The 144,179-nt window shown below is 28.2% G+C and overlaps 12 protein-coding genes across 32 annotated transcripts; 6 read left to right on the plus strand and 6 right to left on the minus strand.

The window, feature by feature from the left end:
• Positions 1–5,184: 5,184 nt before the first annotated feature.
• Positions 5,185–7,359, plus strand: LOC127259717 (expansin-A8-like). Its single transcript, XM_051287267.1, has 3 exons — positions 5,185–5,374; positions 5,922–6,234; positions 6,744–7,359. The coding sequence occupies exons 1-3, from the start codon at positions 5,233–5,235 to the stop codon at positions 7,045–7,047; spliced, it is 759 nt and encodes a 252-aa protein (XP_051143224.1). The 5' UTR covers positions 5,185–5,232; the 3' UTR covers positions 7,048–7,359.
• A 153-nt stretch (positions 7,360–7,512) lies between these two features.
• On the plus strand, positions 7,513–10,304 carry LOC127259253 (uncharacterized). Its single transcript, XM_051286448.1, has 7 exons — positions 7,513–7,843; positions 8,116–8,164; positions 8,781–8,883; positions 8,973–9,068; positions 9,157–9,231; positions 9,524–9,593; positions 10,048–10,304. The coding sequence occupies exons 1-7, from the start codon at positions 7,532–7,534 to the stop codon at positions 10,120–10,122; spliced, it is 780 nt and encodes a 259-aa protein (XP_051142405.1). The 5' UTR covers positions 7,513–7,531; the 3' UTR covers positions 10,123–10,304.
• Positions 10,305–11,820: 1,516 nt separating this feature from the next.
• Positions 11,821–14,133, plus strand: LOC127259545 (superoxide dismutase [Mn], mitochondrial-like). 2 transcript variants are annotated; one of them, XM_051286925.1, is made up of 6 exons: positions 11,821–12,190; positions 12,627–12,673; positions 12,765–12,890; positions 13,012–13,068; positions 13,561–13,675; positions 13,861–14,133. In XM_051286925.1, exons 1-5 carry the CDS (start codon positions 11,914–11,916, stop codon positions 13,645–13,647), a joined length of 594 nt encoding a protein of 197 aa, XP_051142882.1. In that variant the 5' UTR covers positions 11,821–11,913; the 3' UTR covers positions 13,648–13,675; positions 13,861–14,133. The 2 variants fall into 2 exon arrangements, with proteins under 2 accessions (XP_051142882.1, XP_051142881.1); XM_051286924.1 differs by having other exon boundaries at positions 11,823–12,190; positions 13,598–13,675.
• Positions 14,134–14,165: 32 nt separating this feature from the next.
• On the minus strand, positions 14,166–16,324 carry LOC127259544 (tRNA (guanine(26)-N(2))-dimethyltransferase). The gene is made up of 6 exons (XM_051286923.1): positions 15,650–16,324; positions 15,354–15,554; positions 15,192–15,285; positions 14,907–15,116; positions 14,768–14,830; positions 14,166–14,693 (listed from the first exon to the last, which is right to left on the minus strand). Exons 1-6 carry the CDS (start codon positions 16,204–16,206, stop codon positions 14,571–14,573), a joined length of 1,248 nt encoding a protein of 415 aa, XP_051142880.1. The 5' UTR covers positions 16,207–16,324; the 3' UTR covers positions 14,166–14,570.
• A 16-nt stretch (positions 16,325–16,340) lies between these two features.
• LOC127259543 (alpha-galactosidase 3-like) lies at positions 16,341–19,988 on the minus strand. The gene is made up of 14 exons (XM_051286921.1): positions 19,650–19,988; positions 19,129–19,187; positions 18,895–18,951; positions 18,687–18,721; positions 18,167–18,270; positions 17,931–18,003; positions 17,793–17,851; positions 17,649–17,714; positions 17,492–17,575; positions 17,353–17,417; positions 17,181–17,263; positions 17,019–17,109; positions 16,717–16,916; positions 16,341–16,614 (listed from the first exon to the last, which is right to left on the minus strand). Exons 1-14 carry the CDS (start codon positions 19,856–19,858, stop codon positions 16,504–16,506), a joined length of 1,296 nt encoding a protein of 431 aa, XP_051142878.1. The 5' UTR covers positions 19,859–19,988; the 3' UTR covers positions 16,341–16,503.
• A 19,446-nt stretch (positions 19,989–39,434) lies between these two features.
• On the plus strand, positions 39,435–48,368 carry LOC127259631 (uncharacterized). 11 transcript variants are annotated; one of them, XM_051287084.1, is made up of 18 exons: positions 39,435–39,719; positions 39,806–39,970; positions 40,152–40,250; positions 40,331–40,465; positions 40,556–40,627; positions 40,824–40,920; positions 41,005–41,107; positions 41,656–41,857; positions 42,235–42,348; positions 42,622–42,753; positions 42,845–42,925; positions 43,472–43,588; positions 43,686–43,857; positions 44,929–45,098; positions 45,350–45,418; positions 45,784–45,914; positions 46,682–47,002; positions 47,570–48,368. In XM_051287084.1, the coding sequence occupies exons 1-13, from the start codon at positions 39,615–39,617 to the stop codon at positions 43,782–43,784; spliced, it is 1,521 nt and encodes a 506-aa protein (XP_051143041.1). In that variant the 5' UTR covers positions 39,435–39,614; the 3' UTR covers positions 43,785–43,857; positions 44,929–45,098; positions 45,350–45,418; positions 45,784–45,914; positions 46,682–47,002; positions 47,570–48,368. The 11 variants fall into 11 exon arrangements, with proteins under 11 accessions (XP_051143041.1, XP_051143042.1, XP_051143045.1 ...); XM_051287085.1 differs by lacking the exon at positions 47,570–48,368 and adding an exon at positions 44,751–44,778 and having other exon boundaries at positions 46,682–47,162; XM_051287088.1 differs by lacking the exon at positions 47,570–48,368 and having other exon boundaries at positions 46,682–46,808; positions 46,878–47,162.
• Positions 48,369–50,801: 2,433 nt separating this feature from the next.
• Positions 50,802–54,354, minus strand: LOC127259632 (phosphoglucan phosphatase LSF2, chloroplastic). 3 transcript variants are annotated; one of them, XM_051287095.1, is made up of 5 exons: positions 53,982–54,354; positions 52,916–53,121; positions 52,035–52,205; positions 51,729–51,960; positions 50,802–51,411 (listed from the first exon to the last, which is right to left on the minus strand). In XM_051287095.1, exons 1-4 carry the CDS (start codon positions 54,247–54,249, stop codon positions 51,760–51,762), a joined length of 846 nt encoding a protein of 281 aa, XP_051143052.1. In that variant the 5' UTR covers positions 54,250–54,354; the 3' UTR covers positions 50,802–51,411; positions 51,729–51,759. The 3 variants fall into 3 exon arrangements, with proteins under 3 accessions (XP_051143052.1, XP_051143053.1, XP_051143051.1); XM_051287096.1 differs by lacking the exon at positions 50,802–51,411 and adding an exon at positions 51,440–51,597; XM_051287094.1 differs by lacking the exon at positions 50,802–51,411 and having other exon boundaries at positions 51,440–51,960.
• Positions 54,355–56,984: 2,630 nt separating this feature from the next.
• LOC127259242 (5-amino-6-(5-phospho-D-ribitylamino)uracil phosphatase, chloroplastic) lies at positions 56,985–62,034 on the minus strand. 2 transcript variants are annotated; one of them, XM_051286428.1, is made up of 11 exons: positions 61,892–62,034; positions 61,667–61,801; positions 61,289–61,357; positions 61,041–61,145; positions 59,978–60,032; positions 58,632–58,705; positions 57,989–58,072; positions 57,742–57,882; positions 57,594–57,659; positions 57,406–57,515; positions 56,985–57,323 (listed from the first exon to the last, which is right to left on the minus strand). In XM_051286428.1, exons 1-11 carry the CDS (start codon positions 61,985–61,987, stop codon positions 57,155–57,157), a joined length of 1,104 nt encoding a protein of 367 aa, XP_051142385.1. In that variant the 5' UTR covers positions 61,988–62,034; the 3' UTR covers positions 56,985–57,154. The 2 variants fall into 2 exon arrangements, with proteins under 2 accessions (XP_051142385.1, XP_051142386.1); XM_051286429.1 differs by having other exon boundaries at positions 61,667–61,798; positions 61,892–62,012.
• A 5,475-nt stretch (positions 62,035–67,509) lies between these two features.
• On the minus strand, positions 67,510–69,571 carry LOC127260124 (WEB family protein At3g51720-like). Of its 2 annotated transcripts, none has more exons than XM_051287803.1 (2): positions 69,090–69,571; positions 67,510–69,003 (listed from the first exon to the last, which is right to left on the minus strand). In XM_051287803.1, exons 1-2 carry the CDS (start codon positions 69,264–69,266, stop codon positions 67,735–67,737), a joined length of 1,446 nt encoding a protein of 481 aa, XP_051143760.1. In that variant the 5' UTR covers positions 69,267–69,571; the 3' UTR covers positions 67,510–67,734. The 2 variants fall into 2 exon arrangements, with proteins under 2 accessions (XP_051143760.1, XP_051143759.1); XM_051287802.1 differs by having other exon boundaries at positions 67,510–69,006.
• Positions 69,572–86,407: 16,836 nt separating this feature from the next.
• On the plus strand, positions 86,408–87,390 carry LOC127259861 (uncharacterized). Its single transcript, XM_051287473.1, has one exon. It carries the CDS (start codon positions 86,477–86,479, stop codon positions 87,014–87,016), a length of 540 nt encoding a protein of 179 aa, XP_051143430.1. The 5' UTR covers positions 86,408–86,476; the 3' UTR covers positions 87,017–87,390.
• Positions 87,391–96,779: 9,389 nt separating this feature from the next.
• On the plus strand, positions 96,780–101,178 carry LOC127260004 (WAT1-related protein At1g43650-like). 6 transcript variants are annotated; one of them, XM_051287628.1, is made up of 9 exons: positions 96,781–97,125; positions 97,623–97,699; positions 98,220–98,292; positions 99,316–99,378; positions 99,451–99,567; positions 99,651–99,885; positions 99,976–100,134; positions 100,216–100,367; positions 100,915–101,178. In XM_051287628.1, the coding sequence occupies exons 3-9, from the start codon at positions 98,243–98,245 to the stop codon at positions 101,090–101,092; spliced, it is 954 nt and encodes a 317-aa protein (XP_051143585.1). In that variant the 5' UTR covers positions 96,781–97,125; positions 97,623–97,699; positions 98,220–98,242; the 3' UTR covers positions 101,093–101,178. The 6 variants fall into 6 exon arrangements, with proteins under 6 accessions (XP_051143588.1, XP_051143587.1, XP_051143585.1 ...); XM_051287627.1 differs by having other exon boundaries at positions 97,647–97,699; XM_051287631.1 differs by lacking the exon at positions 99,316–99,378 and having other exon boundaries at positions 96,780–97,125; positions 97,647–97,699.
• Positions 101,179–119,128: 17,950 nt separating this feature from the next.
• On the minus strand, positions 119,129–120,943 carry LOC127259823 (basic helix-loop-helix protein 004-like). The gene is made up of 4 exons (XM_051287438.1): positions 120,737–120,943; positions 119,800–119,943; positions 119,493–119,696; positions 119,129–119,377 (listed from the first exon to the last, which is right to left on the minus strand). The coding sequence occupies exons 1-4, from the start codon at positions 120,818–120,820 to the stop codon at positions 119,279–119,281; spliced, it is 531 nt and encodes a 176-aa protein (XP_051143395.1). The 5' UTR covers positions 120,821–120,943; the 3' UTR covers positions 119,129–119,278.
• Positions 120,944–144,179: the final 23,236 nt, after the last annotated feature.

Raw genomic sequence — 144,179 nt, forward strand, 5'->3', positions numbered from 1 at the left:
TAGGTCGGGCGAATGGCATTTCTGGGACGGTTTAAGGCGTGAGAGGTTTGGGGAGGTTGAAGGAAGTTGTAACACGTGTCAATTGAGGAGAATTTGATGGTCGGTTGACAGCGGTTGCTGTAACCGATCAGACGGCGGTTCAAACCGTTTTCTTCAAAGGCTATTTAAGGATTCAGATTTATTCTGAAAAGGCATCTTCAATCAACTTCAACAAAGCAAAGTCAAATTTGGGGATCACCACTTTAAATTTCAGTCTTTTATTTTCCAGTTTATTTTCTGTACCATACAGTATTTAGAGATTCCTAATCTCAGGCACTAATTAATCAAGTTTAAGGATATTTTCTATATCTTTGAATTTTACTTTATTTTTGTTGAAAAAATACATCAACACATTTGTTTTTGGCTTGGAAAAGCACAATAAATCAATGTGTTTATTTTGTATTTTTTTAATGAAGGTATTTTTATGTTAAATATAAAAAATTATATCAATAATATAAAATTAATATTTTGTGTTGAATTATTAAATTTTAATACGGTCAGACGAAAAAATATTATTTTATCTAACAAAATATCATATATCAAAATATTATTTAAATACAAAACAAACTCTACATATTTAAGTTAAGAGGGAATGAAATATATATACTACTATCATTTAATAGATACTGAACACAAATGAGAATCAACTACAGATTAATGGCATAAGATTTTTAACTTATATTGTGTGTCTTTTCTTTTCTTTCATTTCTTTTATTATTTAATCTTTTATTTTTAATTAAAAATATTATATTGAATATTTAATTTAAACTTTTTTTCTGAAAAAAAAGAGTTGGATATATCCAATAATTTTGATATATCACATTGGTTGGGTGTGTTTACTCGTGGAGTTTTAGTTTTGGATTTTGATTTTGAATAGTAAAATTTTGAATTGAAATAATTATTTGATGTGATATAAATATGTATTGATGTGATATTTTGAATATAAAATTAAATTTTAGTGTAATATAATAAATAAAAAAAATATTTTTTTGATTTGATATTTTTAGAGAATTTTTTTTTACTAGTAAAATCAAAATTAAAATTCTATGTATAAACACACCAAATATAATTAGTATTATTACGGCATCGAAGGTTTGTTTAGTTTTTATTTTGAATTTAAATTTTGATTTATAATATTTTAATATAATATTTTGTAAGAGAATATATATTATAGTAGTATTTTTATTTAAAATCGTGAAAATTAATGTATAGTACGAAGAAATAAAATAAAATTCAGATGAAAAACAAAAATTATTATTCATATGCAAAATTGCAAAAGAAAAAAGAAAATGATAAATACTCGTATATTTGTGTTGTATTTTTGAATGAAAGTATTTTTTTGTTAAGCATAAAAAATGTATCAATAATATAAAAATTAAATATTTTGTGTGAAATTGTTAATTTTTTTTTATTGAATAAAGTATATATTATATATTGTGTTCGTATATGTATATGTATATGTATATGCATTATATTTTTTAATATTTATGAAATTTTGTACCACATAAAAAATATATATATTTGGATGAACTTACAAAAAGTGTTCATCTTTTAATATTAATTATTATATCAAAACACAATACAAATCAAGGAAAAATGACAAAAATACTTTTATTAATTTCTTACAATACTAATTGAAGGATATTTGTACAAACATTTATACAGATATAAATATATTTTTAATGTTAAATACAATAACGTAAAAGGTAAATATAACGTATAGAAACAGACAAATAGAATATTATTTTTTTAGTTTATTTTATAAACTTTTGGTATCTTACAAATGGAACAAATGGAGTATAAAAGAGAAATATTTTCTAATTTATGATAAATTCAATAGTAAAAATATAATAAAAAATACAAATAAACAAATCACAATGACCGGGTTTGTTTAGTTGTAATTTAAATCAATTTGAAATGAAATATTGATTTGAATTTTTGTTTAAATAATATTTTTATTGAAAACTATACGTAATAAATAATATTGATTTTGATTTAAAATTATAAAAACACAAACCCTATATAATAATAATTATTCTTATTTAAATGGCCACATTTGACCTAATAAAAGTGAAGAATCTTAAAGTAATTTATCATATTTTTATTAATAAACTTTGTGAGGGAAAGGATGCAACTAATCTGATCAATAGTTTTAAATTTGACAAATATTATGATCGTTTTTAATTTTTCAAATATATATTTCTAAAATAATAAAATATAAACGTCAACGCGATTATTAATTATATCTACACCGACTGACGCTTTTATAATCCAAGTCAACAAATTTTAATTTTAAAAGTATTATACTATTTCCTAAAATTAAAAGAAGAAAAAAAAAAAAAAAAAAAGTAATAAGGGAAGACTTTTGTTGGTCTAATAGTTAAATATTTACTTTCAAATAGCTTATAGTATAACATTATATATATATATATATATATATATTAAAAAGAGTCTTAATTTAAATTGTAATTCTGCAATTGACTTTAAGGGTGTGTTTGTTCCGAGGTTTAGATTTTGAATTGAGATTTGAATAGTAAAAATTTCGAATTTGAATAGTTGTACGATGTGATATAAATAGGTGTTGATATGATATTTTGAATGTAAAATTGATTTTTAGTTTAATATAAAAAATAAAAAATAGGTATTTGATTTGATGTTTTTGAAAAAAAATAGAATAAATAGTAATTTTAAAATCCAATCCCCAAACAAACACACCCTTATAATAATAATAATAATAATAATAATAATGAATGATGAAAAAGAATCTATTTTAAGCGGTAATATACAAAATATACATCCTAAATAGTGATTTGTCTGGTTTCATTTTAATTTGAGTTTTTGATATAATGCTTTGTTAGAAAAAAAATAAAAAAAAATATATATATAGATATATTAATATATTTTTGTTGATAATATTGCAAATTAAATGGTACAAATTTTGATTTAAAACCAAAGAAATATACAATTGAACTCAGTATGAGATGTATGTCATCAACATAATATATACTCTCTCCATCATGCAAATGTGTGCTCATTTGATCGGATACGAGTTTTAATAAAAGTGAATAATAATAATTACTTTTTCCTTCTATAGTAAAAAAAATAATAATATTTTTTTACTTAAAAAGACAACGAGAATATTTTTCAATGACAACCCAAAAAGAAAAGTGAATATAAATTTGAATGAGGAAGTGAGTATAATATATATGATATAAACAAACAATACATAAATTATAAGCAAATAAGGGTCTGTATCTTTGGTTTAGTCTAAGAATATTTAATTTAGGTTTTGTATTTAAATAACATTTGATTAAATATTTTGTTTGAAAAAATATATATTTTAAAAAAAAATACATAATTCAAATAGTAAAATTTGAAAAATATTAAACAGAATAACATTGTGTTTGTTCGTTAATGTTTGCAACAAGACATATTTCGTTCGTTAAAAAATTTTATTGTTTGAGTTCATATTTGATTCGAATAAACTCGTTTGTACTCGTTTAGATAAATATAATATTTTATTTAATTTTTACTTCATATATAATATTGTATTTATTTATTTTTAATTAAAAAATTTATATATTCATTTTTTAGCAAATGTTCACAAACAAAGTTCAATTTTATTTAGGGTAAACTGTTTTTTTAGTCTCGTGACTGACCCCCTTATCATTTTAGTCCCGTAAGTGGAGCCTGTCGCAAACTAGTCCCATAAGTGAAAAATTTTCGCTGTTTTAGTCCTCCGGCGCCGGAGACGCCCGCGTGGCTCGCCGGAGGTGACGTGTCCGACAGGTGTTCCGCCAGGTCAGCGACACCTGGCGGACACGTGGATTTATTTATTTTTTCAATTTTTTTATTTTTTAAAATTAAATCAAATTAAAAAATTAAAAATATATAAATAAAATTAAAAATAAGTTTTCTTTAAAAAAAATTTAAAAAAATTAAAAAAATTTAAAAAAATCCACGTGTCCGCCAGGTCAGCGACACGTCACCTCCGGCGAGCCACGCGGGCGTCTCCGGCGCCGTAGGACTAAAACAGCGAAAAATTTTCACTTATGGGACTAGTTTGCGACAGGCTCCACTTACGGGACTAAAATGATAAGGGGGTCTAGTTACGGAACTAAAAAAACAGTTTACCATTTTATTTATATTGTTCGATTTGATTTGTTTATGTTCTTAAACCAAATCGAATCAAGCCAAATTCATAAACAGCTTCATTTGACTACTAGGTTTACCCATAGAAAACAGAGTTATGGATTCAAACTCCACACTTTTAGATCTTGTTTGTTACACACAGTTCGCCTAATATAACTTGGCTTATAGAACATAATTTGTAAGCTATTAAGCTCGACCGAAAATTTACCGAAACACACATAAAAAATAAAGGCTGCGAATTTAGTTGTTTTAAATATATATATGGTTTTAGAACAGAGGGTGCGGAGTAGATATGCATGTGGAGTGTGAGGTCAAGAAAATTAAAATTAATTATTACTATCTGCGTTCCACAATGCGTGTTTTGGTCACCGTAGACACTGAAATTTAAAATAAGTATAATTAGTAGATAATCAATAATGTGTCAGTGAAAATAATTAATTTATAATATAAATTATTATAGATTAAAATTAAAATAACTAATTAGTTTCATTAAAATTTAAAAAAATTTAAATTAAAAAATTTAAAAGAAGATGAAAATGGATAATCATTTTTTTAAGAAAAAGAAAGTGAAATGAGATGTGTGAATAAAAACGGCAACAGACATGATAAATAGGACGGAAGAAGTATTTTTCTTTTATAGGAAGAAAACAAAAATTAAATTAAAAGAACAGTTGGTAGTTCAAGTTCAGACAAAACCACGTGCAAGATTGTCTTAAAAACTGACTAGACTTCATTGGTGTCTCCCAGTTTATATTATTTATAATAATAAATTAAAATGTCATATTTAAATATAAAACAACCAAAAACAATTTAAAATAAAAGTAAAGACAACTTTATTATTCAATTAGTATTATTATTAATTACAAAGTATTATTTTATTTTCTTGTTCGTGGCTCACTTGTCATTTTCTTGCATCGTGATTTCTTCATTCCATGCCCTATATAATGAACCCCTTCCTTCTTCCCATTTTGTACCAATTTCTCAATACTCAAAATAAAAACCCTTTCCATCTTCATCTACATTTCTTTTTTTCTTTCATCAATGGAAACCTCTCAACTTTCCATGGCTACACTACTTTTATTAGCGATTTTCTGGTTCCGACGATCGGTTGGCGCCGATTACGGAGGATGGGAGACCGCTCACGCAACTTTCTACGGTGGCGCCGATGCTTCCGGCACAATGGGTGAGCGCAAATTGCAATACTCCTATTTTTTTTTTTTTTATTATAAAATTAAAATTACAATCGTCTTACAACTTTTGTTGATTTTGGTTATATATCGTGCTGTTTTTTGGATAAATAATATTAAAATTTTGAAAATTAATTTTTGAATGAATGAAACCCAGATTCAAATTTTATTACTTTCAACATCTTTTAACAAGTCATCTATTTTTTTTTATTTTGATCTCTTCCCTAACAAAGTATATATATATATTTTTTATAACTCCTATCTACATATCAAGTCATCTACTATCTATCTAACACTACAAATGTCTTTATAATTTACGATATATTATACAAATGTAATTAACTTTATATCACACAATACTAATAAATTTATTTTAGTCACTTCTATCTTATTCTTACTACATATCAATATAATATTAATATACTTTAAACTCCGTGTAAAAAATAAACGGATATTTACTTACGAGACGTATGAAGTATATTGGTAAAAAAAAAAAATTTAAACATTGAAGAATGTAACATGTGACACCGACATGTTGAGCAGGAGGTGCATGTGGCTACGGCAATTTGTTGAGCCAAGGCTACGGTACAAATACCGCAGCACTAAGTACCGCTTTGTTCAACAATGGGTTAACATGCGGAGCATGCTACGAGCTCATGTGCTCGGGTGATGCTAAATGGTGCCTCCCGGGCACAATCAAGGTTACTGCCACCAACTTCTGTCCGCCCAACCCCTCCCTCGCCAATGACGACGGTGGGTGGTGTAATCCGCCTCTTCAACATTTTGATTTAGCTCAACCGGCTTATTTGCAAATCGCTCAATACAAAGCCGGAATCGTTCCGGTTTCCTTTAGAAGGTAACTCATATATATTTATATATATATATATTTTTTTTCAAAATACTACTATTATTTTTAATTTTGATATTTTAAAATTTTGTAATTTTTACATATAATTTTTTCGCTTCAGTTTGTGTGCTAATCGAGTCAACTCAACTGATTTAACCCAATTAATATATATATACAACACAGACATATATAAATGATAATATATGCTTATACAATATTTAGTGTAATATATTTTAGATTTCCATAGTATTAAACATATGTATATAACACAATATGATATATAAACTGTAAAATATATATTTTTATCTATATGAAATATATGTTGTTTGTATTGGATATATATGTCCTTTTACACCTAAACTGCTGTCAAAATTTTCTTTCTTATCTATCTAAAAGTAATTTATAAAACTATCATAAATAAAAGATAATAATAAAATTACATATAAAAACAATATACATTTCTTTTTATTCTAGTTGGTTAATTAATATTTATATTATAAATATTTGTTGATAATTAGGGTGTCTTGCGAAAAGAAGGGAGGGATAAGGTTTACTATCAATGGCCACTCTTATTTCAATCTCGTACTGATCTCCAATGTTGGTGGGTCCGGAGACGTACACTCGGTCTCGATCAAGGGGTCGGACACCGAATGGCAACAAATGTCGCAGAATTGGGGCCAAAATTGGCAGAGCAACAACAAGCTCGACGGTCAGAGCCTATCGTTTAAGGTGACGACTAGCGATGGCCGAACTATTACCAGCATCAATGTCGCCCCGGCCGGCTGGCAATTCGGACAAACCTTTGAAGGTGGACAGTTCTAAGGATGTCCGAAAATATTTTCGCTTTTTTTTTTTTTTTTTTTAAATTTTTTTTTTCCCCTATGACATAAGAAGGCCAGAGGAGCTGTGGTGGCAAGTATTGCACCCGCTCGTGCCCTGAAATAATGCATACATACGTATTTTTATTTTTATACGTATGTAGTTCTGTATGTATGTACGTAGCGATGAGGTTGTAGGATTTTATTTTTTTTCTACTGTCGTGACTAATATTGGATAAAGTCACTGAGAATATAATTTCGTTTTGTACGTTTGTTGATTTGAAGAATAATTTCTGATTTAGGTAAAATAATTGAATTTGAGGATGATTTGTTGGGTGTTATTATTGTGATGGATTTTATTTACTTTAAATTTAACGAAAAAGTGCAGGGGCATATATGTAAATTTACCTTAATTTCGTCGTTTTCTGATATTATATAAAATGAAAAATAAAATAAAATGAATGGAAAGGGCAGTGTCGAAGTGGGTGATGAGTTCACTGTGCAATCGAATCATTCGCAATTTCTCCGGTCAATTCGTACCCAATTTGCGCCGAACTAGAGAATTCCTGAAGAGGAATTATCGTGGGGCTGTTTCAATTGATACTCTGTACGGGTCGAATTCCGTTGTTTCGGGCCGGAGGATCAGTTTCGGAGTCGGATCGAAGGTAGTCGCTAGGTTTTCCGGGATGTCAAGCGGCGGCGCCGGCGAGGTGGAGTTTCAGCTATCTCCTTCGAGTGTTCTCAAGATTCAGAAAGGAGACATAACTCGGTGGTCCGTGGATGGCTCCTCCGATGCTATTGTAATAGTTTCCCCCTCTTTCGCTGCGTAGTAGTGTGGAATTTTCATTTCCGAGTAATTAGGGTTTCACTTCACCGAAATTCTGATAACTGAAATGGATTGGCGTTCAACTTAGGATCAATACTGATGTAAACACCGCTTCGATCAATTAATTTTAGCAGTTTCTTTCCGGATTTTAAATTATCTCGTAATAATTTCAGTGGTCCACATAATGCATTATCAAATCGTTTTGTGCTGAGTTTCTGTTCATTTATATGTGTGATTCCTTTGTAGGTCAATCCAGCCAATGAACGGATGCTTGGAGGTGGTGGTGCAGATGGAGGTGATTGTCATATTCTCAATTTTCTTTAATATATTGCATAGAGTGTGTTTGGGGTGAATTAAAAGGAATTGTGTAGGTAATATAAAAATAGTTAATGTGTGTAATATATAAATTTTTTTTTGGAAAAATATGTATTTCTTTTTTAGGAATACACAAAATGTTTAATTTATTGGATAAAATTTTCATTTTTGACAGCATAAAGTCTAGATAGAATACCAGTTATGTCCAAAAATAACAAGAAATAAGAATCACAAACGAACTCAGAAATTCTTTAATAATAAAGAGAAATAAATAGATAACGTTGACATCTTTTTTCTGGTTTTGTTTAGAATTTAAGTAAATTTTCTCTTACAAAATTTTAAGAATCTTGCGTCTCTTATGCTATTATATTGATAATCTTGTTGCCTAAAAATAAACATAGCTGTCTATTAATTAACATAATTGATGTTGATGACTTGTTTTAAGTTCTTATCTAAAAAATTAAGGCGTGTGTTAGTGTTCAAAAGCCATGTCATATAGACACATGATTCTTAGTGGTCGTTACTTTTGATTTAGCTTACCCTTATATGATTAATATGATTCATGATTATTTACCTTATTTCATTTTTCTATCCAGCCATCCATCGAGCTGCCGGTCCAGAATTACTTGCGGCATGCTATAAGGTCCCAGAAGTGAAACCTGGAGTCCGATGCCCGACAGGAGAAGCTAGGATTACACCGTACGTGCTTTTAATGAAACAATAAATGCCTCATACTTTTGGTTGCCACTGACATTGTCATAAATTGAGGGCCTGTTTGATATGCGTAGAGGGTTCCAATTGCCGGCTTCTCATGTTATCCATACCGTAGGACCTATTTATAGCATGGATGCAAACCCGGAGGCGTCTTTGAGAAATGCTTACAAGTACGTACTTAAACTTTACGTAATTCCTCCTCATATATGTTTTAATGGTGTATTAATTTAATTTTTTCTGGTCTTGTGTGTGTTACAGAAACAGTTTGGCTGTTGCAAATGACAGCAACATCAAGTATATTGCATTTACTGCAATATCATGTGGCGTCTATGGGTATGTAGATGTTATGTTGTTTTTATGAAGCTAATTAGTCGAATTCTTGTGTTACCGATTGAAATAAACAATTAACTACAAAGAATTATGTTATGCACCTTTTTTCTTGTTTTTTCTGTTTCAGAAGTAAATACTTTTTTGACTTTTCGATTCTTCTAATTATAGGGAAGGAACTACATTACCGAACCATCAATTTAAGAAGAAAATCGACTGATTGTTATTTGATTTTTCTTAGTTTGTGTAGGTTTTTGAACTCTTAACGATATTTCTGACTCATTCTCTGTGGTTTCAGATACCCTTTCGACAAAGCTGCCTCTGTGGCCATCTCCACTGTCAAAGAATTCGCAGAAGACTTAAAGGAGGTAAGTTCTTGTTGGAATGCTTAGTTTTTTGTTGCAATCTGAATTCAACATCTATCGAATCGTATGTTGTGTGAGACCACTGCTGACATTTGAATCATTCCATATGCAATTATCTGATTTTGTGATTGTCGTCAATGGTGGAGCATGGTTACTGATTTTTGCCTAAGTAACATATATTCAAATTATACAATACAGTTTTTTCATGTTTCATGGTTACCTGCAGTCATTTTACACTGTAGAAATATTTTGTGATCATCTCTAAAAAAGTGGCAGCAATCTCCATTCTCACACCTAAGTTCTTACCTAAACTGCAATTTCTTCTTTAGTGTATGAAAATCATAGATGAGATCGCGTACAGGATCTCAGATTTTCGGATTTATAGCTAAATTCTTCATTAATGAATGAAATCATATACGTGGTCTCAACTCGACACCTCTTTTACAATGTGTTTCAGGTGCACTTTGTTCTCTTCTCGGATGACATTTACGATGTGTGGGTTGGAAAGGCCAACGAGCTGCTACGGGTATGATAAACCATCTGCCATTTTCAGGTATAGGTTCCTTAATACGTTGCTGCTGGGATGGTAATAAATGACATTGCTGCAATCTGTTTGTGTCCTATATTTGGGAAAATCCATTCATAAATTTGAAATAAAAATGGCACAAAACAGAGGAGTGATTACGATTATTGACATCTCTTTGTTATTGACAATGAGAATGCAGAAATTAATTGCCCAATGAAGTTTTCAACTAAGGTTGCTTGGATTCATCCCTTCTAATAATATAAAAAATCGAAGGGCTTGTTTTAGATAAGTTTTTAGAAGAGTATTTGGTGACGACGGTATTATTATTATTATTATTATTATTATTATTCCCTCTCTTCCACGGGCGTGTCAATTCGTATTTTTGGGCCGTGTTCGTGTCGGGTCGAGCCATGGGGTAACAAAAAAACTGTCAACCCGAACTCGAAATTTGACCTGAAACCTTAGACCCGAATACGACACGAAGTTTTTCCGATCGGGTTCAGGTTGACCTTATTTTGTTTCAAGTCACCCGAAATCAGACACGAATCCGACTCGAAAACTTTAAAGATTTATTTTTCGGGTCAACCCGAAACACAAAATCTGAAACCTGACTTGTTTTTTACATTTCGGATTATCAGGTTAATTCGAAATCCGACATGAACATGATACAAATTTTTTCGTTTCGGGTTTGAGTTAATCCAATTTTTTGCAGATCTGAAATACCAAATCTAAACCTGAAAAATTTCAGGTCCAACATATTCGATTTTTCGGACCATGTTTAATTTTGAGATCCCTACTCTCCCACGGGTTAATAGGTTCAAACTAAGTGCCTTTGTTAAGGCTAAAAATAAAAATATATTATTTTTTTTTATAAAATAGTATGTCAAAATATTAATTGAACATAAATTTAAATTAATCCTTTATTTCAAATTAATTTTAAATTATTATATATTATATTGAAAATAGAAAAGAAATATTAAATGTAATATTACTAAAAACAAAATTTTGATGCCAAGAAAGGGTTTGTTCCATTTTCTTGTCATTAATGGTTTGTAATATACTTTTATGTATATACATTTGATCTAATTATTTTATAAATAAATATATTTTCTATAAAATTATATTTATATTAAGATAGTAAATTTTAAATTGTTTAAACATATATTTTAATTTTCACAACAAATTCAAGCATTAAAAATCATCTCAAGTATTTTGAAGACAAAAAGGGTTTGTTATGTGACTATAACAAAAAATGTTTGTTTGAAAAAATGTATTTATGGATAAATGTAATTTTGACCAAAAGAACACACTCAAATGTCTTATTTAGAATAGTGTGTTTGTTTGTGGGGGGTTTAAACTTGAGTTTTTAATAATGAAATGTTATTTGAAATAGTATGTAAAATTAAGTTTTAGCTAAATATATTAAATAAAAATATATGTTTAATTTAATATTTTTTGAAAAGAAATTGAAATAATAAAATTAAAATTAAAATTCCACAAATATGTGAAAAAGTATTTGTAATATGTCCATTAAGATATGATTTGTGATCGTTAAGTTGAATTCAAATTTCCATAAATGGTCGGAAAATCGTATATGTGTTTAATAAAAATTGATTCCTTTTTTAAGAAATGAATATTAATAGTAATCTGAAATTGTAGATAAAGACATATATGAATAAAATTTTGCTATAAATAAAATTCAAAGCGAGCTGTGTTGAGCTCATTCATCGTCTATTTACACTTGTCTGTCTCTCTACGGTTCTCCTTCCTGCCCTGCTCGCTCGCACCGACTCGCCAATGGCTCTCCGAACCCTAATCGCCAGAAGGATCATCAAGGCACCGTCTCTTGGATTGCGCGGTCTGCAGACGTTTTCGCTCCCCGATCTTCCGTACGACTATGGCGCCCTAGAGCCTGCCATCAGCGCCGAAATCATGCAACTCCACCACCAGAAGCACCACCAGACCTACATCACTAATTACAACAAAGCTTTGGAGCAGCTCGACGATGCAATCAATAAGGGGGACGCTTCTACCACGGTTAAGCTGCAGAGTGCCATCAAATTTAATGGCGGAGGTACAGAAACTGAAATTAATATTCAATTCAGTTTTTACTTGGTACTTTGTATTCTCAGTTTGGGAGATGGATTGGATTTAGCTTCGTAGTATAAAGCTTAACTGTGCAAGTATTGGAATGTGCAGTTTTAAAGTTAATATGATTCTATTCGAGTTATTTTTGAGCTATCATTAATAGGCTTGGAAATTCATGAAATAAATTGTGGAACTCTGTTATTGGGGAACGCTTTTCTTATGCTGTAATGATGGATAGTGTTTGAATTGGCCTGAGGAAAATTGTGTCGAGTATTTGAAGCTAGAAACATCTACCTTTGTCCGAAGGCTTTAGATTCATGGAGGACAAAAGGTTTCCAGAGAAATTTTGCAGAATCTAGTTGTGATCCTTGTGCTTCATTTGGTTAAACTTGTTGATTTGCATAAGATCTTGTTTCTATCAGGTCATGTCAATCACTCAATCTTTTGGAAGAATCTTGCTCCGGTGAAGGTATGTTCACTGCCTAATGATCTACTGTATCATAATTATTTTCTTTGTTTTGGGAATTAATCGAGATGTAAGATCTAAAATCTCATCATAGGAAGGTGGAGGTGAGCCTCCGCAGGGTTCCTTAGCTGGAGCCATTGACAATCAGTTTGGCTCATTGGAAGCTCTAATCAAGAAGGTGAATGCTGAAGGTGCTGCTTTGCAGGGTTCAGGATGGGTGGTATGTTTATTATTTTCGGTTATAATTGTCGTGTTTTCACAATGGTTATTTCACAAATGGAAATTACAACCTGTAATTCTCCACTTCTTTTAACTCGAATAAATTTTTTGTGATGGTACAGTGGCTTGGTCTGAACAAGGAACTGAAGCATTTAGTAGTTGAGACCACTGCAAATCAGGTAAATAATCTGAATTATGTTGGTAGTTGGCAATGTATCTCCGCGTCGATGCTATAGTCCAAGATAGTGGATTTTTTGTGTAGAACTGAATCTTGAGTCAGCCGAAGCTCTTCATATGATTTGTGGATGTCTACATGGAAACATATGAGATGTTGAAGAGAAGCAGACACCCTTTTTGGGTGGTTGATTAACTATTTTAACTTTAGTGTTGATATATATTCCAATTTCTAAATGCGGATTTTTGGGAAAAATGTCAAAATGATTATGATGAGTGTTCATCGAGGGAAAGTTTTTTCGCGGGGGAGATTGTTGTCGCCTTCTAGATTGACCATACATTATTGTAATGAAGTTGGAAGTTGAAATTTCATTTTCCTGAAATTTGAAACCTTGATGCCAATGTATGATAACATTTTATAGATTATATATGAGTCCTAAATCAAAATATTTAGTTATGGTAAGAATCTGTAACTCATTAAGATGGAATATGTACAGTTCTCGAACCGGTGCCGACTCCCATTTCATTTTTCAGGATCCACTAGTGACGAAAGCACCGAGCTTGGTTCCTCTGCTTGGTATTGATGTGTGGGAGCATGCCTACTATTTACAGGTGTTTTCCCTGCATCAAATTTTCTTTAATTTTATAGATATACTCGAAATTAGATAAGCATTTGCAATATCCTTCTCTATTTTCAATCTGCTTGCAGCATATCAGTGTGCTTTGTATATTGCATTTTACCCAAAAGTCTCCGACTTCTAACACCGCTATGTAAATGTTGCTTCTCAATTCTGCAGTACAAAAATGTCAAACCGGACTACCTGAATCACATATGGTCGGTAATGAACTGGAAATATGCTGGCGAAGTTTACGACCAGGAGTCATCTTGATTCAACGAATGTCTGGAGTCGCTGTCACGGCAATCTGAAAAGCTATTTGCAGTCTATGTTCTGTGTATCCGTTACTGAGATGTGAAATAAAACGACGAGGACACTCAGGCAAGCCTTTCTGTTAGTTAACTCTTTGCCTGTCAGTTGTTCGATATGCAAATAAATGAATTCTTTTCAGCATTGCCAATCCACCATAGCTCTTAAGCGCGTCATGATGCATGCAGTGGTGTGTGTTTTTTTTTTTACTTTTTTACGTTAGGCTCGATGAACCAACATAGTCTTGCTCTTAGCTCTTGTTAGTCGAGTGGGCTCGAGATCTGATTATTGAGCCTAGACCTCGAAACCGTCGACACCTATAGTAATACAACTTTTATATTCATAGTTTATCTGAACTTTTTCTACTCGAATTGTTCTTTTCTATTGTGTATTTTGCCAAAAATTTGAAGTTTATATCGAACAACACGAACTTGTGTTCAGATCAGGCGTTATGCCGGAGAGTCCAATGTTGCTGTATGTATGTATATTAATACGTTATGTCAATCAGATCTAAAGAATTACAAAATCTGTAATGGATTAGAAAAAGATCTTTGTACATGGTAGAGCTAAGTTATTGGGATCTACAAATGGCCTCCTGATGAAATCTGTTGTAGCTCCTTCACGAGGCGCACGCAATCCACCATAGGACAGTTTGTCTTGACTGCATTCGCGTGTATGTGCGACCTGCAGGCCGCATACTGTTCCTGCAACCCGATCCAGCATAATGAAATCGGATCGATAGTTATGATATACATCAGGGACTTAGATAAAGAGTCACCTTGTGGAGGGCTCGCAGCAGTGTATCCAGTCGAGGTGAATTGACCTTCGCCCGGCTCGCTATCTGCCATAGAGAAAAGTTACTCTGTCGATTGCACAGGTACGCTATCTCTCATGAATTATCATCATAATAACAATACCTCGTCGATTTTGATGTATCCAAATGGTAATGCAGGATCGCTCTCGTCAATCATCGCTTTCAGCAGGGCTCGAAGATGTTTCCCCGATGATGTCCCGTTGCCCGTCCAACCCCATTGCTCGGCCAAGTCCTGCATTTCGCCAAGAAATGATGCGCTGTGAAGAGGTCCCGTCCAGAGTGGCCCGGAAACAACAACCGAACCCGAAGGAACCTGAAATCGAAACAAAGATCACAGACATCAGAACTTCACAGTTCACATAAAAAGTTTCGGTTTTTCGCACTCGACCTCAGCACAAGAACAACCCGTTACACCCAAGTCATCCCACGACACCGTCCGCGAATTCCCACACCGGCTGCAGTAGCTGATGAACCGATAATGCCTGCAACGAAGAAGATCGCCGTTGCATCACAAATGCGACATTGAGATCGACGAAGAAACCTTCGATACCTGGTAATACCGAACTTGCCGCGCTTCACTTGAAGCAGCACCCGGAACACGGGGCCGTGGTACGAGTAGTAGGAGAAGAGCGGCACGACGTGATAGCCCAACACGGCGGCCTCCCTCACCGCCCCGCCTATCAGCATTCGCAATCCGACCTCGTTCGAATACGGCACGTGCTTAACGTATGCTCCGTAGGCAGCCAGAGTACTAACAGTGAAGCAAAAGGTATAAACACTACTTCAGCATTGCACATAGATGAATTCAATACGAACAACAATGGCGATGCTAGAATTCAGACTTACTGCTGGGGGCGATGGCCGCCGGAGGAGTAACCGTCGGTGGAAGTGACGTAGAGAAGTCCGTCGAGCTTCACGGCGAGCATGGCAGCTCTGAGGTAACACGACTCGCTCCCGAACGAGTCGACGTCGATTAAATCGAAGTAATTCCTCTCCAGGTAACACTCCGTTAAGATGCGAGTGGCGTCGGCGTGCTTGACCTCCCACCGGCCGCTCGCGGCGGCGCCGGCGGCGGCGTTTGAGAGATTGGAGGAGATAACGCCGCCGCAGTCAGGATTGGCGTCGTTGGCGAGCACGAAGTCGGCGTCGGCTTCGGTGAGGTAGCGGAGAGAGCGGATTCCGCAGCCGGACATTGCGTCGAGCACCTTGAGGACGTTGTTGGACTTTTTGTACACGGCTGCGGCGAGGACGCCGAGGTCGCGGCCGGTGGAGCTCTCGCGGCGGAAGAAGGTGTCGCCGGCGTCGAAGGAGACGCCTCTTTCCGATTGGGTGCAGCATTTGGGATTAGGGTTTATGGATTTGGGGGAAAGGCACGTGCAAGGCACGGACAGGAGATAAACCATTTCGGTATGTTTTAAGATTGATAGTGCGCGCCATAGAGCGTCTCACTCTTTTATTTAATTCTTCCAAAATTAAATATCGAAATTGAACCAAATAATTCAATAAATACTGATTTTATTACAAAAATTTAGTACAAATAGAGAAAATAGTTCCAATCAAGACACATTACACAAATAGCAATAATAATACAACAAACATGTCACCCAAACACAAGTAACAAAAAAGACTTTGAAACAACAAGGATACATAATCCATCCATCCATCGGTCTATCCGATGATCACAGCATCAACGGCTAGGATTAACTGGCAGCGGCGGCGACACCCGATGGCGTGAAAATGTACATCTCGCATGCGTGGGAGTTGACGCGGGCGCTGAACGAGCCAATGCTGTTCTTCGACACAAGTTCATGCTGGCAAAGAAGACGAGTTTCGAAGTTAGTCTTACGAAATATAACAAAAGCAGTTAAGAAGTAGCTATTCGATTCGATTGGATTCGATCTCTGCTTGCTCACCTTCCACAAATCTTTAATTGCGACGCGTGTCGAGGACTCGAGCCCGATAGAATCCCATTTTGCCGTGATCCTCGCAGCCCTCGACCCTCGATTCCATAAGACAACGGCAATGCGGTGCCCCGACAAAGGACCTGCCCACACCTGATACGATCCATCGGGCCCGTTTGCGGAAACCTTCCTTCCCTGAACTCCCAGTGGATCTGAAAATCCAAAGGAAGAAGATTATATAATATGCAATTAATGATGCATTTTTTTTACTAAATTAAGTTTTCAAGTAGAACGATCATTCGCAAGAATGCTACCTTGGTCCACGGCAATGACTTCGTCGTTAGTAAGGATCTCGAGTGTCTCCTCTGTCATGTTTCTAACATCGCAACCGATCAGGAGTGGTGCCTGAAAACATCGAATACGACATTTGATTAACGCAAAATTCGACGGAGACACGAAGTTTATTCCTCGAATACCTTCATCAACGCCCAGATGCTGAAATGTGCGCGATATTCGTCGTAAGTCATCCCGCCGTTGCCGACTTCTAACATATCGGGGTCTGCCGAGAGCATTGATCATTGTCAAGAAATCGAAATCGGGTTCGCTTGTCGAATGTACGAAGAATTAGGTTACAATGTTCGTACGTACCGTTCCATCCGCCCGGCCCGGCGTAGGCTGCCCACTTGTCGTTGATATCGGCGATTTCTGTCATGCTAACGACGAAGTCTACGTTAGTAAAGATCCATGTATAATCGATCAAAAAATGCAGGGGATGCACAATCGAAACCTTGCCCACGAGTCGTTGATGTCGTTCGTCGTCCTCCAGCTGTTCCCGACTTTGCCAGCCCACACGGCGGGATCGTGCACGCCCCTTCGAACGCAAAATCAATTAGTATAAGTTTTTACGTAGAGAAAACGTACAATTCAATTAATCTAGTGGATACCATTCGCAGAGCGAATAGAACATCGTTCGTCCGGATGCATTCAAGGCGTCGCGCATCGGGGGATACCTAAAAGCCATGGATCTGAGTTGAATTTTACGTCTTTAATGTTGAATTTGTATACGAGATATGTTACGATTGTCTAACCTCTTCTCCGGATCTATTCCGAGGTTGAAACAATTGTCGTACTTCAAGTAATCAACTTCCTACAGTACAAAATCGAGACGAGAGTTTTTTTATGATGATCGATGGATACAAGACAAATGCCGAATATTGAAAAATTACCCATGAGGCAAAGAGCTTCGCATCATCGGTTTCATGAAAGAGTGATCCCGGCCGGACTTGGCAAGTATAAGCCCTGCAACAAATTCAATCATATAATAATTATATATGAAATCATATGAGTTTCAGAATAAAATTTTTATTATTTTTTTATTATTTTTTATTATTTTTTTTGCAATCTACAATAAATTCGATCAGATAATAGCGTAAAAGTGATTTTTTTTTCTTTTTTTTCGCACCCTGCATCGGAGTAGATGCCGAGCTTGAGGCCCTTCGCGTGGACGTAGTCGGCGAGAGCTTTTATCCCCGACGGGAAGGTCTTAGAATCCGGGACTAACTGACCCTGCACAACGTTCAAATTCAAAACGGTTGCGTTTTAGATAGAAGTTTTGAAGTTTTTAAAAATTTGATGCGATATTTTTTGAAAAAAAATAAATTATTAATTGATAAACGGTACTAAAACTGTATAAGTATAAAAAAAAAATAGTATGAAACAGAGAGAAGTCTAAAATTAAAATTAATTATGAATTCTTTTAGGGTGTGTTTGTTTGGGGATTTGTATTTTGAATTGTGATTTGAATAATAAAAATTTTGAATTGAAATAGTTGTATAATGCGATGTTTTGAATGTAAAAATAATATTTAGTATAATATAAAAAATAAAAAATAAGTGTTATAATTTGATATTTCTAGAAAAAAAAAAAAACTTAGACTAAATAGTAAAATTTTGATAAAATCTTATAACAGGTCACACCGTTACCTTGGAATCACGCTCGGGTTCAGACCAGCAATCGTCTGCAAAATTCACCACACGCATAATAAGAAGACACGAGGCAAATAAATTATTATTATTGTTGTTATTATTATGCATGTTTTGGATAATTCAATCGAATCCAATCCAAATATCCAATCAAATAAATCCATATAGTATGATGATGACGTGGAATTAATTGAATTTGGTTACGTACCTATGTTGACATAATTGTAACCTAACTTGGCCAAGCCAGTCGACACCAGGGCATCAGCTGAAAGTTCAAGTTCAAACGTCACATATATATATATATTATTCATTTAATTTAATTTAATTTAATTCAATTTACACGCAAAAAAACTAAAAGATTAATAATTAATTGCAATAGGAGCAGCAGATCAATGAAATGAAATAATTCATATTCATAGTAAGTAATCATCAAGCAAGCAACCTGTCTCCCTGATGACTTCCTCATTGATATCACAGGCAAAGTAGTTCCAGCTATTCCACCTGCACATCACAGATACATATAAATATATATATATATATATTATTTTAACAAATTAAGATTAATGATCCAATAAAAAACACAAACGTAAAAAAAATACAAATTTACATGATCCACCGACAGAAACGAAAATAGCTAGTTACAGATTATAATTTCATATCTCAAAATTTATTCAAATAAACTAATAAAATAAATCATACAGGCTCAACATAATACAAATTTAAAAGTCCAATACTACATACTATCGGGTTGGGTACCACTTTGCGCCCCCAGAACCCACGCAATGTGGCAAAATATATTCGGCCCCTTTAACCTCCGATTCGCTGATCGGGCAGCGAAATTTCATAAAAATTCAATAAAATGACCGACTAAATTCAAGATATATCAATATATATAAACCAAAATTCAGAAACACCCAAAACTCCATAAATTAAAACAAGAAGAAATATTAAAGAGAGAGAGACCCCATCTGAGGAGTGTTGGCCAAGCCATTCCCGAGCTGCCAAATCCCATATTTGGAAGTGTCATAAATGTTCTTGTTCAAATAATTAGGTTGTAGAGGCTGAGGCACCACTCTGCCTGACACGTCACCACCTGCAAATAACACCACTACTACTAATACAGACACTACACTTACTGCTAATCCTCCTCCATTACTACTAATCCCCTCCATTAATGAACTCACTTTCTTCTAAATCTCTAATCTTAATTATATTTCTGATATATTATTATTATTATTATTATTATGATTTATGTGTCTTTTAGAGCAGAGAGAGAGAGAGAAAGCTGATGATCATAAGAGACACAGATGCATATTGTGGCAGACCTTTAATATATATATATGTATATATAGATAAAGCACTACCCTTTCTGAATTTAATTCATTAAAATAATACTAATTATTATAATATTTTTAAATTGAGCATAATTGTTGTCCTGGCCCCAAACCTTACTCGAAACTCTAATATAATATTTAATTTGGATTTTAGTTTTCATTGTAGATTTGGATCAGCATTAGCCATTGGCCTGCCTGTCCGTGTTTTTATTCATGACTCAGACCGTTTTGGCTATTTTTTCACACTTCTTTTCGAGCTCCCGGGACTCGCTACGCCGGGGAAATTTGCTATGTCGGGATTGGTGTCCGTTGGTTTGGTGTTCGGGTCCCCGGAGCTTTTGATAATCACTCTAGTTAGAGTTGTTATTCTGTAAAATTTTACTAATTTATGAAAAAGTTGAGAGATTCTTAGTTTAATATTTGTGAGGTGGAATCTTGCACATGATATGTACCAATAGAATCATTGTTTTTATTATTATAATAATAATATTAATTCAATAATACCTCAATAATACTCATAAAGTCTGATTCACTTAAATTTGAGGAAATTATTTATATATATAATACTCTACTTCTCCACTCCCTATTAAACTATTTGTTGTCATTTTCCTTTCGTCTAAATATATATATATATATATATATTCCGTAAAGGATGATCTTGTGGTATGGCAAATAAATTTGTGATCATTGGGTCATAGGTTCATCTGTCACATATAGTTCACCTCCAGAATGTATTTGTCGAGTAGCGACTGCGAATTACTATGTTAAAATATACTCTCTTCGTCCAACTAAAAAATATACATGTTTCTATTTTGGGACGTCCAATTAAAAAGTAAATATTTTATTAAATACCTCACGTTTTTTCACAAATACCTTTACTTTACATCACATCGTTACTTTTACACAAAAAAAAAAAGTAAGGCAAAAATGTCATTACACTACTTTTAACTACCCATTATAATTAAAATACTATTATTTCTTAAACACCGCGCCAAAAATAAATGTATACTTTGTGTGTAGACGGAGGGAGTATATATTAAATATAAACTCTCACTCTACATATAAATAGTTTCAGCGGATTTAATTAGTCGTTTGTGTTAAAGTGTTTATATTACTCCGTTTATCCCATAACTAGGTATCTATTTGCTTTTTGCACGTAATTTTAAAAATATTAGTATTACATTGGGATATAGTAGAAATAAAATATAAATGACTAAAATAACCTTATTAGTATGGTGTGATATAAAGGTAATGATATTTGTGTAATATATTCTAAGTTGTAAAGGTATTTGTAATGTTATGTAAATAGTAAAATTATTAAAAAAATATAATTGATACTTTGTTATGAGAAAGATTAAAATGAAAAAATGGATATTTTGTTATGGGACGGAGGGAGTAGTTGTTTATACGTGAAATATAATGACAATTAAAAACATATTGTATTTTATTTTTTAAATATTTAGTTGTGTTTTTTTTTCATATGTAGAATTTTTTAGAATTTTTATTATTACTCATTGAAAATTATGAAAACTTTATTAAAATATTTACTTTTTATTTTTAAATATTTTTTAAGAAATTAATGTATTTTTATTAAAAAAACATGATTTTTTTTTTCATTAGAAATTGTGTAAAATAAGAAAAATGTATATATATTATTATTAAGTTAATTTTTAATTAATTAATTTTTTATTAATTTTATAATTTGAAATAAATTTATTCTAATATATTTGTTATTTATCAAATAAATTATATGACAAAAAATATACAGTATAAATACATATATTAATAATTATTTTAAATTTATAAATTATTAAGAAATATATTAAAATAATTAATGAATACTACAATACAATGAAAATTAAATTATTACTTATAAACGAAATGACTTGAATAAATTTGTTTTTAAAGAAAATAGTTATTCTAAAAAGCTGGTTATATAACATTTTAAAAATTAGTTTTTAAGGTCAGTAATCTATTTCAGAAAGTTAATTTATCAAACACTTTGAATCAATTTTTTACTGATCAAACAAAAGTTGTTAAAGAAACTAAAAGCTCTCCAAAATTATTGTTTACCAACACCATCTAAATCAAATTTATATATAAAAGTAAAATAATCTTTTAATACAAAAAATATTATTAATTATTATTAAAATATAACATTTATTATACTTCCTGTAAATATATATATATATATCTTACCGTACTTGGATGTGATGTTTGAAATGTAAATATAAATATAAATATTTGTTTAGTTGTGATTGAAAATGTAACAATAATTTAAATTTTTTTTTAAATATAATTTTGATGGTCTATTTTGTAAAAAAAAAATATATATGCTTTTAGTGAAATATTTTATCATATATGATTATATTTATTAAATTAAAAAAATAATACTTCCTTCGTCTCGTAATAATAGACATATTTTGTATTTAATGATTATAGGCTCCATGATATTAATTAATAAAAATATTAATACTTTTGTCATCTAATTCGGTCCTCAATTCTTTTATTAAATATAAAAAATAAATAAATAAAATTGAATACATAATTTGATGACACGGGGAGTACATGATTAGTTCACTTAGCATTGTTTTAAGTAAAATAATATTTCACAAATATTATTAAAAAATACAATATATACATATATTTATATAAATTATTTTGATAGCACAAGTTTGAATTATCCAAGATTGAATTATCCAATAACATTTATATAAAATATTTTATATATCTATATTAAAACACGTACGGTCCCATGCATATAATTCAACTTTTTTAATATTATTTGATTTACTTGTTAAGCTTTGGTTCATTGCATTGTACCGTCATACAAATGCATGTTGCTATTATCTAAGAATTATTTTGTATATTATTTGTAATTTTAGATGTTTTTTTTTTGTTGAAAAGTAATACTCCCTTCGTCCCATAACAAAGTATTCATTTTTTTATTTTAGTCTGTTCCATAACAAAATATATATATTTTTTTAACTGTATTGTACTATCTACCTCACATTACAAATACCCTTACAACTTACAATATATTACACAAATGTCATTACCTTTATATCACACACACTAATAAGGTTATTTTATTCATTTCTACTTTATTTCTACTATATCTTAATATAATACTAATATTTCTAAAATTACGTGCAAAAAGCAAATGGATACTTACCTATGGGACGGAGAGAGTAAAGAGAATTATGAAAATATTTCTCCTCCATCCCATAAGTAAATATTCATTTACTTTTTGCACGTAGTTTTAGAAATATTAGTATTATATTGAGATATAGTAGGAATAAAGTAGAAACGACTAAAATAACCATATTAGTATGTGTGATATAAATGTAATGACATTTGTGTAATATATTATAAGTTTGTAAGGGTATTTGTAATGTTAGGTAGATAGTACAGTACAGTTACCAAAAAAAAATTAGATATTTTATTATGGAACAGACTAAAATGAAAAAATGAATACTTTGTTATGGAACGGAGGGAGTATAAAAAATTGATATTGTATTTTAGTTGATTTTTACTATTTATGAGTTTATTATATTTTATCAGTAATATTTTTTGAAATTGTATATTTGATTATCATTAAAGAGACACACTCTTAAAATCTTCACTTCAATTATGGCTAATAGTTGAATTATTTTATTTTTTATTTTATTTTTTAAGCAATTTCTATCTAAGACCATATTCAATTTGTATACGAATATTTTGATTTAGGTCCATTCTTAAATTTGTTTATATTCCATGAATAAAATGCGGTCATAAATTTCACACTATGTAATTATCGAACTTTTGAAATTTTTTAATTAGTACTGTTGATTATTATTTTTTATTTTCTTTCCAATCACTTATATATCTATGTTTAAATATTAAATTTATTATTATTATTATTATTGTTGTCTTATTTTATTTTATTTTATATTTATTTGAATCATAAGACACATATGTGGTAAATAGGATCTCGCCTGTTAGTATTTTCTACAGTCTATACTTCTTAATTTATTTGAGATATAATAGGGTTTGTTTGTATTTTATTTCAAATAAAAAAATTATACAGTACTATTCAATTTGTTTTTAATAAAAGTATATTATATATATATGTCAAAATCAAATATCATATTCAAATAATATTTAAAATAAATTTCAAACAAAAATCTCAAATTGAAGGCACACCAAACAAACCAGTAAATTTTATTTGATAGTATAACATTTTTACTAAAAAAAATGTTAATGTAATATTTGAATTTATATTATTGCGATTTGAAATTGATTTGAAATTAGTATTGATTTGAGTTTTTTTTTTTTTAAATAGTATGTGATATTTTATTATAAAAAATAATATTTCATCCATCTCATAACAAAGTATCCATTTTTTCATTGTAGTCCGTCCTATAACAAAGTATCTATTTTTTTTAGTATATGTACTATCTATTTTCTTATTACACAAATGTCATTACCTTTATATCACACCATACTAATAATGTTATTTTAGTCATTTTTATTTTATTCCTACTATATCCTAATATAATACTAATATTTCTAAAACTACGTGAAAAAACAAATGGATATTTAGTAATTAGACAATTGGAGTATATTTTTATTAAAAATTGTGAAGAGTCAATAATACCCTCTCCGTCTCTTATCTATTTATTCGTTTGATTTTTGCACAGAGTTTTAGGAATATTAATATTAAATTGAGGTATGATATAAATAAAGTATAAAAAATTAAAATAAATTTATTAGTATTATGTAATATAAAAGATAATATATACTGTAAGTTTAATGTTTTAGGTATTATAGTTTTAATGAAAAATCAATGTTATATGATATTGAGACAGTAATAATTTTGGGCTTATTTGTTAAAATGGATATTACAGTGCACACTTTACATCAATTAAATTAAATATTCTATTTATGAAATTTATTTACCTTTATAAGACCAGATATCAGACTAAAATATGTGGTTGTTTGAAATTATTTATTTAAAATTTGAATTAGTGTTTAATGTAGTTTAAAAGGGTGATGATATAATATTTTTAATATAAATATTAAATTTTAATATAATATAAATAAATAATAAATAAATATGTATTTGATTTGACTTTTTTTTTTTTGATGTGTCATGTGTATTTGATGTTAATGTTGTATTTTATTATGATATTTTATATAAAAAAAATATTTTTATTAAAAATTAGATGAAATGAGTTGTAATAATTTTTATTTTTTCTTTAAGAAAAACACATATATTTTTTCTTTTTTAAAAAAAGGGAAAGTATAGTGGGACACATACACAGCACCTTTGCGTAAACGAAAGCGTGTTTTAAAGTTCTACGACTTTAGTACTGCCTGACAGGTTGAGAATTATCCACAATTTTTTTATTTATTTACTAATATTTCTAATTTTGGGTCAAAATTAATGATGATAATGTTGATTATCATTCTCAGGTGTGAAATTAGAAAATTGGAAATATTTAGACTGTCCACTACACCTGTCACATTTATTTAATTATTAAATTAACTAAAAAAATATTATATCAATTTGGAAAAGCAAAGCAACACCTTGTTTACTAGAAAACTATCTAATGACCAATATCATGCATTATCTATAAAATAATTACAAATGTTTAATTTTATTTGTTGATAAGAACAATATGGAACTAATTAACAAGATATGCCTAAAAGTAATCACATATTGAAATTACATTGATATTAATGTCTAATGAAATGAAATTGTATGTCGAATAAAATAATGCTTTTCAACAAAATGAATATTTTCTTAGGTATTGTAGTCCATTAATAAAATTGTCTTCTTACAAACAAAAATTTTCGAACATATTTTTTTTCAAAAATATTACTCCATCTATCGTGCAAATGTATGCTAATTTGACCGGACATGAATTTTAATAAAAGTGAGTAATAATGGTTATATTTTTTCTTTTATAGTAAAAAAAATATAAAAATATAATACTTTTTTACTTAAAAAAGAAACGACAATATTTTTCAATGAAAACCCAAAAAGAAAAGTGAATATATATTTGAATGATGGAGGGAGTAATATATTACACACACTCATTATTTTTATAATAATTAAGCAATTTTCTATAGTTCATATTAAATTTTTTTCTTTCAACCCAAAACACAAAACAAACAAACTTATCTTTATGATTTGTGGATAAAACAAAAGGGTGTTTGGTTGTTGGATTATTCAACATTTCTAGTTTATTTAATAGTTTTTTAATAAATCAAATGGTTAATGATGACTCCAAATATGAGCATATTCTTAGCTTGACAAAAATGTGTATTAGTCTAATTTCTGCATAAGAACCATCAAAATAATTCGTAATCCGCATACAATATTGATTTATATCACTAGGCATGATCCAGAGTTCGTTGTTGAGATTACTAACGATTTTTGTCATTTTAAACGGTTATCTAGAACCAGAAAAGCTAAGGCAGACGCCGCAAGCGACAGCCGCCTTCGCTCGCAAGCGCCCAGGACACACTTTGAAAATACTAAGGCATGAGAGGCAAGCTGCCACCTTCACAGCCCGCAAGCGATAGCCTCTCCCGCTTGCAAGCGACAGTCCAGATACCCATCGCTGCAAACTATCACCAGATTTCGACTAAGTACTTCAACTACAGCGGTACAGGCAGTCCAATTCCAGCTAGCACAAGCGAGCTGAGCTGCGCTGATGCCCTCATGCTCTCCAGCAAGCGAGGAAGGTGTTTGCCCTTAACCTTCAAAGCAAGCGAAGCAGACACCCTGGGAGTTATGGCCAGCAACTGCTTTAACAGAATAACTACCAGCAACCGCCTAACTGCCCAGCGGTTGGAACTGCCTAGCAACTACTTGCAACCGTCTCTTTACACCTGCTATAAATAGGGCCAGATATCTTTATGTAAAATAGATCGAATTTTTGGTGATTTCTATACTTTAGCATTCGTCGTCTTCCTGTTTCAGAGAGCTCCAACCCTGTAAGGGAGTTCTCCACAGGAATGGCCATAGGTGTAGGGGTTTTTCCTCTCCCTTGGTCACGTCTTTACTGCTTTCTTAGATTAGATTACTGTTTTCGTTTATTTCACGCTTTCGTAATATATAAAGAAATATCATTAACTTCTTCAAACTAAATTCTTTCACACTTTTCCACACTTATATAAATCAAGTTTAGAGAATTTCAATTCACTGGTTTAGAGCGAGAGAAGAATTGATTATCTAAACCTTGTTATGCGCCCAAAGCGGTTTTAAGGTAGTTCAATGTAGTTAAGTACGCGGGAGCCTTGTCGACCAGCTTAACTGCTGTGCTAAATTTGATTTTGATTAAATAGTAGTAACATCAGGGGGTAAAGCCACTAATGAGGCAGAAATTGGGAAAATTAAGTGGACATAGGCGGGGTCTATTAGGTCGCAGAAAATCCTAGTGACAGTAAGGTTTCTTTCTTATAATGTCTTAATTATGGGTGACATTGAAGACTTATTGTAAATCCCCCATGCCAAACATTCCAGTGTTATGAGTTCTTTACAATTTAGTTTATATAATTACAACATCTTCTTCCCATCACTTCCGTAATATACATATATTCTTCCGATAACACACTTACATCATTCACTCACTACATCCAGGAGAACCTATCCATTTAGTAACGCACAGATCAGACACAACACCTCTCCTCCACTCTAATCCGCTCATATACATATATATATATATATATAAGGTGCCGCTCGCTCATGTCCCGATCATCTGGTAACCGCGATTTATCCATGTCCCGTTCATCTGGTCCCCACTTCCACTCATGTCCCGATCAATTGGTTACCTCTGGCACTCCACCACCTTCGCTTCACTCGCTTCCGCTCACCTCATCTTTATTGCTTTATTTACTGTTTTTAGTAGTTAAACTTCGGATCTGCTGCAAGCGGATCCTTTCTTGCATTCTTTGTCATTCTTCGTCGCTTTCTTAAAGATTTTCACATTTGAAATTCATGACTTAAAAATCCTTCTGTTCGACCTGAAAACTCACCAGTAAAAAGAGTATAAATAATTGTGATAACTACTCAGGGTCTACAACCACACAATTGCTATATCTGATCGTTTTCCTGTAAAATCCTACTCATTGATTTTTGAATATAATTCCCTGTGAATTTGTATAAAAATTACTGGAAACCAAATTTTAGTTATCTGTTAATTACAATATTTGGTAATAATATTTTTTTTAAAAAAATAATAATAAATACTGGAATCTAAATACTGATTTTTAAAAAATTATATAATTAATCGTTTCATAATAACTTTTTTTTTTACCTTAAATATCAATTATAACTTTCATATATAACTAATTAAATAAATTAATAGTTAATTATCACTCTTTTATATAGAATTATTGAATTCAATAATAAATTGGAACCAATGAAAAATATATTAATAATACTGAGTGTATATATGTATATTAATATTTGCTTGAAATTTGAAATGACACTATTTTCAACATAAATATATCATTAAGAAATATTATTTTAATCAAAACTTAAATAAGAAAAATTCAAATCCGATTGCCAACCAAATAAACCTTAAAATTGCGTTAAACTCTTAATGATTTTATAAACTCTGCGTTTAACCTCCCAGCCGTCTTTATTTAATGATGTTTGACTCATACGTGCTCAAACTGCAAATAAGTTTCAAAATCTCAATTTTAAATCCTTGAAAAATTACAAATATATTCATTCGTCTTATATTTAACATAAAAAATTTGTAAAAAAATAAAAAAAAAATTAGAACCAAAGGAAAGCAACTATTTTTAGTATAGTTTTACTGTTCTTTGAAGCTAAGTATAAAAAGAACGAGTATATTTATAATTTGAAGAGTTTAGTAAAGATTCTGAAACACATGTATATCAAACGTTGTTAAATAAAGACGGATATGAGAGTTAGACGTAGAGTTTATGATATTATTATTAAATCTGAAACAATTTTGAAAATACGAATAATTTTACGCAATTTTATGAAACCACAGATGAATTTTGTACAATAAGATAAACCACATTTTTTTGCTAGTAATTATTTTGTTGTCAAATGACTTTTAATAATATTTTAAGTTGTCTTTAGTTGGTAATTTTTATTTTTTTTAATAATAATTGAATACAATATTTTATTAGAGTGAATAGTATATTTTTATAGAAAAAATTATGATAGATGAGCAGTAAATATATATAATTGTTAGATGAACATATAGAGTTTTTTTGTTGTGGTTTGGTATTAATTTGAAATGAGGTGTTGATTTTAATTTTTATTTAAATAATATTTTGTGAAAGAAAATAATGTATATTTATTGAAATTTGTTGTGTTTGAAATTGATTTGAAATGATCATGTTAATTTGATTTTTTTAAAAAAAAAAATTGGTATTTTGATCTAATATTTTGTAAAAAATATATATATATAAATTTATTGAAAATTATACATAATAAATAATATTAATTTCAATTTAAAATCACAAAAAATAGTCTATAATTTCAAACTAAAATCAACATTGGTTACTATACGTAAAATACATTTAAGAGCAATTTTTTTTTTTTTTTTTTTTTTTTTTGTAAATATTACCATATTATACACCATAAATACTTTTGAAATTATACTTATTTGCATCAATACCACCGTCAAATTAAAATATAAGAGCAAAACATTTTTATATAAAAAATAGCCACCAACTGTTATTTAACCGGAAGGTTTTTATTCGAAATTAGAAATAATAATTTGAGTTTTGTTTAAATAATATTTTAATATAATACTAAAAAAAATTTTAAAAAATGTATTTTTATTAAAAATTATATTAATATAATGCTAAAATTTTTAAAATTTAAATTAAGAACAAACAAACCCTAAATAAATCCTAATATTTCTTTTAACTCGTCAAAGGAAATTCATACCTATTCGGTGGAGTATGTTTCTTACAAGATCGAGGTTAACATATCCTACGAACTGGGCCAGCTAGTTGGGCCTGACCATAGATTCCAAAGGGCATCGCTTTGATTGGCTCATGGGCCCAAAACTTTTTAGGGTTTGTTTGGTTGTAATTTTACACACAAATTAAAATATATTACTCTCTCTTACACAAATTAGTATTATATTCCTATTAATATTGTATAATATAAAATTAACGATATTTATGTAATATATGATAAGTTGAAAAAGTATTATATTGATTTATTTATATTTAAGATAAACTAATTTTATAAAAAATGAGAGTTTAATTGTATATAAAATTTGTTTATTGAGAAGAGAAATACAATGAGTTTTGAATGGTCCTGTATTGTATAATATTATGTGTTATGGAATTCATTAAATTGAATTATATTTATTTAATATATTTAAATTTAGTAAATTTTGTCAAAAATCGAAACGTGTTAATTGAAGTGGAATATAAAAATAATAATAATAACTATAATAATAAAAATGAGACCATTGAAATGCAACTAATGGAGTATTACTTTTTATTCTAAAATTACAATAATACTATTTACATAAAAAAAAAAATTAATATTTTACTTCAATATTATTAACTAATTAAATATTGTTCCCTTAAATATTATATTACAATACAAATGAATCAACTCTAATAGGACCAATAAAGTGGAAAAGAATAATGAGTTTGTTTAGATAGAGATTTTTTGAGATTTTTGAAAATTTTAAAAAAAATAAAAAAAAATAGTATTTGATTTAATATTTTATGTAAATAGAAGGAAAGCCTTTTCCACGGTAAGAACAACAATAACCATTGTAACAAAAATACATCTTATGCATTGCTAGATAAAGAAGAAACACCAAGCACCATCAGTTGCCTTCGAGCTTTTTTTTTTTCATTTTTTTTTAATGTAATTTAATTTCTTTAACATATGTCTGACTCGTTAGAGATTGATCTTTTTACTTGGACCCGACGCGGGCGTGTCTTTCTTAGACAACATGTTCATTAAACACGATTCATTACAACTACGATTTTCCGATCCATCGAGCTTCCTTCTAGAACCTTCGCCCTTCCCAATCTCGAGATCATGACGTCCCGGGCTTCTCGCACATTGATCTCGGTCGATCGCCGCGGGCCGGGCCGAGTTCGCTAGCCCAATCATAGATAAGAAAAACAACACAAGGAGTAGCATGGAGATGGGAAAGCCAAATTCACCATTAGGCTTGGCCATAGCTCATATACATATAGAATACATGAATTTATATATATATACATATATATATATATATAGAGAGAGAGAGAGAGATGAGGTTTGTTGTGTAGGGATAAGACCAGACATTATTATTTTCATAAATTCAGATTATTATTATTATTGTTGTTGTTAGGTATGCAGCAGAAAAATAAAATAAAATAAAATAAAATAAAAGTCTTGAACATCTAACAGCCATGTGTTCGTCAATTCGCAATTTCAGCCGATTTTATTCAATTTCGATGTAATTTTTCATGCATCGTTTTTTTCAATTTATTTAATTGTTTGTCAGTTCTTTGGACTTATTTGTTGACCAATAATCCGTTTTTATTTATTTGTTTATAGTCTTTTCTTTTGATTTTTTTTTATAATTTTAAAAATATTAAAAAATTGATTTTTTTAATGTAATATTTTTTTTGTAAAAAAAAATACGATGCTTTCTTAACATTGTTAATAAATAGTAATAAATTTCTAAAAAGTAAATACTAACAAGAGCATAAATAATAATAATAATAATAATAATATATATCAACATAAAACTATATTACTAAAAGTAAAAATAAAAACATTCAATAATATGCTTTAAATTCAATTTGGTATTAAAAGCGTATGAATAGTGTAAATGAGTGAATAAGATAATCTTGATATTACTTAAATTTCACACAATTTATTTGTCACACCCAAATTACTTCAAGAAAATAACATCCTTAATATATATATGATATTACAAATAATCAGGTACAATAGAAAATACCTCATAATTTTATTGTAGCAATAATTTTCGGGTATTTAGCCGTGTATTCTTCTACTCGGACCTGACGTTGGAGTTTTCTTGTTGTATAATATATGAGTGGATGCTTGTTCGAGCACCTCTCTCTTGATTTCATGTCCTTTCGCCATTTGATTTCCATATGATGATTCTGCTGAAAAACTTGTTTTATTATTCCTTTTTACGACTTCAAATGTTTTGGGGTCATCAAGAAGCCGAGATGAGAAAACAGAGATGAAAAATAAGATAATTACAAAGACGCCAAATAGATATTTAGGATTAGCCATAAGAAATAAAATCGATCTTTTTATTTTTTTAGAGTATTGAGAAATTTTTTTAATTTGATATTCACCCAATGACCCCGGTTAGAGTTTAAATAGACAAAGGGAGTTTAAATAGACAAAGGGAAAGGGTATAGAGTATTGTTCTTTACACCTTTTTCTTTGCATTATGTATTATTTTGATAGTTGATTTATATATTTGGATTTTGTTTGCATAAATCAAATTGTTGAATATATAGAAAAATTATCTATATAAATCATAGGTCCTATTTTTGTTTTTGCTTGTAATGGCTGATTTAATCTTAGTCGTTCGATCAAATATGTAATGAATAAAAGTTAATTATGCACTGTCTGTATTTATATATATTGTTTACTACACACTAACGATGTGTTGTTTAAATATATGTCTATAAAAATTTCTTAATTCTTGATGTTATATTATATGATGTTGAATACTATGTTTTTTATTGAAATAAAAGAAAAAAAACAAGCATATGGTTTGTTTGGTTTGGTTTGATTTTGATTTTGATTTGAATTTTATTCAAAATAACTTTTTAAATTTAAATACCAAAAAATTAATCATCTAAATTGTTTCTTAAGCAATTGCAATATAAATAGTAATGATTTTAAAAGGAAGAAAAATTATGTTTAATTTATTGAAATATCAAATTTCTAGTCATTTATACAATAGAGTATAACTCGAATAATAATAATATAGATTATTTGATGATCTTTATATTATTTTGATATTTTTAAGTAGACAACAGATTTAAAATAATATAGTCTTGATTTGACTCAATTAGATTTTATAATAAAGATATACAACATAGATCATATAAATAATATTCTCCCTGTCTCATTGAAAGATTGTCATTTTTCATTTTCGTCCGTTCTAAAACAAGGTTACAATTTCTTAATTTAGTAATTGTACTACCAATTTAACATAATAAATATTTTTTCAACTTACACTATATTACACAAAGGTCATTAGTTTTTTATTACACAATACTAATAGGGGTATTTTCGTCATTGTCACTATAACTCATTATAATACTAATATTAAAAAATTTATGTGCAGAAAGTAAACGGCAACCTTCCACCGAGACGGAAGGAGTAATATATTTATAACACAATATATATTTTGTTATAACAAAGTATATGTCTTGTTATAATCCCATAAGATATGGTCTAATGGTGTAGGAATAGACTCAGAATTATATATTGTATATTTTTATTGTATATGCTGATTGAGTCAAATCTAAGTAGAAATTTTTGTAAATATAATATTTTCATTAAATAATAATAAATAATTCTGTTTGAATATAATTTTTTATTTTTTATTTTAATTTTTTCTTTAAAGAATTAAGAATAATTAAAATTAAGTATTTAAAACGATGTTTTGGAGAAATATTTAATATACTAATTTTTTAAAATTATTATTAATGAGTGATATCAAAATTTACGTATAACAGATCGATGTTTATTTTACTAACAAATTATTTTACTTTTAATTTGCAAACTAAGCCATATATAGTGATCCATCACCATCATGAACGGGAGTGATTTCAAAGCTATCATTAATAATATTGAATTCGTTGCAATTAAATTTATTAACAAATAAAGTAAAGATTAGTTGAAAGAAAATATTTTTAGAGTTGCTTGATTCTGTTATCAATTTTGCTTTTATACTATACAAATGTGTTTGTTTTTAAATCGAAATAATTGTTTTATTTGATATAAATATATATTAATATAGTAATTTAAATATAAAATTAAATTTTAGTATAATATAATATAATAAAAAATAAATAGTAAAACGTATTCCAAAATCTCACAGACAAAATACATTCTTATTTTTCACTATAATTTAATTTCATGTATGAAATGTCTCCTTAAAATATATTCAAAACATCCCTAAACACATCTTAAATCATTTACAATTCGCAAAATATAATTTATATGTGATGGATACTCAATAAGAATATAAATATACTAAAATATTCCTTAAAGGATGATGTATGTATCTAATTTTTATTTTTATTTTATTTTATTTTGTCTTACTTACTACCAGGTCTGCTTAATATGATTTTTTTTGCTAATATAGTTTGCATAAGGTTTACTCAGTACGCATTCAACGAGTAGCGACTACGAATTTCGACGTTTTTAGAAAAAGTAAAATAAGATATATATATATACATACATATATGTGTGTTCTTGTAATTTTAAATAAAATAGGAGTATTAAGAGTTTGGGTGTGTTTGTTCGAGGGGTTTGGATTTTGAATTGGGATTTGAATAGTAAAAATTTTGAATTTGAATAGTTGTATAATGTGATATAAATAGGTGTTGATGTGATATTTTGAACGTAAAATTGATTTTTAGTATAATATAAAAAATGAAAAATAAGTGTTTGATTTGATGTTTTGAGGGGAAAAAATTGGATAAAGAGTGTAAATCAAATTCAATCCCCCAAACAAACACACCCTTTAATTATTCGTGTGAGACTATTTATTAAATTAGGAAATTAATACTTCTCCATCTTTCCTTAATTTTCGCATCTACGGTAAATAAGACATAAATAGGCCTGCCCGGAGGGAGTATATAAATTGTGGACAACTTTTCCTATTTGTTTACTATTTATTTTTATACATCTTGATTTTATCTAATAAAATATCAAATCAATATATAATTTAAATAAAAAATTATTTTTTTTTAAAAAAAAATCTAAATAAACACATCAATAGTTGATGGGTGAGCTTTAGGCCATCCTCCATATCTTCCATATCTTATGGGTCGTGATTCGATGTCTTGTTATTATAAGAAAATATTAGTAGTATTTTTCTAACGAATTTTTTTCATTCATAAATCTTTTTTTTTATTATTATTATTAATATTAGAGACATAATTTAATAAATTTCGTCTCTAACATTTACGTAGCTAACATCAAGTGTCTTTAATTTCCATTACAAATATATTATTTTTTATAATCTATATTTGTATTGAAACTAATTCGATGTCTAGTATTTAAACTATGACATTATGGTCACGAATTCACTTTACATCACTAAACTATTTTTTTACGGGAAGTGATAATATTTTTTTTTTAAGAGTATATATGTATGTATTATTGAGAATAGTAAAATTATTCAATAAAAAATGAAGTCTTAGGCTATGTTTAATTTTTAAAGGTATATTCAAATATATATATATATAACTGAAAACGTAAATAAATAAATAGAGCCTTTTTTAAAAAAGTAAATTAATAATTCCTTAACTTTAAAGACGAAATATTCAAAATCAAATTCATGATTTTTTATATCACAACATTCACTATATATATATATATATTACAATATTATATGCATAAGATTACAAGAAAGTTAATACACAATTTAATGCTTACAAACTTTCTAATTAAATTTAATAAACATTGCAAAATCATGACAATTCAGAATACAATAGTAACAATACACATGACAAGATAATATCAATCATTGTTATATAATACTAGCATAATTAAAATATTATTAACTTTTATTTTAATAATTTTTTGAAGTAAATTATCAAATTTAATGTTTTCAGTTTTTGAAAAAATATATATATATAAAATTACATAGTGTGAAAACTAAAGAAATATATTGCATGAGCGGATTATCGTCTTGTTCTTAATTCTTTAACATTTACTTTTTTTACTAAATATATTTATATTCAATAGTTATTTTACTCCACAAATATAAAATGAAACAAATATATATATATATATATATAAACACTTTCGTTTACATAGAGATTTTTTCGGTTTCGAAGTTTTAATAAAATCAGGAACAATAAAAAATTAATAGTTAATATAATATTTATGTAAACACGACTTTTTTATTCTTGAATGTTAAAATAAACCAATATTTTTCATGTCTCCTTAAATACTCACAATATATATATATATATTGAAATATTCGCAAAAATATAACCAAAAATATACAATAACATAAATTTCCGACTAACTAATTGTTAGAATTGTTGATTCTTCCGCTCGGACCTGATTTTGGAATTACCTTTTTAAATAATATACCCTTAAGCGTAGATATCAATCTTGAAATATGATTGATGGGTCTGGACTCGATCTTCCTCTCGAACTTGATTTGATTTTGAAATTTTTTTTTCATCTCAGCGTCGTCGGTCGAGATCTTTGCGAATAATCTTGAAGTTTCTGAAGGAGTAAGAAGAAAAAACAAGACAATTAAAATGTAAATGGAAATCACAATTCTAGAATTAGCCATAAGATATGAACACAAAAGAGAAGAAAGTTGAAATGTATAGAATTGGGTGTTATTTGTGTGTGTATATATATATGGGAGGGATTGTAATTTTCTAATAAGGAATCTTTGTAATTATTGAAATTTGGTGGCAAAAAAAGTCAAACGAGTGTAATAAAAGGGAAAGTCAAAAGCCATCCAAAGGGATTAGAGTGAATTAAAGAAAATTAGATTTAATTAGATTACACCAGAATATTTTGCTAATTTCATATAAATTGTGCGGTTAAAATAAAAATAAAAGTAAACAAGCCTCAAGTATTTTAAACAAGGACTATTTTTTTTAGTGAAAAAATTTTTTATAAATGTTATTAAAAAAATATATAATATATACATATTAACATCGTGTATATTATTCATTTAAAAAAAACAATGATTTAACAAAAAAAATATTTTTTATATTAACAATACAACTCTCATACCTAACATAAAAATACATTTATATATATAAAAAAAAATACAAAGTGAATAAACCCAATATATTGAGGTGATAATTGAACGGGTTTGCGATCAATTATCTTTTTGGGGTTTTGTATTAATTAAAAAATAATACTCCCTCCGTCTACACACATAGTATACATTTATTTTTGGCGCGATGTTTAAAAAATAATAGTATTTTAATTATAGTGGGTAGTTAAAAGTAGTGTAATTATATTTTTGGCCTTGTTTTTTTGGTGTAAAACTAATGATGTGATGTAAAGTAAGAGTATTTGTAAAAAAAAGTGAAATATTTAATGACATGTTTACTTTGTAATTGGACGTCCAAAATAGAAACATGTACACTAGGTGGACGGAGGGAGTAGAATTTTATTGGTAATTGGAAGTGTTAAGGAGATTTGAATATTTTTATTATTTGATTTATATATAAATTAACTGTATATGCAATGGTAAATTTGTAATTTAAGTAAAAATTAATAGTATTGCAGTATCAGTGTATTATTTTTATTAAAATAAAAAAAAATATTTTTGAATGAAACAGATAGAAAAAAAAAGTATTTTAAATTTGGATGCAACAAATAATATATTTATTTTAAAATTTAATTTAATATATATTAAAGTATTTTAAAAATTGTGTGTTTCTTTTGGGAGAATTTGAAAAAAATTATTTTGAATTTGACATTAAAATAATATTTAATAAAATATTTTGTGAGAAAAGAAATTATATATATATATATTTTAAATCAAGACTTTCAAAATAATAAAATACCAGAAAATTTAACGTAAAAACACAAAATTCTTTGAGGTGTTTAGAACTGTTGTTACTGTATTTAAGATTTTAATGGAGCGAACAAACTGCCAAAGTTTTGATGCAGCTCATAATTATTGTGGCATTAAATGACTGGTGGGGCCATTTAAATAATAAGGGCCCACCCTTCATTTTCGGATATATTTGTATTAAGTGTAAATTATATAAATTATATAGCACTATCTCATGTTTTAGTGAAAATATACAAAATATAAAATACTGTGGTTTTTATTTATTGTGTGAAATTCTTTTTAACAAACATCTTTATTATCCAAAATTGATATTTGATTCTAAATAAGGACATAAATTACACAAATTTTATATAAATAAAAAATACAAAAATATTTTAAATATTTTTTTGAATAAAATATATAAATAAATAATTTATTAATTCTTTATTTTTATAGTTTTTTAAGACAAATTGTTATCTGATTTTTATAAAAATTATTTACTTATTTTATTTTAAAACATTATTTAAGATATTGCGTAATTTAAATTTTTATTTAAAACAAAATATTATTTTTGGATAAGAATGGTGTTCATATAAATTTTAATATTTGATGCATTTTTATTCAAAGATCGTGTTATATAATTTACCCTTGTATTAATATACTCTATCCGTTTCGTCCATTGATAATTCGTTTTTTTTTTTTTTTTTTATTCATCCTATAATGATCTTTTCTATACCATATTTAACAAATATGTTTCTCTTTTCAATAACAAATATTTTTGTTTATATTTAAAACTTATCAATTTTTTATTTATTTATATTATATAAATTTTTATTATTTATAAAATAATATACATATTGTATACTATTTTGTCGAAATATAATATTAAAAATATTTAAAATATCAATAATACTATTCATATAAAAAAATGATAAAATAAATTATTAATAGTTTATTATCTACACTATCTAAATTCCTAACAAAATGAGTTATCTGACTCAAAATTATATCTTATTATTAATAATTTATTAATTTATGCTGTTTTTAATCAAAAAGAAAGAAGTATAATTTTTAAATAATGGATTTATTTACTTTTTAATTTCAAATTTAATTTTAAAATAAAATTTAAATACCGTTAGGTTTAACTTGAAATATTTACATATATTTTTAATTAATTGAAAATTTATTTACTTTTTAATGAATTGAACTCAATTCAAATAATTTGCAAATACGATGATTAATCGAAAATTTGAATTCGAGTACTATAGGCAATTTTGAATATTGTTCAGCTCTGTTTGAATACATAATTGTCTGTTTACAAATATATGAAGGGTGTGTTTGTTTGGATTTCTACTAATCATTCTATTTTTTCCCCAAAAATATTAAATAAAACACCTATTTTTTATTTATTATATTATATTAAAAATTAATTTTACATTCAAAATATTACATCAACGCCTATTTATATCACATTATACAACTATTCAAATTCAAAAATTTTACTATTCAAATCCCAATTCAAAATTCTAACGGCCAAACAAACACATTCGAACTGTAACCACACTTGGCTCGAACAACAAAATAAAAAGGTTAATAGGAAAATACAAGTGGGTGAAATTATAAATAAGAGAACCTTTGAGGACCCAAGGGAAAATACGCATTCTTCTTGCCGGTCTCCCGTTTTGACGTTCATCTTCAAGCCGACCGATCGAGGTTGCAGATTCATTCGCTCCTCCGATCATTCCTTGTCTCCATGCAATTCGTCATCACCTCCAGAGATTCCGCTTGCGCAGATTTCAGAAGAGTTGACGAATTCAGGAATTACGATGATTATTGATAAATCCCGCGTGGAATCGATCGTGTCGATATTCGTTACTGTTTACCCTCACGAGATATCTGCATTGATTTCATCCGCCTCTTCGTTCTTCTTCGTAAGCCAATTCGACTTGAAATTTTTGTTTGAATGTGTATCACTGAATGGATTACTGTGTTTCTAAGCTCTGGACATTCGGTGCAGATTCTGAGCGCCTATTTCGTGGTTCTTCCGTTGCGAGATGAAGGCGCGATTTCGCTAGGGTTGGAGAATCTTCCGGTGCTTTTCGTTGGTTCTTTGTGCCTAACGTTGGTTGCTGCCCCCGTTTCCACTCTCATTTTCTCACGACCTAATCTGTCCAAAGGAAAGGTATGAATCGTATGAATTTTTGAGGAAATTATGTTGCAGTGATGACTTTCAATTTCATTGTAAAATTGGTTTATCTACGAATTGATGATTGTAAATTGAATTTTCATTTGTACGTATTCTGAAAATCTACATTACTCTTTGCTCTCCATTTATGAAACCTTACATTTGGAAAATTTGACAGGCTTTGGTGTTGATACATCGGTTTTTTAGCTTGTCCCTTGTTCTCTTCTTCATTCTGTGGGTATTGTCGACACCTGACAATTCATCAGTGAACACCAAGGCAAGTGCATCATGTTTTCAGGCTCTATGAGTTTTCTGTTATATGTTTATATAATTTTGTTGGAACATATGTTTGTGCAGGAAACCGATCGAGTTAACTCCATTGTAAAACATGAGCTGAAGCTTGCAGTTAACCAGACTGCTTCAGCTAGCTCAGATGTGTGGAAGACTCATGGGTGGCTTTACATTGTAGTGAGGATATCGATGTTTCTTTGGGTAAACTTATGCTTTTGCTTTGAGATGGCATCAGCATCTGTAGTTTCCTCCGAAATAATTTTGTAGTTTCCTTTTGTACTTTGTTGTCAGCAGGTTGCGTTGCTTAATCTTATAACAATCTCCTCTACATGGGCGAGGGTGATTGACGTGACAGATAGCGAGGTTGGTGTGCTATCTATTTCTGTGAGAATTTATTCTTGATTTAGTTGAACAGAGGGCAAGAATTAGCTAAACTCAAACCATTGTTTTCCGGAGTCTTAGTTTTAACATGCAGTAGACTAGGATTGGGATTATGCATCTTGTTCTAACTTCTAATGTCCTAGTGGGATTACGTGCACAATGACTTTCTTGAATTCAGTCAGGTTCAAGACTCTTTGGATTTATTGGTGCTGGAGCGACACTAGGGCAACTTTTCGGCTCGCTCTTTGCCACAGGAATGGCTTGGTTAGGCCCATGTATGCCTTCTATATATACCGTCCTCTCTCTTTCTCTCACTTATTTGTTTTGTGACTGTGAATTTGTTGTTTTGCTTTTTGTAGATTTGCTGCTTTTTTCTGCACTCTTGTTAGAATTTGCCGCACAATCTTCAAAAGGTATACACAAGGAGATTCCTCAGCATCCAGAAGAATTGACTCCCATCAGGTCTTATATTTTTATCTCCATGTTTCATAGTTTATGTTCATTGCTATAATTATAATTGCCTTTTTTTTTTTCTTTTTTGGTTTTTGTCTGGATATGTTATCTGAAGACTGATGAAGAAAGTTTCAAGGAATGATTGGGTTTAGTAATTATATTCTTTATAAATAAATTTTATTGGAATTCTATTTGGATCTTGAATCCTTGATCCATTTCTTTATTGGATTGTATGCACACCATCATTTGCATGTATTTCTCTGCCTAAATTGACAAGCAACTTTACAATTTGTCTCAGTATTGAACTTCAATATGGTCATAGTGTAGGGAATTACCAAATATAGATTTATTTATTTTTTTCACCACATTTTGTTGGGCTTGAAACCATGTCTAGACGAGATCCTCATTTCTTTGCTTTAGGCTATAATGTACTTACGTATATATCTATATATTAACTTAAAATTATTCATATGTGCGTGGATTAAATTTTTTGAGGAAAAATTATTGGATAGGATTCATGTCTAATGTTAACTTTAATTGCTTCTTCGTTCTTGTAGAAAAAGTGATCCTGATCATACCAATGGAGATGATGGGCAAAATGAAACTTCTATAAAAACGTCTTCACCCAGAACTACAGGAAAACATCAGATCTGGGTCATTTTCGAGGGACTGCAGCTTATATTATCTTCAAGTTATTTATTACAAGTTGCTCTATTTCTATGGTTAAGTGCAGTGATATCCTCTTTCTTCTACTTCCAGGTGAGAATGCATTGGTAGGTTTGTTCCACATTGGTTATACTGAATCATTATAAGTACACAAATATATCATGATACAAAAATGCTACGCACTAGTAAATATGCTAAGAGTGTTCGGTTTTTTTATTACATTATCTTCAACTGATGTAGCCTTAGTTCTGTACATTATCTTAGGAAAGACTTGGATGCAATGTGAAGCAAGCAATATTATGTTTGAATTATGTATGTGGGACTTAAACTATAGAAGCATTATCATTATGCGTGTATAATGGAGCATGATTCTAGGCTTCGAACGCTCAAATCAGTCTGTAACTTTGACTTAAAAGGCATTTAGACTGTAGTCGCCAACTTACTTATTCTATCTCCCCATTTTACTGCAGAAAGTAACTATTATTGCCGATGCAGTTGCAAGTCCTGTTGGTAGAAGAAAATTGTTTGCACAAATCAACAGTGTTATTGCTGTTTTCATCCTCAGCGGACAACTTACTCTAACAGTAAGGATTAGGCCGGACATATGGAGTGGCTGATGCCTTCAACTGATTTGGAAACTTACATTATGAAAACTTCTACATTTCCATTTCCTCGACAATCTTCCCTTTTTTCTTTTTTTTTTTTTTTTTTTTTTGTGGTGGGGGGATTGGGGGGTGGTTATGAAAAGTTTTTATGTAGTTGTCAATATTTGTGCAGTTGTGTTTGATTCATTTTCGTTGATGCTCACTATAGTCACCTCCAAAGGAATATTTTCAGAAAATATGTTTTTCTGGCAGGGGCGCATCCTCACTACGGCTGGGGTCACCATAGCTATTTGCTCTTTACCGTTTGTTGGGTTTCTAAATCTGGTTGCTCTAGCTGTATGGCCATCGTGGATAGCTGTTGCAATATCTGAAACTCTTCGGAAGGTTTGATTTCATTTATGGCCTAATTTGGAATCCCCAACTGAACTAAAACATATGTTGCATCCCTTGATTTCTGCTCTCTTTTTCTTGCCAGGTGGTTATGTATGTTGTTGCAAGGCCCGGGCGAGAACTACTTTTTACTGTTGTCACACAAGACGAGAAGTATAAAGCAAAGGTTTTATGCACTCCTAACTCTGCCTTGATATGTTTTGATATTTCTTAATAGTAAAAATTTGAATGAAAAATTAAGTATTAGATGTAATATTTTAAATGAAAATCAAATGTTTGATTTAATAGTTTTAAGTGGAAAGCTTTTGATAAATATTTTTTCCTTTTTTAAAGTTTCTTTACTAAATGCACTCTTTAAGATTTTCTATAAAAATATATTATATTTGTCTTTCAAATTCATGCTCACTTTTTTTTTCTTAGAATTACTAGAAAAAAATCTTCTCATTTTATTTTTAATATAAAATTATATTATTTTTGTACTTTTTTACTAAAATCATGCCCAAACATTTGAGCATATATTTTAACGACAGAAGGAGTACTACCTTTTTCCTCAAAATACATCACATCCGAATCATTGTTCTGATAAAAAGCCAAAACCAAAATCCAAATAAACAACAAAAGGGCAGATATATTGTGTATACATCAATATTATCTATCTATCTATCTATCTATATGTTATGCATTATTTACTGTCAAAATTGTGTCGGTGCAGGTATGCATAGATGTCATCGTGCAAAGGCTTGGGGACGCGTCTGCAGCCGGGCTGTACAAGTTACTTTTCAGCACTTTAAATGGCAAAGCATCCGCAACCTCGCTGTTTGCATTGCCTGTACGCATTGGTTTTGGTTTTAGTTTTTGATTCGATTGCTACTTCTTGCGGCAAATGAAGTCTAGATAAACTAATAGAAGCTTGTTTGTTCATCCAGGTTTGTTTTGTATGGATAGCCGTAGGTTTTAATTTAGGCCGGCGGCAAACACAGCTTGCGACGATGCGAGCAGCGTCGTCTCGACTGGCCGGAAGTTAAAGGAAAGGCAAGGCAGGCGACGTTTTGTAGGTTAGAACTGTGGAAGCGAAGCACAGACTCAATCCATCACCAGGTTGGTTTATTGTGTAAATGGCTTTGTCCATCTTCTCTCATTTTTCCAGGTTGCTGAGGCTTTCTATATATATATATATATATATGTATAATGTATTGTTATTTAAACAAATATATACATATATAAAATAAATATAATTAATTAAAATATTATTCTCTCCGTCCCAACTCAAATTACTCTTGTTGTGAAAAATATCAACAATATTTTTTACTATTTTTGTTTATCTCACTCCAATTATCTCTTTAAAAGTAATCATACAAAAATAAAAAAAATACCTTTAATTTCTAGAACCATACAAAAATGAACTCGGATCCCAATCATGGATGTGGGTGGATCATAACGGGATTCATAATTGATGTTTTTTTAAAAAACAATTTGAATGAATAGTAAAAATTAAATAAAATATTATAAAAGTACACATTATTATGCTCTTAGAAAATTAATAACAATATAACTCTATTTATTTATAAATTTTACTATTCGATAATTTTTTAAAACAAAAGTATAATTTTCTTTTTTTATTTATTAAAATTTAATTTTACATTTAACTTCTATAAATGGTTTAAAATTTAAAATTGTTGCGAATACATAGTCCATAAAAATGTATGCACCAAGATGACTTGCGCTATTCTCACTAGGCGCACCAAGATGACTTGTCACTCATCCTGAAATTATCTTACACAAACACAAATGTTATCTAAAACGAGTTATCGACAAGAAATATGCACAGTATTGAGTGACAGTCTATTCAATTTAATCTCTTCAACACACCAGGAGTATCATATTAAAACAGCTGAAATAGGCGAAAAAGGCAATAAAAAAGTTACTGAAAACCAAATTGTAATCTGATTAATATACATCAATCATCATCCATGCTCTGATATTTTTTTCAGATAAATATATACCGGATTGAAGATTTAGGTATCTTTTTCATCATACTCTTTTATGATTGAATACATTATCCATATGTTTTAATCACTTAACTGTAATTATACATACCATTGATTTTAAAAATATAACACCAATTTTATCCAACTTGATCAAAATTTCATATATATATATATATTCTAGGGTTGAGAGCAGTAATGCGGATGCTATTTGCAGTCGTATGGCCGGCGGCGGTGTGGAGAGCGACAAGGTGTAGTCCGAGTAACGGAAGCGTGCGGATTAATACGACTTCCGACTCCTGGAACTCCATTCGAGTTCCGAACGAAGGCATCGAAGAAGAGAGGTGAAAATTGGTAATAATCGAGCATTGATGCAGTGTTTATTTACTTTATATTTCATCTTCGTGTTCAGTAGTAGTTAATTTCTTGTCATTCGACATCCTTAGTTCCTAAGAAATCTGTATTCATGCCGACGAACATGTTTGATGCAATAATCGATACATGCATATATATGAGTTCGAGATCTGTAATACGGCGAACTCTGAACCAATCTGCTGTTTTATACTTTTATTATGCTGTTTTGTTTTGTTGCATTACCTCTGCAGATAGAACACTGCGTTGCTTCAATGGCGGTTTTGATGCAGATGAAAAACTCCGATCTTATCTGAACTAATGTATGATGCTTTCCGTGATGCAATAATCTGTTCTCTGCCATTTAAATTCTGTACTTTCCTGTATTGAAGCAAAATCTAGCAAATTTGCATAATCCGTTTTCCTCAGTTAAAATGCTTGATCTACAAAGAATCCTTCTGCTTCAAACACCATGCCTTTGCATTAAAATTATCAAGAGTTACATGTAAGGTGAAGTAGTTAGAAGTTTTCCTAATTGAGGTTCAACCATTGCATGATTTTATATAATTGGTTAACATTCAACATTCTCTTTCTTACTCTTGATTAAATTACAGATTATGCACACACAATCTTCAAATTATCTGAAATTGCAAATTTTATTGAATCAAAGTGTTCATCTATTATACAGGCTGAATTTGATCCTATAAGATGGGTTGGATAAATCATGATACATATATGCTCACAGTTTGGAGAATATCAGAAGGATCTCCCTTCTTCTTTCAGTTTCTATATCTCCTCCGGCATTCACAATTTGTCCAGGTAAATTCCCTTCTCCTATAAATGTTAGGGTGTGTTCTGTTATATATATGTATATATACATATTGTGTGTGTGTTTGAGTTTTGGTTTTTGGATAACATAGTTATTGGATGTGATATTTTGTATCGAAAATTGGTACATTGTTACTGGGAATTGGGATGTTGCATATTAGAAAATTTGAAAAAAAAAAAACTCGAAAGAGAATAGAACCTTAATTCTCATTTCTCCATGTTTGTATGACTAATCAGAAAGAAAACATGATATATAGTGAAAAAGGATAAGATGTTTTATTTATTAGAAAATGCCTGTGGTGTATGTGCTTCAGTATGATACATGTAATTACTACGTTCACTTTCTTCGTTTCTCAATTACTTCTTGAAACTCCTTGCATCAATTCCTTTCCTCCAAATAATCGTGACATGGCCATTAATCCCGATCCTCTCTCACATTCTGCGATTGGTATTAGAGACTTCCCAGCAAAGAACCGTCCAATTTAGTTATACCTTTCATGCAATATATCAAAAGAAGTTATCATGACAGGATAGGAATTTCTTTGTTATGAAGATCCTGTCTTGTGATCTTGGGGCTCAGGAGGCAGAAACTATCTACAATATAGACTACATATGAGACCTGAATTTAAAATTGGTAGAATGGTTCGAATAGATGGGATTAAATGCTCTCTTTATCTTTACTTATATTTCCAATTTTGCAATCTTGTGAGTCTTTGGCTTAACTGTTTGCTTGTTTGTAATATGTAATGTTTCTTCAGGGGAATGTTGGTAATTTAGTTCAGTTGTTGTCATGATTCAACCTTCCTTGATCTGATCTCCTACTCTTTGCTCTTGTTGATGGTGGTAGCTGATAGAATTCTTCTTTCGGATGGTGCAAATGATCAGGTACGAACAACCACATGCATACAATGCAGATGTTTTAATCTCATTTAAATTGATTTGTGGACTTTTAAGTTTGTTTGGGTGTAAGAAACAGCAGCCAGCAATTAAGGTTATGAATAGTATAATCAGTAAGCAGGAGGAGGGAGGGGTATGCATTCTGTACGTCCAAATCAGCAGGCAATGAAATGCAATCTCCGGTAAAGTCACTCTCATCTCATTTTATTCATCAGAGCTTTGTTCTGAAAAGTGCATAGAATGTCTTGCCATGGTTGAGAGTTAGGGTGTGTTTGTTTGGAGGTTTGGAATAATAAAAATTTTGAATACATAAACAAGATGTTGATATGATGTTTTGAATATACAATTGATTTTTAAAACATAAAAAATAGGTGTCTGAATTGATGTTTTGGGGGGGGAAAAAATCCCCTAAATAACCACACCCTAAGTTAGATAGATTTTTATTTTTATTTTTTAATTAATGTTCAATATATAGTGTTTTTTATAATATATAAAGATGATTAAAAGAAATTTAATAATGATTAATAGTTTTTTATATAAATAAGGACACGTTTTAGATAACAAAGTTTACTATGATATATTAACTTTTTGAAAAAAAATGTGGAATTCTGAATGGTATGTAAATATATATTTATTGAAAAAGAGAAAATTTGTAAATATCTAGTTTTTCTAAGAAACTTTATACTAACGTTGTTAAATCGAGTAGTTCGTACTTCGTTATAACTTTAATTGACATTGCTATATTATAGAGAAAATTAATGCCCAAAAGCCAGAGGGACAAAACAAGGCCCAAAAGGAGCACAATTATTAGAAGGAAACAATAAATAGCATACATTCAACGGGTCAACCCAACGGAAAAGGCCCACAAGCTGTCGGCCCGAGCCCAACATGCCCAAACGATATCGTTAATTCTGTCGGATGAAGGATAGACCAATAAGCTCACAAACGACAGTGGGACATTCTATTGGCTCTCATTTATAACGGGCTTACGTTCTGTCGGCCCATCTATGGTAGGCTCATGTGATGTTTGGCAGGCCATACAAGTCCAATGTTACCATGCATTACATCATGTTGGCCCATTGTCGACAGGTCTAAATTGAAAATTCATGTGCTGTCGGCTCCTTTCCGACAGGTCCATGTGGCAATAGCTGCCTGTCGGCCAGTCTCCAACAAGCCCATGAGACGTCTGCAGCCCTTGCCGTCCCAATACTGGGAGGAGAGGCCCATCCGGAAAAACTCATACTGTCGGCCTATTACCGATAGGCCAATTCGAGAATTTATGTGCTGTCGGCTCATATACGACAGGCTCATACTAAAATTCATCTCTTGTCGACCCATTAGCGAGAGGCTCAATTCGAGAATTTATGTGCTGTCGGCCCATAACAGACAGGCCCATACTGAAATTCACCTCTTATCCGCCCATTACCAACCGGCCTATATTAAAATTCACCTCTTCTGGCCCATTACTAACAGGCCCAATTCGAGAATTTATGTGCTATCAGCCCATTACCGACAGGGCCATATTAAAATCCATCTATTGTCGGCCCATTACCGACAGCCCAATTCGAGAATTTATGTGTTGTCGGCCCATAACAGAAGCCCATATTAAAATTGATCTCTTGTCGGCCCATTATTGAAAGGTCTATAGTAAAATTCACCTTTTTCGGCCCATTACCGACAGGCTTAATTCGAGAATTTATGTGCTTCGGCCCATTACCGACAGGGCCATATTAAACTTCGCCTTTTGTTGGCCCATTACCGACAGGCCCAATTCAAGAAATTTTGTGTTGTCGGCCCATAACCGACAGGCCTATATGAACCATGGTTATTGTCGGCCCATTAAAGACAGGCCCATTTAAACCCATCAATTGTCGGCCCATAACAGACAGCCCAATTAGAGAATTTCTGTGCTGTCGGCCCATAACAGACAAGCCCATATTAAAAATTGATCTCTTCTCGGCCCATGACTAAAAGGTCCATATGAAAATTCACCTTTTTTCGGCCCATTACCAACAGGCCCAATTCAAGAATTTATGTGTTGTCGGCCCATAACCGACAGGCCTATATGAACCATGGTTATTGTCGGCCCATTACCGACAGGGCCATATTAAAATCCGCCTTTTGTTGGCCCATTACCGACAGGCCCAATTCAAGAATTTTTGTGTTGTCGGCCCATAACCGACAGGCCTATATGAACCATGGTTATTGTCGGCTCATTTAAAACCCATCTATTGTCGGCCCATTAACGACAGCCCAATTCGAGAATCTGTGCTGTCGGCCCATAACAGACAAGCCCATATTAAAAATTGATCTCTTCTCGGCCCATGACTAAAAGGTCCATATGAAAATTCACCTTTTTTCGCCCCATTACCGACAGGCCCAATTCAAGAATTTATGTGTTGTCGGTCCATAACCGACAGGGCCATATGAAAATTCGCCATATGTTGGCCCATTACCGACAGGCCCAATTCAAGAATTTTTGTGTTGTCGGCCCATAACCGACAGGCCTATATGAACCATGGTTATTGTCGGCCCATTAAAGACAGGCCCATTAAAAACCCATTGATTGTCGGCCCATTACCGACAGCCCAATTCGAGAAGTTCTGTGCTGTTGGCCCATAACAGACAAGCCCATATTAAAAATTGATCTCTTCTCGGCCCATGACTAAAAGGTCCATATGAAAATTCACCTTTTTTCAGCCCATTACCGAAAGGCCCAATTCGAGAATTTATGTGTTGTCGGCCCATAACCGACAGGCCTATATGAACCATGGTTATTGTCGGCCCATTACCGACAGGGCCATATTAAACTTCGCCTTTTGTTGGCCCATTACCGACAGGCCCAATTCAAGAATTTTTGTGTTGTCGGCCCATAACCGACAGGCCTATATGAACCATGGTTCTTTTCGGCCCATTAAAGACAGGCCCATTTAAAACCCATCGATTGTCGGCCCATTACCGACAGCCCAATTCGAGAATTTCTGTGCTGTCGGCCCATAACAGACAAGCCCATATTAAAAATTGATCTCTTCTCGGCCCATGACTAAAAGGTCCATATGAAAATTCACCTTTTTTCGGCCCATTACCGACAGGCCCAATTCGAGAATTTATGTGTTGTCGGCCCATAACCGACAGGCCTATATTAACCATGGTTATTGTCGGCCCATTACCGACAGGGCCATATTAAAATTCGCCTTTTGTTGGCCCATTACGGACAGGCCCAATTTAAGAATTTTGTGTTGTCGGCCCTTTACCGACAGGCCCAATTCAAGAATTTTTGTGTTGTCGGCCCATAACCGACAGGCCTATATGAACCATGGTTATTGTCGGCCCATTAAAGACAGGCCCATTTAAAACCCATCGATTGTCGGCCCATTACCGACAGCCCAATTCGAGAATTTCTGTGCTGTCGGCCCATAACAGACAAGCCCATATTAAAAATTGATCTCTTCTCAGCCCATGACTAAAAGGTCCATATGAAAATTCACCTTTTTTCGGCCCATTACCGACAGGCCCAATTCGAGAATTTATGTGTTGTCGGCCCATAACCGACAGGCCTATATGAACCATGGTTATTGTCGGCCCATTACCGACAGGGCCATATTAAAATTCGCCTTTTGTTGGCCCATTACCGACATGCCCAATTCAAGAATTTTTGTGTTGTCGGCCCATAACCGACAGGCCTATATGAACCATGGCTATTGTCGGCCTATTAAAGACAGGCCCATTTAAAACCCATCTATTGTCGGCCCATTACCGACAGCCCAATTCGAGAATTTCTGTGCTCTCGGCCCATAATAGACAAGCCCATATGAAAATTGATCTCTTCTCGGCCCATTACTGAACGGTCCATATTAAAATTCACGTTTTTTCGGCCCATTACTGACGGTCCATATTAAAATTCACCTTTTTTTGGCCCATAACCGACAGGCTTAATTCGAGAATTTATGTGCTTTCGGCTCATCGCCGGCAGGGCCATATTAAAATTCACCTTTTATTGGCCCATTACCGACAGGCTCAATTCCAGAATTTATGTGTTGTCTGCCCATAACCGACAGGCCTATATGAACCATGTTTATTGTCAGCCCATTGCCGACAGACCCAAATTATAATTCACCTCTTTTGGGCCCATTTCCGACAGGTCCGTATGAAATCATGATTATTTGGCCCATTCGAGAATTGAGGAGTTGTTGGCTCATATCGACAGGCCCATATAACGTTGACAGGCTCTTCAGGCCCAGTACTATTACTTTGCGTACACGCCTATATTGAAAATCAACTCTTGTCGGCCCATTTGTATCAAGCCCAATAGAAAACTCAAGTGTCACCTCATTTCCGACAGGCCCATGTGTCATCAGGTGTTTGTCAGCCAATTTCCAGCAGGCCCATACAATTTTAGCAGGCCTTCCAGGTCCAATAATACCTTTGCGCTGGGCCTATAGGCCCAAATGCCTACACTCAGACCATTTTCATGATTCCCATGTATATAGAACTCATCCATTTCCGACAGGCCCACATGGCTTCAGAATGCCTGTGGCCACATGCAATGTTAGTAGGCCTTCCTCGCCCAATATTATGCTGAGCCCATTTCCTACAGACACACGTGAGTGTATCAAACCTCCTGTTCGCCCATCACTTATAGGCCCACATTTATTGGCAGGCTACGAAGGCCCAATTTACAATCATACTAAAAATCCAGAGTCCAAATATAGCACTAAAGAGGGAAATGATCATAGGACCCAGTATTCCATCTAACCCATTTTAACGACGAAGAGCACTACAAAATTTTTAAGCCACACAAAATTCAAGAAATCAAAACCAACTCAAAAACAGACACAAGATGATATAATACACACACACACACACACATATATATACATATATAGAGCGAGTAAGAGAGAGAAAGACCTGAGAACTGGCGTTTTGATATCAAACATCATCATCGGAGGGCTCGAACACGATCCTGAATAATATTCCTTTCCCAATCTGCAATATCCTCAAATGCATCTTCTCCCAACTCCTCAAAAGCCGCCTCCTTCCAAGGTTCGCTCTTAGCCAAATCATACGTTGCTCCTCTAATCGCTCTCCGGTTAGGCCCGCACGGTCTCTTCGATGTCACCGTGCTGTACGCCATCTCCAGCTAGACATGTTGGACGACACAATTATAGCATACGAGCAAAAACAAGATTCTCGAATTTAATTTGTTGGTCTTACATTCATATTGCAGAACCAGAACATGTAAGCTATTGCCACTGCCGGCGCTCTCCCCAAACCGGCAGTACAGTGAACGTATACTCTCCCATTCCCCTCTGACATCGCCCACTCTACTGAGGCCACTGCTCCAGGCAACATACTTCTCAACGAATCTGGATCAAAATCTTTCGCCTGATACCGGTTAGTATATTTCTATCAAATCCTTACTTCATTTTGTGTCGTCAAATTGCATATATGTATATAAAAAACTATTTATAATCTACTCGTAGTTTGAAAAGTCTGAACCATACTGCATGAAGCTCTCTTTGTGTCTTTAAAGATATTGCACAAAGTCCCCTAAAAATTTCATAGGACTCTTGTATTCTGTGCAATGTTAGTTTTTAAATCATGAAAAGAATATTACAGACTTTTCAAATCTTAGGTGATTATAAACAATTTTGCCATGCTCACAAACACTTTGCAATTTCCTAAAAATGATACCGTTTTCGACTATCCCATTTCAAAGTATCATTTCCTATTTTAGAAAAAATAATCATTCGCTAATACCAAAATACCCTTTTTTAACTTTTATCTAAATTATAAAGATATCATTGCGCATACAATTACTTTATACGTAAAAGTCAAAGGCAAAAATTTCAAAATCTCGTCCACACTACCACTAGAGTAATATTTAACCGACGAAATTTGAGGATTCAAGAAGAGTGTCCTTTCTAACCAATATATGAATAAGACATGCCAGTTACCGAAGAATATTTTTTACGCTGAGAATGAAATTACGAATTGATTCATTAAATAACTTCTTCAACTCGTAATTAATCGTAAAACAGGTTAAGCAGTTGAGCAATGAGATGCAATTATGATGTGAAGAGGATTTAGCTTACCGGCCTTCTCATGTGACAAATCCCAAGCTCTTTGCACCTACTTACGATGGAATTCAGATCTATGTTCCAGTACTCGACATCTTTGTCTTGCTGCAAGTTCAGAACATATTGCACGTTCTGCTCCTCCTTCAAGTGATCAATGTCTTCAACTTTCTGAGGTTGGGAGCCGACAATAAGATTATCGGTTATCAATGTATAGTTCATGCCTGAAACCACCAAATTCTTATTAAAATTCCATAGTCGACGCCTTCGCACTCTTAACTTATAGCAAGGCATGGATCTATTAAGATTATGTCTCTGCCATTAATAGTTTTTTGTCTTTAACCCTCGAAACCAAATACTTTTGACAGTTATGTGATGAATTAAATCTACCATAGTCTGATAAATTACATTACATCTTCAATTTCATATTGAGATTTGGCATAATAAAGGAACAACACTATGCACTGCTACAAAATCTTCCATTCTCACAGTAAAACTTCACAAAAAGGCATAATACACTGAATCACCTCTTTACCAACACTCACAAGGCCACAATTAGGGTCTGCGCCATTCCAAGTTATATATTCTACAGTTATATATATATATATATATTGAGATTTAATTCAGCTTTTTATTATACAATCTTCACTTATTCAAAAACTGCACAGTTTTCGACATCAAATCCAACCCACTAGGTACAAAAATATAAATTAAAATAAATCACAAAGTAATCACACGCTTTGCAAAAAATGTCGACATTTTATCGAGTAGAAAGCACAAGAAACGGACATTGGAAAGGTGAAAGGAAAAAGTTCAGATCCACCTTTTCAGCTATAAGGTGTATTAACTATTCACTATTCACTATTCACTATTCAAGCATGTGTGTGCTCTCCAAATTATACACAAATCAATTAAGTCTCGTGCGCAACCTTGCTGAAAAGCGTATTCGAGAGATTTCATACACAAGATTTTTCTAATCCAAATCGAAAGACAGTACTACTCTATGAATCGAACAAGTGCTAGAAGATATTAATATAAATAATTTATTTAAAAATAAAATAAAAAAGACGAAAGCTATACCGACCGAGATCGTGATGATATTCGTAAGGATTTCTCATCATTTTCTTCATAGCAAGATTGTACTCTTCCATTTTGCTTTTTGAGGTTCCGACTGAAACCCTAAGTCCAGCGCCATTCGATTCGATCTCCCCCCCGGGCAATTTGTTGCTAATGCATCGACGCACCGCATGTTTATGGTTGGAAGAAGAGAAGAGGCGAAGAGAAAGTGGCGGAGGAGACGAAAGCAATGGAGCAGGAGAGGAGAAGAGAGAGAGACGGCCTAATTCCGCCATAGTTTGATTCTGGTTTCTTGTTCCTCAGATATTTTCTGAGAGGTTTCCTCCTATAGCAAATGGGAATGGGATATCAGAATATAACATGTAAATATCCTCCAGCTGTTTGGTTTGTTTCAGTCAGATAATTGAATTTGGGAAGATGAACTATTTCTCTCTAAACACAAAGAAATAAATCATATAAATATTATTTAAAAAATATAATATAATATAGTGAGTAAAACGTAGGTAAAGACATTTTTGTCTCCGTTGGTAAACAAAACTATTATATTGAGATTGAGAGAATACATTAATATATATATATAATATACTTTATTCATCCAATTAGTGCAGTAGATAGTACTTTAAATATTGTCATTCAAATTTATTCTTTTTTTTAATAAAAATATTATTTTTCTATTTTTTTATTAAAAAAATTTTTTTTTTTAATTCATTTTTTTTAAAAATTCGTGCTCGATCAAATGAGCATAATTATACATGATAAAAGGAGTATAATAGTAAGTATAACTATTTGTAAAAAAATAATTTTTTTTATAAAATAATTATTTTGTAATTTGACAATTAAAATAAAAATATGTATATTTTGTAAAACGTGATAATATTATCTTTTTACAATTTTATCTTTAGTTCCATAAGTATCCTTAAAAAAATAGTAGATAAAAAAGACCCTGGTGTGTGTTCGATTGTGATTTCAAATCAAAATATATTACTTTTTTATAAAATATTATATCATAATACTATTTAAGTAAAAATTCAAAATCTCTATTTCAAATTAATTTCAGATTACAATAAAACAATTGAAGCCTATAAAGATAAATAGTTTTCGGGTGTGTTCACTTGGTATTATGGACGGAAGTGTTTTTTTTATACGACATTAGGTATGAAAATTCATATAAGTAATATTTTATATTGAATTATTAAATTTTTAAATAAATAAAATATATATTTATAAGAAATTGTACCAAAAACAGACTAGGTAAACAAACCGAATTCATGACTTTGTTTACAAATAAATAAACCCACAATTAACAATTATTTTACCAAAAATAAAAAACAAAAAACAAGATAAAACAGACTCATTCGGATTTATTGTATTCTATTACATTTAAAGGAATGCAATCATACAATAATAGAATAATTTGGTGGTATGGAATACACTCTTACTATGAATTAAATATAAAAAATTATATGATAATATAAACAAGTATTTTTATTTTTTTTTGAATTAATAAAATATACTTTCTCTTATTCATATTTATCTATATGTAAATATATTATATTGGAATGTAATATAATATTGTAAATTGAAAGATATTTGCAATGTTAGATAAATTGTACATTTACTTAAAAAAATAAAAATAAATATTTTGTGACGACACAAACCGAAATAGAGAAATAGATAATTTGTTAAGTCACATAAATACTACTCCCTCCGTCTTAATACAATAGTCTAGTTTACCATTTTTGTCCGTCCCAAAACAATAGTCTCATTTCCATAAATAACCATATCACAATAAAATTATTCTATTTTTTAATTATTATTACACAATTGTCACTACTTTTTACACTAATATATTTATCCTTACTTTTTACCAACTATCCATATAATATATATTTTTTAAATCTCGCAAAACACAGTAAGCCTATATTTTTTGGAGGGATGGAGATTATATATTTTTAGTAATATTAATGGAGCATTATGTTACTGAAAAGTTATTTGATGAACAACCACATATAGAAATAATCCTGAATCCCTGATTGATGTTCTTTTAAAGAAAATTACATTCAATAGATAACCGAAATCTCAAGTAAAAAAATAAATAATAATAGTAATAAAGTATTTCCAACTGGTGTGATCATAGCTGAATCAAAAATAAACTTGCCTGTCAAAAGTTTTTTTTTTTTTTTTCACTAAAAAATATTTACTTTTTATTATAATGAAAATAATCACGCTCATATCATGATACCTAACTTTTAAATAAATTATAAATATATTTTTCACGTACACATAAAAATACAAATAAAAAAAAAAATGTCAAAATCATCTTAATTTTTTCTACTAATTAATAAAATATTATTACTCTCTTCTTATTTCCATCTCTCTTCGATTACAAATATATTTTTCATCTATTTTTTATTATAATTTATTATTAATAACTTGCTGATGAATGTACCTAAAATAAGTGTCCCTCAAAAGAATTCATCCTTGTTGGGACAAAGAGTGTGTTTTTTAATTTCCTATAAAAATTCAAATATATACTTTCGACTGGAATGGGAGGAGTATAGTAATATTATAATTCTTTTAATATAATTTTGAATATAATAATAAAAACTAAAAACTAAAACCAAACCAAACAATATCAAATAATATCTATTTTAGAACTACTTGCAAGTCATCTTAAATTTAAATCAATACCTCAACATAAATGGAGTCATTAACAACTCCACTTTATACTTTGGACGGCTTTTTTCTCTTTTATTTACAAACAACATGGCTGATTGAGTCAAATCATTTGATCAGTCACCACATAGAATAAAAAAATTGGATAACGGATGCAATGATGTTGTATAGTTTATATAGTGTGCTAAAATTCATAAAATATCATATAATTATAGAATTATATCATGTGTATGTGTAGTCAAATATGGGATGGGTTATTTCCTACTCTCAAACTAATCATACGAGTTCCAAACGAACTTGGAGAAACATATCTGAAAAGAATTAAATGCCATCCTAAAAGGAAACATCATATTTCCTTTCCACTTTACTAAAATAAAATTTGCATAATCCATTTATTTATTTTATCCCAAAAAATAATAATAAAAATTAGAGATATAGATGTAAGTAAAAGTGTAGACGAAGGGTACTTACAAGAAATATACAAGTGCAGAGCAAAGAAGCTCTTCAGAAGATGGTGTCAATGGTCAGCTTTCTCTTTGGAGGACTTTTTTCAACTACTTGTTTCTGCAGCTCCATGAAAGATGACCCCTTGTGGGCAAACAATCTTCGAAGATTGATCACCGAAAGCTCGTTGAAGCTCGCCACTGTTAGATCTGCCTGTCCAAGATCATACCTGCAAATTTCAGGATTTGTGCCATAATCAGCATTCGATAATATAATGTGAAAGATAAAAACTAAGAATGGTGAATGGGTACGCTGGATGTGCGCCGATCATGGCAACAGCCATCATTGTACAATTGTGAGCTGCAGTTATTCCTCTGGGATCGTCTTCGAACACCACACATTTGGAGGGTTTTCGGTCCAGCTGTAAAAAGGTTGGCAAATGATAGTCGCAAGGAAATTTCGTATGGAGCAAGCTCAAGGTTTTTGCAGCCAAACATACCTTAACAGATGATGAGAGGAATCTATGGGCTATGGATTCCATTCCATCTTCCTCGGACACGATTGCCTGCAACTCCCAAATCGAAAACATTTAGCAGTTTTTCATAGAGTTCCAAATCTTGCATATTGACATGAAATTCAGAATTAACCTGAAAAGACTTTTCCAGCCCCATTCTCTCAAGGGCATTAACCATATTTTTCCTGTCGAGACTAGAAACAACTGCACAAGGGATGCGAGACGTAGCGACAGCATCTAACCACTCTTTTAGCCCCTCTATAGGTTCCGAGAGCTAAATAAAATCATATATATATATATAAAAGGCATGAGTGTGACATTGCTCAGCTGAATCAGGATATATTGCAGATAATAAAATTAAATTTACAGAGCAATCTTACTTTGAGGAGATTATCGTAATATAATTGAGAGAGCCTTGCATTCAATCTATCTATGTCATCTTCGGCCTTCCCCCACAACAACACCTGAAATTTTGGGCAAGACAATATTTACCATCATGTTCGAGCAGAGAGGTTAAAATATTTCACTTTTCTTAGAATAGCCAATGTAAACAAGTATTTGGTAGTATTGGAATTTTCATATGATGAACTTTGATGTATCGCCACGATCAGAGGTATAATCGGATCAAAACGTTATCTTTCAACACGGATAGAACATTATATATACCTACTACCTGTAATATAATACTTAATACTCAAAAGGAAGGCACTCATTTCTTATAACAGTGAATTTTGTTGCTTGCTCGGATAATTAAGTTGCTCCTACTGCTCGTCCAAGAAACTAACTTCCGCCTTACAAAAGCTTTATTTCCTCAAAGCACAATAAAACTAAGTGGGAGCATTAATCACTGTATATACATGTGGAACAGTGAATAATAAATTTACATACTCCATGGGCTTCTGGAAAAGGCAATCAAGGTAAATATTATAAGACTTTCAGTTCTCGATACAGTATGATGGTTTTAATAAACTAAATGAACCTGGTAAAACATATATGAAATTGAAATAGTACAGAATTCCAGACCTTGTGCAGAACATGATCGGCACCTGCAGCCAGCATAAGCCTTTGTACGTTTTCATCGTCAGGGATCTCCTTTCCTGCACCAGGATATATACTTAATAATGATCGGCAGAAATATTCAAGATACGAGAGGTCTCAGGTTAACTATCATCTCAAGGGAGTGTAAAAACAAATCAGACAACAGGACTTTTTGTCTTTTATATTAAAGCAAATCATTAACTTCTTCAGTCGAACTAGATTGGAAAGCCTGCACGGCTCAATTTACATGTTCATGCATTTTAGAACGGAGAAATTGTTTAGTCAGACCTCGGCCCACTCAATTTCTAGGAGTAACCTTTTACAAATAGCACCGTCGAGCAAGTGAAAGATTAGGGACTATCGTGCCTCATCAATATGGTTAAGTCTTTGTACCCCATCATATCTACAGTGTATTCGAAATTGTTCTATACACGAATCTAATTGCACCACTACAGACAAAATATCTAGTTCTTAGGCTCCATCAGTGTCACAATTTCATTCCAAATTGTTTTGATTTCCATATATTTTTTGAAGCTTTTTTTCATGATTGTCACACACACTGGTTCAGTCAGCATCATATACAGGCTAGTGGGTTCAGTTCCACCTCTCCAGCTTGTGCTTTCACATTTGAAAAACTACATTCAGTGTTGTATCTAGATGTATTGCTATCTTGTGGGTTTAATAATTGTTTACTGTTCAAATACTAAATGAGGTGTGATTTCAGAAACATAAATAGGAATAGGGTCCACTTTTCAAATATTTGAACGATGTGATGGTATAAAAAAATGATTATTAGTGATTTGATATATACATATTAATTAATGAATACATTTGAGTGTTTAAATGGAATGATTTGGCTTTGAGATATATATATATAATTATTAAAACTTGAAATTTGCATGTATGCATTTAGATATGAACACTATTTTGAATTCCACCTCCATGGGAGTAATTTTGGTGTGCATGTTTTCTTGGGTTGGTGATGAAAACTTAATAACCAAAAAATAGCTTAAATATTTAAGCCTGTAATATCTAGACTAATAAAGTAGACGTTTTCGCTGTGCAAAAATGTGTGTTAACTGTATTGGAATATGTTGCATAATTATGATTGGTGTATGGGAAAGCATAGCATACTCATTCTCCTAGAAAGCATAGCCTACTTATTGTCCTAAAAAATGTAGGATGTCCTAGAAACTTGTAGAGTATTGAATAGAGTATCTGTGATCTACACAGATAAAGAATAAGAGAGAAAATATGAGTTTACAATGTGAAACTAAATAGTGTTCTTATAGCAACCGGCTACAGTAAAAGAAAAACAAGACTCTGCGTACCTTCTTCAGATGCAAGCTGTTCCCAAGCTTGCAACTTTAATGCTCTAGTATCTGCCTGTAACAAAATTACAGAATTGTCGGTAAAGGAGCAAACGAAATCTGGAAAATCAGCTTTATTATAAATGCTAAAAATTGAATTACAGCTAAGATCTTATGGTGAGAATTGTTAATTTGCTCTCATGTCTCCGGCCTTTTCAATACACTGTGACTTATTAGTAGCACAGGCATTTTGTTTCTATACAATCTAATTATGTGCTTCAGTAAGGCACCAGACATGAAACCAAAAGAGTCTTTCTGACACGATATGCCATGTGTCACTAATGTAGGGAAAAGACACCTTATCATGCTTTCTTTTAGTTATTGTCTCCAGCAAATCTCACATATGATCAAGAAAACCCAAAACCATGTGATCCAACAGTATTGTCTGATGATATATAATAATTATTGTCATAAAAATATAATCAACTATGAAGTCACTAAGTTGCAAGTAGTGATCTTTCAGTTAAAATGAGTTCGTGAATCAACATTGTTAACAGTAGTTATAAAGAATTCCCTTGTTATGGGGCAATGATGTGGGCAAACTTGAAAATCCACGGAGCTACATGCAAAGCATGATATCAGACAGCAATAGCAAGATTATGAGCAGTTCATTCAGAGTAATAAATCTGAAGAAACAGGTAAATTTTTCCTTTCAGACACTCATTTCAATCTTCAACAGATTTTCCATCTACCATTTAATCTCATGCAAAACTATGGTTAGATCACTTCAAACCACCGTCAAATAAAACCATACACCAGTATATCGGTGCATTAACAGATTAGAATCTTCAATCTGACAGCTGTTATTACTTTTATGATTGTTGTGACATATTTGATCCAATAGAATATCACAACTCTTATTCATACCCAGAAAAGAGTAACATAACAATGGTTGTTTATTCTTCCAGCTACTAATTCATTTTCTTTCAAAGGTAAGAATAAACAATAACGTGTCTACATGGCTATGGATCGTTCAAGCTGGCAACAACAATAATAACAACTACGATGATAATAAAAGCTTTACCACAACATTATCCCATGAGAAGATTAGGCCATAGGCTTCATCAGGCTTCATGGAGTATCGAATCCTTTGAAGAAATCCTTCTTGCATTCTATCATTTAAAAAGTCCTAGAAACAACAAGAATCCAACTATTAGTGCTCATCACAAGACATCTACACATGCTGAAAAACACACATACAAAAATAATTATAAACCAGAAAAAGTAGTAGATAGCATTGAGACAAGAAAAAGAATGGTACCATAAGCTTACCACATCAACTTTAAGGGGACCTTCGGGCCTAAATGTCTCAAAACCCTCACCATATTCAGCTCCAATTACCTGCACGAAATCACTAAATAAAATGAGCCTCCATGGAGAAGTATCCCTAAATAGCTCACCAATCTTATCTAAAAAAAAATTAGTAAAGATCACAAAGTATCAGGCAAAAAATGGATTTAATAGCAATATGTACAAGTGCAGCAATTCAAGAGAAACAATTCTTGAAAGCTAACTAAAGTAAACCCTAATCCACCAAAATTAATCAAGTTCACAAAGTAGATAAACCTAAATTCTCAATTGCTCTAGTAACACAACACATAAAAATCAACAATATATATGCACATAAAATATCAGTTAAAATAGATGCACCTCTTCCATAAAAATCCTGTTGGGTATATTAGGGAATCCATTGAATTGCCCATTTTCATCCGAACCGAAAGCGTTCCGCACCGATAAAGCTTTATTTCGGCACTGCTGCTCCGCCGAGCTCGAGCGTTTGAACTTCTGTCCACGGAAGATTCGAGTAACTCAAAATCAACCGAAAGAAAAGAAACAACCGTTGCGAATTACAGCAGTAAGGAGCGAAGAACGTACCGAAAATGTGAATTTGGCGGGGTGGCGCGAGCATAATGGTGGTTGGAGTGTGGAGGTAAGTAGAGAGGAGGGTCTCAAGTTCAGAGCATTCTCCATTTTCAGAGGTCGGAAAGATCTCAGGAATCGTCTGTAATAAAGCAGCTGTTATTTCATATGGGCTTCAATTTGGGCCTCCATCTACCTCTTAATTCATAGTCTCTTATAAAATATTAGTAATTTTTATTACTTGCGCATATAATGTCATTTTAAATTATATAATTTGTAATTTTTTTTATTATCTTAACTTTTATTTATAATTATATATATTATATTATAATTAATTTTATTAATATATTTTTAATTATTTACTAATTATATTTTTCATATATATTATATTATAATTAATTTTATTAATATATTTTTAATTATTTACTAATTATATTTTTCATAAACTTTCGAATAACACTAACATAGTACATAGATGGATGAAATATTATTTTTATTTTTTTAATAATGTAAAATTTTGGTAAAATGTTTCTTTTATACATATGTAATAACTGAGTGTGTTTAAAAAATTTAAAAAAAAGGTTAATAATTAAACTCTAAAACTCTTGGTATGTTTGTTTAATATTTTGGTTTGAGATATATGATATATATATATATATTTTTAAGTGAATTATATAGAATTACGTAAATAATATAAAAATAATATTTAATGTTGAATGTTGCTTTTTCTTATGATAAAGCATATATTAGAAATCGTGTTCAACGTTTTTTTCTTTTTAAAGAACAAAATCCAAAGATGTGTTTGTTTTTTGTTTTAAACTCAAATCTCTACAGTTTAGTTCCCAAAATTGTCAATAAATTTAAAATTTTATATAATAATGATTTAGTATAATATTTTATAAAAAAAATTAATATATTATCTTAATACGGAATAAATCCAAAAAATTCAAAGTAAGCATAACAAAAAACTATCATTTTTTTTCCTTAATGCAAACTTAAATGTAGAATAATAGAATTAGATAAATATATTTATATTATATTCTTTTTTAATTTTATTTTAATTTTTTTAATGCATTACACGGGTTTGTTTGCCCAACAAAACTTCTCCCCACATATTTTAATATAGACAGAATGTTCCTCTAACATTTTTTAATAGAATATTTTTTCATAAATATTATTAAAAAAAAATGTATAAATATACATACATTAATAAAATATATATTATTCATTCATCAAAATTCAATTATTTAATACAAAATATTATTTTTTATATTATCAACACAATTATTCATACCACACAAAAATCAATTTATCTTAGAAGGCTGGTTGAACAAACTAGTATTTTTTTTAATTTTATCAACATAATTTCTCATACCTAATAAAAAAAAAACACGTTTATTAGAAAATACAAAATTCAAACATATGTCTTTTTCAACATCAGTCATTGGTTCAACTCCTACGTCTTTAGGTCCATCTGCCACACATGGTTCACCTAGTGTAATTTGTTTTGTCGGGCCTAATTTGCAGGATATTAGGTTCGGCCGGGTTTTCCAGTACACACTTTCGAGTAGCGACTGCGGATTTCCACGTCATAACAAAAAAAAAAATTATAATATGCTGATTATACTTTCCGTTTTTTTTTTTCACTTGTATTTTAAATTTTGATGTTTTTCAAATGAAACAATTATTAAGTATATTATTTTTATAAAAAGATTTTAAGAGATTGAAAATAATATTAATGATAATAATAATAATAATAACACACACATGATAACACCCTAAGTTCCTCAAGATTCAATAGTAGTAATTTAATTTCAACCACAAACACAAGAAAAAGTGATCATATCTCTCCAACAACTACAACAAAAAAGTAATCTTTCAGTCTCTTATCAAAAAGTAATGCATGGGTTCAAACTTTCGATACCTTCGAATCTTGCATATCACATATAATTCGCCTAATATGATTTAATAAAAAGATGTCTAATTACAATAGCCAAAATGATGAACTTGCCTCCAAGTTATACTACATTGCAATAACATGCAATCACCTCCCCATGCATACATCAATGCTTCCAACTTCAGCTTTAATTCATATGGTCTCTCCAAATCCGTACATGGTGCAATAAAATAGGTTCTATCATTGCATGATATTTCCCTACAAAAAAGAAAGCACTACAATTATATCAGTATGATTCAAAGATGATTCTGCTACTTGTTTGAGTTTTGACATTGTATTGCATTGTATTTTTGTTAATCTCACAGAATTATTAAATAGCAATCAAATCCTAAAATGCTATAGCATAATAACAAATGATGGAATAACCAATATTTAATAACTTAAAAAATGAATACACGGTTAAATTGAATTTTTTTAATGTTGTAACTGGACTCTTTTATCATTTTAGTGTTGTAATTAAAGATTGTCGCAAACTAGTCACGTAAGTGAAAAATTTTCGCACTCGCCGGAGAATGCGTGTCCGCCAAGTCAGTGACATCTAACGGACACTTGGATTTTTTTTCTTTTTTATTTTATTTTTAAATTTTAATTTATTTATTGTCTTTTTTGTAAAAATTAAAATTTTCAAACAAATATTTAAAAAATAAAAATAAAAATCCAAGTGTAAAAAAAATTCCAATTATCGTTGATCTGACAGACACGTGTGCTCCGACGAGCCGCGGGTGCCACATAAGCATCTCCGGCGTCGGAGGACTAAAAGCACAAAAAATTTTCACTTGCAGAACTAGTTTGCGACAAGCTCTAGTTACAAGACTAAAATAATAAAAGAGTTAAATTACCGGACTAAAAATTCAATTTATCCAAAATAAAGAATATACCTACGAAAGTTACTATATATGCAAAATTACAATAAAAATGTATATAAAAGAAAGTTTATAAACTAATCATATAATTTTCATTTGAATCAATAAAATGTAAAAAATATATGACAATGGGCCGTTCTATAAGATTAAAAAAAAAAAAAAAAAAAAAAAGACTATATTTTGATAAAGAAATATCAAAGTTAATAACAATCAAATTATGATAACCAATTTTATTCCTCAAAATTATATTATTTTACATGTAGACGACCACATATGGAGACGGTAAGATTCCACGTTAGATTATGTAAATAATTGTCTTACTTAAAAGTTTAATACGCATCATTAATTTATTTATCTACAAACAACTCAAATCAATATTATTCACATAGTAGAATTTTTGATAAAAAAAATATATATATTATTTTTCTTATAAAATATTATATAACAAAATTATTTAAATAATAAATCAGCATCTCAAATTAATTTCAAACTGCAATTAAACAAACTAAAAATAGTCTTACTTAAGGGATGATTGGTGATATGGTGAACTCGTAACCGTGAGATCACCAATAGTCTAACAAAAAATAATCGATTAAATTGAGATGAGGAGAATATTATACTAAAAAATTGATTTTAAAGGAAATAAACACACCCAATATATGCATGTCCTACTTAGTTAGTGGATTTCAATATATATGACGCTATGATTTCACAATTCTTTTGTAGATTGATTAGAAAAATATATTAACCAACCAAACATAAATATGCAGAGAGTCACACACAACCACATCCAGAAAGTGCACCAAAAAGTTGCATAAGCCTATAGCAACTTGGATGCAAAAATCAACACGGATCGAAGAACACATACGATTGACTGAAGAAATTTTCGAAATAGAGATGAAATGTCTACATACATATACATGATAAACTGATCTGCAGAAATCCAGAATCTTCCGCTGCTCTAAACTTTTTAAGCTACAGCAGAAAGAAGCATCAGTTTCTTCGCAATTTTTTTAAAACCTAATCATCAACGGCAACACAAAATCCGCAGAGAATTGCATCTTATTTCCAAGCAATCAAAACACGCCAAAATCCGATAAACCAAAAACGTAGCAACAATATTCCAGATTAAAAGAAGAAGCGGAAATCGAAATTAAACTAAAAAACAGAAGAATCCAAAGAAAAAAAAAAAAAAAAGAATAACCGCAAACCATTTCCGGAAGGCGTTGTTGCAGTCAGAACCATAGCGAAAGTCGTGGATCCTTTTCTCCTGCTCTCGACTGGTACATCATTGATTCAAATTGAAACTCCCAGCCATTATAGCAAAGCTTCGGAGCTCCAAAAATGCACCTTCACACCCAACACCAGAAATACCAATTTATAGAGAGGATAGCCCAGGCGCAAAACTAACATGCGCTTGGCGTAGCTTAGCCATGATCAGCTCTTACATGATATGGTACGCCAACTCAATGCACAATTACTAATCCTATTTAATATTTTCAGTAATAATAATATTATTATATTTTTCCAGTGTTCAGCGGATCAATAATTATTTATCAACTAATTGTGTTTTTTTTTTATATTTATTTAATTATTATGATGTTATGGTGGCGCATTTTAGCAGGGAGGCTAAATTGGGCCGGCGGGACGTTAGACAAGACGGGACGCACTAAAGTCGTGTGAATAATTCCCGTTTAGGATAACAACTTTAGAGGTGTCTCGTGTTCTGCTCGACACGTTTTCTTAAACCGGACCGCCGTCAAATCTCCTTCCCACACACTGAAATGTCTAAACTACCCTTCCCTGGAGGGGGAGCACTAAAGACAAATGAGGGGTAGCTTGGAGATATCGTCTGAATTGATGACATGAGAACGACGATAATTTTACTCGGAAGCGAAAGATTGATGGATTATAATTTATAAGAGCATAGCATACGCAATAATGAAGAAAAAGAAAAATAAAAAAAATCGCATAGGAAATGAATGGGGTGGAAATGAATTTGTTATCAACGGCGCGAAACCAGATCAAATTTTGAAGGGGGGCAAATATTTTTTATTTATAAAATAATTTATTTTATTTTATTTTATTAAAAAAGAACAAATTAGAACAATATCGACAATTATACATTATGATTATATATATTATGAATATTTATTTATATTTTTTAAAATTCAAAATAATACAATTTTTCATAAAAAGAAAAAACAATTCAACACTAATATTATTATTATTTATTTATTTCAACCATCGTCCGTAGATTATATATGCATATATATATATATATATATTTTAGGTAAATAAATAAACAATGAAATAAGGATAACATGGGATGGGTGGGTGGGGCCTTTGAACAAGTCCGTCACTGTTCGTCATCGTAAAGTCATGGGTTTAAACACCGACGTTTTCATATTTTGTCAGCTACGTATAATCCGTCTAGTTGTGATTTGTGTTGTCCGGTCAAGTAATATTTTTTTACTTAAAAAAAAAGAAAAATAAATTTGAATGACAATAAAGTGGAAATAGATTTGGACGAGAGAGAGAGAAGATTATAAAATAGATAGAGTGACCAATGTGATTTAAGTACATGGAACTCTAACGCAACTTTAAAACTACATACGGATTTGGTGGTGTTATTCGAAATTACAAATGAGTGTTATGCAACTCTGCTATCTTTTTAAGAAAATAGAAAATCGAAACTAAAAAAAAAACATATAACATTCAGTCATCATTAAAATTAAATTAAAACCCAAAAGCAAACACAAATTTAAGGCAAACAAATTTGAAGGAAAAGAAGTAGTAGTATTGCAATGATATGAAACAAGTTTTAGATGATGCATTAAATTAAGAGCCACACTACACCACCAAATCATACTATGCTATACCATATATACTACTTAATTACTGTTTGAAATACCAACAACTCTCAAATCAAAAGCAAGCCAAGCCAAGAGTAGAAACGAAGCACACAAATATACATATATATATATATATGTACGTATATGTACTATGAAACGAAGCACAGTAAAGTAGAGATAGAATTAGAACTCACCTGGATTGGGATTGGGATTGGGATTGGGATTGGGATTGCTGGAATGCTGCTGCTGCTGCTGCTGCTGCTGAGCTTTCTTCTTGGTCTTGGTCGGAATGGGGACCTGAAAGAAGCCGATCTTCTTCCTCTGAAAATAGTAATGTCTGCTGCTGCTGCTGCTGCTGCTGTGAGCTTCCTCCTCCCTCTTGCTTGGAATTGGATTCAGCACAACTCTGCTCTGCTTCCTCAGCATTTGGCTCAGCGACACGTGCTGCTGCACACCTTCCCAACCACCATGCTCCTTCTCCACCATCACGTCGTCCTGCACCATGAATTTCCTGCTCAGCACTTCCCCAATTGATCGCGTCGGGCTCTCCCTCGATCGACCTGATGAATGGGAATTCCGGAATTTGAATCTGCTTTCGTTCGTCTGGGCCTGGGGATGATTTTTGGGGTTGGGGGTGATGTTTTGCTCGAATTTTTCCAGGATCGGAGCTTCCGGCGGATGTGGTTCGGCGCTGCGGCGGAGTGCGGCGCTGTTGGCGGTGGTGTCGATGAATTTGGTGTTGCAGAGACTGTCAGCCTGTTTGGCTTTCTGCGCGAGAGCTCTGTACTCTTGGAAGGAGAGAGTGATTCCGTCGGAGTTGTGGAGGAGATTGGGTGGTGATGGTGAAGGACTTTCGCCGTTGGTTTGGAGCTTCGTCTCTGCAATGGCGATGGCTTCCACCGCCTTCGCGGCTTCCTCCATTTTCTTCGCGGCGGTTAGTCTCATCTCCGCCATTTTTATGCTGTTCTTCGTCTGTTCTATCTCCGCCATCGCCTTTATCACTTCGTACCTTGAAGCTTCCGTCATCTTCCTGAACTGCTCCGCCTCGTAGCTTCTCTGATTCGTTTCGTTGCAGAGCTGCAGCTTCTCGTCTCCGTTGAAAGCCTGCTGCAGGTATGGCGGAAGGTGATCCTCGTGACTCTGTATCTGGATTTTAGTCGTCTGTTCGAGGAGAACCTTGTCGCGGCGGAGCTTCTGGTTCAGAGAATCGACGGAGGCTTGAATCACGGCGAGGTCGACGGAGGTTTTGTTGAGGTTCAATTTCGCCTGATTCAACTCCACCGCCATGAAGGAAGCCATCTCCGGCGGCATCATCAAGTTGAGCTTCAAATCTTCGACGAATCTTCTAGTAGCTTCCAGTTCCTTCAACACATTCAGCGTTTCCTGTTCCTTCGCCGTCAGATCCCTCTCCAATTTCTCCGCCTCCTCCTCGACGTCGCCGCCGCCGTCCTGCTGCTGCAATCAACAAAACCGATCCGCGTGATTCACACGCGCCGCCGCAAACAACAACAACAGAAATAAATAAGAACAAAACTGACATGAACGCCAGCAATACGAAGCAAGTGATGCGGAATCCACGGCCCACTCCCGCCGAACCGATCCACCGCCTCCTTCACCGACTCGAACGGCGGCGAGGTGTCGATCTCCGCCCTAGGGTTGTTATTGTTAACCACCACTTTCTTCGTCGAAAAACCAGATTCCGCGTTTTCCGCCATGGCAATCGACCTCAAAATTGAGGAATTTCTGGAATTCAGAAACGGAAACTTCCTTTACTTGTTTATATACGGCTACAGAGACAGCACCATGATTGTCGTCCAACTGCAATGCAATGATGGTGTTCGGAAGGCAAATGTAAATGCAAATGTGCAAAAATAGGGCTGTGGTGGGTCAAACTGCCTGCAAACCGCTAGCGGCAATTGCACTGCGCCAGACGGCAGAGGACAGTACGGCGTGCCTTCATCGCCATGGCCGCCTCCATTAGAGAGACCTCAAGGTTAGGACCATCTCTCTTTTCTTTTTCACTCACAATTATTACTCTCAATTATTTTATTTTATTTTATAGTTATAGTAAAATTGATTCATTTTTCTTTCAATGTACCAGGATTTGCTTTAATTGTGTTCTGAATTTAATTCGGTATTAATGATTTAATTATTTTTAACAGAAAATAGGAATGGAATGATTTTATTTATTTAATGAAAATTAAATTTTTAAGTATAATATATTGTGTAGAAAATTAATTTTATTGTCAATTACTAAATACAAAAATAGGTAAAGAAAAGTGAATCCGCGAATTTGTTTTGTATTTGTTTGAGTCATTTTCATTAAATATATTTTGCAAGCATACTTACTTGCGCGTATATTTGTTTGTATATCATACAAATATTTATACATTAAAATTAAAATAATTAAATAATAAAATTTATATTATAATTAAAATATATAATAATTGTTTTAGAAAATACAAATTACGTTAGACGGATAAAAATAATAAATTAAACATTTTATATAGGCTCGAGAGAGTATTATGTAGAAATATTAGATTAAATGTTTATTATTTTTTATATATGGTAAGAATGCAATATATAAATTGTTTGGTTGTTTTGAAATTAATTTAAATAAATGATGTATTGATTTAAGTTTTTATATAAATAATATTTTAATATGATATTTTATAACATATATTAACATATTTTTATTGAAAATCATACGAAATGAATAATGTAGATTTTAATTTAAAAAAAAAATCTATCAAGGTTTGTTTGATTGTAATTTTTAAAATTGATATAAAATGATGTGTTAATTTGAATTTTTGTTTAAATAATATTTTTATATAATATTTTATGAAAAAAATTATATATTTTACTAAAAAATGTAACAAATAAATAGTATTGATTTTAGTTTTAAATGGTAAAAGAACAAACTCAAGTATTTTACAATGAATTGTTAAGCTATTCATTTACCAATTAACTTATTTTGACTTAAGATATATGCTTATTATTATTATTATTATTATTATTATTATTATTATTATTATTATTGGGGTGCAAACTCAAGTCTTATACTGAAAAATTTGAAGAAAATCTAACACTTTATTCATTATTAGGAATTATTAAATAATAATAAATTACTTTTTTATAAATATTTTGTAAAATAAAAAACAATAAGTGTGCTATATAAATATGAATAGTTTTTAGGATCAAGAAATTTAGAATGAAAATGTTTGTTAAATTCTGACTAATATAGCTTTTTAAAATGAGCATTGAGGCTCCAACAAATTCTTTCATAAATATTTAGTAATTGCTAAATGTTTTAATTAATTGTTTGACTCATTAAATTATTAAAAATTATTGAATAATTAAAATTGTTGAATGAGGTAAGTGTTAAATACTTTCCTTTTTCTTTTAATAAAATCGGGGTTTCAAACCCACCCCAGGGGCTATCTCTTCCGGACTAAGTATTAAATACTTATATATATATATATATATATATATATAATATTTATCTACTTTGGCTCTATATTTGTATTTTGTATTTAATTGTTTATTTAAATAATAATTTAATAAAAATAACTTATAAAAAAATAATGTGTTTTTTCAAGAATTATGACAAACATTTTGTTTGTTTGTTTTTTTTTTACATTATTGTCCTTTTAATTATTATTTTAAAAAAGGCATGACATGTCCCGTAAATGATGATCTAGTGGTGTAGGGATTGGACTTGTAATCATGAGGTCATAAGTTCAAACTTTCGATGCAACAAATTATTGTTTCAAAATTTTTTATACTCTATAGAATATATATGTAATTAAAATTATATTACCATATTCTCTAATTTATCAAATAAACTGCTATCCTAGAAAATTAAAAAGCTGTCCGGATCTTCGAATCCAAAGATTGCAAAAGAAAAACTCAGAATTTTTTACTATATAATTTTCATAATGCTCAATAAATTTTTTTACATAATATTAAATTACTATTATAAAACAAATACTTTTTCTATTTTAAAGGAATATACTTTTTTGAAAATTTAAAGCAAAATAAAAAATAATAATATTTTGTAAATAATTTTAATATTTTTATTTTTTGTATTTATGTATATAGATGATATACATAGTTTATCTAAAAGTTAAAAATATTGTAATATTAATGTGTTAAGTTTTTTTACTAAAATAAAATTACTATTTTAAATAAAATATATAAAAATAATAAAATATTATACTTTTAATTAAGACAGAGGAAATATTGGGAATGTGTGTGTGGATAGGTTTGGGCTGTGTAAATTTTGAATGGCAAAAGGGGCTTTAATTATAATTCAATTTAATATATTTTTAGAGCGAAAAAGGGTAAAAGGATGTGCTATTAATTCACTTTTGGTATCACCTTTTTAGTCACATTATTAATATTACAATCAATGCCCACACACTCTTTTACTTTTTATTTGCGTGATTGCAGGAAAAAGAGACTATGTTTTTAGGGTGTGTTTCGATTGGCTTTTGAGTTAGGAATTTGAATAGTAAAAATTTTGAATTTGAATAATTGTATAATGTGATATAAATAAGTGTTGAGTGATATTTTTAATATAAAATTAATTTTTAGTATAATATAAAAAATAAAAAAATAGATGTTTGATTTAATATTTTTGGATGAAAAATAAGATGAATAGCATATTTAAAATACAATATCTAAATAAACACACCCTTAAGTGTTTTTTCTTTCATCATTCTATTTTATTACTATTTTATTTTTCATTTTTAGAATGTTCTACTCCCTCCGTCACATTGAAAGGTTGTCATTTTCCATTTTCGTTCGTCCCAAAACAAAGTTACTATTTTCTAATTTAGTAATTGTACTACCTACTTAACATAATAAATACTCTTTCAACTTATAGTATATTACACAAATGTCATTACTTTTATATTACACCATACTAGTAGGAGTATTTTTGTCCTTTTTTAATACAATCCAATATAATACTAATATTCAAAAATCTACGTGCAAAAAACAAACGTCACCCTTCCAACGGGACGGAGGGAGTACTTAATATTTATTTTTTATAAAATATTTTACACATAATATATATTTTATTTTAAAAACATAAAAAAAGTAAACACTCTCTCAGTAGAATTAAGAGAGAAAAAAATCATGAACGCCTCAAGTCACCTGTCACGCATGGTTCACCTAGTGTGACTTGCTTGTCGATCTAGTTTGTAGGATATTAAGTTCGATCAGATATTTACTCAGTGCGCATTTTCGGGTAGCGGCTGCAAATTCCTAATGTCAATAAAAAAAGAAAAAATCATGATTGGTCAAATATTTTTTATCATAATAAAGATTTTGTAAATTTGTACATAATCTTTACAAGGTCATGTTCAAACAAAATCTTTTTCATATTTTGTTTGAAATGAGAGTAAAATAAAATTGGTTTGCTTTCAAAAAAATAAAAAAATCACATAACATAATTGAAAAATGTTTTTAAAGTATATATTGTCTCAGTTAGTATATTGTCAAATTATTAATTTATTTTTATATTAAATCAAATGTGACTGTATTTGTGGACAAGCTAGGTAGTTGATTTAGAGCACTTACAATGGGGTGTTTACTCCACAGCTCATCCGTCTCATATTTATATATTTATTTGTTTTATATATTCATTTGTTTTTTATACGGAGTTTTAAAAATATTAGAATAAAGTAGAAATAAAGGTAAAAAGACTAAATTAACCCTATTAGTATTGTATGATATAAATGTAATGACATTTGTGTAATATATTGTAAATTGGAATGGTAGTTGTAATGTTAGATAGTTAGTACAATTACTAAAAAAGAAAATAAATACTTTGTTATGGGATGAACCAAAATAAAAAATGGATAGATTGTTAAGCAACGGAGGGAGTAGTATAATATAATGATGTGGCAAATCATATCACATATTTAATTTTTTTTAAAAATAATAAATTAAAACATAAGAACTGTTCTCTTATATATTTTAAAATTTTATTATATATATTATTTAATATAAATTATAACATTATGTATAGTTATTTTTTATTTTTAAAATTAACAATAATAATATTAAAGATAAATCAAATAACTAATATAATTTAGTTATTTATTTATTATATTTTTTAAATAAAATTTTTAATTATTAAAATATTAAAATATTATATTACTTAAACATAAGTATACAATATTACATTTTTCTTTATTAAACTCAAAATATTATAATACATAGAAGATGCATTTTAAATATATATTATATAATATTTGTATTAAATAAAATAATAAAGTTATTGATGGGGAAGAGAAAGAAATTTAAAAATTTTATTTTGCGTTTACATTATGAGAGAATAATTGATTGAATTTTTTATGAGTTCATGTAATATAAAATATAAGAACGATTTATATAATTTGGATTGTACATGGGCTTAGCAGACAAGTTTAGACTATACGGTAATAATGGACATGCAAGCAAAGACAATTTAAGTGTATAAAAGCATTTGTTGTTATAATTATTTTATTTTATTACATCATTTATCTCTCTTATTATACACTCATTAATTTTATATTTTATCCGTTCCATCTTTTGTATCTGGTTTAATATAGATATGAGAATTTGTGTAAAATATAATTAGTAAATAATTAAAAAGTGTATTAATAAAAATAATTATTGTATAATAAAATTATTTATAAATTAAGATTAAGATAACTAAATAAAATAATCAAAATTTAAAAAAATATTAATAACTATGAAATTTAAATGAGATTTAAATGTATAATTATATTTCCTAAAATGACAGGACAAATAAGGTGGGACGAACAAAAGTAAAAATGGAACAGATAGACTATTATTTATATAATTTTCTATACCTCATGTCAAATATTTTCAAACAATTTCACTAAACAAACAAATAAAGCCTTATTATTATTTTTTTAAATAATACAAATTAAATCAATATTTAAAATAATATTTTTATGAGAGAATTAAAAAATTATTATCAATGAATAATATAACAACTTTTAAAACATGTGTGAATGAATGTAAACTCAAAGCACACTTGAACAATAACAGCTTGTTGTTTCTATTTCATAAAAAAAAATTAAAATCATTTTAAAGTACTATAATTTAAATTTTGTGAATTTAAATTTAATTGAAGAGTAAATATAATTAGTGTGGTGTGATTGGAAATAATAATAATAATAATAATAATAATAATGAACGACGATAAGTAATTGGGTGTGGTTGGAGGGTCAACCTCAAAAGGCTCTATGATCATTATTAATGATTAAATATTGTCCCATTCATAATTTGTACTAAACCAAATACTTATGGGTTTATTCACTTTTATGTTTTTTAAGGGAATGCGTTTTATTTATTTTAAAAAATATATTATGCATGAACAATTGTATTTGTAATATAAAAATAATATTTTATATTAAATTATTAATTTTTTTATAAATAAATAAGTATATTATATATATGATATTTTTTAAAAAATAATATTTATAAAAACTCGTAATACTTAAATAACATTGAATTCATTTTTGGCTATCCTTGTCTATAGCCTTCTTTCTTATTTTGAGAAATATTTTTAAAAATAGGTTTTGATTTATTCGAAATTTGGTTTGGATTTTGAGCAAATCTGACTATGGGTAAAAAGACTGAAAAAAATTTGTCTTGAAATAGGTTTCAATTTCTTCAAATTGTTCAATCCGCCCTTCTCTCTTTTTCTTCATTATCAAAATTGCCTTTATAGAAGTGCATTGCAATGGTTAGTTTCAATGATTTGTACACTTGCGATTAGAAATCGGGTGCTGAAATTGTACATAGTTGTTATTGTTGTATTTTTTAAAATAATTTTTTTTTATAGTGTGTTACTTTAATGTAATTAAAATATTTTAAAATGTGGAGTAACTGAAATTATTATATTAAAATATAAAATACTTTATTTTATATTATAAAACACAAATAATCAATGTGTATTAGGTTTGTTTGAATTAGTTTAATAAATTAAGAAAAAAAAAGAAAAACCAAAAGCAAAAGTATAAACAATTTCATTTTATTTTAAAAGTGCTTCAAACTATTAAAATTACTCAAAATGAATATTGTTAATATATTGTATTTTTCTATTAAAATTCTATAATTTATTTTTTCATTTTATTGATTATATTTAAATATTTTAAATTATCTAAGTATATATTTTTTTAAAATTTTAATTATTTATATTTTAGAATTTTAATTCAAGGATAATATATAAATTGAAAATAAACTTACAATATTAGATTATGTGTATTTGATAATTTATTTTCAAATTTTATAAATTAAATTTAATAATTTCAGCATAATTTTAATACAATATTTTTTTAAAAAAATTTCTCTTAAAATATAATATACTCCTTCCGTCCAGCTAGAAAGTATACATATTTCTATTTTGAAACGTTCAATTACAAAGTAACCATTTCATTAAATATCTCATTTTTTTTTTCACAAATATCCTTATTTTATATCACATCGTTACTTTTATACCAAAACAGTAAGGGCAAAAATATCATTTCACTACTTTTACCTAAGAGGGAGTATAAATTAATTATTTTTATATTATATTATATTATAGTATATTATTATTATTGAAAATAAAATAATAATTTTAACCAAAAAATATTTCTGATAAGCTGCCTAAAAAAATAATTTTCAACTTTAAAAGATGCTTCTATTTTTAAATAGAAACCGATACAAATATTTATTTTTAAAGTAAAATTCAAAAAGCTGTCAATAATAGTATTTTAATTATAGTGTGTAGATAAATTCTATTATTTTAATCATGGTTCGCCTAATGTGAGTTTCCCGTCGGGTCTGGTTTGCAGGGTTTATCCAATTTCATATATTTTACAGCCGCCTTTTGTCTTCCTTAATTTTTTATTTTTTGGTGTTGTGATGTGATTGATCGAATTTTTCTTTGTCCTCGGCCATGATTATGTTCGTCGAACATGTTGTGTGGCGAGATTACTTCAAGAACATTCCATATTTCGACTCCTCAGGATCAGGAAATAGGAATCCTTCTATTGATTGCCATCGAGCTTTGCTTATGAACTAATGTGAATCTCCATTTTACTATAGCACTCGCATTAAATGTGGTTTGGGTTCTTCGATCTGTGTTTTCGTGCAGCCACGGAAAGCAGAGGAAAAGCCACAGTGAATTTCAGTGGTGGATTTCTGGAATTTCGCAGACTCGCAGGTTCTTCTTGACATGTAAGAACTCCATATTTTTGATAATGTACATCTTCTTTATAAGATGTTAGAGTTGCAATGACACAAAAATGGAGCCTTTCTTCAATGATCTTCAAACACTTTTGAATCTTCCAAAAAAAACAAATATAATATAAGTATATTTTTTTATATATATTTTTTTATTTTTAAATATTATCATTAAAAAGAATTATTATACACTATAATATTTTTATAAAAAATAAATTTTAAATAGAAAAAATTGAAAATATTCAATAAATTTCAAATTATTATAAGAAAAATAAATAAAAAATTACTTAAAATAATTATATATAAATCTAAATATTAAAGTAAAAATATTAAATATTTATTATTAAAATGGTAAAATTTATATAATAAATCAATTATAAAATTAATAAAATATAAGTAATTACTGAATTTTGAATAAAAATACTACAATTAAAAAATATATGAAATAAAATATTATAATTATATCGTTTATTAATATTAAAAAAATTATGCAAAGCACATCCAAAATTATAGTATATATGGTAAAAATAAATTTAATATAAATGATTAACCTGATAAAAACTTTTTTTAAAAAAAAAAGTTATAAATTATATACGATGTTTTTTAAAATTATATTTTAGTACAATTTTTTAAAATATCATAAAAATTAAATACTTTAATTATAAATTAAATTTGATTTTTGTAAAATTAAAATAATATAATTTTTAAAAAATTATAAAAATTAAATTAGTACAAAAAAATTTAAAATAAAAAAATATATACTGCAACATCTCTCCATTTCTCTGCATATAGGAGAAAAATAAAAATAAAGAAATAAAAATGATTTATTTCTCAAATTTCATTTCTCTCGCAAACAAACAAGAAAAATGATATTATTTCTATTTCTTTAGCCTAATTCCTCTGTATCAAACACTAACCTATTTTATTTATATATTTTTATTATTATTTTACCCAAATTTATAAAGATTAAGACAATATGATCACATTGTGCAATCTTCCTTAAACTTCATTATTAAATAATGTGTCTTTATTAAATATATTTTGTGTAATATCTGCTAATTTTTTTCGCTATTTATAATATATTGAATGTAACTAAATAATGTATTAAATGCGTCCCATTTTTTATTTTTATTATTTGCTATGCTTCATAATTTTATAACTTGTTTTTATTTACATACCGCTTTACTTGTTTTTTTTTTTCCCATCTTATATACAATTTTTATTAGTTTATAAAGTATTCCGGACAAAAGTAAGTGGGACAAAATGGACCAAAAATACATTTAAATTATAGTATTATATAGAAAAGTATTTGTTCGCTTGTATTTTTTAATAAAATGATTTTCAATAAATATTATTTTAAAAATTATAATGTACACAAGATATTATAGAATATATATAATATATATTTTATCGATTCACAAAAATTAAAAATTCAACACAAGATATTATTTTTCATATTACCAACATAATTAATATTTATCATAAAAAAATAATAATAATAACACATTCATTAAACAAATATATATTTAGTTGCCCATCACAAATATATTTATTCTCTTTCTTATTCATTTCTCATAAAATGTATTAATATCATTCAATATATTTACAACAACATTACAGAATATATATATTTACATATATGCAATTCTTTTTACATGTTAAATATTGTTATTTTTAAATATTTATGTAAAATGTAAATAGAGGTAAATCAGTTTTAAAATTATTTTTATATTTAATTTTAAAATAGGATTGCGTCAAACACAGCCGGACTTTCATAAGACGTAGCTACGTACTACCTGATCTTGAAGGGCTCGGGCATGGCCCAGTTCATATTTAATAAATCTATTTTTTTTAAAAAAAAAATCCATGTATAATTTTTTTTTATTAGATTGGATCAAATTTTAGATTGTATCTATTTTTGTCAACTCTACATGTATTCTTTTTATGCAATAAAATTGCCAATGTAGAATGATTATTATAAAATTAACTAATTATTCCCTTGCCAATCCTCACAAGTCCTTAATTAGCCAACTTAGCTTATTGTTAAATGCGTAGTCTCAATATTTTTTGGGCCCCTAGCATATCTGTTAGTCTATTAATCAGTTTTGAGAATTTTGAATTTAATTTTTCTTTTGATTATCAATTTTAAATGATTATTCTACATTATTAAGTTGCGAAAATATTTTGTTAAATTAGATACACATATTTTTAAATTACATATACAATATTACCTATATTATCGCAATATCAAATTTTGGATATATTTTGTCAAATTAGCTACATATGTTGTTTATCGCACATGCATAAACTCTATATATTATTGTGGTTATTATTATTATTATTATTATTATTACACATATATATATATATATAATTTTATTAATTTATAAAAACATTTAAAACAGAGTAAAAGGACAAGTTGAATAAAAATTATTTGAATTATACTAATATTTACAAAAATATATGTGAAAATAAAAAATTAGTAAAACTTATTGGATGAATAAGGATAATTCAACGTATAAATGACATGGATTTGTAATATGAGCTATCATGCCTAAATTAAATCCATAATTTGTTTAGTTTCAAACGTCAATTGTCGTGGCAATTTTATTTACGCACCTTTAACAATATTTTAAATTTTTCTATTTTGTCTTTATAAAATTTGATTTTTATTATGCTTTTTTTTTTTTTTTTTGAAGAAATAATAATTGGATTTAGGGCATGGTTGGTTTAAGTACTTAGTAGGATTTTATGGGATGAATTTTAAAATTATAATGAATTCATGTTTGATTAAAAAAGATAAAATGAAATTTGAAATATTTTGGATTTAAAAATTCTAAACTAAGAATTTTTTAATGCAAATGTACCTCATGTTACTTTAAAAGATCAATTTTATTGCATTTCAATTTTTACATTTATATCCTTCCATCCAACAAAATAACTCTATTTTTTCTTTTTATATTATATACATTTAAATTATATTTAGTTGATTCTATAAATAATTAAAATTTTATTTAAACATACTAATACAAATACATATACTTATTGTTTGGGATATGAAGTCTGATTATATCCTACAATTTAGAGATATGATTTAGATATTATTATCAAAGACTTAGGTTATAAATATTCATATATTCTCACTTTAATATGCGCATGCGTACTTTATAGTAAAATTTCTGCATTGACAGCGCCCCCAGACGTAGATCATCGTGATCGAACTGGGTTACCAAATTCTTGTGTTCTTTGGTCTTTGTTATCTCATCTTAATTTCCTAGGAATTTCCGTAACAAGTGGTATAAGAGTCTGGTTCGTTGGTAAGGTGGACTGGGAGGCATCGGATATTGATTGTGGCTGTGGGAATCCCTTGTGACCTGCGGAGGTGTCTTGTGTCGAAAGTCTCCTGGCAGTGTTGGGTCGGTCCCGACTGGTAGGTCAGACAGTGGTCCCTTTGTAATAGGCGGTGCAAAGTAGGCAGAGAAGGATAAGGGTTTCGGCAAACGCAGCGGAGAAGATATCATATATGTGCTCTCATATCAAGTGAGCCTTGAGTTTGTTTGTGGGAGTCAAGATGGGTGATCGTCATGTTGTCAAGGTATTCGATGGTATGAACTTCGGTTTCTAAAATATGCATATAGAAGACTACATGAATGGTAAAGATCTAGATGCGGTATTGAAGGAGAAATCCAAAGACATGAATGAAGCCGAATACAAGAAGATCGACAGGAACACGATGAGTGAGATTCGACTAACCCTTTGGGAGAATGTCTCGACTGAATTTAGATTTAAGGCAAAAGGAAATGGTGAAGATCAAGTCAAAGTTGAAGCCGAAGAATAAGGACAAAGAAGATGCAAGTCAGGTGGTATGTTAGAACTGCAAGGGGCACTTGAAACGACATTGCAGGGCGCCCAAGAAGGATCAGGGTTCAGCAAATGCAACGGATGAGATATCCGATGCGCTGATTCTGAGCGTCAGCAGTCCAATGAAGTCATCGATTTTGGTCTCAGGAGCGTCATTCCACTCATGCAGTGATTTGGGAATCATGGAATCCTATACCACAGGTAATTTTGGTGTTGTCAGATGATGAGACACTGAAAATTGTAGGTAAATGAATGATTCAAATCAGAACACCGAATGGTGTGGAGTGGAGATTGGATGAGGTATGTTGAAGTGGAAGATGAAATCAGTCTTCAAGTGGGAGATTGTTGGGATATGAAGCTATTATATCCTAAAATCTAGGGATATGATTTGGATATTATATTTTAGATTTTAGAGATATGATTTGGATATTATTGTCAAAGGCTTAAACTATAAATATCCATATATTCTCACTAACATGTGTCTAACATTCCTGGCTTGGCAGAGCCCCCAGACTTAGATCATCGTGATCGAACTGGGTTACCAAATTCTTGTGTTCTTTTGTCTTTGTTGTCTCATCTTGATTTTTTGGGAATTTCCGTAACACTTATTTATAATAATTAATTTTATTTAAATTCAATTATATTACAAATGATATTTTAAATGAATTAATAATTTTAAGATTATTTGATTGATGTGTTAGTTTTGCATGTTTAGTTTAATGTGTTTTTTACAGAAAGGGTGTTCTAAGTATAAACATAATATTTTATATTGAATTGCTGTATTTTTTATGTGTATAAATTATATCCTATTATATGTTTTGTATGAATATATATATATATTATATTTTTTAATATCAATCAAAAGTTGTATTAAATTTTTTTTTTTAGAATACATCTAATTTGGTAAAAACAATTATTAAAGTTCAAAAAAAAGAGATATATGAATGTTTTTAATTAATCACAACAAATAAAATTGGTGGGATAATAATTATTTTATTAAAAATAAGAAAATTTAAATTCTTCAATTAACCTACAAACCAAACTGAATTTGAAAAATATAAAATTTTCAAATCATAAATGCAATAAATCTTATCATATACTTCATTCGTCTCATATCTATATATCTATTTGCTTTTTGCATGAAATTTTAGAAATATTAGTATTATATTGGGATAAAGTAGAAATAAAGATAAAAAGACTAAATTAACCCTATTGGTATTGTTGATGATATAAAGTAATGACATTTGTGTAATATATTGTAAATTTGAATGATATTTGTAATGTTGGGTAGATAGTACAATTAATAGAAAAAAAGAAATAGATACTTTATGAGACAGAACAAAATGAAAAAATAGATAAATTATTAAGGGACTGAGAGAATATAAATTCTACTGTAAAACCTAAAACTCATTAAAAAAAATTAATGAACCAAACAACCCCTTAATGTTTCTATTTCAAAGTAATATATTTTTATCGAAAACAATGAAAATAATACTCATTTCGTATGTAAAAGTATATCAATTTGACTGAGTAAGAATTTTAAGAAAAATAAAAAAATATATAAATTTTTTTCTTTTATAATAAAGATAAAATAGAAAAAATAATATTTTTTACTAAAAATAAAAGTGAGAATAAATTTGAATAACAATAGTCTTAATAACAATGAAATATAGAAAATGAGAAAGAATTACAAATATCTTTTTATTTAGGGTAAACTGTTTTTTAGTCCCGTAGCTGGACCCCCTTATCACTTTAGTCTTGTAAGTGGAGCATGCAAACTAGTCCTATAAGTGAAAGATTTTCGTTGTTTTAGTCATCCGGCGCTAGAGATGCCTGCGTGGCTCGCCGGAGGTGACGTGTCCGCCCGGTGTCGCTGACCTGGCGGACACGTGGATTTTTTTAATTTTTTTTCATTTTTTTTAAACTTATTTTTAATTTTTTTAAATTTTTTTTGTTTTTTTTTTTATTTTGTCTAATTAAAAAAAATAAAAAGAAATGAAAAAAATAAAAATAAATCCACGTGTCTGCCGGGTGTCACATCACCTCCGGCGAGCCACGCGGACGTCTCCGGCACCGGAGGACTAAAATAGCGAAAATTTTTCACTTATGGAACTAGTTTGCGACATGCTCCACTTATAAGACTAAAATGATAAAGGGTCCAGTTACGGGACTAAAGTATCAGTTTACCCTTTTATTTATTTGTTACGTTATAAATTGGGAAGAAAAGATGAAAGCATGTGAAAAAGGTCACGTGCATGGGTGAGTTGCACGTGACTGTAAAATGGTTTTCTGCCGTTGATTCCGGAGCAAATCTAGCCATTGGATCCCTTCACTAACCATACATATTTTTATTGTTTTTTTATAGTTTCTGTTACAAAAATTATTTAATTTTTTTTACTATAATGATTAAATAATATGCATATATTTTAATTATATGTTTTTTTTTCATGCCATGCACATTTAATTGAATAAAAAATATATATAGGGGTATCTTTCGTTATGATTTCAAACCGAAATTAATATTCTATTACGCTATTAAATGTATATCTATTTCTTTTTTATTTAAAAAATATGTAATTTTCATCTATAATAAATAACTCTTAGATAAGAGTATATTTTAATTTATATATTTAAACATTATATTTATTCAAAAAATTTCATAATTAGTTACACACTTATTTTATCAAAAATATTTTCTAATCTCGTTAACTTACTCCTATATTTTTCAAAATATTTCTATTTTATTTCAAATATAATATTCTTAAATTTTAATCGAATGATAATCTAACTTGCTTTTTTTATTGTAGTATTTTAATTTAAATTACTTATGTTACATCACATCCTAAAGAGTTATTAATGTCATGTTAAATAAATATATGTTTTTGAAAGTGTTTTTGGGCTGTGTTTTTAAGTTTTTTACAACTTTTTTACTATTTATATATATATATATATATTTTTTTTCTTTGGAAATATAAAATCAAATATTTATGTTTCATATTTTATATTATATTAAAAATTTATTTTACATTCAAAATATCACATAATACACTTATATTACATCAAATAACAATTCACATTAAAAATTTTACTATTCAAAATATAAATCTAAAATCGAAACCTCCATGCAAACACAACTTGAATTTTTTTTATTTAATAATTTTAAAAATTAAAATTATGTATATATTTGATATGATATAAATAGTTATTGCATGCAATATTTTAATGAAAGTAAAATTTTCATTTAATAATAGAATAAAAAAAAAATATTTCATTTGATATGTTTTAAAAATAAATTATCAATGAAGTATGCCAATTGCCAAAGCAAATTTAAAAACATATATCAGCATACACTGTAAAAGTTTTATGCTGATCAATCTTTCCCTTGAATTTCTTTTTATTTTTTTCTTAATTTAAATGATTTGTTTGATTTTGATTCAAAATTAAAATTTTAATTGATTTTCAATTTAAATAGTATTTTTGGTGTAATATATCATATGAAAGAAAATACAATATATTATTATAAAAATCATTATGATTGAATAATAAAAAAACACACACACAAAATAATTTATCATTTTTTTTCATCTAATAATAATAATAATAATTGAAGAACATAAATAAGGTTGTTGAGCAAGACACAGCTATGAATCATTACTATGCCCAGAAAATTTAATGGCCACCATATGCAATGAAATGCATGCTTAATTAACTAGACTATTTTATTTTATTTTTATTTTAATTTAAAGTTTTTTGTTATGTCATATTGGATTATTTTCTATAAAAAATTTTCATTTTTATTACAAAATACTCTTATTACATAATAATAATTACTATTCAAATCAAAAGTAAATAAATAAATAAAATTATTTTTCAAAACTATCATGAAAAAAACAATAAGTCAATATTAATATTTGATTGTAATTTCAAATCGAAATAATGTTATGCACCTCATACAGTTCCTAATAAAAATATATATTATTCACCCGTATAGATTTATTTTTGGACTACTTTAAAAGATTTCATGCTCATAGAATTATATGTAAATCTTATAAAATGTAGATACCTTCTTTTTTAAAAAAAAAAAAAAAAAAATTCAATAAAATGAGTTCTTTGATGATCACGTAAAGGCATGACGTGTGGCTTCTGATTATTTTAATGTGGACATGTCGAGTAAATACGGTGACAATAATTTTATATAAAAACATTTGCCTATTTTATAATATAAGATAATATTTATGTCGTTATAAGCAAGTGCTACAAGATACAAATGTATATATTTAGCTGTGTTTTTTAATTATTTGTTTGTGTTAGTTTGTTTTGATAATAAAAAAAAATGCTAAATTGTACAAAATCCACCCGTGGTTTCATAAAATTGCACCAAATTCTTCATATTTCTAAAATTACGTCAAATTCCCTCGTGGTTTTATAAACTTTGCGTCTAACATCCTCAGTGGTCCTTGTTTAACGGTGTTTGACCTAAATTCGCTTAAACTGCGAATAAATTTTAAAATCTCAATTTATAAACCCCTAAAATTATAAATATATTTATTTTTTTAATTTAATTACCCTAAAAAAATAGTAAATATACTAAAAAATAGTTATTTTTCTCAGATTTTAAGAGTTTATCTTTACAATTTTTTTTAGACTAAATATATAAAAAATAAATATATTTGTAATTTTAGGGGTTTAGAAATTGAGATTCTAAAATTTATTCACAGTTTAAGCGCATTTAAGTCAAATACCGTTAAATAAGGACCGCTGAGGGGGTTAGACGCAAAGTTTATGAAACCACGAGGGGTTTAACGCAGTTTTAAAAGTATGGAGGATTTATTGCAATTTCAGAAAACAGATTTTGTGCAATTTAACCATTAAAAGATAATAATTATATATGATATTTTTTTAAATGAAAAATAGGAATTAAGCTTTAAATATCTTTTTATAAATAGTAACTTTTTTAATAATATTAAGTATAAGGTGTAATATAATTTTTTAAGAAATTATTTGTTAATAGTATGAAAATGAGTATTCATCGTCACAAAAAAATCATATTCAATTTAAAATATTATCCAAAAAAATTAACACGCCCATTGTTTGTGTAGATTAATATTGCATTTTCCACACCTTTTTTTTTTTTTCTATAATATATTTTTCTTCAATAAATAATTTTCAGAATGGGACAATTTATTTCTTTTTAACTTTTGTTATGAGCCTCCAATTTAATGATTGAATTCCTGTCTTTTTCCATGTGGACCAATTTTGGGCTCTTTAATTTCACATGTATTTTTCGACATTAATGAGATCAAATTTATACCATCACCCACTATTTCATTTCGCATATAAAAAATCATTTTACATTGATATTTGTGATTTAAATGTATATTACGTGAACAATACTTATTCGATAAAATAAATTAAATAAAATTTCACATGAAGTGAAGTAACAGTGAATGGCCATTAATTATCCCCATGCCCACCTGTCACCAAATCCTTCCTTAACTACTCGACACGGCTTACCTCATCCGTCCGATAATAATTTTTTGACGGTTGGGATCTCCCCGCATCTCCGCCTTACGGTTCCTCACAATTTGCCCCCCCTAAATTAAAAAATTAAATAATATCCTAACTTTTATTGCAATAATCCCAAATTTCCAGTCAACATCATTTCGATTTAAATAATAATAATAATAATAATAAAATAAATAATTTCTCTTTCTCTATATATATATAAATTGAGAAACAGTAATGCAGATAACGAGCTCAAAGCCCACCACACCTCCTGGATCTCCAATCTCCAAAGTTCAATTTTTTGTAGATGTCGAAAATGCTGACGGGGTCCCGGGACCGGTCCTCCAGGTTCCTCCAGGACGACAGGTTTCTCTCCAGGCTGTTGTCGAGGGAAAGGTACAACTCCGGGAAGCAGGGGGAGGCCAGCTTCAGAGTGTTGTACTACGGCGGGGCCACGGGGTCCGTGCCCTTCGTATGGGAGTCCGCTCCCGGAACTCCCAAACACCACTCCGCCCACAGCGCCGCGGCGGCGCCGCTCACGCCGCCGCCTTCGTACTCGGGCAACGACGCGCCGCCGCCGTCCCGGCGGAGTAAATCGAAGGTGCCGCCGGGGAATTCGAGATCGGGAGGATTCGGATCGGTGATTTGGAGATCGGTGGCGCCGTCGAAGAAAATGTTCGCGCTGTCGCCGTCGCCGTCGACTTCGTCGTTCTCGTCGGCGGCGTCGTGCGACGCTCGGCGGGGGGACGGCGGCGCGTCGCCGACGTCGACGCTGTGCTTTGTACGGCCGAGGGGGTACGGAAGCCAGCTGAAGAAGGCGGTTCGCGCCATCGTTGTCGGTCGTTGATGATGAATTGGGTAATTAATATTCGATTCGGATTAATTAAGGTTAATTCATTAGTAATAATTAACGTTATTGGATAGTTAATGCCGATTAATTACGATGTAATTAATCCGCGGATTTGTATGTACATCACTATTATCATATGAAAAATTAAAGAAGAAGATCGGAGCTTTCGATCTGTAATTAAGTTAATTAATTAAGTAATTAATGAGATGAGGATCAGTGCAGTGTGTGTTTTTTCATAATAATTATCATAAACAAATACTAATTATGATTAGTTTGGTCTGGATTTATTGAATTTATTAAATATCTAAAAGACAACTGGAATCAAGATTTGATGTTGATTTCTGTGTTCTGCTGAATTTCTATGAATTGAAATCTCTCTCTCTCTCTTACATCTTTTGTTTAATGCACCGACACACCCCAATACTTATTCATATTTGTATTTATGGAGTTGGTTTGTAATAAATTCAAATAAATTTCGATCACATTTAATTTGTTAATATCCCATGAAGTTAAAGATGGACCGTTAAAAATTTAGATTTTGTGTAATGTTCAATTCATACACTTCTCACTTAAAATACACTCCCTCCTTCGTAAGTATTAAGAGTAGGTTTTTATAGCATAATTTTTTCAAATTTTATTATTTGGATTCAGTCGTTTTTTTCGAAAGAGTATATTTTTTTCTTCTCACAAAATATTTCATCAAATATTATTTTTATACCAAATTTAAATCAATTTTTTTCCAAATTTATCAAAAGAAACATATTTTTTACTTAAAATTTTTAATATTAATAAAATATTGATATATAGTACAAATTAAAAAAAAATAACAAAAATAATATTATTAGTATTGTAAAATATAAATGTAACATTTATACAATATATTGTAAATTATAAAAATATTTTTAATATTAGGTATATAGGTTAATAAAAACATAATCGAATATTTTGTTAGAAAACAGACCAAAATAAAAAAATAGATAATTTGTTAAATAACGATCTTATTTTTCTTTTACAAACTATATCAAAATAGTATTTATGGATGTTTGGTACATAAAATCATAACAGAAAAATAGAAATAAATACATTTCTCTTATTTGTTTGTTCGAGAAAATAAACATTTTTTGTCAAATCATTTTCATTTTCTTATAAAAAACTACTTTTATTATATTCTTTCAAATCTTATCCTTTGTCTTTGTCGCTGTTATCATGTCATTCGTTGTATATAATAATAAATTAATTGTTATATTTTAAATTATTAATTTGTACCAGATACATATAGGGTGTGTTCGTCTAATGTTTGGATTTTGAGTTGAAATTTGAATAGTAAAAATTTTAAATTTGAATAGTTGTATGACATGATACAAATAGGTGATCATGTAATGTTTTAAATATAAAATTGATTTTTATTATAATATAAAAAATAAAAATTAGACGTTTGATTTGATATTTTTTGAAAAAAAAGAATAAAATAAATAGTGTATTTAAAATTCAATGCCTCCAAGGAACACACCATGATAATTTATTATCTATTACATTTCTCTCACTTTAATTTTTTATTTTATCAATCCGAATAATCAATCATCATTTTTCAGACTAATTTATTTCTTTACCATCCCAAGTTTTTTTTGTTATCTTTTCTCTACAATTATATATATATATATATTTTACTAAACGTACTTTTAAATAAATAATCAAATTAATATATTATTTGAAGTTAATTTTAAATTACAATCAAAACCTCACAGGTAAACACACTTAATTTAAGTATTCAACCACATTTCATTTTTACTGACAATACATGTGTGTTCACTTAATTATTTTATATTGATACGATTTTTTATGAATATTATTAAAAAATAAAATATATACACATAACTATCTATATACACTACATAATAGTATATACTATAATTTATTTTTTTTAAAAAATTAACAATTTAATACATAATATTATCTTTTCTTTCTATGTCCACTAATTGTATGCTCATTTGAGTTGGAAAAATGAGTTTTAATTAATATAATATTATATTAATTAATTGTAATATAAAATAAGAATATTTGAAAAAGTATATGAGCTAATGAATGGGGTGGAAAAAATAGTTGATAAATTAAGTTTGTAAGCAATTGTGATAATTTGTAAATAAATACTGCTTATGTCTGGTTCCACATGACTATAAGGATAAGGATTGCATTTACATCTTTAAATATTAATTATTATATTAAAATATAGTATAAATTAAAAAATGACAAAAATATTTTTATTTATGTTTTATAATATTAATATAATGATATTTATACAAAAATTATACAAATATAAAAAATATTTTCAATGTTAAATAAATATTTATTATAAATTATAATTACATATTTTATGTAGACAAATAAAAAAATAAAATAAAAAAATTTAATGGATATATACCATATAAATATTGCATTCATCCAAAAAAATACAAAACAAAGTTATGATTGCTTCTAAATTGGGTAATTTGGCGTGTGTCGATTCCAACCAAAGCAAAAATTTTAGCATCGATACAATGCAATGTCAAATAAAAAATAGTATAAAAATAATAATGTATGTAATATATTAATTTTTTTTAAAAAATTATATATTTTTTGAAAATTATGAAAGAACACACGCTAAATTTGGCTTTCGTTATTTTTTAAATTTTAGTATATGTAACATTTTGGTATTTGCTATAATGATGCATTGACCAATTTGAAATAATCATATTTTATTTATGCATTATACATTTGAAGTTTTAATTATTTACGAATTATTAAACTTTATAATTTTTTTTTATAATTTAAATTATATATTCAATGTATTTGATTTTACGTTGAATGATTATAACATTCGTAATTAAATTCAAAGTAAATTTTTACACTAAAATTTTATGTATGTATTTATTTATTATATCGCACAATTATATTTTAAATTTTTTAATGAATAAAAATATATAAATTTTGTTGTAAATATACATAAAATAAATATTTAATTACATGAAATATATATTAAAATTAAATTAAATTGACAAATATAATAATACAAAATTTAACATCTTAATTTAATTCTAAAACAATATACTTACATAGAAATGCAATAATATTTGTTACATTAAAAATAAATAAATAAAATTACAAACACTAATAATACAAATATTAAACGATAACAATCATTACAGATAAAATAATAATAATAAAAAAAATATTATAAAAAAACTATGGACTAGTGAAATGTTGTTTATATTGTGCTGTTATATATATATATATATATATATTTGTTGATTATAATAGAATATACGAAAATTCCCATGTGGAGCAACTTTAGATCTATTTTATCTAAATTAGTATTTTATTATTGTGTTTAAATTTTAATATTATTTTCTTTAATAATAATTTATGTATACTATAAACATATTAAGAAGTAATAATAAATGATTATATAAATAATATTAGTAAAATTTGAATGTGAATTATAAATATTTAAAATTATTTAAAATAATATATAGAATAAAATATTTTTAAGAAAAATTCTTTTTTAGGATATTATGGACTAATATTAATGTATCCATTTATAATAATTTCAATTTTATTTTTAATAGGAGAAGAAAACTAATTGCCGGTAGAAATCAATGATAATATTAAATTTAGATTCCATTCACGCTCTGTTTATTCAAATCAATTTTTTAATTGCGAATCTAAATAACAATACTCCAGCTATCTTACTTACTATGCTCATATTTCTATTTTCATTAGTTATTTTGTCAATTTTTTTAAAAAATTATACACTTTAATTTTATTTCAATTTTTTTAATTTATAATTTTTTAAATTTTAATTAGACAGTTATCTCAATCTCAATTTTAATATATAATTATTTTTATTATACGATAATTATTTTCATTAATATATTTTAATGATTTATTAATTATATCATTTCTAAATTTTTTTACCTATACTAAAGTGGAAATGATAGGCGTGACGGAGGAAGTAATAAATAACACAAAATATTTTTTGCAAAGTCGAAGAAAAATTCAAATAGCCATTACAAAAAGTCAAATATTCAAATTAAAATAATACTCATTCCGTCTCATTTTAAAGTACCATTTTTACTATTTTTGCCCGTTCCATTTCAAAGTATCACTTTTTTATTTTAAAAAAGTAATACTCCCTCGTTCACTGCCAATCTATCAATTTTGTGATTTTAGTATGTACATCGCAAATGTATCTATTTTATTTTTAGTAAATGTATCTTCCACTAAAATATAAAATTACCCCACCCTTTATATAATATTACACAAATATCATCAAATAACACCACTTAATACCATAAATATTAAGGGGTATAATAGTTTTTATGTATATCAATTGTAACACATATCAATATAATACTAATATACTAAAATCTATGTGCAGAAAGTAAACGGACAGATAAGCTGTAGACGGAGGGAGTAATACATTTAGTGTACCAAAATACCCTTAATTTTTATCAAAATTACAAACATACCATTATACATACAATTACTTTATACAAAAGTTAAAAGACAAAAATTTCATAATATCTTACACACTTCTACTAGCCAATAATATATTATTATTTTTTAATCTACTACAAAACTCCAAAAGACCACCCCAATAAGAAACGGATGAAGTATACTTTATATTTTTGACATAATTTCTTATATTACACAAAAAAATCAATCATCTAAAAATATTGAATGAATAGAGTCTCAATTTCTACAACATTAAAAAAATAATATATTTAAAAAAATTAAATATATAAATTAAAAATAAAGATTACCATCAGTATTTTTATATGAAATGTTTTTAAAATAAAGATAATATGTTAAAATAATAATATAAAAACAAAAGTTTACATAAACTCGATCTTAGCACGGATTATCCGCTAATATATATTTATATAAAATAAGATAAGATATTTGTGAAATCCTTTTGTAACTTATAAATATAGAAATTTCACATATCACTTTCACTGATATAGAGTAAATTATATACTTTTCTTATCATTTAAATATATGTATTTTAAATTTGTCATAAAAAATATATTCTTTTTTTTATTATTATTATTATAAAAATAAAAAATTAAGAATCATTATATATTTTTATTAAAGTTCGTGTCTAAATATCTGAATACATAATTGAACAACAAAGTGAGTAATAAATGTTTTTTTTTTTTTAATGATATGGGAATCCGCAATCGCTATCCAAAAATATGTACCAGATAAATCCCTGATCGAACTTAATACCCTACAAATCAGATCCGACAAAAAAATCACACTAGACTAACAATGTGCGGCAGGTGACCAGAAAATCTATAATTCTCAACACGATGTTAATTAATGACAATAAGTCCTTTAAACGACCGACAATAAAATTTATTTAGAACAGTGACGCATTGATTAAGCAGCAAGTTCCACGTAGGCAATAACTAACCACTTTGTTGGGAACAATTTTGGTGAAATAAATGACCTGCGATACATTAATTTATTACAGATATACACATGGGGTTTGTTTGTTTGGCTTTGGCGGATTTCACCGTTCTCATAGCATAATAATATACTCCATCCGTTCTACCTAATTTATCCACCTTAGTTGGGACACAGAAATTTTAGTATGATATAATTAGTAAGTAATTAAAAAATATATTAATAAAAATAATTACGATATAATAAAAATAATTATAAATTAAAATTAAGATGATTAAATAATTTAATTAAAATAAAAAATTATAAATTATAGATTTTAAAATATGATTAAAATCTATAATTATATTTTCAAAGGAAGAAAAAGAGAATCTATGTAGGACAAACTGATATGAAAATAGTGAGCAAATAAAATGGAAAAAAAGTAATACATTGTCTATATAAATTTACAATATATATAAAATAAAACAAATAGCAGTATAACACGTACAATGGTACAAATACCTTATATAACGTGTAAAGTTTTATTATATTTTCATATACTCCCTCCGTCCCATAAATATAGTATTAATTAGATTAGACATAAAATTTAAGAAATATTGATATTATATTAATAATTGGTAAAAAATATAGATAAAAGATTTTTTTGCCCTTGTGAATATATTAGTGTAAAAAATAGTGACAATTGTATAATAAAAATGAAAAAATAGGAGAAATTGTGTAATAAAAATGAAAAAATAGGGATAGTTTTACGGTGATATAATTATTTATAAAAATAAAAATATTGTTTTGGGACGAACAAACAAGACTATTGTATTGGACACAAGGAGTGTTATTTATAGTAGTCTTATCAGCATGATATTATAAATTAACCTCATCCAAAAAAATCAAAATTGTTTAAAATAAAAATATTGGGTGTGTTTTGTTTGCGTGGTTTTGATTTTGAATTTTAATTTTAAATAGTAAAATTTTGAATTAAAATAGTTTATTGATGTGATATTAATGTATATTGATATAATATTTTGAATGTAAAAATTTATTTTTAATTTAGTATAATAAATATAAAATAAATATTTGGTTTGATTTTAATTTTAAATAATAAAATTTTGAATTGATATAAATAATTAATGAAATATAAATATGTATTAATGTAATATTTTGAATGTAAAATTATTTTTTAATGCAATATATAATAAATAAAAAAATAAATATTTAATTTGATTGTCTAAAGATATAGAAATTTAAAATAATAAAATTAAAACCAAAATCAAAATCTCACATACAAACGAACCAACTTTCAAGTTTCAATCCACAATCAAACAGAATATATATTACCCACTCTATACATAAACTAATGTTCTACTTTCGTAATTGGAATGTTCAACAATTATTCTCCAATTTTTATTTTATACATAAAATTTACTTTTTTTTCCTTACTTTACTTATTCTTTTATTTTTTATACAAAAAATTAAAAATAAATTTGTCATCTTATAACAAAAATCTTAATTGCCTAAAAATACCGTATAAATATCAAATAAAACATTACAAAATAGACTGAGGGAATATATATATATATATATATTATAAAGTGATTGCAATTAAAAGAAAAGAACAACAACAAAGACAATATACTAATTTCAGACAACTGAATTATTTGTGATACAATTGAAAATGTATAAATATTTAAATAAAAATTAAATAAGTTGGACAGTGTTGTTGCAGTCTATAATGCAAAAGCATTGGGACTCCCTAATCTTACAATATCCAGTTATTGCATTTTTACTGTGGCAAGAACGGATGCACGGAAGCTCTTCACAAGGTCCTTTTATATCGTTATTCAATACATCACAAGTCTTGCCAAATACCGCCGTTGTCTCCCCTGAAATAAATCAAAATAAAAATAAAAAATTATAAATACAAATATTTAAAATTACGTCATAAATACGATCGATCGAGGACTTACAACAAACCAAGAGCACGAGAAAAATTACGACGAAATGTTTAGCCATGTTGATATGGAACTATAGCTTATTGAATATTGACATCTAAATGGTTTCTCTAACCCTTTATTTATAGCTAAGTTTTTCGGATTATTATTATTTTTTAAGTAAGTGTGTTATTATTATTTACTATTTATGATTTTAAATATTCTTATGGTAAGATAATAAAGAATAGAATGACTATTATATAAAATAATGATTTTTTTTGGTATTTTTTTTATTATTATTGACATTTAGAGTTTTTTTAATATGAAATTCAAAATATTACTATATATATCACCATGTATTATTTCTTTTCCATAAAATATTACATATTATTTAAATTAATATTTAAATAACACTCTATCTCAAATAAATTTTTAATTATATTTAAGCGATCTTCTAATAAATTATTGAATTTTATTAATTGAGATATATTTTTTTTTGTGACTAATTGAGATTTTATTATTATTATTATTATTATTATTATGTAATTATTGCAACTTTACTAATTGAGATTTTTTTATTTTTTTTAAAGACTAATTGAGATTTTATTATTATTATTATGTTGTACATTGTATATTGTAATTTTTAGAATTTCTAATTACATTTAAGCGATCCTATGATAAATTATTGCAAATTTACTAATTGAGATTTTTTTTAATGACTCATTAAGATTTCATTGTTATTGTTATTATTATTATTATTATTATTATTATTATTATTATTATTATGTAGGTATGTATGTTGTACATTGTACTTTTTAAAATTTTTATTTACATTTTAGTAATCCTATAATAAAGTATTGCAATTTTACTAATTGAAATTTTAATATTAGGAAAGTTGGAGCAAATAGTCATAAAATTGTTTTTTTTTTTTAAATATATGCATAACTAAAATGTTGCGAATATTTTAATATTTATGTAATAATTTTAAATAATAATGAATAGTTACACAAATTATTCAATTGCAATATAAGAAAAAAAAATATATTGAAGATAATTTTGTTATTTCTATTGTTACTTTGAATAAGTGTGAATTGTAAAAAAAAAGTTGTGGATGTTTTTGTTTCGTATATCATGACTTTAAAAAGTTACATAAATTATAACAAGATAATATTTGTAATATTTTAAAATATTAGAAATATTTTTATTATTTGTGCTGCAACTTAAATTAGCCACAAAAAAAATTACATGATAATATTTATGATGAAATGGCCAAAAGACACAAAATAGTAATACTTTTGGACATTTTCGTTGCATTAGTCACTTCTTCCAATAGTCACGAAAAATTATTTATAATTATTTTTTTTTGCAAATATTACATATGTAACCGTCATAACAAGAAGTTGTGATATAAATTTTTTACAAAATTGTTCTATGTTTCTTTTAATTATACAAAATTAAAATATGCAAGTGCCTGCGAATATATATTATGAGTGTATTTGTTTTGTATTTTTAATTTGATATATTTTTTATATTAAATAAGAAGAAATGATGGATAATGTAATATAAAAATAATATTTTATATTAAATTATCAATTTTACTAATATATAATTTTTTTTTCATAGTATTAATTGTGTGATATATATAAAAAAATGTTATTGAAAGAATATACATGTCAAGTTTATTGAAGATTTAATACAATAAAATTATTTAAACCAAATATTTTTGAAGTCCTTTCAATTAATATTATTAAAAATATAATATATACAATATTTAAATAACATATATATTATATAAAATTTAAAAAATAAAAGAATTCAACATAAAAAAAATGTTAAGTATATATCATCTTCCTCCTATAAAAAATAAACTCAAACTTAAAATACAAAATACAAAATAAAAACACATACTTATTAAAGATTATTTAAATACTTATTAAAGATTATTTAAATTCATTTTATTTTTAATTTAGAGAGAACTGATTTTTTAATCTTATAAGATTTTTTTTTTTATCATTTTAATGCTCTTCCACATTATTTGTCCTTATTTTTTATTTTCGTTCGTCCACCTAATTTGTTATTTCTATTTTTGAAAATATAATTATATACTTTAATTAAATTTTAAATTTTAAATTTTTTTTTAATTTTAATTAAACTATTTATTTATTTAATATTAATTTATAATTATTTTTATTAATATATTTTTTAATTATATATTAATTAAATTTTCGTATAAACCCAAAAATATACGAGGACGGGGAGTACTTATTTGTAACTTAAATTTGTATAGAAATAATTTTGTAGCACCTTGAAAGACACGTAATTTTTTAAAAAAATTAAATAAAATTAAAATTTAAAAAATTCTTCCTCTATCTCCATTCTTCCTCGATTCTTTCATTTCTTCCTTCTTCTTCCTCTTCACCACCCATTTTCGATTCCGGAACCGCCGGTTTGATTGATCGGGAGAAATACGATACTCCTAAATCAAATTATCTATTACAAGATGGGGCCGGAAATGGCGATTGGATCTGAAGCAAGACCTAAAAAACCGGATGAACCAAGGAAGGCGTTGAAATTGGTCATAAGAAAGTTGAAATTGTTCGATCTGGCCAATCAATGGTGCTGGCGATAAAGCAATCGGTCTGTCCGTTTTTGTTTGTGGTGATAACTTTTTCTCTAATAGCGTGCGGCAGACAAGCGAGATGAAGATGTTCAAGTAGGCTGAATGCGTGAAAGCAAGTAAGATTCCTCACACACTGGCTCGTCCCTTTCATTGGTGTAGATTTCATCTTTTATCTCATACGTTGTTAGTCTGTCTCCACTTTAGTGAGAATAACTGGACTAGATTTGGTGCTTCGAATAACCTGAAATTTTTAGTGTGTGCATTTGAAATCTCAAAAATTGTTTGGATTCCAACTTCTGTATGGAAATTCTGTGTAGTCTCTATTACAGAAGGTAATCATCATTTCATTGTTAGATTCCAAGGATAAATTAAAAAAAACAAAATAAAATCATGTTTCTCATACCGTTATATTTCTGTGGACCATATAATTCAATCTGTATTGAGGCTTATCTGATCTGTTAGACATATCCAATGAATAAATTCCAACAGTTTGTTAGAAATTCTTATAGATTGAGGATGGTTATCATATTTTTCAAAATTTTAGGAATATAGTTTTTTAATTAGGAGCCACTGGATTCTTAATTCTGTGCTTGACTGAATGCTCACTGTTGAGTCTGTGGCGCCATTAACGAGACAGGGGGGAAGGAAGGAACAAGGCAAGGCGGCGAGGGTAGGCCTATGAGGAATGAGGTGACCCTTCTGATCTTGCATTCGATCTTTTTGCCATAGTGAAGACAGTACATTTAGTACATGACTACATGAGGCTTGTCGATGAAGTGAGCTTAAAAGTTTTTATTCCGTAGAAGAATAAATTGAAATATCTTCGAAAGTTTGTATTAGTGCAGTTTCTTGCATTGTTTGATTTCATTCTTTGGTTGCCTATTAAGTGTGAGATTTGATGATAAGCATATGAAAACCTGTCGTAATCTTTGTGGAAAGCCAGCACTTGTAGAGATTCTTTCATATGACATCTTGGCATTATGTTAAAACGTTGCGTTTAGTTTATATTTTCGCGCATATTATCATTGTCGGGTTTCTTTTTTCATTTATGCAAAATTTACAGCATCATCATGTAAGTTTTAGCAAGATATGTTCGACTGTCATATCAATTTCTGCTTTGGAAGTTAATTTAGTTTTCATTTTCCCCTTAATTCATTGCATTGTGAATAGTGAATCAATTTATTCCCCTCATCAATTTTCTTTTTTCCAGAGATTATCCGACTTGAATATGGCATGCTACATTACATGGATGCCATGGATGGCGACGTCAAATCTAACATCGGGTAAGTTTCTTCGATCCATCATCTGTTTTTCCCGTATAATTTTATTTCGATTTTTCTGATGTTGCTGATGCTTATGCATAGGAATTTTTTTTGCTTTTTTTAAAGTCTCACTCATTTGCCTTGCATTTTTTTTAGCTACCTGAATTCGGCCAATATATACAAAATTTGACTTTTGATTGAAACCATTACGAATATAAGTATTGCAAACTTTTGGGTAATTAAAACTAAAAGCATTTAAGTACGAAATGGAAATCCAAAACTACGCAAGCTAACTCTACTTAAGTATCGTTGCAAATTGTTCAATGAATTAGAGAACATATTCATTAATTAGACTTAGATAACATATAAGTCATAAGATAAGGTACAAATTACTACTTGTAGCGGCAAGCACTAATGTTGATTTTAACATCGAAACATTCTTTTATCCATTGCTAAATTCTTGCAACACATTGAACGGACACACTAGTTACTGAACCCACCGTATAATTAATAGTGTCGGAATAAATACTATTCTTGATATAACTACAAATCAAGGTGGAATAAATTCTTCTTCGAGTGGTCGTGAGACCATGCACTCAAATACTTCAATATTCATCACATGTAAATCATCTCATCTATAAATTGGATTGTCCGGGAGAGTTTTTTGTAAACCAGAAAAAACAACAATAGTCATAGTTCTTTAAACTTGATCGTACAAGATGAATTACAAAGGTTCCTCTTCTGTGATCATCAAGTGCACAATGGGCATGAAAAACCAAATGCCCCTTATTGCAATGGTCGTTACTCAGTTCATTTACACTGCCATGTTTCTCCTCTCCAAAGCCACCATTTCTGCCGGGACCAAAGCTTCTGTCTTTGTCGCCTATCGACAGGCCATTGCCACTCTTGCTTTGGCTCCTTTTGCTTATTTCTCTCATAGGTTTAGAAAATTACTGTTTAATTTGTTCTCTTATCTCATCTAATTATATATATGTGCACGTATTAATTGGTTTATTTTTATTATTTTTTTCCGATGGTGTGTAGGAAAACGCCTCCTCGGCTTACATTGTGTTTGCTCTTCAAGATTTTCATAATTTCGACTTGCGGGTATGTTCGAACTGGTTTGTTTTTAGCATTGGTGCGTTGTTTTTAAAGTTGTTGCAATATCGATTGATACAGGATGGCGCTTTCACTGAACCTCTACTACGCCGGGTTGAAGTATGTCTCGGCAACATTCTCTACAGTTGCCAACAACACAATTCCTGCAATGGTCTTCATCCTCGCCATCTGTTTAAGGTAATATTATACCCACCCATTACAACCATTCGAATATACATATATATATATTTACATTAATTCTATTTTGTCGATTGTAATAGGATGGAAACCATGTCCATAACTCAGAAACAAGGCCTGGCCAAAATTGTCGGATCGGCACTCTGCCTCGGGGGCGCAATGGTCTTTACATTCTACAAGGGCCCGGATCTGTACGCGGGCGTCGAAAGCGATTCCCCACATGCATTTGCCAAGAGGTACACCAAAGAAGAGTGGATCAAAGGCTCGCTTCTCACGCTCGCCGCATTCTTCGTCTGGGCCGTTTGGCTCATCGTACAGGTCGGTTCTGATACCATGTTAGAATATTTTTTAATTTTCAGAATTTTAGAAAAATGTTGTGATGAATTCAAATGTCATTTTATTTTACAGACTCCGATTTTGAGGGAATACCCGTCGACGCTGCGGCTCACCACTCTACAATGCTGGTTCAGCTGCGTAACGTCGGCAATTTATGCAGCCGCTGTCGAAAGGCAAGCATCGTCATGGAAGCTCGGCTGGAATGTCAATCTTTTGACCGTTATATTCTGCGTATGTCTGATTCGTCCCTTCTTTTTTCGACACTGATTCTAGATTAGTCTCGGCTTATGTCGAAACCATTAATGTCTGCAGGGTATTCTCGTCACCGGCGTGACGAATTCGCTTCAAGTCTGGGTTGTCGGGAAGAGTGGCCCTGTCTTTACGGCCATCTTCAGTCCCTTGTCGTTAATCCTTACAGCCATTTTTTCTGCCCTAATCTTCCATGAATCTCTGCACTGGGGAAGGTCTGTTTGTTTGATGAGATTATTGCATTCATAAATTCCTTGAATTTTTTCTGTTGTTGATAGAGCTGTTAACGATTCGAGCCGAGCCAAATTTTAAGTGTCTGTTAACGTTCGTGAACAAGGCTCGTGTTCGTTCGTTAAGCTTTCGAGCTCGGTTCGTTAAGAATTTTTGTTGTTTGGGCTTGTGTTCGTGTTCGGCTCGATTAAGATCGTTCGAGTTCCTTCGTTTGTTTTATTTTTTACATTAATATATAAATTATAAAGAAATTTTAAAATTATTTTATTATATATTTTAAATTAATATTTTATTTATTTATATATTATAATTTTATATGTATATATAATATTTATAATAAATATATTATTTAAACGAATGTTCGCGAACGTTTGCGAACAATCTGTTTATGCTGTTCAGTTCGGCTCGTTAACATGCGCGAAGAAGCTTTAACCGAGTCGAATCGAGCCGAATTTCTTTTAACAGCTCTAAGTTGTTGATGCTGTTATTACGAAGGGCAAAATGGACATTTGACATTGCTGACGTGTGCAGTGTTTTGGGAGGAGTCATGCTGATTGGCGGGCTGTATGCTTTTCTTTGGGGGAAGAATAGAGAGGACAAAGCTGCGGTGGATGCATCGACGGCTGAGGTTGGTTTGGAATCGATCGTCGCTTCCCAACCGTCGGATGATAATCAGCAGCAAGTCGAGAGAGATGCTCTCAAGATTTGATATATATATATATATATAGATTATCTATTTCTTGTAATTTCCGGTGTTATTATTATAATTATAAATAATAATTATTATTAATTAAAGTGCAGTGAAAGAATTATATATTATGTCGGGTAACTATTATTATTATTATTATTATTACTGTATTAAATTATATAATTTATGGGGTAAAGTTTTCGAGCACTTGACTTTCATGTGGTTTGCAAATTCATATTTCGTTATTTTGCCACTTCAATAAATTACTACTAACTGACATTTCTGTCTCAATGATCCATTATATAACTTGAATTTAGAATTTTTGTTATAATAAATAATTGAAATTTTTTAGTACAAGCACATTAGTCTTTGTATAATATTGTTATAGAAGAGAAAAAATGATAGATTTGCTGTGTATAATAATAATAATAATAACAATATTCCTTCATTTTCACATAAAAATATATTTTTTCTATTTTTGTTCGTTCCAAAATTGTTTTTTTAAAAAAAATATAATTATACGTTTTAATCTCGTTTTAAATTTTAAAATTTAAAATTTAAATTTTTTTATAATTAATTAAACTATTTAGCTATCTTAAACTTAATTTATAATTATTTTTATTATATAATAATTATTTTATTAAACACTTTTAATGAAACAAATGGAGTGATAATAATGATAACAATAATTTCTATACAATACGAGGTTTGTTCATATACATCATATTCATAACAATTACCATCACTTTCGATTTATTATTTTTATTATTTTATACAGTTTTTTTTTTGTCTAATAATATATAACCAATATTTTTTTAGATAATATTAATATTTTAAATTTAAGATATTAATTTATATAAACTGTGATAATATTATATAAATTTTATTATTATATATTTAAAATATTAAAATTATTCAAATTTATGATAATACTAGTACTTAAAAATTTATATAATTGAATAAATTTGAATTGATGCATCGCCGAAAGAATATTTGTTTTTCAGACAGTTTGGTTAAAGAGCTAGTTAAAGATGCTACTCTCTTCGTCCATTTTCTAATGTCATATTTGATATTTACAAGTATTTTTAGGCAATTAGGATTTTTTGTTATAAAATGACAAATTTGTCCTTAATTTTGTGTATAGAAAATGAAAGAGTAAATAAAATAAAGGTAAAAGAGTAAATTTTGTGTATAAAAATAGAAAGAGGACAATAATTGTTGGATATTCTAAATAAGAAAGTATGACGTTAGTTTGTGGACGGATGAAGTATTATTTTGTCTGCCATTTTGTTGAAATTGAATTTGAGAATTTAGAAAAATCTAATGATTGAAATTGAATATAAAAAATTAGTAAATATGATTGAAAAGCATGTAGATGAACATTATATTTTGAAATAAATTTGAGTTATATTTATAAAGATAAATTAATAATAAATTTGAATAATAATTAATTAATTATATTGTCGGAGATAATCAAATTTTAGAAAATATAATATATGCATGCGAGTTTATTTGGTTGTAGTTTGAAATTGATTTGAGTATTTTGTGTAAATAGTATTTTAATGTGATATTTTGTGAAAAGAAATACTCCATTCATCTCGAAACTAAATATCCATTTGTTTTTTGTACGTAGTTTTAGAAATATTAGTATTATATTGGGATATAGTAGGAATACAATAGAAATGACTAAATAACCTTATTAGTATGTGTGATATAAAGGTAATGACATTTGTGTAATATATTGTAAGTTGTAAGGGTATTTGTAATGTTAGGTAGATAGTACAATTACTAAAAAAGGAAATAGATACTTTGTTATGAGACAAACTAAAATGGAAAAATGAATACTTTGTTATGGAACGGAGGAAGTAATATAGTTTTAGTAAAAAATGTGTAGAATAAACAATGGTAATTTGGATTTCAAATGGTAAAGAACAGGGTGTGTTTTTTTAGCAAAAAAATAAAACAAAACAAAATAAAATAAATTACACATGTATATTTTTTTCAAAATTAATATATTATATATATTTATTATTTTTATATTACTACACAATTTTTTATACCACACATGAAAAATATTCATTTAAACTATTTCACAAAGCAAATGCAAATGTTTACAAGAAACAAGATATAAGAAATAAAGTTCAACAGTAGATTTATTCAAAGCGCACTTGAAAAGTAACGACTACAGATTTTTACGTCATAAAAAATAATAATAAAAATATGTCCGGTAAAGAATAACTTACTAGTATGGATAAACACATTAAATAGGCCCTTATTAGATTTGTAAAATTGTGTTTGATTTGTATTTAATACTATTGTATTTTAATTTTAAATTTGGATTAAAATAGTGAATATGTGATACTCTCATTCTGCGATAAAATATTCAAGTTACTGTACATATCCGAATTTAGGAAGATTATAACTAGTAAATAATAAAAAAATATATTAATAAAAATAATCATAATATAAGACAAATTATCATAGATTGAAATTAATATATCAAAATAATTTAATAAAGATTAATAAAATTGTAGATTATAAAATTTAAAAATGTGATTAAAATATATAATTTTTTTTTTTAAAATGATAAATTATATAGGATAAACCAAAATAAAAATGCTGAACACTTTATATGGTACGGAAAGAGTATTAATTTTTTTTTTTTTCAAAAAAGCATTACATTTATATTGGAAACAATGAATAATAATAAAAAAAAAGAATAATAAGAAATAAAGAAAATAAAAAGAAGATATTCCAAATCACATAAATACAAATTCGTATCAATGACAATTAAATACTTGATAAGCAAATCATATTATTAAATTATGTTTCTAATACTTCAAATATTTTTAAAGTATTGGTATAATATAATTATATTAATTTCTGTGGATTATATTACCATTTTAGTGCTTCGTTTGGTTTTGGTTTTGATTTAAAATTTAATTTAAATAACATTTTAATGTGATATTTTATGATTAAAAAATACTATTATATTTTTATTAAAAATGATATAAACACCGTTATCAATTGCATATTCATTTGACTTAACACACATTTATTAAATAAAAGTGAATAATAAAAATTAAAATTTCTTTTTATAATAAAAAAATAAAAAATATAATATTTTTTTATTTTTATTTTAAAAAAATTGAATTAAAGAGAGAGTATATAGTAAGATTTACATTTGTAATACAAACCAAACATACTCTAATGCTATTAAAAAGGGTAAAACGATAGAAAAAGATAGTCAATAAAATTTTCTAGAAATGTGCTGCCAAATATAATAATTCTTCAATCAGATTTGATTATTTACTTATCTGATTTAGATTTGTAAATCAAGAAAAATAAAATATTATAAATAGGTGTTTTCATATATTCAAAACACAAAAAATATATTCAAATCTAAACAATGGCGAGAGCTGCTTCAACAATCCTCTTTGCTCTTTTCGTTATCTTCTTGGTTGCTGGTAATATATTTATTTTTTAAATTATTATTATATTTTTGCCGTTTAATATTTTAATTCTCTAAAATTTGGAAAGATAGTTCTCTCTAGTTTACAATATATATATATATATTTTTTTCTTGCATTATAATAAATTGTTTTACTTTTATTTTTACATAATATCAAATAACGCTTTTATTTTCATTTGCGACTACAGGTTTTGAATCGCAAGTTGTAATGTGTAGAACGGGAACATGTACAGACAATATCGGAAAGAAATGCCCGTCACCGGATGCGTGCAATGCTTCCTGTCTAGCGCGATTTGGATCCGATGGATTAAGCAGTTATTGTAATAAAGTTTACTGTTTTTGTGTCCATCCTTGTGCTTAATACTTAATTTTGCAAACACAATAAATAGTGATTAATAATAATAATAATGCAATTTTTATTTCGAGTACTATTTTTTTTTTCAATTGTTTTAATATGTGATTTCCATGCTTTTTAATTATAAATATACATTTTTTTTTTTATTTATCTAATCAAATATTGTATTTGACTACAATTTAGAAAACAAAACAAAAATTTAAAAATACATCAAACATTTATTAATAATTTATATTACTATTTTCAAAACTTTAAACACATCTAAACAAGCCATAAAATTGTGCTCATAAATTTAATCAAATGGCCAAATCTTATCTAGAATTTATTGTATATATGAAAATAATCAATTAAACTAGAATATTATTGGAAATCCTGGCCATTCGAGGTGTAATCCGTAACTCGGTCTACTGAATTCTGTCCAAACTCAAATCCTTTTATCCAAATCCAACTCTTAAACCCAATTAATGTGAGTTTATTGGGCTTGTTAGATCTGAGTTTGTTTAGATAGAGATTTCTGGAAGCTTGGAAAAAGTAAAAAATTAATTTTTGATTTGATATTTTGTGAGAAAAAAAATATATTTGATGTGATATTTTTTGAAAAATTGAATAGTGCTGAATGAACGAAAGTGTGTTGTGTAAATAGATGATATTTTTAAGAGACATATATTGTGCATTAAGTCTTGTGTGTCACGTGGTTTGTCTAGTGTTACTTGCTTTGTCGGATTTAATTTACAAATTATTAGGTGCGGCTGAAGGTCGTAAAAAAAAAAAAAAATTATTACTAATTATAAAATTATAAAAATTTAAATTAATTCACATCTATTATAATTATAAAAATTTAAATTAATTCACACCTATTATATATATTGCAGACTTACATTATAGAAATGGAAGATTGCGGTCGGTTTTTATTTAGTAATGTCACACTATAATCAATCCCAATTTAATTTTAGTAATGTTTTAGGATTATTATTACAATTAGTGTACCTAAAGACACACAAAAAAGAAAAAAAAAAAAAAACTTCTGTTTAGACAGGAGTTTTATTATTTAGATTTTAATTTTTTTTAATAGAAAAGATGAAATTCAAATTTGAAAAGTTCTTAAATATAAATGTTGCATTTGTTTTGGGTTTTAGTTTGAGATACTTTTCTAATGTGAAGTGATTTTATCGATAAAAAATAATATTTTGTATTAAATGTTATTTTTTTTAAAAATATACTCCATCCGTCTCAATACAATAGTCTTGTTTATCATTTTATCCGTCCAAAAATAATAGTCTTATTTCCATAAATAATCATATCACTATAAAATTATCCATGCTTTTCATTTTTATTGCACAATTGTCACTACTTTTTACATTAATACATTCATAAGGGCAAAAAAAATTTTTTATCCATTTTTTTTACCTACTACCAATATAATATCAATATTCCAACTCAATTAAGATTATATTTATAGGACGAAGAGAGTAATTTATATAGTATTATTTATATTGGGAATTATATTTGTAAAAAAATTATTTGGATAAATAAAAGTAAATATTAGTAAATATTACTACCTCCTCCCACTTGGGTTGTCCAATATACTGTAGATAAGACAATCTCGTAAGATAATATTACTAAATAATTAAAAAATATATTAATAAAAAATAATTGTACTATAATACACATAATTATAAATTAAAATTAGAATAACTAATCAATTTTATTAACATTAAAAAATTATAAATTTATAATTTAAAATACGAATATTGTGTATTTAAAAAACAAAAAGGGAACAAAATTATGGGATAGAGGGCTAGAAAATAAGCACTATTTGTGAGATAGAAAAAATATATAAGATAGTACAATGTAATTTTAAAATATATTTATATAAATATAGTAATTAATATGTATGCTATTGGGTAAAGAATAAAATACATATGCTATAAAAACTATTAATTTTTTTTTATTAATATAAAATATTTAAAAAAATTTAAAATATATGTAATATAGCATATAGGTATATAATTATTTTTTATAGCATAATATAATATATTAAATCGACTATTAATAATGGGCTCCACTTAATTGAATAGGCCCATCTCACAAATAACTTTTGAATATCATACTGTAATTTTCAAAATATACAATACCAAATTCACTCTATATATAAAAACATGAAAAATTAATATAAATATTTAAGAGTATAATTATATTATTAAAACATTTTTTAATTAATTACTTACTCTTCAAATTTTTGGTATATAATATAATTATATTAATTTGTTAGGAATATCATTATAATTTAATGTCACTAAAAAAATGAAAAAAAAAAGCATTAAATAATCTTCGTGGAAATTGCAACTAAATTAAAAAAATCTATATTGCAGATTTGATAAATTTTTTTCATTATTGCATGATTTTGATTTGCAAATCAGAAATATATATATATATTTATATATATATATATATATATCTTCAATATAAACAAAACACAAACATACTAAAATCTAAGCAATGGCTAACGTTGGCTCCACCATTCTTTTTGCTCTTTTCGTTATCTTTTTTGTTGCTGGTAAGTTTTTTTTTTTTTAATTATATTTATTTATAACAATTGATTGTTTACTTATTGTTATCATTTTTGCGTTTGTTTGTTTGTTTTTCTTAGGTAAAATAAAATTTTTGATATGATATTTTAATGAAAACGAGCCTTGTTAAATACTCCCTCCGTTCCGTGAAAGATGATCTCTTTTGTTAGGGTTAGGGACACGGTATTTTAAGTAGTGTAAGTTATTAAGTTATTAATAATAAGTTATGATAATATTTTATTATATTTTATACGTGCAGCGTTGTTTGTATTTTAAATATTTTTATAATTATATCTCAATAAAATATATGCAATATAGATATCATTTTGTAGATAATAAGATTTTATATAATACAAATGAATAAATATATATATATATATTTATTTATTATTACTATAAATTAGTTTTATAAAAAATGAGGAGTTTTAAAGGTAGATAAAAATATTTGTTAATTGAAAAGAGAGATAGAAATAAAAGAGTTTTGAGTGGTCCTACGTGTAAGATGTTAGAAGTTTAATTAAATTGATTTATATTTGTTACATTGATAAACTTACCAAAAATAAAAATGGGTCATCTTTTGTGGGACATACCAAAAAAAAAAAAGGGTCATCTGTGGTGGGACGGAGGGAGTATTATTTTTTTAATAAATTTGAGAGACTAGATTGCAAAAATGATAGAATGTTTCCTCATGGATATATATATATATATATATGTATATGTATATGTATTGGTTATTAATTTCTCAATATTCTAAAAAATCGTATATGGAATAATTATTTCGTGAACAAACTTTTTTATCATTTATTTATTCTCAATTAGACAATTTTAATGTTTTCTATTTGGTTTTATAATTTCAAATCAAGTAGTAATTTGAAAAGGTGTTCTCTCTGCTCATAGCATTTTATATGAATTAAGTTACAAATTTTGTATAAATGCAGTTGTTCAAACAGAAACGGTGATGGCAAAAAATTGCACGTTCGATTATGGAATTTGCCCTCAGTCAGGGCATTGCCTATTATTTTGTCGTCTAGCATTTGGCGTAAATGCAAATGGTTCGTGTAACCCGAAAAATCGATGTATTTGTACTCATCCTTGTGCTTGAGGAATGTAATAACCATCATAATAAACTTGTCAAAACTAATGTCTTTTTAGGGCATTTGCAATAAAAATAAGAAATGGATGTGTTTTGAGCAATTTTTGGATATTATTATTTTCTTTTATCTCACATTTTATATTGAATAGAATGAGGATGACATGCTAGATTTTTTGATGTATAAAATGTCTATGAAAAACTTAAGAGAAAGAATTTTATAATTAAATTGAAATCGGTGGTAATTTGTAGCAATCGACTTTCGAAATTTAACTTGTGTCGTATTCATGTAGACCATAAATAAAATATGTAAATAGGTCAAGAAAATAATTGATAAATTAAGGGTTATTAAGAGTATTTTGAGTAAAAAAAAAATATTCATACAATAGAATAAGCATAATATAACCTTATCTAGTATTTACATGGACAAAGTCTATTATATTAATTAATTCATTATTATATAATCTATTGAAATGATTTAGAAATTATAATTTAATCATTCAAGATAAATGGACCTAAATAAATTATTTATTAATGGGCTTGAAGTTGAAGTGTACTTCACAATAGACATATTTTTATTTTAAATAAAATGTATTAAATCAAAATATATTTAATAAATATAAATCAACTTAATTAACTAAATAATATATAACATCATCATCGTATATAGGACCATTTAAAATTTTTTTATTTTTATATCAATCATAAACAAATAAATATTTTTATCTATATTTAAAACTTCATCTCTATTATAAAATTAGTTTGTATTAATTATAAATAAATAAACACAATTTTGTATTACTTGTGTTATAGAAAATTTTATTATCTACAAAATGATATTTATATTGCATATATTTTTTTTATTGCATTATAATTCTTAAAATATTTAAATACATATTATATTTTTTAATTATATATATTAAATTTATTTTAAAATCACCAATATTATTAATTATATAAAAATAATAAATTAATATCATAACTCACTATTATTAATTAACTAAATATCGTTATCGTAAATATTGTGTCACCAATGAAAAATCAATTCAACCTGGACAAAAAGAAATATATATATATATGTATGTATAATATTGAAAGAGCCATCTAGGATAAAAAAAATAAAAAAATAAAAAAAATTCATGATTATTTTTTAAGAAAACAATTTTCATAATATTTGATTGTCTTGAAATTTTTAGTAAGAATATAGTAATTATTCATTTCAAATACTTTTAAGGGTTTGTTTGTTTGTTTGAAGGATTTTGGTGGATTTCCACTATTCATCCAATTTTTTCTCCCCAAAAACATCAAATCAAACACCTATTTTTTATTTTTTATATTATACTAAAAATCAATTTTACATTCAAAACATCGCATCAAACCCTATTTATATCACATCATACAACTATTCAAATTCAAAATTTTTACTATTCAAATCCCAACTCAAAATCCAAACCCCCAAACAAACACACCCTAAGCACAAGAAATGCGTGCCTTTGTTTTTTAAAAATGATTTAAAGAAATATTTTTTTATATAATAATAAATATGTGTAATATTTTAATTTTTTAAAAAATATATTTTTATATATATATTTTTTACAAAAAATTATAATTTGCTATTAAAATATTTTTTTATATATTATATTAATATGTATTACTTTCGTTATAAATATTTGCTTATTGGGTCATAATACATTATGTTGAATAGAGAATTATATTTTGTTACATTTAATTATATAATTTGCCATTAAAATATTTATTATACATTATATTAATATGTGTTATATTTTTATTTTTTTTTTATAAACTTCTGATGACTGAATTAAATTAACACCATGTTGTTATGATCCAATCAATACATAAATAATAACCATCATAAATATTTTACTACTCCCTCCTTAGACGTGTGTTGTGCTCCTTAGATACAAATTTAAAAGTAATATATTTAAGTAAATAATTAGAAACATGTTAATAAAATTAATTATATATTAAGATAATGAATTAATTAGTTTAATTAATTTTTTTTAAAAATGTGATTATAATCTATAAACTTTTTTTTTTTCAAACAAATGAAGTATTATTTTCATTTTCGGATTTTTCATAAAGTTTTTACAAATCCTAATTATTTTTTAAGGCTGATTTTCAAAAGACAAATTATAAAAATATATCTAATAAAAAACAGAGATAAAAAACTATCAAAATTGTACTCCCTTTTATCCGGGCTAATTATGCCATAATGTCCGGACAAGAAGACTAATAAATAATATTGTAGTATTCTAATGTAAAAGTGTGAAAGGTAAAAATAAAAAGTAAATTGAGATTATTATTTGAAATTTATTAAAAAATTAATAGTAAAGTAGTATGATAAGTAAAAAAAAAATAGTGATAAATTATTATTATTATTTGTTAAAATACAAATAATAAATTTATAAATAAATAAAATTATTTATTATAAATAAATTTTGTATATTGTAACGACAATAAAAAATATGATATAATTATTCCGAACAAAAAAGATTGTATAATAAATATGCTAAAAGTAAAAGTAAGGGGGTGTATTCAATATAGATTTTGTAAAATTTTGTTCAACTTACAAAATCTGGGTGTATTCAATTAAGATTTTGAAAAGATTTTTGAAATTTAGAGGTATTCAATCCAGAGTTTTAAAAGTTTTTTAAATATTCAATATAGACTTTTAAAAGTCTTTGAAAATTTTGTATAGGAAAAAATCTCTCCTCATCAAAATTCTGATGGATTTTTAAAATTATTATTATTATTATTATTATTGTTGTTGTTGTTGTTATTATATATGTGATCAATAATATGATAATATTTATTACTTATTATTATAATTTTTAATAAAAATAATAATTTAAAACTAAAATATATTAACAAATTATTATGAATTTTGTTTAAATATATATTTTTATATTATAAATATAATTTTAAAAAATATTATTATCACAATAAATATGTATTATTGTCGTCTTTTCTTTTCAATTATCGAATACACTATATTATCATTACAATAACGGTGAAATAGATATTTAAATATATATATTTTTGTTGAACTATTAATTTATATTTATTTATTTATTTAATATTTTTTTCAAAAATCGTAAATTATATTTTTTATTTTATTTATATTCGTATTTATTTTTTATGCAAAAAAAAAAGTTATATAAATAATAATACACTTATATTTGACAAAATATTATAATAAATGATTGCAAATAACGAATACATGAATTTTTGAAATAATCGTGTGTTAATGGTAAGATTTTAGTTATACATAGTAAAATTTTGAATTGAAATAATTATTTTATATGATATAAATGTATACCAATGTAATATTTAAATATAATATTAAATTTTAATCTAATATAATAAATAAAAAATAAGTAAGTGATATAATATTTTCTTAAAAAAATAGTATTAGAATATTCTTATATAATACATTCGAATATTCTTGATATTCCCAGAATATTCTCAAAAATTTTTGGAGATATTAATGTGTAATCCTGCATAATTTAATGGTTTTGTTGGCACAAAAATAGAGGAAATAATAAAATAATAAAAAAATAATTTAATTGGGTTTTTTTATAAAAAAAATATACTCGAATATTTTAATTAATAATACTTGAATGTCTGTGAAAAAACACAATATTATATTTTCATAGTCAAATATGATAATTATATAATTAAAAGCTGAAAAAAAAAATCAAATTAAAGAGAGTCAGATCCTTATATTATATAATTAGTTGGTAAATATATTGTTACATATATTTTAAAATGCATTTGTTTGTATGTTATTACATATTTCTATATTATTTATTTAAAATGAAATATTATATACATGAAATACTACAATATATATATATATATATATCAATTCCAAAATTTTAAAATTGTTTATTTTCTTTTATTTTTTTTTGCAACTTTTAGGTGCTATTATGAGTTTATTTATTTAGTATTTTTAGATGTAATAATTTTCCATAAATATAATAAAAAAAATACAATATTCATATAGTGAAACAATATATATTTTTTACTCACGGACAAAATAAATTAACAATTCAACACAAAATATTAATTTTTATATTACAATACTCCCTCCGTCCCTTAACAATCTATCCATTTTTCCATTTTGGTCCGTCCTATAATAAAACATCAATTTTTTTTAAAGTAATTGTAGTATCTATTTAACATTACAAATACCCTTCCAATTTACAATATATGATACAAATGTCATTACCTTTATATCATACAATAATAATATGGTTAATTTAGTTTTTGTACCTTTATTTTTACTTTATCCCAATATAATACTAATATTTCTAAAATTCCGTGCAAAAAACAAATAGATATATAAATATGAGACAGAGGGAGTATAATTTTTCGTACCTAACATAAAAAATACATTCATCTAAAAATACTAAGTGAACAAACCCTATAATTTTGATAGATACTTTTCTATTATATCTTTACTTTTCATATGGAATATTTTATAAATTAGATTTAAAAAATTGAAAAATAAATATAAAAATAAATGTAAATAAAAGAAATTTTAAAATATTTAAAACTTACAGAAATAGAAATAAGTTTTGGTAATAGGTGCAACAAACAGTCTATAAATAAGGGCAGGCTGTAATTATTTCATATACTATTACACATAATGGCAAATGCTACAACCTTCTTTCTTGTCACTCTCTTCTTTCTTGTCTTAGGTAAGGATTTCATTTCTATATTTCATTTTATTCCTTTTTTTTTTTTCAAATAAAAAAAATATGTTATGTATGCATATTTCATAGTATTTGAGATGAATTTCTTATATTTGTATATACATATATTGATTTACAATGTGATTTTTGAACAATTTTGGAGGAAATATTTTTGGAGTGGATCAAAATAATGCATAATTGACTTTCTTGTATCTTTTTTTTTTTTTGTTATTTCTTTGTAGATATTTTCATGTTCTTTACGTATGAATTAATTTTATAATTTTTTTCTTCGTAAATGCAGTTGTTCAAACAGAAAAAGTGATGGCAAATAATTGCACGCTCGATATTGGGATTTGCCCCCGGCTCCGAGATGGGGTTTGCCAATTCTTTTGTCGACTAAGATTTGGCCCAAATGCAAATGGCTCGTGTAACCCGGAAAATCGATGTGTTTGTAGTCATCCTTGTACTTGAGCAATGTAATGACAATCATAATAAAGTTGTCAAAACTAATGTCTTTGTAGGGCATGGCATTTGCAATAAAAATAGAAATGGATGTGTTTTGAGCAATTTTTGGATATAGTTTTGTTAGATCTTTGATGTATAAAATGTCCATGAAAATATTGAGAAAGAATGCTATAATTACATTGAAATGGATGATAATGGGTTGCAATCGACCATTGAAATTTAACTTGTGTCGTATTTATGTAAACCATAAATTTAAAATGTAATATGTCAAGAAAATAATTGAAAAACTAAGACTATCCGCATAAAAAAAAAAATTGGATTAAATTTTTTTTCTATTTCCATGTCATCATCTCTTTCTTCCATGCATCTCAACAACATATTACATATATATTTAGTTTTATATTAATATAATTTATTTTTAAAGATAAATTTAAAGAAAAATATATCGATATACTACCTCCGTACCGGAAAAACAGTAACGTTTATTTTTTGCTCGTAGATTTTTTAATATTAGTATTATATTGGTTTATAGTGAAAAGGACAAAAATGCCCATATTAGATTGTGTGATATAAAATAATGATATTTGTTTAATATATTGAAAGTTGTGAGGATATTAATTATGTTAGGTAGGTAGTATAATTACTAAATAAGAAAATGATATATTTGTTTTGGGACAGACAAAAATGAAAAATGATATCCTTTTATGGATCGGAGGGAGTATACATACCATTTTATAAAGAATAAAATTATGTATAATACAAAAATAAAAAAATAAAAAAATTTTTTTTTTTATAAATAAATACAAGATTGTATGCAATCAACATATGTAATAAAAATATACAATATATATTTATATATAACACAATATGTTTTTCAACTCTTGTACAATCAGCTGTAGAACCAAAACTCACTCGAATAAAGGGGGAGCTAATTTTTATTTATTTTCAAAAATTCAATATATCGGAAAATCGGTAGGATAAATATATATATTGATACCATACCGAAATTTTGATATAATATCTCGATATATACTATTTTATATCAAAACACTACTAGAAAAAAGGTTGATAATTACGGAAATTTGTCGCAAATTTTAATCTGTGACAATTAAAAGTCACGGAAAGTAATTTCGTGACAAATTTATGTCACAACTTTTTGTTTTGACTATTCCGTAAATAATATTTGCTGAAAAAGCTACAAATAACTTTCCGTGACTATTTAAAGTAACGGCTTGTGTAACGAAAATGTCCAAGATATTTCTATTCCGTGTCTTTTGATTATTTCGTCACAAAAATTGTCACGAAATTTTTTCTTGACTATTTTAAGTTGCGGCAAAAATAACCAAAATATTTCTAACAATTTAAATTATTACAGATATTGTCATAGTATAATTTTTGTGACTTTTTAAAATCAAATTTCACAACATAAGTAACGAAAATAACTATAAATTTTTCTTATTATTGTTTGTAGCTATTCAAAATAATAAAATCATCTTCAATATCTTTATTCAATATTGTTCGTAGCTATTCAATTTTTTGTTAAAAATTCATGATGATATATTAAATAAACATGTATATATTTTTAAAAGATAAATTTATAATCAATAATATTTTTATAGTTAAAATATAATAACAAACAAAAAGTAATACATTAGAGTAGATAGTTAAGTTGGCATGACAGGTTGTGTAAGTTTTTAATAACTATAAGGTCACTAGTTCAAAACCCTTCTTGTCACAGAAATAACTAATTTTCTGGTAGTGAAATACTAAAATTTAAAATAATAATTTTGGCATCAGAAATTTTAATATATTACAATATTTAATATAAAAAAAATTTTATATACCAAATTTGTATATATATTTACTATATATTATTTGAAAATTATATAAATTATAATAAAAAATAAAAAATCAAGGGGGGAGGGCGGGGGGCCCTTGCCCCACATAGCATTTTTAAAGTACATAACTAATTCTTCCAAATGTACTGTTCTTTAATTGGCCTCTGAACCTTGAATGGGCTTTAAGGCTTTCAGGCCTCTAAGGCCTTTGCTTTTTGAAGGCCTATAATTTTTGTGGTTAGGGCTTTTATTTATTTATTTTATATTTTATATTAATATAATATAAAAATATTATACATGAATTAACAATATATGATATAAATTCACACGTCACATGCAAATGTTAATTTTAGCCTATGATATAATCTTATATAGTTATAAACACACAATATGTGACATGCATAATAAAAATATATGTTATTTGTATATTTCATGTGTACTGATTTAAGAATTTAGTATGATGCTATAAATATTTCTTGATAATAATTATTATTGTTAGCCTAAACACTTAATCATAAATACACATTTTTTTTTTCTTAAAAAATTTATGAAATAAATAATTAATATCAATACTCGAATAATATATAAAGCCTTTCTTGGGTTGGCTTCAGAAATTATCATGACAAAATGTTTCTTCTTGAGAAAGCCACTAAACTCACTCTATCTCTCTCATTAGGTTGGTGAATATAGCTAATCAGTATATAAGACACTTCTCTTTTTACTCGATTCATTAAATTTATGACATTATTAATTTTGACAAAATCAATAAATCAATATTTAATTATTACTTAACACTTATTTACAACAAATACCACTAACTTTATTACATTATCTCTCTTCATTTACTTTACTTTTTAACTAAATTTCTAAAAATACCATCAACTACATATCACATTTTCAATAAAATATTCATTTTTCTTAATTCCCGTGCCGAGTCCAAATGGACTAATTTTAATGGACGGAGGGAGTATTAACTGATAATATATGATACATGCGATCATCATTGATCACATTATAATTAAGCAGGATCATTTCTAACTTTTTTGGGGCCCTGAACAAAAATATATTTTAGGCTCTATAAATATACGGTTAAATATATTTTCAAAATAATATCACAAATGCTGACGTGGGCGGGATAAAAAGTTGATGACGGCGGTCTGACAGTGTCGATTCGGGAGAAGAAGATGAAAGAAGGACCGACTGCGTTTCACAGTGGTGTCGGGAAATTTGAAAAGCGAGAGAGCCTGAGGGAAGAAGAAAGAGATAAAGAGGCGAATTTGGTCTGGGTGGATGGCGCAGCGCGGTGAAATCGTGAAGGGGAGAGATTTAGCTACCATTAGATTTGGGAAGATGAGGTGCAACATGGTTAGGAAGAAAATATTGGAAAAATATATAATTAGAATTTAAAATTTAACTTTAAAATTAAAATTGAATTGAATAATTCAGAAGAAAAAAAAAAACTATAATTTATAATTTAATTTTAAAATTTAAAATGTAATAATAATAATGAAATAATATTTTTAAATATGGATCCTTCTTAGTTAGAAGTCCTGAGCAGTTGCTCAACCTACTCCCGCTAAAAGCTGTCTGTATAATTAAGGTGCATATCATATAATACAAATATAAAGTATGAGCAGACAATATATCGTAATAATCTAAATAACATATGTTATGATTGATTTCAACACAAACATATATATTAATACATTACAAATATATGGTATGAACATGAGGCGAAACCAAAATTTGGTTTAAGGAAAACTTTTTTTTTTTTTTTTTTTTTTTTTTTTTTTTAATTTTAACAATAGTTCAATTGATTTAATATCAAGAGATAATTTTATTCTTCAAGTGTCGTATTTAAAAAAATATTATAAAATAACAAAATACAACATAAACAATTACATATATATTATTTATTTTTGTATTATTTAAAGTCGATAAGCAATATAATTTTTTATTACAAAAATCACAAAGATTGTGTTCATTTGTGAGTTTTTTCACAGATTTTTAATATGCAGATTCTTTTTTTCTTTTAAAAATATCACATCAAATAATAATTATTATTATTTTTATATTATAATACAAATTTATTTACATTCAAAATATCACATTAATCTTTATTTATATGATATCAATCAACTATTCAAATTCAATTTTTTTTTTTTAATTAAAAATTCAAACCCAAAAACTAAAAGCTATGTACAAACACACGAATAAAAATTAACTCTAAATAGTACCCTAACTACCTCACATGGATATGTACGTACAAATGGATAGGCCAACATAATTATATATAAATCAAGCATCGAAATCCCCACTTTCTTGGAGTCTTTAGGTAATATATATATATATATATATATTTAGAAAAATTTAAATGTTTATTAATATTATTATTAGTATTATTTATAATATAGTATATAGAAATGATGCATATATGAAGACAAAATCCCAATTAATGAACAAAAAATGTCTCAGTTGAGACAAAGTTTTACAGATTGCAAAGCACTTAGCCATATATCATCACTATTCTATATTTCTATATATGAACAACTGATACTAATCAGGTGCTATGTCTCTCTTTGCATTTATGTGTGTGGCCCTTACTACTACCACATATATATATATATATATTCTTTATCTTGATTTTAAATTTAAATTAATATTATTTACTTTATGCGGCTCTTAATAAAAATATATTATTTTTTTCTTATGAAATATTATATCAAAATACTATTTATCAATGTTAGTTTTAGATTATTAGGTTCGATCGAGAGTTTATCTCGAAGAGTAGCAGCTAAGTTCCTATGTCATTAAAAAAAATAAATAAAATGGCATCAATAATTGATTTGAAATCGATTTAAAACAACTAAACAAACACATATTCTTAGTTGATTTTTCACATACTATTTACATGCAACATTAATATATGTATATCATATATAATTAATTGAAATATATTAATATGGTGTTGAACCTAGCTAATTATATCCTTTATTAATTAATTAATATTTTTAGTTTTATTTTATAATTAAGGATTGTCGGATGCTTAATGATCGTCTCACCTAAAAGTTCGAACTGTTAGGGAAACTCAACCATCCGCAGACGGGAGTCCCAACAAAGATGATTAAAAAATGTATTTTTATATTTTTAGTTTTATTTTATAATTAGGGATGATTAAATAATGTATTTTTAGAACTGTATCGATGATTCGCATAAGGAAATGTATTGAATTATATTATTTGTTCAATTCCTAAACCACATACAAAATCTATTAAAATAAATAATTCAGTTTGAATTTTCTCATTCAATATCAGATCCAGCTTGTGTATATATAAACCTATATATATTATATGATCAAAGTTTTGATGTTTTGTTTTATTGGCATTTTTGTATCTCTATTAAAAAATCTCTTCCTTTAGGGCTCTTTTTTTCTTCATATATTATGTAAATTACAAATTATAATCATAAACCATATACATATATATATATATATATTTATTCCCAATATATATATATATATGTAAATAAATATAAATAGGAGTTTGAATATGATCAAAACTACAAGTGATCTTTGATCACCATCTCATAATTATTTAAAGGATATGATTCCCATATTAATTCCCTTCACCATTTTCCAATCAATATACTAAAATAATAAATTAAAAAAACAAAAACATATATATATGATCGACTCGAGTCTCATTCATCATCGATGCTTTCGCTCCAATTCTTGATCGTATCCCAAATTGCTTGTTTCACCATCTGCGCATCAATGATGCTTTCTTCGTCGTCCTCATTCTGAATGGAATTTTTATTTTTTCTTTCTTTTCATGAGCGCGTTCGATCCATCAAATAAAAAATGTGTTCGAAACAAACAAACTAATTAATCAATATATATATGATTGAATCTTACATGATTTGGTCCACCACCAGCACCACCAATGGCTTGTAAATGGAAAGTGTGGGCACATGAAACCCTAGCTTCAAGAACATTGAGGCCCAGCTCTTCGAATGTCGCTAGTATCGACATCAACAATCCCGGGCAGCTCCTCTCTGCACCACACCTTATGTTCACTTGAAAGCCCCCACCATTTTCTAGGGTTTCTACACTCACTCTCTGCAAAACCACACACACATATACATATATATATATATCATTAATATGTATCTAATTATGTATGTATTATAAGAGGGTGGGGTGGGGTGGGGTGGGGACTTACAGGCCACATATTGTTTTGATGGACTGATGATGATGATGAGGAGGAGCTTTCTGAAGTGGCAATTTCCTGCTTCAATCTTTCTATTTTTTGTTTCAGCTCTCTTATGTAATTTGAGGCATCCATTACAATTGAGCTGTCATTTATCTGTACAAAATACCTCAATTTTGTTAATTAAAATTAAGGATAATAGACACCCAAACAAAAACAACAAAACTAACAACAACAATAATAATAACACCAATAAAGAAGAAGAAGAAGAAGAAGAGAACAAAACAACAGCAATGATGATAAGAATAATTTCTTGATATATGCATATATGTATTTTAGATGATTAATAATGATTAACATGTGGACAATCCAAACCCTAAAAGTTTGGGCAATTTTTAAAATCGTGTTTAACTTGATGAGATCCAATCAACCACACAATCATTTTCTTTATTTTTTTCTTCCAAATATTAGTTTGTATATTATAGCAATATATGTTAGTTATTAAAATATAACTGGGTTTTTAAAACCCTGGCCAAAGAATTAAGATGTATGTGAGTTTGAAGAATTTATCGATAGGTATGAGAACATGTAATCAAACTAGTGGCTCTTTTGTATGTAGTATATATGTTTCTTGGATTCCTTTTAGGTTAAAAATAAAAATAAAAATCAAACCGATCCCAAGATGCAAAGAAAATAAAAAAATGAGTTTGAATTTTAATAATCACTCTATGTAAAGAAAAAGTTCATATAAAATTTATGTGTATATAATAATAAAAAAAAGTTAATAAGAAACTTATCAATCAATACTCAAGATCCTTCATTTCGACAGATGAAGATGTATTTATATATATATATATACAGATATATATTCAAACTAATATAGAAAATCAACACAATCAAACAAAGAAATCGATTAATATAATCAAGAAGAGGTAAACTTAGTTATTACGGCGCGAGAGTGAGTAACCGATTGAAGAATCTGCAACTTATCGCGAAGCTTTGCTTCGGCTCTCTTGTGCTCCCTCGAAACCATTTGGTAGACGACCCTCGTGTGCTTTAATTTGCTCGAAGTTGTGTGTTTGTATCGATTAGATTAGATTAGATTAGATTAGCGGAGGTGAGGGCGGGGTGGATGGCTGGATGGATCCCTTTAAAGAGGGGATGCCCTCTCAAATCAGTGTCATCTTTTGTTTGATTCTCTCATCCAAAAACAAAATATCACCTTAACTTATGTGATACATAGCTCAAATGGATCACAAAATTACAATGTCTATATATATCTATATATATATATATAATAATTGTATGTGTAATAATTTGGTGTGAAACTACAGTATTGCCCTTTCCTCAAGGGAAAACTTCAAGCTGAAGTAGTGTTGGAATTTAGAAGTGCTGTATTTTAGGGGGTGTGTTTTAGGTTTTAATTTTTTTTTTAGGCAAATATAATTATTGGATGTAATGTTTTGAACGAAGAGTTAGTGTTGGATGTAACGATCATATGTTTACGGGAAAATGGTAAGAGTGGATCGATCGGAGAGGGATTTGAGTAAATCCAACAATATTAATAGTTTGTGTTGATCCTTTTATTTTATTTTTTTCCATTTCCAATTAAGATTATCTATCTCTTGTTAACTCATATTGTTGAGATATATTTCATATACTTGTTACTATATGTTATATTAGGTGGTTATTATTTCCATATATTTATTTTGTAACTTGCCTGATAATAGATTTATAATTTTGTTATTCAACATATGGAACTCAATTAGAAATTCTCACCAAATATATCATCATATACATACATATATATATATATATATAAATCATTATATACATGTATTTGTGTGTGTGATTTCAACTATCACTTGGTAAATATTTGTGGGTAGATGATGAGGATGAGGTGATATAAATTAGTCCTGTAAAATTGGAAGTGTTTCTTTTAGGGATAACATCAAGAAATGTGTTTGTGTTCAGTGGTTGTATATATATGTGTGCATTAATGTTCTGTACTTGAATTTGTCCGATTTGTACGTATGCATGTGATATATATATATATATATCACCTTATATATAAATTTTCAAAAGAGAAATTTATATTTTTGCAGAAGCTTTTTTTATTTAAAAAAAAAAAGATTCTGGGAATTGGGTTTTAGGGTTTACATAAGTTGATATTTAAAATGATTATTCTTAAGTGGCTTTTGAGACATATTTAGGACAGTCCTACTGTGTGACAATAATATTTTTGAATTGCAAAGTATTGAAATACATTTGCAATATTCTCACCTTGAAGTAAACACTACAACAAAAAATTATTTTTGTAACAATTTTTTTTTTGTTTTTAAATCTACTTTTTCCGTTACTAATGACATTAGAGACGGAATTAGGAATGAAATTACGTTTGCTACGTGAATTTAGGGACGGAATTCTGTTACAAATATATTATTTTTTTGTAGTGAAACCTAATAGGATATTTAATTCTTTTTTTTTTTTTTTTAATTGCTACATGTCAAAAAGACAAATAGTCTTTTTATGTTATAGTTGTAAAAAATTGAAATACAATATAATAATTATGACAAAATAGAGTCCAAATTTGTATCTAAAACCTATTTAGGTTTTGTGACCCAATCACTTAGTCCTATAATTTGGGAATGGTTTATACTGATCATGCAATATGTACAATTAAAAATACTCTCCATAGAGCATGAAGTGAATAAAATATAATTAAATTAAAAGAATAAAACAATTATATTAAAAATGGGTACTGTAGCATATATATATATATATAATATTTATAAATTATTGTTGTAGCAGATAGCAGAGAAGGAATAAAGAGCTCGTGATGATGGGCTGTATGTGAAAACACAGATGCATGGAATTATTAGGGCTAGCTGCTAAGTTCATGTATATATACACCAATTGTTTGTATCTTTTAAGTACACAAAAAAATTAAAATAAAATAAATAAATAAATAATTGTATGTATATATATATATATGTATATTTATTGAAAAAAGTGAAGGGAGTGGAAGCATCTAAAAATAGGTCCAAAAAGCTCCTCACGGGAGTTTTGGAGCATTCTTTAACAAATAGTTCTTGTAACTCGTTCGGTTTAGATATGTTTTTAAAATATTTTGGGGATTTAAATTATTTTAAATATTAAATATAATATTATGAAAAATGATATTATGATATTATTGTATTGATATTATTGGCTATTTGAATTGTGATTGTTGTACCTCAGTACATGAAATAATAATAATAATAATAATAAAAAGTAAAACTGGGATTTATATATATATATATATATATGTGGATTAATTATCTATTATTCTATCATTTTGTATTGTCATGGTTTTGATTTTGTAAGTTGCATTAATTTGTGATTTTGGTTAGACGACGCATGAAGTTCACGTGAATTTATAGAATCAGAACCCCAAATTATTGTGATTTACATGAGCAAAATAATAAGACAATGTGCAAACTGATAAAATAAAAAATTAAAATATATATACTTAAATACACACAACTAATGAGAAATTAATTACAAATCTTCAAGGAAGCCAAAAAAAATAAAAATAAATTATATATATATATATATACACACTTTTGGTTAAACCCTAAATTTTTAAATTTAATTACTGCAATATTTATCATTCCTAGAAAGTGCTTAAGTTTTTAAGGTTTGTTTGTCCAAAAAACTTTTTACTTCAACAATTTTCAATATATATTATATTCTTTCGTAAAATGTTTATATTTAATTTAAAATATTATTTTCTATATTTTACATTAAAAATAAGATAAAATTTCAAACTAGTAAGCTAAACAAACGACCTTAACCTTCATACATCTGAGAAAAAAAAAAAAGAAAAATTGGTTGAGAATTCTTAACATCACACACACACACACATATATATATATATATATATAAGGATTAAACTCGAAAAAGAAGCATGTAGAAAGAAAATTAAAAACTAAAAAAAAAGGCCCACAAATGTGTGTTGTTGTTGTTGGCTGGAGATGTCTGTAAAATAAAAATAAAATAAAATTGAATGAAGCTCGATGCCTGACAGACATATATAAATATATAGAATTTATGAATTTATTGCATCCTATGTGTGCATGCATTGAGTCATTACAAATATTATGATCACGAGATGTTATCGATCACAATATATATATAAATATATTTAGTTTGTGTGTGTGTGTGGAACATAAATAAATAAATAAAAGTAATTTATATATATATATATATATATATGGATTGTAGCTAGGGAGGGTTACAGCAACATTATATTGTCTGGATTGGTGGATGACAAAAGAAATCAGGTACCCACCTATTCACATGTTCACCCTTTCATCATCACAACAAAACAATCCCACTTTTCTTTTCATCTCAAACTTATATTACATTTATATATATATATATCTATATATATATCTATATCTATATCTATATATCCATATATATTTAAAATTTTAAATTAACTATTCGGATTTCATTAAACTTTTAAAAATTAATATTGCAAAAGAAGTAGGTTTTAAATATTATCTCACACGTTAAAGTACGATTGGTTTTAAATATGTAACCGGCTTCATTGATAGAAACTCGTGACGAATCTAACAAAAACTGTTGGTTGACTCCCTCATATATAAATAAATAAATTATTAGTAATACTAATACCTTAAAATTTTAGGTTAGACGATCATTCAACATCAATTAATTAATATAGTATCAGAGCTGGGAAATCCCGTGTCCAATGCTCCTATTTATCGTCGTCTGAATGCAAGATTCGTAAATACCATATACCCATCTTGCAATTTGTCTTGAAATATTGACTCGAACAAAAATTCCTAGACAAATTGTGTCACTAAATTGTTTTATGTATCCCTAAATTGTGTAGATATTATAAAAATAATAAATATATGTACTACGTAAATAATTTTTTGTAAATATTTTTGGTTGTAAGAACACAACCTTACTATTTGGCTGAATATTAATATGAGGATTAGATTATTTGTCTCAGTATTGGATACTCCAAATAGTCACGGGTAATAGTCATGACTTTGTATATATATAGTTTGATCAGGCAGTTTTCTTAAAATTATACTGCAAATTATGAAATGGTTGAATTAAAAGAATAATTTAAATTTGATTTAAATTCAAATATTGAAATAGATCCCACATCTTAATTAATTTAATTTGTTCATTATATTGATAACAATGGTAAATTAACATTATTCTATTCCAGTGTCACATCAATGAATGTAATCACTAAAGTGTATGTGTGTGTATACCTCCATATATAGATTGCCCAAATATATATATTTAATAAAAATAATAAGAATAACAAAGAAAATCATTATATATATATATATATAATTGACAATCCATGATTGCCACAAAGTACATGAGAATAGTCAATTTTGAAAAACCCTAGCATTTGAAATGATACCTTATTTGTACCATTAATGCATCATATTATAATGAATTTAATATCCACATTTAAGGGCCAAACATTTTTTTTTTTTAATGCATAATCTCCATATATTATTATTATTATTATTATTATTATTATTTTCCTTTTAAATGGATGATATTATATTTTTATGTTTCTCCAAAATAAATAGATAAATATATTCAAAATTGCTAAATATTTTTTAAAAAATTATACCATCCGTATGTAGATATATATTTTATAGTTATATGTATTATACAAAATTATACTATTTAAAAAATTATTTGTATATTGATCACATTTTATTGAAATATAATTTTTTAAAAATACTTTATAAATTTTCAATTTCTTTTTAATCAAATATATAACATCGTATTACAAAACCCATTCAATATCATTCATCTCATAAAAGAATCAAAACAAAACAAAACAAAAATCCTAAAAATAAAATAAAATTCCAAAACAAATCCAAACAAACCCACACATCCCCAGTTATTGTAAATTAGCTGAAAAAAAAAAAAAAACAAATCTAACAAAATATAATCCATGACTATTTAAAATATAATCCAATCAACTTGGCTATAGCCAAGTAGTGACATCCTTCCTTAGAAAGACTTGCATTCGGAGTTTAAATCCGAAATTTCCCAATAAAATGGGTGTGTTAAAAAATGTATATAATCCATCATCTAACATATAAATTTCCTATTTTTGGTTATAATTATAACATAAATGAAAGAGTTTGTATGTTCACTTTTTCAAATAGTTTATGATAGGCATCATAGTATATTTTTTAAAAATTTAAATAATAATTAAAAGAAATTGAACTTAATAGTAGAATATTAAAATGTTAATACCATACATAATAACATATAATAAAATGATATATATTTTACACATTAAATAAATAAATAATCAAGCACATGTCTTTTTTTTTGTTTTTGTTTTTTTTTTTTTTTTGTCCATTGAGCATTGTTAGTTAAATATATTGTTGAGATATGAAATCTGATTATATTCTAAAATTTAGATATATAATTTATATATTATATTCTAGATTTTAGAGATATGATTTGCATATTATTGGCATAGGTTTAGCCTATAAATATTCATGTATTATCACTTAACATGTTCCTGCGTACTTTGTAGTAAAATTTCTGGCTTGACAACGCCCCCAGACATAGATCATTGTGATCGAACTGGGTTACCAAATTATTGTGTTCTTTTGTCCTTGTTGTCTCATCTTGATTTCCTAGAATTTCCATAACAAGTGGTATCAGAGTCTGGTTCGTTGGTAGGGTGGATTAGGAGGCATAGGATATTGGTTGTGGCTGTGGGAATCCCTTGTGACCTGCGGAGGTGCCTTGTGTCGAAAGTCTGTTGACGGTGCTGGGTCGGTCCCGACAGTTTTGGTAGGTCAGACAGCGGGTTCCTTTGTGATAGGCGGTGCAAGGTGGGCAGGGAAGAATAAGGGTTTCGGAAAATGCAGCGGAGGAGATATCCGATGTGTCCTCATATCAAGTGAGCCTTAGGTTTGTTTGTGGGAATCAAAATGGGTGATCGTCGTGTTGTCAAGGTATTCGATGGAATGAACTTCGGTTTCTAGAAGATTACTATATGGTAAAGATCTAGAGGCGGCGTTGAAGGAGAAATCCGAAGACACGGATGAAGCTGAGTACAAGAAGATCGACAAGAAGACGATGAGTGCGGTTCGACTAACCCTTTGGGAGAATGTCTCGACTGAATTTAGATCTGAGACAAAGGGAAAGGGGTGGAGATAAAAAATGATTAAAGTTGAAGTCGAAGAACAAGGACAAGGAAAATGCAAGTCAGGTAGTGTGTTGGAACTGCAAGGGGCATTTGAAACGAGAGTGCGGGGTGCCGGAGAAGGGTCAAGGTTCAACAAACGCAGCAGAAGAGATATCCAATGTGCTGATTCTTAGGGTCAGCAGTCCAATGAAGTCATGGATTTTGGTTTCAGGAGCGTAATTCCACTCGTGCAGTGATTCGAGAATCATGAAATCCTATACCGCAGGTAATTTTGGTGTTGTTTATCTTGCAGATGAAGAGACACTAAAAATTGTAGGTAAATGGATGGTTTGAATCAGAACACCGAATGGTGAGGAGTGGAGACTGAATGACGTAAGACATGTCTCGGGTCTGAAACAGAATCTGATTTCCGTGGGACAATTGGATGAGGTAGGTTACTCGATAGTTTTTTAAACTAAGTCGTTGAAGGTAACTCAAGGATCCATTGTGGTGGCCCAAGGGAGAAGAGATGGAACTCTCTACCAAACGAAAATCATGCAAGACGGAATCAGTTCTGTGGCCATAAATAATGATACAAATTTATGGCATTCTCGCCTCGGACCCATGAGCAAGAAAGGGATAGGGGAGCTCATCTCAAAGGAAAAATTGTCAGGTCTCAAGTCCGTCGATATTAGAGTATGCGAGGACTGGTTTTTTGGGAAGCAACGAAAGGTGGCGTTCTCAAAGGGTGGGAGAAACCTGGAAAAAGGAAATGTTGGAGTTGGTTCATACGGACCTGCGGGAACCAGCTTTTGTATCGACCCTTGGAGGCTTACAGTATTACACCGCGGTCATTGACGACGTTACAAGGGAGGTATGAGTATATTTCCTTAAGTGTAAATATGATGCTTTTGATACCTTTAGGAGGTGGAAAGCACATGCAGTGGGAGTAGTGAACCGATTTATGAGCAATCCTGAAAGACAGTCTAAGGTGGTGAACTTAGATGAATTGAGATTGTGTTCAACCTCAAGTGGCCTCGATGAGTGAAGAAGGAGACTTTGCACTGTCGTTGCCGATGAAGTAAAATGTTGAAGTGAAAGATGAAATCAGTCTTCAAGTGGAAGATTGTTGAGATATGAAGCCTGATTACATCCTAAAATCTAGGGATATGATTTAGATATTATATTCTAAATTTTAGAGATATGATTTGGATATTCTTGGCATAGGCTTAGCCTATAAATATTCATGTATTTTTACTTTAACATGTACTTGCGTACATTATAGTAACATTTCTTGCTTGGCAACGCCCCCAAACGTAGATCATTGTGATCGAACTAGATTACCAAATTATTGTGTTCTTTTGTTCTTGTTGTCTCATCTTAATTTCCTGGAATTTCCGTAACATATATGTATAAATACAAAAAAGAAATAAAAGAAATAAACCCTAAGCCAATTCTAGGATACAGTGTGTTTGGTTTGTGTTTTAAATTCAAATTTTAACTATTCAATTCATATTGTACTTAGTAAAAATATAATCGCACTCTTATTAAAAAAGTAAGTATATTTGATTAGACACAAGTTTTAAGAAAAATAAATAAAAATAAAAATATTTTCGAAAAATTTAAAAAAGTAGTGTTTTTCTACTAAACAAATAAGAATAAATTTAAATGATATTAATAATAAAAAAGAAAAATAGAAATAAATTTGGATACAGAAGTATTAAATTTTTTTTCTTACAAATTATCATATAAAATATCTAAAGTTGGTGTAAATTATAATTATCTAAAACAAAATATTTGAAATTATCGTAAATTACGTTCATGTCGAACGAAAGGTCTGAAATGAACATAAATTATGGTATTTAATTACGCCGATAATTAAAATCGTCATTATAATCACTAATTACTCATCTTCCAATTCAGTCGAATGAAAACGTCTTAACAAAGGGCCTCCTCCTTATCACTTTGAACACCGCCATATTCTCTCATATCCTCTCCTCCCTCCCAAACCTTTCTGGAAAGCCTTCTAGCACAGCTCAATCTCATTCTTCATTTTAGTTTGCTAAAGCTTCAACGATTAGATATGTCACTCTCTTTGGAGACGAAAACTATTTCATCTTTGGATAAAATGCCAATTACGAGGAAGTAATCTAATTTGTGAAGAGAGACCATTCCTCGACTCAATTTCACGATGATCTTAATTATATTCTTGCATAACTAATCTAATTTGATTAGCAAAAAAATATTAATACAAGAATATAATCAATATAACTGTGAAATTGAATCCAAAAAATCTTCTCTCCGCAATTAGATTATGCACCGGTAGTATCTTTGGTAGTTGGCGTTCTAATCCCAAAAATGAAACGATTTTCATCTGCGAAGAAAGTGACACTTCTAATATGAGAGGAGATGAGATAATGTATTGGTGTTCAGAGTAATGAAGATAAGATCCTTTATATAGACGTCTCCACCCGACTAAAATGGCGAGGAGGAATCAATGGCCATAATGACGGCTTTAGTTACCAATGTAATTAAAGATCGTAATTGACGTTTTCAAAACTTCCATTTTGTCATGACCGTAATTTATGATAATTTGAAAAATTTTGTTTGAAATAGTCGAAATTTACGCTAACTTCAAACTTTCTATTTGAAGTTATAATAGATATATACATCGGATCAAATCTTATTCAGACAATACTGCAACTTAGGCTATACACGTACTCAGATTTAACTTTTGAGTTTCACAATATGATTTGTCATGAGACAAAAAAAATAGCCGAATATTAATCAAACCTCATATCCAATATTATATTAAATCCAAATTAATCCAATTAATTTAGTTTATTAGTTCATTGTATTTTTACTAACTCATTAATTGGTTTTGTAAATTCAAATTTTAATTTTTCAAAATTAAATTTTATCAATTAAATAACTAATAAATTATCCAACAATGATCAAACCAAAAATAAAAACAATAAAAATACTATATAAACTTTGTTCCACCCAAGCAAACATAATTATATATATATATGTATGTATACATATATAATATATTCATGCCTTTTTGCATCTTTCTATTTCATATCAAGACGAATTATATTAAACAAAATTAAAATTGATAAAAATACTAGTTTCCAATATAGTAGTTTTATCTGCAAAGATATCATCAAAAATTAAATAATATTACAGCACCCAATGTATTATTAATTCATTTTTTTATATTCTTTATATTCTCATGAATATATGCAAATTAAATAAATCACGTGATCACCTCTTTGGGAAGGGGAAGTACATTCACATGCAAGTATTACAAACCAAAACAAAATCACTAAAACCATAAAGTTGAAAAATACAAATAAAATTCGATGTAATTTTATTATCACACAATGCCAAACATAAGAGAATATATACACACATTATATACAAAGACATGATTTAACATCCAAGACAAAAGTCTTCCCTCCAAATTTACTCACACACACAGTCAATAAAAAAAGATATTATCTTTACAATGAATTAAATTCAAAATCATAGGATACGTATTTAGATATATTTTGAAAATACACTGAATTGTCTTGAAATAGTTAAAAAAGTATAATAATATAGATATTGAATATGATATTTAGAATAATATACTCCATCCATCCCGAAAAAATAAATTAATTTGTATTACACACATAGTTTAAGGAATATTGATATTATATGAGTTGTTGGTAGAAAATATAGGTACAAAAAGACTTTTTTTTGCCCTTATGAATGTGCTTTAATATAAATGTAAAAAAAATAGTGATATTTGAGTAATAATAATAAAAAAATAAGATAGTTGACACATTTCATTAGGGACACTGTATTCAACAAAATAATATTTAATTAATTAATAATAGTGAATTATGATATTATATTATTAGTATTTTTTATGTAATTAATAATATTGATATTTTTAATACAAATTTAATATACATGATTGAAAAATTAAAATATGTATTTGAATATTCTAAATTTATATCGCAACATGGAATAATAAAATTTTCTATAATACAAGTAAACAAAAAATACTTTTACTTATTTATAATTAACATAAATTAATTTTGTAAAAAAAGTGAAGTTTTAAATGTAGATAAAAATATTTAATTTTTTAGGAGAGAGATAAAAATAAAGAGATCTTGAGTGGGTCCTATATGAGATATGATATAATATATTGTGTAGTTAATTAAGTTATATGTTTTGACGTAGTAAGTTTCACCTGAAAATAAATATGCGTCAATTGTTATAAGACAGACGAAAATAGAAATGATATAATTGTGATGGGAATATATCCGAAGAAAATTGGAAGTCACTTTCATTGAGAGTATTATTATTATTATGATATAAATGGAATAGAAGGGGGGAGAAGTCATTGTCATAAGCGATGGCACGTGAAGATTTAACATTAGAGATAGCCCTACAAAATAATTCCATGCTTCTATATCTCTCTCTCTCTCTCTCTATATATATATATATATATATATGTCGAATTAATTAATTAGGAGGGTGTACTCGTGCGTGCAAAGAATCCACCCTAACTATGACATCGATCTTTGTCTTCATCATCAATTAATTAATTAATTCATTCTATTTTATTATTTATTCTAATAACATCGATGATCAATCGAATAAAATTGGCAATTTTTAAGAGCTAGGTTAAAGGGTAGAGCTTTGAGTAAGCACGGCAATTTGTCTCAAAATTGTGGGAAATTATTCATTTTTTATGAATCTTCGATAGGTTTAAGTGCTCGATCGTGATACAACGAGTAATAAAAATGTGGTAACTAGCTTACGCAGCATTATTTTGTGAAATCGTCATGTCCGGGAAAGGGAAGTTATGCATTACTAAAATCATCAATTCTGGCGTGGATATATAGCTTTTTTCTCAGTCATGTTTAAGTATATACCGATTGCCGTTTAAGTTAGATAATAGGATAATATAACGATCCATCTACATCTAGCTTTGAGTATTCGAATGGAGTTAATTATGTATTCAAATAAAAAAATTGTAAACAAAAGAATGATAGAAAAAAAAAAAAATTAACAGATAATGATAATTAATTCTTCTATTTGATAAAATAGATAATTCAGTTGAAATATATATGTATATATATAAAGAATAATGATTTGAATGAATCAATTTAAATGAAAATTTATTGTTAATGGAAAAAAAAAATGATTCAAAATAATACAATATATATACACCACACATATATAATACCCACACGTCTTTCAAAAAATTAAATATTTGATTGAATTACTTTTTATAATATGTAAATACTTTTACATATTTAAAAAATAAATCAATGAATCAAATAGTTCTATTTTATTTTATTTTATTTTAATGGAGGGATAATTAGTTCAAGCCTATGAAGATTGGTCCAATCATATAGTCCATTAAATAATTTGGACTTAGCTCCTGAAGATTAATGAGGAAACCAAATTAAGTAAATTAAAGTGGGTACTTGGAAAAAAAAAATGTCATCAAGGGAAGAGAAAGCCAAAATGAAAGAATTAATTGACAATCAATAAGGAAGGTGAAGGTTAAACAAAATTATTAGCTCGCAATAACAAGAAAAATGGAAGAAATTACCTTGAGGTTATTGATTTAAATTTTCGACACCTTCAAGTCTTATCTGTCACAAGTGTGACTTGTCTTGTCGGATATTAAGTTCGATCAGGGATCTACTCAGAACACACTCGAAAAATAGCAATGGTAGATTTCCACGTCATAAAAAAATAGAAGAAATTAAAGGAAAAATGAAGGTAGAAATAAAAGAAATCTTAATAACAACGTGATAATATATTATACTTTATCATCTCACAAAAAATTAGCATCCAATATAAAATATTATTATTTTTTATATTACTTCAACAATTTTTTATATCTCACATAAAAAAAAAAAAATATATATATATATACCTTATACCAAAACACTAAACAAACAAACCCTTCATTTCTCCCTAGCTTTCACTCATATTTGAGTAAATATACGCAATGAACATATATATTATACCATACCAGATTGGTCACTAGTTCTTTCAAGCACGAATCGAAAATTAATTTCCTAAAACCTCGAAGTTCATGAATTTTTTAGACTAAAAAAATTGATAAGTAAAGCACTTATGAATATCAATCATCTCATTGTTAACTTGGATAGAAATTCAAAATTTCAGACTCATAGCGAATCCCATATCGACTAGAATACAATAAACATTTATTTAAAAAGTACTCTCATGGGCTGTTTGTTTCAAGGATTTGATAGGATTTCATGGAATTTGGCATGTTTGGTTCAAAAAAAATAATGGAATTTAAAATGATGGGATTTAAAATCATGGTCCAAAATCCTACAAATGAAGGATTTATTAGTAATGTGGTACCCCTTATTACTTTTAAATCCCATTCCATGGGATTTTAAATTTTACTTTTATATCCTTATATAAAAAAAATATATTATATATTTATAATATATATTTATTTCAAAATTTCAGACTCATAATCCCATATCGACTAGAATACAATATATATTTATTTCAAAAGTACTCTAATAAGTTCAACTTCTTGGACAATATGGTTAAGTTTTTAGAATTGTTACTAAACCTTGTACCTAATATTCTTCAAATTCTAACAAAGAAAAGTTCCTACCAAGACATCGAAGAAAACATTTGTCGAAGCAAAACTACAATTCGATATGTTTATTTGTATTTGGTTTTGTTTTTGGTGATTTAATTATTATTATTTTTGTACATAAAGATTGATATCAGATATCATGTTTTAAATATTTTTATTGAATAAATGTTATATTTTATTCGCTATGCCATTCTTATAACTTTTTATAATATATATGGTATTTTACATTGCAAAATATCACATCCATTATATTATTAAACAAAAAAATTAAAAGTAAAATCCCAAAAATTGTAACCAAGTAAACAAATCCTTAGATACATGTTTTTTTTTTTTTTTTGAAGAAATTTGAAAATGTCCAATACATAATATTGTGAAAATAATTTTGTGCTCGATCATTTGTGCATGTCCTACATGTCCAAAAATAGCATCGAATTAAATGACAATAGTTATGATCATCATAAAATAAAAAGAAGAATTTATTTTCCTTGATGAAATATATATTTTTCCTTTCTGAAAATGTAACATTTGCAAAATAAAGCTCTTTAATTGTTTGCGTACAAATAAATTCAAATCGAAAATAAACCAAGTTTAATTTTTGAGAACTGCTTTGAGATTCTTTCCCACAAGGAAAAAAAAAAAAAAATTAAGTTCAACATCAAAGGATAGATGCAAATAAAAAATAAAATCCTAATTAGGTTAGATTAATCTTTACGTAGCATCATCATTTAAATTTTTAGTTAGAGTGAATCCATCCATTCATTTCATATTGCATTAATTAATGGAGTCAAAAGAGGGTTTAATTTGGTGTACTCAGTTTGTTAAGAAATTATAAATATAGTAGTTTGGTTAAATACAATCTAATAATTAATCACATATTAAATAATGAAAAACTGTTTAAAATATGTATTATATTAAAATTTTATTTTTCTATTTAAAATATCATATATATAAAACAATGGGTTTGTTTGGTAGTTATTTGAAATTTATTTGAAACTAAATATTGATTTGAATTTTTATTTAAATAGTATTTTTATGAGAATAAAAAGTAGAAATATACTTTTATTGAAATGGTACGTGATAAACAATATTGTTTTGAATTTGAAATTGTAAAAGAAGAAACCACTATTCGATCAAGTTAAAAATCAAACTCGAATAGAGTATAATTTTTTCAGTCTGAAATGTGTTTTTAGGTAGAATGATTGTTGATATCACATTCAATATAAAAATCTAAGTATCTCTTTATAAGAAACAATGAATCAAACGGTATAAAGATTAATTACAAATTACAAATCTCTCAATTTTTCTAAATACACACGCAATATTGAATAACTATTTCACTTTAAAAAAAATTAAAATTCAAAATTCCAAACCTATAAAAGAAAAGAAAACACCAAAAGAACATAGTATTTGTTTTTTTTACACCAGGGGATATTTGGTATACAGAATTAAATTGTAGATAAATAAAAGTAGATAATGAAATTAAGAAAATGAATTCGATAGATAATAAGAATTAATTATTTTATTGGGTAAAATATATAATTCACTTAAAAAAAACCTATAAAAAAATATAGCTATCTGGATGGATTGATCATGAATAAATGATTAATTGGGTAAGAGATAGTTTTAACAAGTGAAAGTTCATGAAGAAATATTTTGGTGACTTTTTTGTTTATTTAATAAATTAAATAGGATGTTTTGTTAAAATCAAATTTTAGTGGGTTTTAAAAAAATCATAAAAATTAAATACTTAATAATAAATTAAATATGATTTTTTGTAATATTGAAATAGTTTATTTTTAAAAAAGAATTATGAAAATTAAATAGTATAAAAAATTTTATCTACCTACAAGAAAGAAACAAAAAAAAAAAAAATTTTTCAACTACTGCGACTCAAAACAAATAAAAAAAAATGAAAATATTTTAAATTTTTAATCTTAATTCTTTAACCAAACACACCTTAAATTTACACCATTTCAACACCTACCTTTTCCAATAAAAATACTCCCTTGTCTAGAAAATTGAATAGGACTAAAATTTTCAGGACAGGGGAAAATAATTTTTTTTTCCAAAAAAAAAAAAATTAATATTACATCCAAAACTTATGTTTCTATTATTTGAATTCTATCTTTTTCGAAAAAAATATATATTTTTTTTCTCACAACATATCACATCATACGATTATTATATTAATATCAGACCCAAATCAAAATTTTCTCAAACCCATCAAAAGAAACAAACCTATTTTCATATCAAAATTTTTAAACTCAAAATCAAACACACCCTATTCCTTATACACCCAAAATATTGCTAAAAGAAACGGGGGGAGGAAGAAGAAGCACCACTCAAACACACATGAGACAGCAACAAATTAAGAACTTGGAGAGCCATTAATGATCGAAATCCAACACTATAAATAAAGCCCCAAGGACACCCATTTTCCATACAAATACAATAAACTCATCGATCCAAACATAATATATATATCATTTAATTCGTGCAATATAATAAAAATGGAGCTATCCATGTTTACCAAAATTGCTATCCTTTGTATAATTTTGGTATTTTCTTACACCTCCACACAGCCTCCAATGGTGGCTACTGCCCAGATCATCCCGACACTGCCTAAAGTATTTACCTGTGTCGTTCAAGATTGCATTGTAGGAGGAGGAAGCAGCGGAGGAGGAAATGGTGGAGGAAGCGGCGCAGGACAAGGAGGAGGCGGAAATGGTGGCGCAGGACAGGGAGGAGGTGGTGGAGGAAATGGTGGAGGAGGAAATGGTGGTGGAGGTAATGGTGGAGGAAGCGGCAAAGGACAAGAAGGAGGAGGAGGAAATGGTGGAGGAAGCGGTGCAGGACAAGGAGGAGGAAATGGTGGAGGAAGCAGCGCAAGACACGAAGGAGGAGGAGGAAATGGTGGAGGAAATGGCGGCAACAATGGCACAATGCTTCATCTTGTCGAAAACAGCTGTCTCTACAATGCCACGGCACGTTTGTTGGAAGCCTACTACAACAACTCATGTTGATGATGAACTCGGCGCGCTTAATTATTTTATTATATACACAAATCTAGTAGATATATATATATATATATATATTAAAAAATAAAAATAAAATTGTCTGTTTGAATAAGAGTTTGATAAATTATATATATATATAAGTATGTATTTGTGTGATTTTATGTTTGTGTGTGCGTGCGCGTATTAATAATAAGGTAGCGGTGCATGGTTGAGGGTCGCCGCGGCTGTGGCTTCTGTTTGTATTACGGCCTTCTCCGAGCTCGCCCTTGTGGTGATTAATAATAATTATGATGAGTTGTGTGTATAGTGAGAGTTTTAGTACTATTTATTGAAATAATGTTTTAGGTTTTTTGAACTCGTGACTATCATTTGTTGTGTTATCTGCATTTTTAAACTTTTAACACAAATATATATATATATATTGTGCTAATTCTATGTAAAATTTATTGAACTTTTCGGGTATGAGTTTATCCCACGTGCGAGTTCAAGGGTATGTGGATAATCGGGAAGTAAAAAATCAAATAGAAATTTGTTAAGTTGATAAAAGAAACTGTGACAAACTCAAACTTTTATGGCTTCATCTATGTCTATCAAGACATGATGGTAGAGTTGTTATATAAATTGTGGGAAACTACAATTTGTAAACTATATATTTTCAAGAACTCTTAAATATATATATATATAAAAGCTCCATAAATTAAACTACATATTAATCATTATATTTAAATTCTACTTTTAATATTTCAATATTGAAGTTTTCAAAATTTTCAAGACCTTTAGAACAATGATATTAGAATAATGTTTTGATATGAACCGAACAAATATTAATACAAAGGAGATGTACTTTTTTTTTAACTCTCTGAGAGCTTTGGTAAGCACGGTGACTTGTCGTGAAATTGTGGGAAATTAATCATTTTTGTGAATCTTCGGTTTAATTGCTCGTCGTAGAATGTGTAATAAAAATGTGGTAACTAGCTTGCGTAGCGTTATTTTGTGAAATCATCATGTCCGGGAAAGGGAAGTTATGCATTACTAAAATCATCGGTTCTGACGTGGATATATAGCTTGTTTCTTGGTCATGTTTAAGTATATGCCGATTACCGTTTCAGTTAGAAAATGAAATGATATACCGATCCATCTACATCTAGCTTTGAGTATTCTAATGGAGTTGATTATGTGATCTCTTTGCTCTTTCATATCTATAAAACTGCGGGTGTGTTTGGAATTCAAATAAAAAAATTGTATATTAAGCAACACATAATATTACTACAAATAATATTACTACATCTACATCTTGTGTTATTAGGCAACACATAATATTATTACAAATAACACACTTTATATATTAATATAATACAAATACAATACATAGACAAAACACACATGATATATTCTCAAAACACACAATATTACTACATACAATATATTTTATATGTTAATATAATATAAATACAATATATAAACTAACAACACATATTATAGTCTCATACAACATACATAATATTTTATTTTAGCACATGACATACTTGTATACAACACACTTATTATTATTAAAAAAACACATATCTTTATTATACATATCATGTATTGTGTGGAATATTAATGTGTGCTATTTATATATATAATATATGCTGATGCGAGCATGGTGCCAATTTTTTTTTGAATCAGCACACTAATCATCCCAATACACATATATACACCACACATGTAATATCTTCCAAAAAGTTAAATATTTAATTGAATTACTTTTTATATTATGTAACTACTTTTACATACTTAAAAAATAAATAAATCAATCAATTGTTATAAAATAATTAATATAATATATAAGTATATATATATATATGTATGCCGCTGTATAGGATAAAAATATTATATATATTTATAAATGAACGATGCTGAAAAAAAGAGAGGGAATTAGGAAAAATGGGTGTGTATTAATATATATATATATGTATATATATAAGACACTATTTATATATAAATATAATAATACAATGCATGTAGTTGATTGATTCATTAAACATTTCACAGCCGTATTGAAAGATAAGGAAGATAAAAAACAGACATATCTGCTACGTAGTTGATTCGTGTTATTATATATATATATTTCGTAACATTCCCTCTTAAATGTTTTGTACAAAGAATGTGCCTTAAACCTTACTAACAAAAAAATCCAGTGGAAAAAAATCTTAATGAAAGAAAAAAGTACATCATTCTTGTATTAATGTATTCCCTCTATTTTGGACTTTATTTGATGTCTTTCATCTGATACATTCCAATTCCTTGCACCAGTTTGTTGAATGTTGCGGTCGGTAGCGCCTTCATATATAAATCTGCAAAATTTTCAGACGATCGAATTTTAAGATTGTGGGTGAAAAAAAACTTCAGAGATATGTGCTTTGTCCAATCACCTTTAATATATCATCCTTTTAATTGCGCTATACAAACTGCATTATCTTCAAATAATATTGTGGGAGGTAATATATCATCAGAAATCAAGCCACAATTTTTCTGGATATAGTGAGTCATAAACCTCAACCAAATGCATTCACGACTGGTTTCGTGAATTGCTAAAACCTCAGCATAGTTTGAAGAAGTAACTGTTATCGTCTATTTAGCAGATCTCAAAGAGATTGTTGTTTCACCGCAAGTAAATAAATAGTCAGTTTGAGATTTTGCTTTATATGAATCAGACAGATAACCAGCATCAACATAACCAATTAATTCATTTCGAGATTCACTCGAATAAAATAAACCGAGGTCATAAGTCCTCTGAAGATAACGGAAAATGTGTTTGATACCATTCCAATGGCTCTTTATGGGGGATGCGCTAAATCTGACTAGTAATTACTGAAAAAGATATATCTGGTCTGATACAATTCACAAAGTACATTAATGCACTAATAACGCTGAGATATGGTACATAAGGGTCAAGTATTTCTTCATTTTCTTCTATTAGCCTAAATGGATCTTTATTGGGATTAAGGGATTTGACTACCATTGGTGTACTCAGAAAGTGAGATTTATTCATATAAAATTATTTTAATATATTTTGGATATATGTGGATTGATGAATAAATATTCCACTATTAACATGATCCACTTGTAATCCCAGAAAATATTTTGTCTTTCCAAAATCTTTGATCTCAAATTCTTTCTTTAAATATTCAACTGCAATTTGGATCTCTTCTGAAGTTCCAATTAAATTGAGATTATCAACATATATTGCAATAATGACAAAATTTGATATATTTTTCTTGATAAAAACGCATGGACATATTGGATCATTAGTATAACATTCTTTTATTAAACATTCGTTGAGACGGTTATACCACATTCGCCCTGATTGTTTAAGTCCATATAATGACTTTTTCAATTTGATGGAATATGATTCCCTTAAGTTTAATTTGTATGCTTCAAGCATATTAATTCCCTTAGGAACTTTCATATAAATATTAGTATCCAATGAGCCATAAAGATATGCAGTAACTACGTCTAAAAGACGCATATCGAGTTTTTCTCGCACTACTAGGCTCAAAAGGTATCTAAATGTTATTCTATCGATAATTGAAAAGTATGTTTCATTAAAATCTGCTCCAGGTCTTTGTGAGAATCCCTGAGCTACAAGGCGGGCTTTATATCTCACAATTTCATTAAGTTTTCTTTCTTTCCAGCATGTTTGTCTTTGAAATCGAGTGGTCTATCACTCTTTAAGCGGATAGCTGATTCATTAGCACTTGTAATTTTTCCATCAAGGACAATTATTTTAGCCAGAGCATTAGCAGCTTGAATATATGATCGAGTGACTTTGCTCGAGTCATTGAAAGCATCCGGTAACTGATTTGCAATATTTTGCAAATGTATGATGCGTTGAATTTTTAGTTCACACTGCTTTGTACGAGGATCACAAAGACTCAATGAGATTTTCCAATTAATATCCTTTTTCGGTTTATTTCTGTCTCCCCTTAATGTCGGAAAATATGATTTGTCAAAATGATAATCTGCAAATCTTGCAGTGAATAAATCACCCATCATGGATTCAAGATATTTTATAATTAATGGCGATTCATATCCGACATAAATGTCCAATCTACGTTGAAGACTCATTTTTGTACGTTTGGATGGTGGAATAGGAACATAAACAGCACACCCAAAAATACGTAGATGAGATATATTTGGTTCGTGAACAAATACTAATTGCATAGGGGAATAACTATGATAGTTTGTCAGCCTCATTCTTCTAAGTGTTCCTGTATATAAGATTGCATGCCCCCAAACTGAAACGGACAACATAGACCTCATCAGTAATGATCTATAAATCAATTGCAATCTTTTAATAAGTGATTCTGTCAGACTATTTTGTGTATGAACATGAGCAACTGGGTGTTCTACATTAATACCAATCGACATGAAATAATCATCAAATGCATTCGATGTATATTCACCAGCATTATCCAGACATATAGTCTTAATTGGGTTATCGGGGAATTGTGTCCGTAATCTAATAATTTGGGCAAGCAATCTCGCAAATGCCATATTGCGAGTCGATCATAAACAAACATGTGACCATCTGGTAAATGCATTAATAAACACCATAAAATATTTAAATGACCCACATGGTGGGTCTATTGGTCCACATATATCCCCGTATATTCTTTCCAAAAATGTAGGTGATTCAATACCCATTTTAGCTGGCGATGACCTGGTTATCAATTTTTCCTAAGTGCAGACAACACAGGTTAACTCATTTGAGTTTAGCACTTTTTGACCTTTTAATGAATGACCATGCGAATTCTCAATTATTCACCTCATCATTATACTGTTAGAATTCCCAAGATGATCATGTCATATCTGAAAATCGGTAATCTTTTGATCTATCGTGATGTGTGTTTTAACAACACTTAATCTGACATAATATAAACCAGTAGATAGTGAGGGTAATATCTCAATCATGCATTTCTTTTTATCAATGATATTGATGATCAATAAAAATTCACCATTAGTTTCATTCATAGTTTCAATATGATAACTATTTTTCCGAATGTCATGAAAGCTCAATAAATTTCTTTCAGCTTTAGTGGTCAATAGTGCATACTGTATGACAATTTTCGTCCCCGCAGGGAGAAATATAATGGCTTTTCCAGAGTCTTTAATTAATTTTGCACTACCACTTATTATATAGATATTCATTTTTTTCTTTTTCAAATGAGAGAAATATTTTTTGTGTTTTAATATAGTATGTGTCGTTGCACTGTCAATGAAACACATATTTGTATCATTTTGATTGACATCCATTTAACCAAAAATAAAATAGATAAGAGTTTTTGAGCTGACAACGTCTTGTAAAATAATTAATATAATATATAAGTAATATATATGTATGCGGTTGTGTGGGATAAAAATATTATATATATTTATGTATATATATATTTATAAATGAAAGATGCAAGGAGAGAGAATTAGGGAAAATGGGTGTACATTAATATATATATATATATATTTATATATACCAGTATATATATAAGACAATACTTATATATAAATACTCCATTCGTTTCAAAACTATAGTTTGGGTTGTGTTTGACATGAGATTTAAAAAATATTACTATTATATTGGTAGTGAATAAAATATATGGATAAAAAGACTTTTTTTGCCATTGTGGTGTATTAGTGTAAAAAGTAGTGACAATTGTGTAATAATCATGAAAAAGTAAGGGTAGTTTAATAGTGATATGATTATTTATGGAAATGAGACTATTGTTTTGGAACGAACAAAAATAGTAAACAAGACTATTGTATTGAGACGGAGAGAGGGAGTACGATAATAATTATGCAGAATGTTTAAAGTAAGCATAAGAAAATTGAATGCAGGTAGTTGATTGATTTATTAAACATTTTGCAGCAGTATTTATAGATAAGAAAACTTCAATAAGAAGGAAGATAAAAAAAAAAAAAAAACATATATATGCTACGTAGTTGCTTCGTGTTACTATGTATATATCTCTTAACATCAATCAAATAATTCAATTTTTTTTATTTATTTTTTTTTAAGGAGAAAAAATTAATTCAAGCATATAGTTTATAAAATAGTCAAAGTCAAGCCTATCAAGATTGGTCCAATCATATAGTCCATTAAACAATTTGGACTTAGCTCGTGAAGATGAATGAGGAAGCCAAATTGATCGTGCCAAAAAGTTTTAAGCTAATATTATGACATTAGTTCTACACTGGAGTGCATCCATGATCCATACACTTTATTTCCTTGAAGATCACAATTTATACACTCATGAGATTTGCTATTCACATTATCTCATGTGGATAAGAGGTGTTCTATTTTATTTAATAAAGTGGACCATTTTAATCCAATTAATTAGACATTTCTTAGTTATTTAATTAGTTGGGCTTTACTTTATTTTTTAAATTAATGGGCTTTAAATAATGTGTATTTTTGTCCCACATTGGTTGTAGAGTCTTTTGTCAAACTACTCTCCCCTATAAATAAGGCACTTGATCTCATTATATTGGAATTAGTGTGTGAGTGAAGGTTTTCCTTGTATACACATATCATTCTCAAATTGGGTCTTTGGATTGATTCTTTGGGTTCGTGGCTTCCGAAACAGACCGGAGTTTTTAGCCAAATCGATCGATTCTCAATTGGTTTAGAGGTGTTGGGTCTAGGCGGCAACGCTTGAGTTTACATATCTCCGGATCTTTCCTATTATGATCCAGATATTAAGTTCGACTAGGGATTTACTCATAACACACTCAAAAAAATAGCAATAATAGATTCCACGTTATAAAAAAAATAAATAGAAGAAATTAAATAATAATGAAGGTAGAATAAAATAAATGTTAATAATAGTAGCATAATCACTCCCCAAATAGATATTTAGATGGGAAGAAATAGTGGTTTATATCTTGAAACTTTTTAATTTTGTTGTTTTTAGATAAATAACGAGTAGATATGATGCTTTTATATATATATATATATATATATATATCTATTACTATGTTTTTATTAGAACTAACGAAATAATATAGTAAAAAAATTAAAAAAAATTGGAACCACCAACCTCCAAGAAATCGGGATTGTTGTTCTAACAACTTCTTTCAACAAGATTTTTAATATATATTTATTATATTTTATCATTTCATAAAAAAATTAATATTCAATATAAATAATTCCTCCGTTCACTTACAATATACACATTTATTTTTGACTCGCGTAATTAAAATTAGTGTAATGACATTTTTGTTCTTACTTTTTTGGTAAAAGTAACGATGTAATGTAAAGTATGAATATTTGTAAAAAAAATATATATATATATTTAATAAAATATATTTTTTAATTGGACGTTCCAAAATAGAAATATGTATATTTTCTAGTTGGACGGAAGGAATATTATTTTTTTGTATTACTTCCACAATAAAAAATATGCCTCATACCAAAACACTAAACAAACAAATCCTTCATTTCTCCCTAACTTTCACTCATATTTAAGTACACATACACAACAAA

Source organism: Andrographis paniculata, unplaced genomic scaffold (assembly GCF_009805555.1).
Source record: "Andrographis paniculata isolate CXL003 unplaced genomic scaffold, ASM980555v1 Contig60END, whole genome shotgun sequence".
Taxonomy (NCBI): Eukaryota; Viridiplantae; Streptophyta; class Magnoliopsida; order Lamiales; family Acanthaceae; genus Andrographis; species Andrographis paniculata.

What these genes read in the sequence shown, in the direction of transcription:
- LOC127259717 (XM_051287267.1), top strand. Translation starts at nt 5,233, where the DNA reads ATGGAAACCTCTCAACTTTCCATGGCTACACTACTTTTATTAGCGATT. An exon ending in CGATGCTTCCGGCACAATGG is followed by an intron (nt 5,375 to 5,921) that starts GTGAGCGCAAAT and finishes CATGTTGAGCAG; the next exon opens with GAGGTGCATGTGGCTACGGC. An exon ending in GTTCCGGTTTCCTTTAGAAG is followed by an intron (nt 6,235 to 6,743) that starts GTAACTCATATA and finishes GTTGATAATTAG; the next exon opens with GGTGTCTTGCGAAAAGAAGG.
- LOC127259253 (XM_051286448.1), top strand. Translation starts at nt 7,532, where the DNA reads ATGAGTTCACTGTGCAATCGAATCATTCGCAATTTCTCCGGTCAATTC. An exon ending in AGGTGGTGGTGCAGATGGAG is followed by an intron (nt 8,165 to 8,780) that starts GTGATTGTCATA and finishes TTTTCTATCCAG; the next exon opens with CCATCCATCGAGCTGCCGGT. An exon ending in TCTTTGAGAAATGCTTACAA is followed by an intron (nt 9,069 to 9,156) that starts GTACGTACTTAA and finishes TGTGTGTTACAG; the next exon opens with AAACAGTTTGGCTGTTGCAA.
- LOC127259545 (XM_051286924.1), top strand. Translation starts at nt 11,914, where the DNA reads ATGGCTCTCCGAACCCTAATCGCCAGAAGGATCATCAAGGCACCGTCT. An exon ending in TGCAGGGTTCAGGATGGGTG is followed by an intron (nt 12,891 to 13,011) that starts GTATGTTTATTA and finishes GTGATGGTACAG; the next exon opens with TGGCTTGGTCTGAACAAGGA. An exon ending in TTGAGACCACTGCAAATCAG is followed by an intron (nt 13,069 to 13,597) that starts GTAAATAATCTG and finishes TTCATTTTTCAG; the next exon opens with GATCCACTAGTGACGAAAGC.
- LOC127259544 (XM_051286923.1), bottom strand. Translation starts at nt 16,206, where the DNA reads ATGGTTTATCTCCTGTCCGTGCCTTGCACGTGCCTTTCCCCCAAATCC. An exon ending in GGCGGCCATCGCCCCCAGCA is followed by an intron (nt 15,555 to 15,649) that starts GTAAGTCTGAAT and finishes CTTCACTGTTAG; the next exon opens with TACTCTGGCTGCCTACGGAG. An exon ending in GATACATCAAAATCGACGAG is followed by an intron (nt 14,831 to 14,906) that starts GTATTGTTATTA and finishes TCTCTATGGCAG; the next exon opens with ATAGCGAGCCGGGCGAAGGT.
- LOC127259543 (XM_051286921.1), bottom strand. Translation starts at nt 19,858, where the DNA reads ATGGAGGGGATTAGTAGTAATGGAGGAGGATTAGCAGTAAGTGTAGTG. An exon ending in AACCCGAGCGTGATTCCAAG is followed by an intron (nt 18,271 to 18,686) that starts GTAACGGTGTGA and finishes AACGTTGTGCAG; the next exon opens with GGTCAGTTAGTCCCGGATTC. An exon ending in TTCTATTCGCTCTGCGAATG is followed by an intron (nt 17,576 to 17,648) that starts GTATCCACTAGA and finishes TTGCGTTCGAAG; the next exon opens with GGGCGTGCACGATCCCGCCG.
- LOC127259631 (XM_051287084.1), top strand. Translation starts at nt 39,615, where the DNA reads ATGATTATTGATAAATCCCGCGTGGAATCGATCGTGTCGATATTCGTT. An exon ending in GAAGAATTGACTCCCATCAG is followed by an intron (nt 41,108 to 41,655) that starts GTCTTATATTTT and finishes TCGTTCTTGTAG; the next exon opens with AAAAAGTGATCCTGATCATA. An exon ending in CCTCTTTCTTCTACTTCCAG is followed by an intron (nt 41,858 to 42,234) that starts GTGAGAATGCAT and finishes ATTTTACTGCAG; the next exon opens with AAAGTAACTATTATTGCCGA.
- LOC127259632 (XM_051287095.1), bottom strand. Translation starts at nt 54,249, where the DNA reads ATGGCGGAATTAGGCCGTCTCTCTCTCTTCTCCTCTCCTGCTCCATTG. An exon ending in CGAATATCATCACGATCTCG is followed by an intron (nt 53,122 to 53,981) that starts GTCGGTATAGCT and finishes TGGTGGTTTCAG; the next exon opens with GCATGAACTATACATTGATA. An exon ending in TCTGGTTCTGCAATATGAAT is followed by an intron (nt 51,961 to 52,034) that starts GTAAGACCAACA and finishes CAACATGTCTAG; the next exon opens with CTGGAGATGGCGTACAGCAC.
- LOC127259242 (XM_051286428.1), bottom strand. Translation starts at nt 61,987, where the DNA reads ATGGAGAATGCTCTGAACTTGAGACCCTCCTCTCTACTTACCTCCACA. An exon ending in ACAGCTTGCATCTGAAGAAG is followed by an intron (nt 58,706 to 59,977) that starts GTACGCAGAGTC and finishes ATCCTGGTGCAG; the next exon opens with GAAAGGAGATCCCTGACGAT. An exon ending in TCCTCTCATCATCTGTTAAG is followed by an intron (nt 57,516 to 57,593) that starts GTATGTTTGGCT and finishes ACCTTTTTACAG; the next exon opens with CTGGACCGAAAACCCTCCAA.
- LOC127260124 (XM_051287802.1), bottom strand. Translation starts at nt 69,266, where the DNA reads ATGGCGGAAAACGCGGAATCTGGTTTTTCGACGAAGAAAGTGGTGGTT. An exon ending in TTCGTATTGCTGGCGTTCAT is followed by an intron (nt 69,007 to 69,089) that starts GTCAGTTTTGTT and finishes TGTTGATTGCAG; the next exon opens with CAGCAGGACGGCGGCGGCGA.
- LOC127259861 (XM_051287473.1), top strand. Translation starts at nt 86,477, where the DNA reads ATGTCGAAAATGCTGACGGGGTCCCGGGACCGGTCCTCCAGGTTCCTC.
- LOC127260004 (XM_051287626.1), top strand. Translation starts at nt 98,991, where the DNA reads ATGAATTACAAAGGTTCCTCTTCTGTGATCATCAAGTGCACAATGGGC. An exon ending in ATCCTCGCCATCTGTTTAAG is followed by an intron (nt 99,568 to 99,650) that starts GTAATATTATAC and finishes CGATTGTAATAG; the next exon opens with GATGGAAACCATGTCCATAA. An exon ending in GAATCTCTGCACTGGGGAAG is followed by an intron (nt 100,368 to 100,914) that starts GTCTGTTTGTTT and finishes TGACGTGTGCAG; the next exon opens with TGTTTTGGGAGGAGTCATGC.
- LOC127259823 (XM_051287438.1), bottom strand. Translation starts at nt 120,820, where the DNA reads ATGGTTTCGAGGGAGCACAAGAGAGCCGAAGCAAAGCTTCGCGATAAG. An exon ending in CGGTTACTCACTCTCGCGCC is followed by an intron (nt 119,944 to 120,736) that starts GTAATAACTAAG and finishes TATTTTGTACAG; the next exon opens with ATAAATGACAGCTCAATTGT. An exon ending in ATCAAAACAATATGTGGCCT is followed by an intron (nt 119,697 to 119,799) that starts GTAAGTCCCCAC and finishes GTGGTTTTGCAG; the next exon opens with AGAGTGAGTGTAGAAACCCT.